This window comes from Mya arenaria, chromosome 11 (genome assembly GCF_026914265.1).
Source record: "Mya arenaria isolate MELC-2E11 chromosome 11, ASM2691426v1".
Classification (NCBI taxonomy): domain Eukaryota; kingdom Metazoa; phylum Mollusca; class Bivalvia; order Myida; family Myidae; genus Mya; species Mya arenaria.
This window is the reverse complement of record NC_069132.1, coordinates 68,683,853-68,806,896: the sequence shown is the minus strand read 5'-3', so window position 1 is coordinate 68,806,896 and position 123,044 is coordinate 68,683,853. Positions and strand designations below refer to the sequence as shown.

Below are 123,044 nucleotides of genomic sequence, written 5' to 3'. Positions count from 1 at the left end.
TGACACAAACTTGTTATTGTTCTGTGTTACAGAGCTAGAACCCCTGAATAACAAAGTGTGGTATAAATATAAGTAAGTAATATGTATTAGGGTATAAGCCATGTTTTAAAAAGGACAGGGTGCTGCTAAAAAGCAAAAGGGTGCTTAGAGGCTCAAAAAGGCACATATTTCATCAGTCTGATAAGAATTTAAATATCATGAATCTGACAGAAAATGTTCGAGATTTTGTTTAATTGAAGTTATATTAGGTTTCAACTGCCAAAAGTGTCAAGTGTGTATGTATTTATCATATTATAAGGTTTAATAGTTAGTAGCACAGCTCCAGCATGTTTATACTAGCCATTCAATAAACCTTAGGAGATACATACATGTATAATTATATTGTGACCAATTTCTGTTGAGATTGAACAATTGGGCCTAAAAAAAAAATATGTCTGTTTCCTGTAACCCGACCGACCGTAATTTTTTACCGCCGACCGCAATTTTTTTATGCCCCAAAATTCGAAAAGTCAAATTTTTAGCGATCTCTGGCCTATGATGACAACGATAATTTAAATATTTTGGTAGTGTCCGAATCGTTGCATAGTTACAAACGTTTTCGGTTTGGCAAGTTGAAACAATGGCAAAAACCTCAATGGCTGTGACATTAAACTGCAGGGCTTTCAATTGACCCGAGCTCCCGGGTTTTGACGCACAGGAATCGTAAATGACCCGAAATCAACGCATCATCCATTTGTAATATGCATCAGTTTTGACACGGGATATTTCGGTGTGAGAGTCGGTATCATCTGAAAGGAGCCTCAATGCATGATCTGAATGTTTGTTTAACCTGCAAGAGCAATTTACACCTGAAGTGACAAGTGATTATCGATCTGGAATCTGATCGGTAACCTTGTCAATTAGCAGCACTCAAACTCAATTCTCGACTTTCCAATAGACCATAATCCTTTGCGGCATGGTGACTTCCGGTTTATTTCCGGGTTATGACGAAGTACAATAACAGCGATAAATACGGACAAATTATCATTCCAGGTTTGTTATAATTTATTTATTTTTATTAGATTTGTCATTTTAATGAGTTTATATTACATTATTGTGATATTATTTGAATGTCATGAGCTATAAATCGCTTGACTGTTTACTTGGACAGTTAGTTCTGGTGGGTGGGGTAGATGGTTCAGAAAAGACTGCAGTTACTATTCTTATTGGAGTATTATAAACAACAAATTCTCATCTATTCTAAAACATTTGTTTTGAAAATTAACACAAATAATACATTAGTCTGTTTTACTATCTGACAGTCATAATCTAATGAGGAATCTGTATGTACATTACCAGGTATAACTAATAGTCTTATGAATGAACATAAATAAATCATCATCAATATAAATTATGATATTTATACTGCTGTGTGTATTTTATTACTATGTAATAAACATTTTACATAGAGTAATTATGTCATGCTGTCACCTGTGTAGTCTCCTGAATGATTTGTTATTTTCAAATATTATGATGGCCACCGGACTAGTCGCATACCCCCAGGCCTGGAATTAAATCGGTTTCCAGATTGTCTTAAAACCCATTCATAAATAAGTCGGAGAGTAACTTACTTTTTTATAAAAATATGCTTTTTATGTTCCATTCCTTTCTTTACAGATATGATTCAAATATGCTGATGTTACCTTCTGAGATCATTACTTTCAATGAAGAACATCACTACAATTGGTTGGGCTGCTAGATTGGTAGCAACGTGATGGACAGCTAGTACCTGACATGCTATTGTTGGTTTGGCATCTATTGCTTACTGGGCCGCTATATTGGATGGACCATACGTGTTGGTTGAACAATTATAAATGGTTGGACTGGAAGTGTTGGTTGGACCACCAGTGTTGTTTGGACTGCTTGTTGGACAGAATGTGTGATAGACAACTAGTGTTATTTGAATCACTGTTGGGTCATATTGGTTTGATTCCCATTGCTAGTACTTGTTGGATCTCTTTTGTTGGTTGAACTGTTGTTGTTTTACTGCTGTTATTGATATTCATACATGTATAATATGTTAAGTGCTTAGTATTCAACACTTATTATTATTATTGTTATCATAAGAAATAGTATTATTCAAAAATCATATAAATATATAAAATTAAATATTTTTTTATGTCCTTGTACTTTAGTTATGTTTTACATTTACAATGTGCATCATAATGTTTTATTATATGAACAACTCTTTTTAAAGATATTTAAATAAACATTAATTCTGTACAACCATTTTTTGTTTCTTTTGCTACAATTTGTATGATAGTGTCAGACATTTTCTACAGAAATGATAAATTTGTCATAAAAAAAAAACACAGCAAAAAAATCAGAGCTCATGGTAACTTCTTTAAATGCTGATTTTCATCAAAATGAATAAGTTGAATTGCATCATTGAATGTATGATTCTTCATTAAATTTGATGAGATCTCCTGCCAATTGACCTTTAGGGACATGCACCTTTAAAACTGCAATCTTACAGATTAACCGATTTTGATATCATTGCCTTCAATTCAGTCAGTCATATAAGATGATTCACAAAATAACAGATCTCAGTTGTTTGAAACACTGTCAAAAGACTCCATTTTCTTAAAGCGTTAGAAACGCTTTTTAACCATAAATATATCCATTTTCAAACAAAGATACGTACAAATGTTATCTGATCTTCTATCAGCAATCTTTTATCACTGGTTTTCAGACTTTTTTTGTCAAAACGGTCAAGATAATTCTGTAAAAATGTTTTATGATCTTCCATCAGCAATCTTATATCACTGGTTTTCAGACATTTTTTGTCAAAATGGTCAGTCTGAGAATGCAGCTTTAAACTTGAGCACTGTATTTACAATGATGAACAATTTTAGTTATGAAAATTAAAATACATAGGAGCAGATGTATTGAATCATTCAAGTCTTGAAATATTATGTATGATCTTGCTGGACATGAGCCTATTGTTTCTGGAAATTTGCATGTGTACCAAGTTTCATTTAAATCTCAAGGCTGTTTGAATTTGGGCCAAGAAAATATTCGGCCTACAGTACTGCGCTAACGACACCTAGGCTTATTGACTATAACAATACTAAAGTAACATGATAGGAAAAAGCTCGAAGCAAGGGCTGCCAGAAAAAGCACGGTGTTCCTACAAACTAAGCTAACCGGGTGGCTAGTTATTGCCCACAAACGTTGACTCGATTTTATGTCTTTTTAATATTAACCATGGGAGTTTACACAGTCATTGGAATAAAAAGATCATAGACAATCATATTAATAACAACGGTATTTTTTACAATTTAATAATAACATTAAACATGATATAATTCAAAAACAATAAATTGTCCTTGGTATGCAATAATCCCTTTAAAGGTTCATTTGCCAAGGGTTCAAAAACCAAATCTTGCTTCTTTTTGAAAAATCTCTTGTTGGACTGTTATCGGCTATAGTGTTGTTTCACATCCTGTGTCATAATTTTAAGTTCTACATGTCTACTTTTTGTACCAAACATTTAAATTTATGTCACTTGTGTGCATTTCTTTAGTCCTTGCAGTCAGGGAAAGTTTTCATTCATATTGACACACTTAATTTATTTTATCTCTGTTCTTGAACCGATTCCGTCTCTTGTGTTTTGCACAAATTTTTCTTGTAAAACCACTGATATAGCAGGTGCTATCAGATCAATGGTATCAACTGCCTACTCCTGTTGAGCATCAACTTGGCGGAATCAAACATCCAGAATGGACATCTCTGAAATAAAATAAATAGTTTTATCATCATCCAACTTAGCCAGAAAAAATAAAAATACTAAAAGACTCTTAACTGTTAAAGATGCACTCTCACAGATATACCGTTTTGACAACTTTTTTTATTTGTTGTCTTGGAAAGAGGCAATTTCTGCATAAATATCTGCAAACCAGTGATATAAGCCTGCTGACAAAAAAATCAGATCACCGATTTTCATATCTCCATTTAAAAATTATTATTTTATGGCTAATTTTAAAAGCGTTTCTAACGGTTTAAGAAAAATGCATTAAAAATTATTTTATTTACTTAAAAATGAAAATCTGCGATCCAATGTTTTGTCAGCAGTCTTATATCACTGGTTTTCTTGCACGTTTGCATAAATTGGCAGTCGAAGACAAAAAAACAACAGTTGTCAAAATGTTTAATATGTGAGAGTGCAGCTTTAATATCAGTCAGATATTTAAATAGTTACAATTTACTAGTACAATATTAATAAGCTGTTATTTTAAGACCTGCATATTTGTTTACATACAGCACAGCAGTCAGTATTTAAATGCCCTTCTTAATCACATTTAAGCTTCATTTACTTGACTGTTTTGAAGTTGCAGATTTTAACAATTTCACACTAATTGCAACATATCATTCATTTAATTTAATAACAAACTCAACAAACCACAATTGAATGCATACTTTATAACAACCAATATGTATTTGAAGTCTTTGAGAACTACTATGAAAGTCTTTACCATAATATTTGTTATTTTACCCCACCCACTTAAATGTGTATTGAAGTTGGGTATAAACGTCAAAATCTTCATTGACATTTACAAAAAGCGGTAGATATTTATAGAAGAATGTATAACCTGATGTTCCTAACATGTTTTACTCACCTATCGATCTATTTTGCCAAGTATGCTCTTCCTTTCACTCGTATCGATAACTAGGAAATTGAATGCGGAAATAAACCGGAAGTCACCTTTTTCGCAAAGCATTATGGGCTTCTGGAATAAGGCGAATGACGTAATATTAACTCCGCCCATTATGCAAATTTACGGATACCTTCCGCTTTTTCGCTAAGTGCAATGGTTTTGAAAAACAACAATGCTAGGATATATTTTGTTCATTTATTTTAAGTTTTTTTTTATTATATCTCCAGTTAATTAAAAAATATTCTTATAAGTTTTTAATGAGTTAACAGAAAAATAAACATTTTTCATACCACATGGTCTAAAAAGCACGGAAAACAGGTGCACGCTAACTTCCTGTCAATTTTAATGAAAGTGAAAGGAGAACTACGTAGATCGTTGTCATAGTGTAATAGTTTAGTTCTATCCGGACCTGGTTTATAGGTCCGTGGTTCTATAACAAAACTGTTATGGTTTTGCCATTTATGAAAAATACGATGTTGCAATACTGGCAATAGGAACGTTAAATGTTTTTGTTTACTTCCGGAAAAAAAGATAAACCTGAAAGTGAAAGTTAAAGTAAGAAAGATGTCGTTGCAACTAAACAATCGCTGGTGCATATTGGAATTTGACAAGGATGCACTCGATTACATAACGAAGATGCATTAACTAAATAATATGTTCGTCAGAGTCAGAACATATTTTACCAAGTTTTGACTCTGGGAATGTTTTAACCCCCGTAGTCCAGTCAAGTCCAGAAAAGGAAAAAACAACAAGGTATTCTATTGAAAGTTACATTGATTATCGTGCTTGAGATTTTTACAGAATGAACAGTGGACCTAATACAGCAGATCTTTTTAAAACAATGAAAATTGTTAAAAAAAATAAGTTGTGGAAACTATTAAAGGAACTGAACGTGTACTAGTTTTGCTGTTTTACTGTTTAAAAAAGAAAATGGTATTACTTTTTATTAGTCAGTCTAAGCTTTTTTGATACTGATTCTAGTCTATTTAAACATATTCCAGTCCAATCTGTTATTTTACACTGTTCGCTGTCGAGTCAGCAGGTAAGGTTTAAGTGTCCAAGCAGTGAACAGCGTAGACCATGGGTCTACACTGGTCCTAAAGATCTGTACAATTCTGACAGCCTCTAAGAGTTAAATGGTTTAGTCATTGATTCTAGTCATTTATCAATCGAAGTATTGATTTATATAAAATTATGTTTTGTGGAGATTCTTGCCTGTTCTTGTTATAACAGCATTTTATTTTATAATAGTTGTCATGTACATTTAATTGTAATACAACTTGATATTATTACACAGTCTATCTTAAAATAGTCTGTGCAATAATATCATGTTTTATTATTAGAAAATGTATGCATTTTGAAAGTTTTGTTTAAAACATTTGCCAAAAATACATTGTCTAAATGTTCTTTGATTCACTCTCTCACTGGGTTATATTTGCAAAGTCTAAAGATGAACTGCTTCCCTGGTGAACATACTGACAATGCTCAAAATTGCACATAATGTTGCCACCGCTGGGAGTCGAACCCATGGCTTGCCCTTCAACAGGATGCATTCTACAACTGAAATACATGTACCATGGCTAAAAATAACTGATAAACAATGCTGTTTCTTTGTCAAGCTTCACCTATATATAGATGTGAAAAAATCACTTAGTCTTGATTTATTACAATGATGATGTATTTTATGTTTTGATGGCTGTCAAGCTAGCAGTTTTAGCTTATAAGTGGCAGAAAGATTGAATCTATATATCACACTGAATTCTTATTAAAATAATTCACCTGAAATAAACTTGAATATTGGATCATTCTGACATTTAAAAAAAAAAAAAAAACCTACCTACCGACCCATCTTTTTTTCAGCATGTTACAGGAAACAGACATATTTTTTTTTTAGGCCTTGCTAAAAAAATAGGTAAGGGACATACTGATTTTGCTTAAATTTGACAGACAAGGGCCATTACTTGTGTTAATTAAGGCAGATTGGACTGGTTATCCAATGTGTTTGCCATATACAATGCCAATACTTATAGTTGCCAAGATAGTGCCATTTTATCAATCAGCATACCAATCTCCTATGCAGTGATCTCCCCTGACAAGGAGAAAAGATCATCTCCCCTGACAAGGAGAAAAGATCATCTCCCCTGACTAGGGGAATAGATCATCTCCCCTGACAAGGTGAATAGATCATCTCCCCTGACAAGGTGAATAGATCATCTTTCCTTACAAGGGGAATAGATCTCTGCTACCAGGAGCGAGTCTAGCTGGATTTAAACTATACAAACCTTCAAATAATTTTCTTCATACTTTTTAAATAGCTTATATCAAATTTCAAGGTGCATTGAGATAAAAATACAAAAATAAAATATTTAAAATGTTTAGATAATTTACAATCTTTATCGATATGATATATGGTCGTGTGATTTGCATTTGCATGGTGGCAGAGATTGCTCGACTGTAAGGGAGGTAGTACTGCGTGGAGTTTGTGAGCATACGACAAAACATTATTAAAACAGGATTTTTAGTTTGTCACTAATACTGAATTGAAAGTGTTATTTTCCAATTCTTACTATTGGTATCTGTTTCTCAAGCAACCTACCAAACTATTTTTTTGAAGTTATTAATAAAAAAAACTACCAGGAATTACCAACTCGAAAAAGTGTGTTATACTGAATTTTGATATGAGTGTACCAGAGAGAGGAAAAAGCAGGCGTTAACAGAACATGTTCCATAAATTATCACCATAAACATCGTTATCAAGTTTGGTGATCCTAAAAGTTGCTCAAAATGAAGTGGGGACTCGGTCAACTTGGTCAAATTTTGACAATTAAAGGGCCATAACCCACGGCTGACTGAAGTGATCAGCCTTTCCATTTTGTCAGCAATATTATGCCTCAACATCCTATTTATTTTAAAGCTGCACTCTCACAGATTGACCATTTTCAAACTTTTTTTGTCCTAGACTCAGTCAATTTTTGCATTAATGTCTGGAAACCAGTGATATAAGACTGCTGACAAAAGATCAAATTGCAGGTTTCCATATTTACTGGGGGGATTTTATGCCCAAAAACTCATTTCTCTTAAACTTCATTAATGCTTTTAGCCATAATTAGCCACATTTTTGAACATAAATATGAAAACTGCGATCTGATCTTTTGTCAGCAGTCTTATATCAATGGTTTACAGAGATTTATGAAAAAAAATGTTTCATTCCAAGATATAAAATTTAAAAGATGTCAAAACGGTCTATCTGTAAGCTTTAAGAACACAATTGATAAGAACTGCATAACCTTATGGACAGTCAACTTTGTAAACTTGTGACAATTAAAGGGCCATAATCAAGGTGTGATTGAAGGGATCAGACTAGATATGGACTGAGTTAGAAATATTATGCTCATAGACATTGTCATCAAGTTTGGTAAGGAATAGATTATAAGTATCTATCATGTGTTTCCGGTACAGATAGAACAAGAGCTGTCACAGTATGTGTCGAATGCCCCCGAATGTGACATTGACCTATGAACAAGGTCAGTACATGAAAAGTTGATCTTGCCTTTACGTGTCAAATACATATGGCAAGTTATTTTAAATTGCCTCTGAACATAAAAAAACAACACCCATACTTGACAACCTACACTGTTATGTCCTTATATTCAGCATTCCATTGTGATTAAACACTAAGTGTATCTTTCACCTTAGAGGTAGGGACACAGGTCTTGCACACGACACGTCGTCTTGGTATGTCAAACACATGTTGCACGTTATTTTAAAATCTGTCCATACAAGAGAAAGTTACAGCCCGGACACGACAAACTATACTCTGTGTCCTTATATGCAGCATTCCATTGTGAATAAACACTAAGTGTGACCTTGAACTTAGAGGTAGGGTCATGGGTCTTGCACGCGACATGTTGTCTTGGTATGTGGAACACATGTGGCAAGTCATTTTAAAATCTGTCCATACAAGGGAAAGTTACAGCCCGGACATGACAACCTATACTCTATGTCCTTATATGCAGCACTCCATTGTGAATAAACACCTAAGTGTGACCTTAACCTTAGTGGTAGGAACACGGGTCTTGCCTGCGACACGTCGTCTTGGTATGTGGAACAATGTGGCAAGTTATTTTAAAATCTGGCCATACAAGGGTAAGTTACAGCCTGGACACGAGTTATTGAGCCGAGTGCGATTTTAAGTTGCCCACCTTCGGGGGCATAAAAATCCGACCGGAGGGCACGTTTATTTTCAATTTTAATTAAAAGTCTTGCATACTTATATATCTGATTGCACTTGAAATGGCATAATATACTTTTCATAAACCATACAAAAAAAGAAGTGGCGCGTTGTTGCACGTGTCTCATCTTACATGGGGGTGTAAGACCGTTTTTTCCACATGACCAGAAACACACGTCTGGTATGCAAGAAAAGATATTGTCAAAGAAGAGAATGTTCACCTTCATAGATGCCACAGCTAAACATGTACCGGTATAGGACCTGCTTTTCATATGTGTGTGTGTGTGGAGGGGGGGGGGGTGTATATTAAGGGTTGAATATTAACACAGAGTTTAATGCTTAGTTTAGAATTTATTTCAACAAAACATATAAACATATACATGTCCTATCCATTTGAATAGAGCACCAAATTAACATCCATACAACTGTGGCAGAATTTACATCCTTACCAAAACTGATGTTGAGCACAAAATAAAATTCTTCAATGACTGTAATGAATATGTGATCTGCTTTGAGAAATTGCAGAACAATTAGATTATATGCAATATGTTAACTTAAACTATCATATATGTGGGGTTATCTTACGAAGGTACTTAAAGCTGCACTCTTACAGATTGAACATTTTGATAACTGTTTTATTTCTTGTCTTGGAACAAGCAATTTTTTGGTGAAAATGCATGGAAACCAGTGATATAAGACTACTGAAAAAAAGATCGCATGTTTTCATATTTATGACCCAAAACTGATATTTTATGCTTTTCTCTTTAGTAACACTTTTAGCCATTAAACTTTAATTTTCGAATGGAAATATAAAATGCTGTGATCTGATCTTTTGTCAGCAATCTTATATCACTGGTTTTCTGATATTAAAACAAATTTTGGCTTTTTTCAAGACAAAAATTAAAAAAAAAAATGTCAAAACGGTAAATCTGTGGGAGTGCAGCTTTAAACCTAAATTTTAATGTCACTTTCAGCCTTCTGGCTTAACTCCACAAATTAAATCTCCACAGTTTGATACCACTTGAGATGACTAGTATTCCCCAAATCAGGTGTGATGCCTGTTGGGATCATTTAAGGTCATGACCTTGACATTTGATTTATTGACCTCTAAATCAAGAGGGATGATCTACTGACCATGACTGATGTGCATATCAAGTTTAAAGACTCCACAACAAGTCATTCAGTAGTTACTGCTCAGAGTAGTTACTGCTCAGAAAGGAAAGTGTGACCCTGGGGACAACACCAAAAGTAATCCCTACATGTGTATGTGTCTGCCATGCTTTGCAGGCAACCACAGAAATAAATGCAAATATTCACTAACATTCCAATGGGCATATATGACACAAAATGTGCACATAACATCCATGACACACAATGGGCACACAGCAGCCATAAATCCCAATTGACACATAGCAGCTATAACACACAATTGACACATAGCAGGCATAACACACAAAGGGGACATAGCAGCCATAACACACAATGGCACATAGCTGCAATGACAGCCATGACACAAATGGGCAGATAACAGCCATGACACAAAGGGGACATAGCAGCCATAACGCACAATGGGCACCTAACTGCAATGACTGTCATGACACAAATGGGCAGATAACAGCCATGACACAAAGGGGACATAGCAGCCATAACGCACAATGGGCACATAACTGCAATGACAGTCATGACACAAATGGGCAGATAACAGCCATGATACACAGGGGACATAGCAGCCATAACGCACAATGGGCACATAACTGCAATGACAGTCATGACACAAATGGGCAGATAACAGCCATGACACAAAGGGGACATAGCAGCCATAACGCACAATGGGCACATAACTGCAATGACTGTCATGACACAAATGGGCAGATAACAGCCATGACACAAAGGGGACATAGCAGCCATAACGCACAATGGGCACCTAACTGCAATGACTGTCATGACACAAATGGGCAGATAACAGCCATGACACAAAGGGGACATAGCAGCCATAACGCACAATGGGCACATAACTGCAATGACAGTCATGACACAAATGGGCAGATAACAGCCATGACACAAAGGGGACATAGCAGCCATAACGCACAATGGGCACATAACTGCAATGACAGTCATGACACAAATGGGCAGATAACAGCCATGACACAAATGGACACATAGCAGCCATGACACAAAATGGGCACATAACAGCCATTGCACAAATTGACACATAGCAGCCATGACACAAAATGGGCACATAACAGCCATTACACAAAATGGGCACATACAGCCATGACAACCATGACACAAAATGGGCACATAACAGCCAGGACAACCATGACACAAAATGGGCACATAACAGCCATGACAACCATGACACAAAATGGGCACATAACAGCCATGACATAAAATGGGCACATTTATCAGTCATATTAACCATGACAAAAAAAGGGCACATACAGCCATGACAACCATGACACAAAATGGGCACATACAGCTATGACAACCAAGACACAAAATGGGCACATACAGCCATGACAACCATGGCACAAAATGGGCACATAACAGCCAGGACAACCATGACACAAAATGGGCACATACAGCCATGACAACCATGACACAAAATGGGCACATACAGCCATGACAACCATGACACAAAATGGGCACATACAGCCATGACAACCATGACACAAAATGGGCACATAACAGCCATGACATCCATGACACAAAATGGGCACATACAGCCATGACAACCATGACACAAAATGGGCACATACAGCCAGGACAACCATGACACAAAATGGGCACATAACAGCCATGACAACCATGACACAAAATGGGCACATACAGCCATGACAACCATGACACAAAATAAAAAGATCTTTGTTTGAAAATATAACAAAACATGAGGCGAAATGTTTTGTAAGTAAATACTAAGAGTAGCTTTTGAAGTCAACATTTCAAACTTATAAAAAAGGTCATCTAGTAAATATGATGTAATCAGATTATATGACATCATAGTTTCCTGTGACTAACATTTAAATGACAGGGCCATTGTGTGACACATTTTTAAAGTTCATGGTGCAATAAAAAACATTGCTTCCTTTCATGAATAACATATTAAACTTTAGTTATTTGGTAAAAATTGGTAATTTAAATTATTGGTACCATAATTTAAAATTTCATAATGAAAGCCCATCCTGGTTTTTGCTGTTCTTTTTTTGCCCCCCATGAGAACAATGAAGGATAACATAACGTGTGATTGATAATCCTGCGTCAAATAAACGAGGCAATCAGCACAAAGCAGGCACACCTCAGGTCCCCAATGCCTCCAAGTGTTGAATGCCAATCCACATAAAGCCATATGAACTGATTGGCATAAAAGCTATTTCAATCAGTTCTAAAATGAAGACAAAACTTTGATCAAAAAAATTATAATCATAACATAATGATTCCATCAATCTAACAATTACATGCAATAGAAAATTGTCTCTAATTTTAAATACAACAATAAATGAAAAAGATTTAGTGAGGTATTGTTGCTTTGTCACAACCACTGAGCTCTGTATTATACCGAAACATCTTAATTGTACTAAACTTTTATAAAGTTAACAACGTGATTAACAATATTGTTGTTAACTTTTAAAGTGAAATATCCGATATTAAACTAATATGTTCACGAAATATTAAGCAGATTGTACAAAACGTTTTTAAAGTTAACAACATGATTAACGATATTGTTGTCAACTTTTAAACATGAACTATCTGATGGTGCATGTGTTCCTTTTTTTAAAATAAAAACAAGCGCAGCTCAACCAGTTGTCTCAAATCTTGTAAGGCATACTGCATATTACGAGTCTATCAATTAAACTTCCAGAGTAGTAAGTTTTAAATGTTTACAACGATAATATAAACAACTTATTATTATTATAAAAATTATTATTAACAAATTTCTGAACAGTTGGCCCATTGTCTCATATTTGTCAATGCACTAAAGAATTATTACCTTTAAAATACTATTTAACGAACTGAATATTTTAAGGAAGGAATAGCATTTTTCTTTACTCTTTCAACCTTGCTGTGCTTTAGATAATTTCTCAAGCTGTTTGCTTGTTTTGCTTACTATATAAAGAGGATTTAATATTTGCTTAAACAACAAATTTCAATATTCTGATCTGAGACAAAATTGGAAGAATGTTAAGTCTCGGTAATTTGCCTCTGCTTTTTTGCTAATTCAGCTATTAAGTCATTTTTGATAAATGCAAAGTCCATTGAAAATGACAAGTTCATTAAACATTTTCTCTTAAATTGATTTTCACAAGGAGGAAAATTTTGAGACAAATTTTTGTGCACTAGAATTGTGAAATGATTGTACCTCTACCATTAATAGACCAGAAATCTCTGGAAAAAGCCAGTGTCAGTTTCTGCTAACATCCTAATATACCTCATAAAATGTGCACTTTTCTTAGAAACTAGAATTCAGTGAATCAGTGTCGCCTATCAGGAGTGGCCATCATTTTTCTAGTAAAGGTCACCATGAAATTAACCTTTGACCTTGACCTACTGACCCCAATATATATAAGGGTAATCTACTAAGCATGACAACAGTGCATACTCCACTACAACAAGTCGTTCAAAAGTTACTGATGAGAAATGAAAAAGTGACAGTGATGATGCTGCTGCTGCCCTAAGTTAATCCTTGACCGTCTGCCATGCTTCACAGGCCCAATGACATAAATAGGACAGAAACAAAACAGATAATGAAGACAAATAAGTTGGTCCTTTTAAAGCATGAGCAAGTCTAAATGCAAAAATAACATAATCATTATAGTATAACAATGAAAAATGATTTTCAGGCTACATGTATTTCATTTTAAATGAATTAAAAAAACAAGAGCTGTCACACCCACATAACAAATGTCCCCAATTGGGCCAAGTTTGAGGACCATAGGACCAAGCATACTCTAGTAATCAATTGGACAAACATTTTGTGGTCAAGATCAAAGTGACCATGACCTTTGACTAATACTAACTTCGAGATAAATAGGGGTCTTCTGCTGGTCATGACCAACCTCCCTGGCAAGTTTAATGACAGTATGAAAAAGCATACTCTCGATATTAGTCACACAAGCTTTTTGTGTTCATAGTCTCCATGACCGTGACCTTTGACCTTCAAACGAATAGGGGTCATATGCCAACATGCCTGCCAAGTTTGAGGACCTTAAGCCCATGCATACTCTATAGTTATCAATCATACAAGATTTGGTCTACCGACCAACATGAGCAAATCAAACACCCGCTTCTTCGAAGGGGGGCATAATAACAAGTAAAGTTTGGAGATGCAAGTAAAAACAGTAAACAGCAACAGAAATGGAAATGACATATCTGTGAAAACAGTTAAACAAAATCTACAAAAACATGAGATCTAATAAACCAGAACACTGGGGAACAGACGCCAATGGTCTTATGATGTTTTTCAATGAAAAAGGGCATTCATTTTCAATAATCAAAGCTGGGGTTGTACATGTGTGCATTGTCTCTGGTAACGTATGTTCCAGGTTTCATTTAAAGCTGCGCTCTTACAGATTGACTGTTTTGACAACTTTTGCCTTGGAAATAGCCAATTTTTGAATTAATGTCTGGAAACCAGTGATATAAGACTGCAGACAAAAGATCATATCTCAGTTTTCATATTTATGTACAAAAATTAATGTTTTATGGCAAGAAGTGTTACTAATGAGTTTTTTTGGCATAAAACATATTTTTATGGACGTAAATATGGAGAATGTGATCTGATCTTTGGCAGCAGTCTTATATCACTGATTTTCAGACATTTACGCAAGAATTGGCTACTTCCAAGACAAAAAAATAAAAGTTGTCAAAACAGTCAAACTGTGAGATTGCAGCTTCAAATATCATGAAACAGTGTTGAATTATGCCCACGTTTTAAGCTTTAGTCATCAACACCAAGATTAGTTATCCCAATACCTAGACTTTCCCCTTAAAAAAACAGACCAGCTCAAAGTTGTCCTAGCCGCCTATTTCCAACATGATTTGCTTGAATCAATCCAAGTTCATGATTACCTTGCGTCTTTATACCGTTACTAAGATACTTGTCTTATCTGTTTTGAGAACAAACCAATCAGAAAATTGCCGGTAATATCTCACTAAAGCAATAAATCATTTCACTAACTAACCATGCCTGAAAAATATTGTCATACAAATAAAACGAGGGATGGCAAAAATGCTTCCATGTTTACATATGGCTAAAGAGATGTCACTAAAATTATGAAAATTATCCTGGTATTTTGCAGCTGCTCCAATACTGTAATTCATTACATTTGATTACAATTGATTATGATTACGCCATTTCTGCGCAAATATCTCTTTATCTGTTTCCTGTTGTGATTATCATGATTATTATAGTGATTTATATGCTATCTGGTTGACAAATATAGTCACGATGTAATCTCTCATTATGAGTCAGTCAAAAATGGCTGCCAGAACACAACGTAGTGTGATGAAACTGTCAGGTGAAACATGTGTCTAATTTGCGTTTCTCAAAAATCTTTTGCACTACATGCCTAAATTAAATAAAATATCATTTACCTTTCCAGTGAAGGTGTATATTTATACTTTCATAACCAGCGTGTCCAGAATTGGATCATGAATGAGTTGAGGTTCAAAGAGCATCACTCGACGGGAACCCTATGAGCAAGGATGTTCCATGAAACTTTGTCAATTGGTCACATATATTCTTAAAGAAATTTGAGCTATCACAGCATGTGGATAATACCCCCATATGCCAACATGTCTGAAATACAACCTGGATAGAAAAAAGAAGAATCTTACATTCGTCGACATTAACTTACAATAGAACCGATAGAACAGATATGTTCTATTGTGAGTTATCTTTTATGTCTGAATTGAAGGCATTGATGCAAAAATCAGCTGATTCAAAAGAGACAAATAATAAAAAAGAGAGTGCAGCTATAAATGAACGTATCGTATCGCCTCTGGCAACATGTGTGCCAAGTTTCAGTTGAGTTTCTTGGAACGGTGTTGGAGGTATGGCCAAGGTTAAATTTTTTTGCCAACACTGAGTCTGTCACCAATGATAACAAAAAGACTATCACAATAACCCATTTTTTGACTTCGAAATGCAGATGAACAAATGAAAAATAAGTCTTAAAAAAATATAAAGAGGTATTACTTTAACCATTATATATTTTACAACGATTGTGAAGGAAGCTATGATAGCTTATACTAAGTCACTCTCGTTGGCACGATGTTGCACGAGAGCGTGGTCTTGTGTTGTGGGGGAAACCGGAGAACCCGGAGAAAACCCACTTGTCTGGCTTGGTGACCACTAACCAAACTCACATGCGCCCAGGCCGGGAATCAAACCCGGGTCGCCTTGGTGAGAAGGGAGTGCGCTAACCACTGCGCTAACCGGACAAAGAGGTATTGAGAGATCAGACTAGACAATGACTATGTTCATTTTGCATTATGAAAAATTATAATATAAGATTCTAAACTGTAGAATTCAGAACTTATTCTCATGTTTTCATGACCATTATTGATATAATGCTCTCTGGTGGTTTATAAAAATTAACAGTGGGATATAATTGACATCCAACTATTTTGAATGGTTGAAATTACATTTTGATATTAGTCATTGGGAGGATTGTTCAGAGTTTTGTTAAGTTAACAACATGATTAGCACCATCGTTGTTAACTTTTAATCGTAAACAATATTTGATTATGTGCTTACATATTTAAATACAAATAAGTACAGCAGAAAAAGACTGTCCCAAATCTTGTAAGAAATACAGCAGATAAATACTTCTAGAATAGTAATAATTTTAAATTTAACAAATTTGATGATAACAACGTGTTAACTTTAAGAAAGTTCTGAACAATCGGCCCACTGTTTTGTAATTTTTACCCGTCCTACTGCCTGAACCAAAAAATGAGTGCACATAACTTGGACCAAAAAATTAACAACGTCATTCCCGAAATGATGTGACGTCCACAATTGCATTAACATGCTTATCAGATTAAATAATATTTAATGTAGTTTTAACATACAATAAAAGGAAGAAATAAATTGTTCCTGTGAGATTCAATTTCATCTTGTGAACGCAAAAAGATTAAATTTTCACTAGTAGCTGTATCACTCATGAAAATATGACTTTTGATGCTACCTTGATGATATTTAATGGATATGACACTGAAACGAACAATTATCGACAGATTTTTGTCTATATAAAAGTATTTTGAACAGATAAATCTTGTGAACACAAAAAGTTAATATTTTCACTAGAAGCTGCTTCACTCTTGAGATTATGACTTTTGATGCTACCTAGATGATATTTAATGGATATTGCACTGAAATGAACAATCATCGTCCATATTTTTAACAGATTTATCTTCTACCTTCTGCACACAGGTTATTAATGATTCGCACAAAATATAACATTAATATTTTCGCTACTGATATCATAATTTAAAAATAAATGCAAAATGTGAAAAAAATATTTACACCGTATAGAAGTATTGCACATATTTAAAACAAAAACATTTTATTGCACCACTAATCACGATAAAAAATACAATATTAAACTCTGTTATACATAAATGTAATACTAAACATGACACAGACATTTTCTAAAAAATCACTACCAAAACAAATAACTGCTTTCTGCTATACAAGGGGTTTGAACAACTGAAAATTGTCAATCCTGAAAAGTAGTCGAGGCCGGAAGTTCTGTTTGAAAATGAGGGGTATATGCCTAAAAAAGGATAAAGAGGTTTAGACCCTGTTTGATTTGATTCCGAAGTCGTATACATTCAGTTAACATGCAGTACTCCCTACTGTTTTTGATAGAAATGAGCGAGCAAAAAACAATTTTTACAATTGTACAAGAGTTAAAATTTAAAAGCTGTAAATCCTGAAATCAGGAATAATCCTGAACATTAGAACCCCTGGCCCCAATTTCTCGAAACTTCTTAAAGCTGCACTCTCACAGATTTACCATTTTTACAACTTTTATATTTTTTGTCTTGGAATGAGCAAATTTTTGCGTAAATATCTGCAAACCAGTGATAAAAGACTGCTGACAAAAGATCAGATCGTAGACTTTCATATTTCTGTTCGAAAATGACTGTTTTATGGCTTAAACTGTTACTAACGGTTTAAGAAAAATGCATAAAACATCAATTGTTTAACTTAAATATAAAAATAATCAATCTAATTTTTTGTCAGCAGTCTTATATAACTAGTTTCCATGGATTTTTGCAAAAATTGTTCAATCTGTGGGAGAGCAGCTTTAAGCTTAACAGGCTTAAGTCGCTTATTTCAATTAGCCTAAAATACTTAATACATACTGAAAATGGATTTTGATATATGAAAAATGGCTTATTGTCATTATCATATAGAATATTTCTGCATAATTTCTAAAAACTCTTTATGAAGTAAATAATACCCATTTTATAGAACAACAAAAATACTGGTAGTGAGATTAGCTTCATCCTGTTATAAGAGACTTAAGAAGTTTCGAGGAATTAGGGCCTTGGTATTTACACATAAACACATAGTATCTATAAACAAGTAAAAAAGCACTATTCAGATCTTTTTCATATTATAAAAATCTTTTTCATATTATCAAAGAAGTAAAAAAGTACTGTTCAGATATTTTTCATATTATAAAACAAGTAAAAAAAAGTACTGTTCAGATCTTTTTCATATTATAAAAGAAGTAAAAAAAGTACTGTTCAGATCTTTTTCATATTATAAAACAAGTAAAAAAGTACTGTTCAGATCTTTTTCATATTACAAAACAAGTTAAAAAGTACTGTTCAGATCTTTTTCATATTATAAAACAAGTTAAAAAGTACTGTTCAGATCTTTTTCATATTATAAAACAAGTTAAAAAGTACTATTCACATCTTTTTCATATTACATATTATTAAATCATAATAAAAATCAAACAGACTGTTCCAAACAATTTTCAAAATGTTAATCAAAGCTCTGACTCCCATTGTAAATACAATAGTATTATTATAACTGAACATAACATAATGCACCAGTCAATTGTAACCACGGCTCCCCCAGGTCTGGGGATATACCGGGATAGCTGGGGAAATGTGCCGTGTTTTTACCTTCCAGGTGACCCCACAGTGCCAGTTGAATGCGGTGGTTTTGTCTTTGCACAAAATATAGCCGGGAATGGGCCTTACCTAGGGTCCCTGGGGTGTGGGGGCATTTGGCGGGGATTTTACCATCAGTTTGTCCCCGCAGTGCAGGGATTTTACCCGGGGTTGGCTAGACCCAAAGAAAAAGTCCCCACTATTCCCCGGACCTGCGGGGATGTGGTTATAATTGACTGGTGCATAACATGAATATATTTTTTCATGCTAAAGCACTGACTCCCATTGTAAATACATAGTATTCTCATAACTAAAAGTAACAGAACAAACATGTTTTAAACGTCAAAGCTCTTGGTATGATAGTCCTGAACATTTAGAGCAAATTAAATGAAGAGAGCAACAGAGCGTGTCTCGTAGTTTCTTTTGTTTAACATTACAGTCATTGAAATTAGTCTTTCAGATGAACAACCCTGAATCATTACACTAGTGCTGGGCATTACATTATTATCAAGTCCTGCTATATAAAACCCAGAATTTGAGCAAGCCAAGAAAGCATTTTACCAGTGCAGGGCTTGCAGGCTTGTGCTTATTTCGACCACTGGGACAAGGGGCGTTACTCAATGAAAGCTTAAAGCCAGAGTATCAGGCCTTGCTGGACATGAGCATAATGAGTTTTGGTAACATATGTAGCAAGTTTAATTCAAATGACTTAAAAAGATTGACTCATGATCAAGTTAAAGCTGCACTCTCACAGATTGACCGTTTGGACAATTTAAAAAAATTTTTTTATTAGAAATGAGACAATTTTTGTGTAAATGTCTGAGAACCAATAATATAAGACTGCTGACAATGGATCAGATCACAGTTTTATCATATTAACGTTCCAAATTTGTCAGCAGTTTTATATCACTGGTTCAATAATTGGTTCATTCAAAGACAACAAACATAAAAGTTGTCAAAACAATCTGTGAGAGTGCAGCTTTAAAGTCGATCGCACTAAAATGCTGACAAAATCACCAAGTCAATCACAATACTGGGACTTTTTTTCAACAGCTAAAAATAGCAGTATAAAGAAATAATAGACATTCAAATTCTTTTGATCAGTCCCATCTCATATTTGATAAAAATGGAACCCCTAGGGTTAGTAATTTTTAAGAAACAAAGTACATGTTATCACAGTTTTTTGACTTAGGTATTTCTTTAAGTATCTTGTGCATTTCCAGGCAAAATTTTAATTCTGAATTAAAATTAAAATTATGCATTTTCCCAAAGTCCAAAAGGTCCTTGCCTACCTCCCAAAGCTGTGTGTAAAACACTGTAAATAAAATACTATATTCATAATTCAACAAAAAAGACTTTCAACCATTAAACAGTTATGAACAGCAATCACATGTAAAGTACAGATTATGATTGGATATTTCACGTTTAACAAGTTTCTTCCATGACTAGATTGTAATTGGCGACATATCCTGATAATGTGCCAGTGTTTCTTTGGGCTCAGCCCTGCTGTCCTGCTGCCATGAGGTACCTGTGGCCCCCTCTTGTCCCCTCTCTTGATTTCCATCCCCTTCCTGGGCCCCAATTTGCCTACTCACCCCTCCTACGGTCCCACCCCCTCCACTCGGTAAACTAGTCCTCTCTGGACACTCTGCATGCAAGCTTGTACCACAGTTTCGCATCTCACTATTATTACTACGACTTTTAACCAAGTTATAATCATCACTGGCATCAAGATTATTCTGTGAACTACTGCGACAATGTGAATGACTCTCGTCACCTTGATTGTCACATGTACAGTTGCCATTATCACTGTTATCATCGTCATGACAATCATCATCGACCTCAGAGTGACCTTGACCTTTTGTGATGCTTGTAAGGTCACCTGTACTTTCTTCAATCACTCTGTGTCCCATAGCCTGAATAAGAATAAGAATAAGAAAATGGTTATAGGAACTCTGGAGTGGTTAAGTAGAAGTTAGACTACATAAATTAAAGTCTGAATGACTAAGAATGGGCGGAGTGAGAGTAGGGACAAGCACTGCTTAATCATTAAGAATTTAATTCAGGTCATTTTACAGACTTAGAAAACAACCTCATTGGCTGACTCACTGGCTGACACATTGCCAACGCAAAATCTGATTTAAGGATTGTGTATCTGATAAGAGGCAGTGGGTGGACCTTTAACCAACCGCGAACTTAAAATTCTTTAGGATTAAGCCTAGTGCTTCATGATTGCCTATCTGCAATTTCATTGGCTGTAAATATAGGTTGTATTTTTAGAAAAAAAAAGTTGATCAACAAGTGTTTCAGCACTTGCATAACTGTTAACATGATGTCTTGATTTCAAAGTGATACTCAGTTTTATAAATAATATGACATACAATTTTTTTAATGAAAAACTCTTGACTAAATATTTATGGAAATATTAATTACAGATAAACAGATAGTTACTGTGAAATTAATAGGTGAAAAGTACAAATATTAAATGACTGGTGGGTCTTATCAAGGATCATCTTATAAGGTAGAAATACCGTGTTTTTTGCACCTTTCTTTCAAATGGAACACAGTATCCTTCATAAGAACCATTTTTTTGTGATATTAATTCACCCTTTTCAGAAAATTAAAACATTTGGATTAATTTTTGTACTGCTTTACATTGCCATGCTATTTATCAGCAGATGGTTCAGAAATTAACAGTGATCACAAGTTATCTCCCATTAAAGATCAGGCTGAATTTTCCTGTATTTGCTGACTGCGCCCTGAAAGCACTCCAGGTCGACTAGTACAACTGTAAGGCTTGCTGTTCTGTGTCTGGGTGTTTGACAATTTTATATAATGCTTATATGCCCCAGATCTAGACTTCGTTTCACTGATGTTGATGTTGATGTGCATCTAGACTCGAGGTGTACAAGCTGTGATTAAGCTCCGAGTTTTACACCATTTACCCTTCAGTATGGTAACAAACATCTTGACTGGATTTACATTTAGCCTTTGTAAACATAAATAAAACTGACCCAAGAGAATCTGTAATGTTTATTTACCGTACTTGTTTATATCTATTTCAATATTTACAAAGACGATGCATAAATGACATGCATGCATGCGCATCAGCTGCGACCAGTTGCTTACTTTATAAGTTTATATAAAATAATGTTTATTATTATTTATTATTTAATATTAAGAAGACTATGAATTAACTTGATATACATGTACCATATAAATTACTATTGCTTACTAGATACTTTTAACGACCTTTCGGAATACAGACGCCAGCAGGAAGATTGGTTCAAGAAATGAAGCTCAGTATGGTAAAGTTCTGTACATTCAAAATGTTGCAGTTATTGAAATTAGCAACTGGTACAGAAACTGCTGCGCTGAATGGATGCTGGCAAGTATGCCTGCTTGCTGGCAACCAATCAAAAGCCAGGTACTTTCAGTATCCAGCAATACTGGGAAAACTGAATGTGTGCTTTGGTCAGCACAAGCATTCCTTAAATATGACAACAGACTCGCGAAAGTTATAGTACAAAATGTTGCAAGTAGCGAGCTTATTTCATAAAAAAATATAATACAAGGTGCATTTACAAAAATAATTCATAGACTATAATAAGGTTAAACATATGGCAATATATATATAAGTGTGCCAGACTTCCGTCAGCCTCAATCTGCACAATGGGTTTACAATTAGTACCCAACAGGATCAACAATATCAGAAATATACACTTCAAATGAAGTATAATGTCTATTTTTAACAGAGACATAAACGAACAATTCATGACAGTTAAAGCAATTCATTAAACTTTGTTAAGTAAAACAAAATTAATATTCATCAACTGAAGTTAGTGCGCTGTAACCAGCAGTAAAAATGGCCGATGCTGTCAAAATATTAGAGTTTCTCTCTTCATTTTTTTTTAGTCAAAACTAGAAATGTGTCCATAGGACACGGATGCCCCCACTTCGATTTTTTGTCACAGAAAATAAGCCATAATGATTATTCAGGATAATCTGAGGGCCCTAACTCCTAAATGATTAAAGCGATTTCCATGGCTATCGAACTTTATCAAGATATTATGGTCACAAACATGTGTTAAAAGTTTGGTGAGGATTGGACAAACAGTTTTCAAGAATTAGATCGGAAACAATCTTCGGGACGTATTTTTCAAGTCTTTTTTTGCAAATAAAGGGCCGTAACTCCTAAATGACAAAAGCGATTTCCATGGCTATCGAACTTGATCAAGATATTATGGTCACAATCATGTATGTAAAGTTTGGTGAGGATTGGACACATACTTTTCAAGAATTAGATTGGAAACATATATTTTTGAAGTATTTTTGGCAAAAAAGGGCCGTAACTCCTAAATGACTAAAGCGATTTCCATGACTATCGAACTTGATCAAGATATTATGGTCACACACATGTGTTTAAAGTTTGGTGAGGATTGGACAAACGGTTTTCAAGAATTAGATCGGAAACAATCTTCGGGAATTTTTGGCAAAAAAGGGCCGTTACTCCTAAATGACTAAAGCGATTTCCATGACTATCGAACTTGATCAAGATATTATGGTCACAAACATGTGTTTAAAGTTTGGTGTGGATTGGACAAACGGTTTTCAAGAATTAGATCGGAAACAATCTTCGGGACGTACGTACGTACGTACGTACGTACGTACGTACGGACAAGGGCAACCCTATATGCCGCCACTTTGTGGGGGCATAAAAAGGGAAAATCACTCAATTACTATTAATGCCAAAGTTGTGTGCCTCTTTGTACTTCAGTGTATTGTCTCTTTCAACATGTGACCAAGTTTCATTTGTATACCGTAAACAGTATTGAGTAATGACCACCATTACTATGTTTATATGATGACCGCAACAAAACCAAGGCTATGCCAATGGTTCAACTTTAATTCTTTGAAATGATTTAGTAAATAACTATATTATCGTAGTTCAATTTATATATTTTTTTTACCTGATTTTTTTTCCCGATGAAGGCTTTTGCACCAAATGTCACATGATACCGAACAATAATATTTCATAAACATTCAAAAGAAATCTTTATCCACATATTTCACCTGATAATATGGGGGCGGGAGTTCCCCATCCCCGGTGTTAATGATGACGTCGCTAGAGGACTCAGGCCCACCGTCGCCTGATACTTCTGTGTTGTAATCCACATCCTCCATACACATATCTGCTGTAGCCTCATGGTAGCACGGCAACTGGTCACAGTCACTCAACCTACAGAATAAAGGCCATGAGTACAAACAGTCCATTTCACAGTGATTATGTCAACTAGCAGAACCGTGCACGTGTAGATTACACGTACAGCCGGGAAAACTTGTTTATGTTATCAGTGTTTTCAATGCCCTAATCCATCTTACTTTTCATAATTGTATGCATGAATATAGTAACAAACAGCTTTTGTAAATACTTGTTTCAATATTTGAACCTATTTTAAACTATATGCTTTATTTCCAGGACACAAGCTCATCGCTATGTTTTGATATGTAATGAATGTTTGTTATTCATGTCGGAGAATAGCTCATTGAGCTATTGTTTCTTGTTATCATATACCCTACTTTAAATAAAGATTTTTGTATCTTGTATCTTGTATCTTGTATCTCTCTTGTCTCAAAACACAATCTAGACTCAGACTCAGAAAAGGCTTCAAAAGCATTTATATGAAGGAACAGAAAATCATCTTTGCTCTCTAAATTCAATGACAACCATTATCTGCGGTTAAGAGAGATTGTCATGGCTGATGAAACATGGCTCAATTTTTTTTTTATCCCGCATCCAAGATAATAACAAAATGTGGATGGATTAAAATAATGAGTGTCCTGTGAAAGCTAGGCGTAAGAGTCCAAGTAACCTGTTTACTGCAGTGTGACAGGCATATTTCATAGGAATCATGTTATCTCTTGGTGTTATTGACCACTATCATACCATGCGCAAATTTACGGTACCACAAAACGCTGTGTCAAGATGTTGCAGAATAATGCACCAACGCATCGCTTTGCCATTGTTACAGAATATTTGCAACAGCACAGTAGCTAGATTTTGCACCAGCCTTGACATCATCACCTTGTGATCTCTGGTTGTATCCCCACATCAAGTCACAGCATCATTTGAAGTGTATCAAAAGTTATCAAAGTTTGCAAAGGCATTTTAAGACTGGATTTCATGGCTAAATCAAAGCGCGAGGCGCTGAAAGACTATCTGCAGGCAAACATGTGAGAACTTCAGCAATAATTACATTCAAGATGCACAGCTTATCACTTAAGGCGACGTATCCCTATGTATTTAAAGTCACAATCAGAGGTGTAGCCAGACTTTATCGAATGTTACGCACTAAAGGGGGAGGGTGTGGGATGGGAAATATCCCTGTAGCCGGCTGGGAGTTCGTGGGGTCTACCCAGTGGAAAACAATGGAAAATGGAATGAACATATTGAGCTCTGAGGTGTATTTGGAAGGATTAATAGGTTCGAGGCCGCCGACTTTGTAGTTACCAAGTGATTGATTTCTGCTCAGAAAGCTATCTATCACAGGGAAGCAACTTTTACTTTGGCTGCTCTTCCTTTTATTCTGATATCAATTTTTAGCTTAGCCCTCGACCTTTCATTTTTCAAATAAATGTTACATGCGTAAGTGCGTAACGCTGGCTACGCCCCTGGCAATGCATGCCCCTTTCAATCGCTTCTAAAGATTTTCAGTGCTTTGATTAGATATCATACGTTATGCAAGTTTTATGAACATACACGTTTTAACTGTTTAAGGAAAATGATTTTATTTTTACGAATAACTTTAGCAATAATTCCTATCATAATGCCCGGTGAGGGCAAACATGTGGTCAGTTAATGTATGTAGAAACTATTTTTAGAAGATCAGTCAGTTAATGTAGTTGAAACTATTTCTAGATTATCGGAAATTTTCTGTTCTAAGAATAGGAATATGATTGTGCCTTTTCAAGTATTTTTGATAAATAAATGTTTTTTTTTTATGTTTTATGTAAGTACCTGTTTAGAAATAATACTAGTGCTGTTATGAATGCTTCGCACTCTTTAATTGTGTGTTTTACAGGTTAAATCCAAACTACTTTGCTTCATCAAAAGTATGCATAACTCACTGTCGTATCAGGGCAAGTGTTAGAATAAATTGAAAGGCTAATTTCCAAAACTATGCCAAGAATACACCGGAACGAAGCTTTTACGCAAAAAAATGTAAACATCTTATTAGAAAAGAAAAAGCCTAAAACTCATAGAATGAATAGTATTTTGTTATTGTATAGCAGGAAAAGCATAGTATTTGAAGCATTAGCAACGCGAAACCTGGGATACAACTATTTTGATTTTCAGACGATCATTTTTGTTTTTTAATTCATAAAAGTAATATAAGAAATACACCCTTACAAATAAGCGTGCTTCATGGTCACACAAGGTTATAATAACAAACAAACCCTGCAGGCGATGGTACACTTGCGGTCGGTAATAATTTCTAAAACATCTTGGGCTGAACTCAGAGTGAATATCAGTATGTTACCTTCCTACCAGAGCATCTATTATTTTGACCCACACTAATCTGATAAATATAACGATCTATAAATAGTGATATTCTGCTAAAAATAAAACGCCGAAATACAGATATACAGAGCGGAAATAGCCGAACAAGCAATAACTCATACTCGGATAATCTATTTTTATGGTTTCTACGTCATTCTGCTACTAAACATAGAGCGCATTGAGACAAAAAAATGGGTTAAAACGACATGAATAGAAGTAGTTCTTTGGAGTTTGCGGTCTTAAAGACTACCAGCGCGCATGCGCAGATAGTCTAAAAAATGTGTGGATGGCATAAGGGAATACTTTGCGGGACATTCTTGCCCAAACTATAACTGTAACTTTGCTTGTGTTGCTGAAACTGATAAAACGCTCCTCAGACGCTCTATATGCTCCATCTATCAATGATAGTAAATGTAACTGAAGACTAATGTTAACCTGATTAAGGGTATGAAGATGATACATTCTGCATAACAAGAAGACTTATGTAGGTACTGAGGGATACATCTAAAACATCAAATTAAAAAGAAAACATTTCTCATGCATGTTTACAGAAAATTTCGAGAAGTAAAAGGAACAAGCAAGGAAATAAATGAAAAACAGTTATTTGACATGCCTCTTAAAGCCTTTGACTTTATTTCTTTACTTTAATTTAAGGACATCAATATTACCAGACCTAATGAGTTTCTTATTTTCAACATATAATGTACCAAATTAAATAAAAATATCAATTAGTTCCAAATAAATATTTCAAATATTTTCTAATAAATATCTCAAATCGTTTCTAATAAACGACCAACATTAAAGTTTTATACAAAGATATTGACGGTGAAAATGATACCAAGGATTTGGAAGTTGATTTTTTTTCTTTTTGTAAAAACAGACCTATTTTGAAATTCCTCATCAAGTTGTTATTAGCAACAAGAAGTGTAGGAAGATGTATGAATTACCAGGTGTAATACCTGGCCTGACAAGTGGTTTCCATGTTAGTCGTATCCATGACAACGGTCAGGGTGCCGCACTCATCTTCTCGTTCTATCACCATGGAAGCCACTGTCCCAGGCTGTGCCTGAAAAATAAATAGCCATATATGGAAATGTAATGTCATATGTTAGTGAGGCCAAAGAAAAAATATTGTGTGGTTAGGGCTACAACTTGTACCAAAAAAACAGAAAGGGTAGGTCAGCTGTTTTAATGCTACTTTGCCAAGAAACATATAAGAAATGTTATCATTTATTTCACTATCTCTGGTGGAAACTGCTATCTATGTGACGTCTAGTTATCATTAAACAAGTTCAGTGTAAACAACAGCTATGCCAGAGTGTGATTTATACTTCTGCACTCCCAAGTGTCAGGAATAATGCCTGGAAAGAACAATTAAAGACATAGTGGAGCATGTTTCATTAAAGGTCACAGAGCATAGAGACATGGGGAAATATTGGTACTGTTATGTAAAACAAACTGTCACCAGTAAAGCTTTTATACAAAAATGTACTAAGTTCAGAAGGTTGCTGTGACCTTGACAACGAAGTTAGGAACACAGGTCTTGTCACATCACATCCTCATACTATGGCAGTCTGCTGACTTCTGCCAATTAATTTTACAATCCATCACCATGAACTATTTTCAGTATAAGGCTTATAAACCAAGACATACTGAATCCAATAGGTTGCTGTGACCCCGCCATTTAAAGTATGGACATGAGTCTTGTGTGCCACAGATCCTTCTGCTAAATTATTTTAAAATCCCACCATGAATGAGAGAGATTGATTTGACAAAGATATGATGGACTGACTGCCCATACTTAGTTCAGAAGCTTGCTGTGACCTTGACCTTGAGGGTTTGGAGACAGGTCCTGTGCCTGGTACATTCTCATGCTGTGGTGGTCACTTCTGCAAATCAATTTTAAAATCGAACCATCAAAGATGATATGGACAGGACCAAAAATTGGACAGACCCGCTGACCATACCAAGTTCAGAAGGTTACTGTGACCTTGATTTTGGATAGGGACTCAGATTTTGTGCGCGACACATCCTTATGCTGTGGTGTTCCCTTATGCCAATAAGTTTCAAATCCAACCATGAAAGAAGAAATGGATCAGATAAAAACACGACAAACCAATCCCCAGGCGGAAGGATGAGACGACAAGTGTGATTCCTATATAGCTCCCACTTCTCTTTGTGAAACTAGTACAATAAAGATTCTGAGCTTGTATGAATAAAGATAACAAAATGTAAATTTATAACACATAATAAGACTAGCTAAAGAAAAAAGTCAATGTGTATCAGAAATTTACTGTTAAATCCCATTTGTCATAGCCTAATGTCTGGAATGGGTACATTCAACAGATGAATGGACTTAATGAAGACCACACTCATCAGCCATCGTACATACAGTCGAAACTCGATGGCTCGATATTCTAGGGACCGGCCAAAGTACTTCGAGCCTCGAGAATATCGAGCCAAGCGGGATTGCTTACAGAATTTTTCATTTGTTACATAAAGTCTTATTACCTCGTTTGTTATTGGCTACGCTATCTCCGCAAGAGAAGGAAGAGTATTTATTGGGCATAGTTACGCACCCTAAATTACGTAATATGACTTATTCGATTATTAGAAAATATCATTTTATTTTTTATTTATAATAAAAAATACATTTATGCGAAAACAAGCAATTGTAAACAGTGGGTAACACAACCATAGCTTAAAAGTTATATCAAAATGCATAGTAATTTAGGGATGGATAACAATTAGAGACATAACTTAAAGTGATGGCATGTTTATTCAAACTGTTAAACCATTTAAATTCGATAATAATTATAATATTAGTCAAGCAATTCTAAGCGATTAGCGCATTGTGCTAAATGAAGCCAATCAAACAAATCAAGGCGTGAGATTCTTAACTGAACCCGCGAAAATGACATCAACCCAAGCAACCAAATCAAAGTGTGAAATTCTTGTTTGGGACCGCGAAAACGACTTCGAGCGTGGAGAAATATCGACCCTCAAGATATCGAATCATCCGAACGAAATTTATATGAACAAAGAGTAAATAAAAATCGGTCCTTTTAATTTGGTTCGAGCCAACGAGGATATCGAGCCATGAGATATCGAGCCAACGAGTTTCGACTGTATCTATAATTTTTTTAATGAAAATTTGAATTCCTTTAGAGATGTATAATAGTCCAAACAAAAGTTATCTAATAAGATTATGTGACTACTCCTCAATATCCACCTTAGGCCTTCTCCTCCTATAATTATGTCAAGCCTTCCGAAGACATTTTTCAAATCTCTAATTTCCCATTAAATGATTTTCAGCTGAAACATACTGTACAAGCTCTCAGAAACCAATTCTCAACAAGACAAATATATCAATACATCAAAACATGACAAGAAGGTAATGAAGCCATACATGGTAATAATGGCTTAGGGCATAAAAATTAATATGTTTGTTTTCACCAACCCGACTCATTTTTCCTCACGACCTAAACTTTGTTTGCCTTATAGTGTTGGTTCTTTTTCGTAATTTAAAAAAAAAAGTCCATCTTTTGGGTGAAGTATTAAGTGGCCACCTTTGGGAAAATGTCAAAGTGGCTGCTTAAGACAGGTGGCCACTAAATCCAGGTTGGAAATTTTAGCCACTTTAGCTTTGTTTAAACAGAGGTCAATTTAGTGGAATCTGTTTCTTTTTTCAGTTAACCAAGGGTATTAACTCAACAAAATTATTTTGCCATTGTAAACTTGTGCAAAAATTTCATGTTGATATCTTTAAATGACAAAATTTAGGTTTACCCATAGATGTAATTCCTTATCTTTTATTTAAACACATTATTATGTTTAACTGGTTTAACTTTAATGGTATTTGCTCATGTTTTCAGACCAAAAAATATTTTTTCCGTTAATGCATCTGAAAACACTTATATTATAATTGTTTTACTCCATGTGGCTTACTCTAAGAGGGTTGCGAACCCCGTTAAAGTAAAGGAAAATTAGAAAAGCGAAGACTTATCCACAAGGCCACAGGAACTTGTAACAAAGTGGAAGATATTTTGACAATTTATCAATACATTGATTACATCACATGATAATGTGAATCAACCTATTATGCAACAACAAAGCTGTAATTCAGTGATTATTAGTGTTGTTAACGCTAATGGAAAATGTGGTCTTCAAAGACAAGAAAATATCATCATTTAATGAAGGTTTCAAGCTTTTTGTATCTTAGTTTTAACACTCCTCATGATTGCCACACTTTATTTCATCACACAAAAAAGTGCATGGGTGAGTACCTTTAATGATAAAAACAACAACAAACATGTTCAGATCAAACAAGAGGCCCACGAGGGCCTTTGTACTACTAGCATAAATGTTTGGCAATATCATGAACTCACATTCGAAGGGAAGCAATCAGGGAACTGTGTTTCACCAAGGGCAAGTTCCACTACAATAACACACAAATCTCTGTATAAAGTTGTTTCTCTTAGAAAATTATTTGCTTTAGGGCAAAAACTACAACAATAATACACACATCTCTGTACAAAGTTGTCTCTGTTTGAAAATAATTTGCTTTAGGCAAAAACAATTCTACAATGATACACAACTCTCTGATCAAAGTTGTCAACCTTAGAATATACTGCAGCATTTCAAGGGACATAATCCAGTCATACATTGTCTAAACTGGCTGTTTTAAGAAATGAACCAAGCTCTCATGGATATCTAACTACATTTAAACACAGTTAATCTGAAATAGGAACCCAGATAAAAAAAAACGATATGACAGCATTCACGAATTATACATGACATAAAATATTAAATCGTGAAGATGTCATTCTTGAGCAAGCCCTAACTGAGCTTCAATATCACCTCAAGCTGATGCCTGAATGCTATCACAGTATGGTGTGCAACTGCAATCTGATCTTTTGTCAGCAGTCTTATATCAATGGTTTCCGATATTTACGTAAATATAAGGCTCATTCAAAATCATAAAATAAAAAAGTTATCATACAGCCCATATACCTCACCTGAACAGAGGGGTCATGACCTTTCCTGCCACCGGCTATCAGGTAGAGGCGTAGAGCGTACAGACCAATCAGAACAGCCACTGCAATCATTAGCATTCCCAGCAGTGTGACCCCGGAACCAAAAATGTCGACAAAGCCTGGAACATCAAGGAGAAGTATATTTTAGACAAAGTGACGCCATACAAAATTGATTATCAATTTAGCGTCAGGTTTCATTTTCAAACCTACTGTTCTAGCACGAAAAAACTGAAGAATAGTGAAATAAACAAGCATATTATCTTTTTAAATTCATGTAACCCGAGTTATATATATATATATCAAAACTATTTTAATGGTTTGTTACAATCTTCTTAACATATTTCCCTTCTTTATCAGCTTCATAAATGCATTTCCTTTCCAAAAGTTTGAAAACTAATATTTCTCTTTTCTTTTCTTTTTTGAAGGCCTAACACAGACATTTTACATATAAATTTGTTTGTACAAATACCAGCTGAAGAAACATAAAAAATCCCAAGGGAACTATTCTATCCTTGTTTTAAAAATACTGTTGTTTGCTTCTCATCAAGCCTAGTTTCCATTTACAGGACGGAAACAAAATACATCTTTCACTTATCAGCTTAAAATTACAAAGACAATAAATTTTCATTATTTTGTTCAAAGTAATTTCATTCTGAGAAGAAAAACAAAAAGAAAATAAATCTTGTAATTCTTGTGGATAATTGAGGATAATTTCAGATATTTCAACACAACCAAAAGGAGATGGTTGTTTTTGGTATAACAAAACCAGATGTCTTCCTTGGAGCCAGACAAAACCTGCCATGTCATTTTTGTCTTGCTGGACAAAACCTCCCACATCAATTTGACATGGTGTATGGAACATCCCATCCTGGATATTATATCCTATAAATGTTTGTCAGTATAGACACACTTTTATCACCACAACACACTTAAGGTAGTTTTCCGCAAATGATAAAATTATTTATAGATGTAAATGAGTGTCTCATTATTGATTGGCTTTGAATGTCAACATGACCTGGGATGTTTTGACCACAATGTCAAAATGACCTGGAATGTTTTGTCCACCATGTCAAAATGACCTTGGATGTTTTGACCACAATGTCAAAATGACCTGGGATGTTTTGTTCACCATGTCAAAATGACCTGGGATGTTTTGTCCACCATGTCAAAATGACCTGGGATGTTTTGTCCACCATGTCAAAATGACCCGGGATGTTTTGTCCACCATGTGAAAATGACATGGAATGTTTTGTCCTATATTTGTCTCCGTAAAAAAACAATCTACAACATTTGATATTTTGAGATATGAAGTGGTCTTTGGTTTTTGAGGAAGTCATCATTTTACCCAAGTAAATGAAAATGGGTTTAAAAGATATGAAGCCAATATGAAAACAATGACTCGAACCTATGACCTTGAACTGTGTCATTGACCTTGAGCAAGCGCACAGGGTGTATCAGTTCTGCATGTGGTGTAAATGTTGTTAACATGTTACCCAAGCTTTATGAAAATCTTTCAAGTGGTTTAGGAGATATGGATTGGACAAGAAATTGAAGACTCAATCCTATGACCTTGAACTACATCATTCACCTTAAGCCAGTGCACCAGGTGTTTTGTTTATGCATGTAGTGTAAATGTTGTTTACATTTTACCCAAGCTTTATAAAAATACTTTAAGTGGTTTAGGAGGTATGGATCAGACATCAGAAATCCATGATTTGAGCCAATGAGCTTTTACTGTGACCTTTACCTTGAGCCTGTGCTGTGTGCCAGTAACGTGGGTTCTGCATATTGCCTCGATATTGTGTGCATGAAAATTCTTCAAGGTATTTAAGAGATATGGAGCTTACACTAAATATATGGCTCAAAATTCTGACGTTAAACTGTGACCTTGACCTGGCGCTACTGTAATGTGGGTTCGGCATGAATAAGAGATTCCCTTGAATTATTATTTTTTCCTTCCACAAAGGAACTAAGCAGCTGTAACAAGCTGTTGCATGTGTTTCACAAAATTAAGGCTGAAGTTTCAGCTAAAGTTGATCTAATTTGTCACAATTCTTATCATAATTATTTTTCATTGTGCTTTGCAGGGCTGGGGTTCTAAGGCAAAATTTCATTTAAAGATCATAAAAAAAGTCCTAACTTTGATAATCTTAAATCTGCATATACGTCATCAACAGCAACAAGTTGATTTATAAATATTGGCGAGAATTCAATTAAACAACCTTTAGAAAATGTGGGCGTGTGAGCAATAAGCCTTTGACCAAACACGCGTATCATTCACGTGTGTCAGTACATTAGGCCTTAAAAAATATGTTTGATTCCAGTTCCATGCCCCCCCCAAAAAAGGGTAGGTAGGTCGGGAAAAAAGTATCAGCCATTTTTTTCTTGATATTTTTCTGTTACCTAAAACTATACAATGTAGGATAATTGCTATAGAGCATTCATTCACTCAGAATAAGCATTGCTGGTATTGTTTAAAGCCGAAAATATCTTTTTTTAACTTTAAATATATTGAAATCACACAAATGAGAAAATATATTTCATAGGACAATAAGAACATTTAGGATCGTGGCAGAATAGCGTGGGTTAGGAAACCAGAAACAAACATATTTTTTTTCTACGCCTCACTGATTCAAAGATTAAGTGACACTGCTGTAACTCCATCAAGTCATTTCATCAGAAACGATTCCTATTAATTGACATTTACCTGAGGTTTCATCGCATGCTCATATAACATTGTTTCCATGTTTAATTATAATCGGTTAAGTCAATGGGAGAAAACTGTTTCCTGAGAAAGGAAAACCAATCAGAGGGAGTGAAAGAGTTTCACAGTTGATCAATAATAAATGAATCACTTCAAAGATGTTTGTCATTTACCACTGGGCTAAACACGATCGCCATTTATTGCCTTCTGACTGGCCTCATTAGACACAGATTTTACCCCATAGATTTTCATCTTCATTGATGTCACAAAAATGATATGCAAAAAAAAAAGAGAGAGATATACAGCTATAGGCAAAGCAATATATCGCAACAATATATTGATTGCGCCATATATTGTTAATTTTCACTGTACAAATGATTAACGTATAGTAAGGTTCATTTTGTTCATTCTTGAAAGACACTTTTTATTAATTCTCTATGAATATTTCTGCACTGAAATTTTCGCAGTTAAAACTGCTATTGTGATAAACTGGCATATTATGAAAAATGATTCTGCGGTTCATCTTTTGTTATTTTGAGTCTATCATTAGGTCTGCCCGTATCTATTGGCTGCATTATGGCTAGACCCTGATGTGACACCATCTCAGCTTTGATTGTGTTTGAATGCCATAAGTGACATGAGATAGAATTTACTGCAATTCCCAGTCAAATCCAGACACTGGAGGGCCAGAAAGAACAGAAGACTTAAAGAAATAGAGCAAGATACAAGAGCTCTGCTCTCTCGCAATACCCTAGCTCTTTGCAAAGAGACCTCTGGGTTCTTTAACATGCTTGATGTACCTTTTCTGGGTTTAATAAGTACTGAGTACACTATTTTACCCAGTACTACCCTTTTAAAGCATAGCGGTAGGCGAAGGAGCTACTGGTACCATATTTTTACGTCTTTCATTTTGGCGTGGCCAGACATTGAACCCCTGTCTTTTCGAACCCGAAGAAAAACGCTCTACCACAAGTATGGGCAGTCATAACTATTGTTCATTTTCTTTCCCAAGTTAATATTCTGGTATGTATTGTATATAAGACAACAAAGTCGAGGAAACCAGGTGGTATTTAGTTATGGCCATGACATAACTCAATCATGAACACATGATAACTTAGTCATGGAAACGAGTTAGTAAGCCACAACGAGCTTTTTTGAAATTGAAATTTTCACACTATTTCCTTTGACCCATTTCATTATTACCAGCTAATTCAATCGGGAATATGCCCTCCCTGTACACAATAAATATACAGGCGTGTACAATTCCCGTATATTATGGATGTATGAAAATAAACAAATTACTGTAAACAGTAAGTAAGGAACAGTTACAGTTCCAGTCCACCATGGATATATAGAAATGTACTCTTTCCTGTATACACTTATGATATGATTTTGAATTCTGTCATAAGTTAAATACTTTGATGTTTCATTAGACTGAGCATATATATTATGATCAGCATTAATATATATACCACTGATTTATTCATTTCAATGTCAAGTCACATTTCGTAGAAAGGTCTGATACATTCAAACCATTTGGTATGGAATAACATGTCACAGATTACATACAGTAGATTCTGCTTTACTAGCAAGAAACCAAACCATTTGCAGCTCTTTTTATCCAATTTCATCACGTCTCATTTTCCAGTTGTGATGATACAGCGACCAATCATCACCACTGTAATTACTTCTGCAAATGAACTCTCAGTACAAACACCATGGTAGCTCTACCCTCATATGGTGCAAGCTTACTTTACAGATGTGGACGAATGGCTTGTATAAACGAAGGAACACATTCTCGTTGACATCTGTGATAAATGGCCATCCGATGACGCTTGCCTCAAGATTAGTTATGATATAGCATCCATAAAACCTTCTTGCACCTTCAGGGAAACCTCTTGACATATTTCTATTTATAGTACATTGTATAATGTCATGAGAAAAGGTGTGTAAGAGTCTCCAGTAAGTTGTCTATCAGTCTTTAGAAGTCAACAGGATTTTTTTACTGCAGAGAAAATTTCAGGAAATGTCATTAAAGGTTTAGGCTTGATAACAGGATACGAGAGGTTGACATTCAGGAATCTGATACTCAGTTATATGTTTTTTGTATGCCTGGTGATATTCCATACCAATTAAAAGGTTTGATACGCTCCCCCCACCCCAGGAAAAAATGATACAAAAATCATATGAGGTCACTTGTCATCATAATTTCTCATTACCACCAATTTCTAGATAAAATGACAAGCTTATTTGTTAGATTACCTTAACTACATTATCATAACTTTTAATTCTGTTTTTTTATTTATTTATATCACATCATTATTGTCAGACATTAATGTAACATACTGTATTTGCTCGGGCCTCTTGGAAATACATCATGTGGTACAGATAGTGGACATTGTATTATGGTTATAGCTTCATGCAGCATGTTAAAAAGGTACCATTGCTAATCAATGTTTTAATAAACATTCTGTACATATATGAATCTATTCGGAGTCCTACCCCAACCCAACATCTCAAATCTTATCCTTATGTATATTCGCCACCGATTCTATGAAGTTTCAACCTCAAACGAAATGTTTTTCAAAGTCAAATTTCTCCCAAGCTAATGGTACAACTAAAAATGAGACAATTTAACTGAAACCTGATGGATTCGGCTTTAGGCCAAATGTCACTGAGGCACATGAAAAAAAAGACAAGACTCCACAAGCTTTTGTCAGGCTTTATACTGTCAATGTTTGCCATATTCTGGTCTCATTATGATGTCTCATTCCATTCTCTTGGAAATTCCATGGTTGTCATAAAGTGTGAGAGGTCCTTCATTAAGCCTGTCGATATTAAAGATTCAGCAAAAAGACATATTCTAGAGAGGTTGTAGAACACCATTATGTATAAGCAGAAGTGGAAATTGCCACAAGCCTGCAAGGTTAGGTGTAGCATTTTCTTGTCCGTGCCTCCATTTGTACACTCATAAGTTAAAAAAAGTGACACCAGGTAGTTGATAACCCTTCACCTCCATTGTAAACGATCAGTTTTTGACAATTTTTGTATCATTGTTTTATTTCTTCTTTTCTTTAAATGAAGCAAAACTAATCAAGGCATAACAATGAAATGCCATTATTGGAAAAAGGTGAAGGACACAATTTTGAGATCTAGCAATTCTGACCTATTTTTAACATGCTGGGAAAGGAAATGCTTACCAACATATTTTGTCAGATACATAATAGTGTTTTTGTATGAAAAACAGCTTAAGATCCTTAAAACATCCCTGGAAAATTTTACTTAGCCCTTGCTCAAAATCGATATGTTGCTGTAAAAATACTGTTGTTTGTTTCTCACCAAGTTTCCCATGGCAGGGCGGAAACAACAGACAAAATACATCTTTCAATGGCTATGACGGAAAATCTATTGGAAACTCTCTATCTTAAAATTACAAAGAAGATAACATTTCTAGTTTCTGTTTTCAAATAAAACAATGCTCCATCAGTCTGGGAACAGAATAACAAACCTAAAATAAATCTTGTACTTCTTGTTAACTATTCAGACTGATAACACTAAGAAAATAATTCAATCTCAAACCTTACTTTTGTATGTTACAAACCAAACAAATAAGAGCTGACCATATGAGTTGCCTTACTTGATTATCTTACTAGGTGTGATGACCAATGACTGAGGAGCCTGTATAAATTATCAATCAAATACATGGGAGTTGTCTTACTTGATTATCTTACTAGGTGTGATGAACCATGGCTGAGGAGCCTGTATAAATTATCAATCAAATACATAGGAGTTGCCTTACTTGATAATCTTACTAGGTGTGATGACCCATGACTGAGGAGCCTGTATAAATTATCAATCAAATACATATGAGTTGCCTTACTTGATAATTTTACTAGGTGTGATGACTGATGACTGAGGAGCCTGTATAAATTATCAATCAAATACATATGAGTTGCCTTACTTGATTATCTTACTAGGTGTGATGACCAATGACTGGGGGGCCTGTATAAATTATCAATCAAATACATATGAGTTGTCTTACTTGATAATCTTACAAGGTGTGATGACCAATGACTGAGGAGCCTGTATAAAGTATCAATCAAATACATATGAGTTGTCTTACTTGATTATCTTACAAGGTGTGATGACCAATGACTGGGGGGCCTGTATAAAGTATCAATCAAATACATATGAGTTGTCTTACTTGATTATCTTACTAGGTGTGATGACCAATGACTGGGGGGCCTGTATAAATTATCAATCAAATACATATGAGTTGTCTTACTTGATTATCTTACTAGGTGTGATGACCAATGACTGGGGGGCCTGTATAAAGTATCAATCAAATACATATGAGTTGTCTTACTTGATTATCTTACAAGGTGTGATGACCAATGACTGGGGGGCCTGTATAAAGTATCAATCAAATACATATGAGTTGTCTTACTTGATTATCTTACAAGGTGTGATGACCAATGACTGGGGGGGCCTGTATAAATTATCAATCAAATACATATGAGTTGTCTTACTTGATTATCTTACAAGGTGTGATGACCAATGACTGGGGGGCCTGTATAAATTATCAATCAAATACATGGGAGTTGTCTTACTTGATTATCTTACTAGGTGTGATGACCAATGACTGGGGGGCCTGTATAAATTATCAATCAAATACATGGGAGTTGTCTTACTTGATTATCTTACTAGGTGTGATGACCAATGACTGGGGGGCCTGTATAAATTATCAATCAAATACATGGGAGTTGTCTTTCTTGATTATCTTACTAGGTGTGATGACTGATGACTGAGGAGCCTGTATAAAGTATCAATCAAATACATGGGAGTTGTCTTACTTGATTATCTTACTAGGTGTGATGACTGATGACTGGGGGGCCTGTATAAATTATCAATCAAATACATGGGAGTTGTCTTTCTTGATTATCTTACTAGGTGTGATGACTGATGACTGGGGGGCCTGTATAAATTATCAATCAAATACATGGGAGTTGTCTTACTTGATTATCTTACTAGGTGTGATGACTGATGACTGGGGGGCCTGTATAAATTATCAATCAAATACATGGGAGTTGTCTTACTTGATTATCTTACTAGGTGTGATGACCAATGACTGGGGGGCCTGTATAAAGTATCAATCAAATACATATGAGTTGTCTTACTTGATTATCTTACAAGGTTTGATGACCCATGACTGAGGAGCCTGTATAAAGTATCAATCAAATACATGGGAGTTGTCTTACTTGATTATCTTACTAGGTGTGATGACTGATGACTGAGGAGCCTGTATAAAGTATCAATCAAATACATGGGAGTTGTCTTACTTGATTATCTTACTAGGTGTGATGACTGATGACTGGGGGGCCTGTATAAATTATCAATCAAATACATGGGAGTTGTCTTACTTGATAATCTTACTAGGTGTGATGACCAATGACTGGGGGGCCTGTATAAAGTATCAATCAAATACATAGGAGTTGTCTTTCTTGATTATCTTACTAGGTGTGATGACTGATGACTGAGGAGCCTGTATAAAGTATCAATCAAATACATGGGAGTTGTCTTACTTGATTATCTTACTAGGTGTGATGACTGATGACTGGGGGGCCTGTATAAATTATCAATCAAATACATGGGAGTTGTCTTTCTTGATTATCTTACTAGGTCTGATGACTGATGACTGAGGAGCCTGTATAAAGTATCAATCAAATACATGGGAGTTGTCTTACTTGATTATCTTACTAGGTGTGATGACTGATGACTGGGGGGCCTGTATAAAGTATCAATGAAATACATAGGAGTTGTCTTACTTGATAATCTTACAAGGTGTGATGACCCATGACTGAGAAGCCTGTATAAAGTATCAATCAAATACATAGGAGTTGTCTTACTTGATTATCTTACTAGGTGTGATGACTCATGACTGTGGAGCCTGTATAAAGTATCAATCAAATACATATGAGTTGTCTTACTTGATTATCTTACAAGGTGTGATGACCGATGACTGAGGAGCTTGTATAAAGTATCAATCAAATACATAGGAGTTGTCTTACTTGATAATCTTACAAGGTGTGATGACCCATGACTGAGGAGCCTGTATAAAGTATCAATAAAATACATAGGAGTTGTCTTACTTGATAATCTTACAAGGTGTGATGACCCATGACAGAGGAGCCTGTATAAAGTATCAATCAAATACATGGGAGTTGTCTTACTTGATAATCTTACAAGGTGTGATGACCCATGACTGAGGAGCCTGTATAAAGTATCAATCAAATACATGGGAGTTGTCTTACTTGATAATCTTACTAGGTGTAATGACCCATGACTGAGGAGCCTGTATAAAGTATCAATCAAATACATAGGAGTTGTCTTACTTGATAATCTTACAAGGTGTGATGACCCATGACTGAGGAGCCTGTATAAAGTATCAATCAAATACATGGGAGTTGTCTTACTTGATAATCTTACAAGGTGTGATGACCCATGACTGAGGAGCCTGTATATAGTATCAATCAAATACATAGGAGTTGTCTTACTTGATTATCTTACTAGGTGTGATGACCCATGACTGAGGAGCCTGTATAAAGTATCAATCAAATACATAGGAGTTGTCTTACTTGATAATCTTACAAGGTGTGATGACCCATGACTGAGGAGCCTGTATAAAGTATCAATCAAATACATGGGAGTTGTCTTACTTGATAATCTTACAAGGTGTGATGACCCATGACTGAGGAGCCTGTATAAAGTATCAATCAAATACATAGGAGTTCAGGGTTCGAATTTAGACTCGCATACTCGCAAAATGCGAGCGACATTTGCAAATTGCGAGTGACTTTTATTCAAGCTCGCAAAATTCTGCGAGTGGCTTTTTCTAGACTACAAAATGTTAAAAGGAAAGTAGAATTAATATGAACTTAACTCCGCTGCGTAGTCGAGTGTAAACACCCTATAAGTGGCATGTTTACACTACCAGTATAAAAAAGACAGTACGGAGTCACGCTCTAGTAAGTTTTCAAAAATAGAACAAATACGGAAAAGGCCGAGTTTTATCTCGAATCTTTCCGAGGCATGCATAATACAAAATGAATACAAATGACGTAATCACCTAGCTTAATCATTGGCTAAATTAAGCGCATTCGCGCACTATATGTAACCCCATCAACCTTTGATATATTTCCACCCGACTGCCAAAGTGAATAGACTTCGTCGATCGATATATTTCATGGTCCAGAGCATCCTCGCTACATTAATTTGACTGTTTCTTTCATTTATTTTAAATTTATAATGTTATTCCTTTTAATACTTATAGACTTAATGAAATCTGTACCAGGCTTGCCGAATGGATATTACCCGATGGCAAGGGTAAATATACAAAGTGAACAATGTCAAATTATTGGACAGCTTTGTAATCAAAAAGCGGCTAGCATCTGACGAGACTTTCTGTACTCACCAAAAAGAATAAGCCATCAACAAGTTCTAGTAGTTGAGTTACTCAAGATTGATACGTTTTAATATTCATAATATGTCTTAGGTGTAAATTTCTACTTAAATTAGACAATATTATAAGGGAATAAAGCAAATAATAAAATTGCAAGTTGATTTTTCATTTTGCGAGTTGCCTCAAAAAGCACTCGCAAAATTTTGCGAGTGCTCCTCAAAGTTAAATTCGACCCCTGGAGTTGTCTTACTTGATTATCTTACTAGGTGTGATGACTGATGACTTGGAAGCCTGTAAAAAGTAACAATCAAATACATAGGAGTTGTCTTACTTGATTATCTTACTAGGTGTGATGACTGATGACTGAGGAGCCTGTATAAAGTATCAATCAAATACATAGGAGTTGTCTTACTTGATTATCTTACTAGGTGTGATGACCCATGACTGAGGAGCCTGTATAAAGTATCAATCAAATACGTAGGAGTTGTCTTACTTGATAATCTTACTAGGTGTGATGACCCATGACTGAGGAGCCTGTATAAAGTATCAATCAAATACATAGGAGTTGTCTTACTTGATAATCTTACAAGGTGTGATGACCCATGACTGAGGAGCCTGTATAAAGTATCAATCAAATACATAGGAGTTGTCTTACTTGATAATCTTACAAGGTGCGATGACCCATGACTAAGGAGCCTGTATAAAGTATCAATCAAATACATGGGAGTTGTCTTACTTGATAGTCTTACTAGGTGTGATGACCCATGACTGAGGAGCCTGTATATAGTATCAATCAAATACATAGGAGTTGTCTTACTTGATAATCTTACAAGGTGTGATGACCGATGACTGAGGAGCCTGTATAAAGTATCAATGAAATACATAGGAGTTGTCTTACTTGATAATCTTACAAGGTGTGATGACCCATGACTGAGGAGCCTGTATAAAGTATCAATCAAATACATAGGAGTTGTCTTACTTGATTATCTTACTAGGTGTGATGACTGATGACTTGGAAGCCTGTAAAAAGTATCAATCAAATACATAGGAGTTGTCTTACTTGATTATCTTACTAGGTGTGATGACCAATGACTGAGGAGCCTGTATAAAGTATCAATCAAATACATGGGAGTTGTCTTACTTGATAATCTTACAAGGTGTGATGACCCATGACTGAGGAGCCTGTATAAAGTATCAATCAAATACATAGGAGTTGTCTTACTTGATTATCTTACTAGGTGTGATGACTGATGACTGATGAGCCTGTATAAAGTATCAATCAAATACATAGGAGTTGTCTTACTTGATTATCTTACTAGGTGTGATGACCCATGACTGAGGAGCCTGTATAAAGTATCAATCAAATACATAGGAGTTGTCTTACTTGATAATCTTACTAGGTGTGATGACCCATGACTGAGGAGCCTGTATAAAGTATCAATCAAATACATAGGAGTTGTCTTACTTGATAATCTTACAAGGTGTGATGACCGATGACTGAGGAGCCTGTATAAAGTATCAATCAAATACATAGGAGTTGTCTTACTTGATAATCTTACAAGGTGCGATGACCCATGACTAAGGAGCCTGTAATAAGTATCAATCAAATACATGGGAGTTGTCTTACTTGATAGTCTTACTAGGTGTGATGACCCATGACTGAAGAGCCTGTATATAGTATCAATCAAATACATAGGAGTTGTCTAACTTGATAATCTTACAAGGTTTGATGACCCATGACTGAGGAGCCTGTATAAAAGATTAATCAAATACATAGGAGTTGTCTTACTTGATTATCTTACTAGGTGTGATGACTGATGACTTGGAAGCCTGTAAAAAGTATCAATTAAATACATAGGAGTTGTCTTACTTGATTATCTTACTAGGTGTGATGACTGATGACTGAGGAGCCTGTATAAAGTATCAATGAAATACATAGGAGTTGTCTTACTTGATTATCTTACAAGGTGTGATGACCCATGACTGAGGAGCCTGTATAAAGTATCAATAAAATACATAGGAGTTGTCTTACTTGATTATCTTACTAGGTGTGATGACTGATGACTGATGAGCCTGTATAAAGTATCAATCAAATACATAGGAGTTGTCTTACTTGATAATCTTACAAGGTGTGATGACCCATGACTGAGGAGCCTGTATAAAGTATCAATCAAATACATAGGAGTTGTCTTACTTGATAATCTTACTAGGTGTGATGACCAATGACTGAAGAGCCTGTATAAAGTATCAATCAAATACATAGGAGTTGTCTTACTTGATAATCTTACTAGGCGTGATGAACCATGGCTGAGGAGCCTGTATAAAGTATCAATCAAATACATAGGAGTTGTCTTACTTGATAATCTTACAAGGTGTGATGACCCATGACTGAGGAGCCTGTATAAAGTATCAATCAAATACATAGGAGTTGTCTTACTTGATAATCTTACAAGGTGTGATGACCCATGACTGAGGAGCCTGTATAAAGTATCAATCAAATACATAGGAGTTGTCTTACTTGATAATCTTACAAGGTGTGATGACCCATGACTGAGGAGCCTGTATAAAGTATCAATCAAATACATGGGAGTTGTCTTACTTGATTATCTTACTAGGTGTGATGACTGATGACTTGGAAGCCTGTAAAAAGTATCAATCAAATACATAGGAGTTGTCTTACTTGATTATCTTACTAGGTGTGATGACTGATGACTGGGAAGCCTGTATAAAGTATCAATCAAATACATGGGAGTTGTCTTACTTGATAATCTTACAAGGTGTGATGACCCATGACTGAGGAGCCTGTATAAAGTATCAATCAAATACATGGGAGTTGTCTTAATTGATAATCTTACAAGGTGTGATGACTCATGACTGAGGAGCCTGTATAAAGTATCAATCAAATACATAGGAGTTGTCTTACTTGATAATCTTACAAGGTGTGATGACCCATGACTGAGGAGCCTGTATAAAGTATCAATCAAATACATAGGAGTTGTCTTACTTGATAATCTTACAAGGTGTGATGACCCATGACTGAGGAGCCTGTATAAAGTATCAATCAAATACATAGAGTTGTCTTACTTGATTATCTTACTAGGTGTGATGACTGATGACTTGGAAGCCTGTAAAAAGTATCAATCAAATACATAGGAGTTGTCTTACTTGATAATCTTACAAGGTGTGATGACCCATGACTGAGGAGCCAGTATAAAGTATCAATCAAATACATAGGAGTTGTCTTACTTGATAATCTTACAAGGTGTGATGACTGATGACTTGGAAGCCTGTATGAAGTATCAATCAAATACATAGGAGTTGTCTTACTTGATAATCTTACAAGGTGTGATGACCGATGACTGAGGAGCCTGTATAAAGTATCAATCAAATACATAGGAGTTGTCTTACTTGATAATCTTACAAGGTGTGATGACCCATGACTGAGGAGCCTGTATAAAGTATCAATCAAATACATAGGAGTTCAGGGTTCGAATTTAGACTCGCATACTCGCAAAATGCGAGCGACATTTGCAAATTGCGAGTGACTTTTATTCAAGCTCGCAAAATTCTGCGAGTGGCTTTTTCTAGACTACAAAATGTTAAAAGGAAAGTAGAATTAATATGAACTTAACTCCGCTGCGTAGTCGAGTGTAAACACCCTATAAGTGGCATGTTTACACTACCAGTATAAAAAAGACAGTACGGAGTCACGCTCTAGTAAGTTTTCAAAAATAGAACAAATACGGAAAAGGCCGAGTTTTATCTCGAATCTTTCCGAGGCATGCATAATACAAAGTGAATACAAATGACGTAATCACCTAGCTTAATCATTGGCTAAATTAAGCGCGTTCGCGCACTATATGTAACCCCATCAACCTTTGATATATTTCCACCCGACTGCCAAAGTGAATAGACTTCGTCGATCGATATATTTCATGGCCCAGAGCATCCTCTCTACATTAATTTGACTGTTTCTTTCATTTATTTTAAATTTATAATGTTATTCCTTTTAAGACTTATAGACTTAATGAAATCTGTACCAGGCTTGCCGAATGGATATTACCCGATGGCGAGGGTAAATATACAAAGTGAACAATGTCAAATTATTGGACAGCTTTGTAATCAAAAAGCGGCTAGCATCTGACGAGACTTTCTGTACTCACCAAAAAGAATAAGCCATCAACAAGTTCTAGTAGTTGAGTTACTCAAGATTGATACGTTTTAATATTCATAATATGTCTTAGGTGTAAATTTCTACTTAAATTAGACAATATTATAAGGGAATGAAGCAAATAATAAAATTGCAAGTTGATTTTTCATTTTGCGAGTTGCCTCAAAAAGCACTCGCAAAATTTTGCGAGTGCTCCTCAAAGTTAAATTCGACCCCTGGAGTTGTCTTACTTGATTATCTTACTAGGTGTGATGACTGATGACTTGGAAGCCTGTAAAAAGTAACAATCAAATACATAGGAGTTGTCTTACTTGATTATCTTACTAGGTGTGATGACTGATGACTGAGGAGCCTGTATAAAGTATCAATCAAATACATAGGAGTTGTCTTACTTGATTATCTTACTAGGTGTGATGACCCATGACTGAGGAGCCTGTATAAAGTATCAATCAAATACATAGGAGTTGTCTTACTTGATAATCTTACTAGGTGTGATGACCCATGACTGAGGAGCCTGTATAAAGTATCAATCAAATACATAGGAGTTGTCTTACTTGATAATCTTACTAGGTGTGATGACCCATGACTGAGGAGCCTGTATAAAGTATCAATCAAATACATAGGAGTTGTCTTACTTGATAATCTTACAAGGTGCGATGACCCATGACTAAGGAGCCTGTAATAAGTATCAATCAAATACATGGGAGTTGTCTTACTTGATAATCTTACTAGGTGTGATGACCCATGACTGAGGAGCCTGTATATAGTATCAATCAAATACATAGGAGTTGTCTTACTTGATAATCTTACAAGGTTTGATGACCCATGACTGAGGAGCCTGTATAAAAGATTAATCAAATACATAGGAGTTGTCTTACTTGATTATCTTACTAGGTGTGATGACTGATGACTTGGAAGCCTGTAAAAAGTATCAATTAAATACATAGGAGTTGTCTTACTTGATTATCTTACTAGGTGTGATGACTGATGACTGAGGAGCCTATATAAAGTATCAATGAAATACATAGGAGTTGTCTTACTTGATTATCTTACAAGGTGTGATGACCCATGACTGAGGAGCCTGTATAAAGTATCAATCAAATACATAGGAGTTGTCTTACTTGATTATCTTACTAGGTGTGATGACTGATGACTGATGAGCCTGTATAAAGTATCAATCAAATACATAGGAGTTGTCTTACTTGATAATCTTACTAGGTGTGATGACCCATGACTGAGGAGCCTGTATAAAGTATCAATCAAATACATAGGAGTTGTCTTACTTGATAATCTTACTAGGTGTGATGACCCATGACTGAGGAGCCTGTATAAAGTATCAATCAAATACATAGGAGTTGTCTTACTTGATAATCTTACTAGGTGTGATGAACCATGGCTGAGGAGCCTGTATAAAGTATCAATCAAATACATAGGAGTTGTCTTACTTGATTATCTTACAAGGTGTGATGACCCATGACTGAGGAGCCTGTATAAAGTATCAATCAAATACATAGGAGTTGTCTTACTTGATAATCTTACAAGGTGTGATGACCGATGACTGAGGAGCCTGTATAAAGTATCAATCAAATACATAGGAGTTGTCTTACTTGATAATCTTACAAGGTGTGATGACCCATGACTGAGGAGCCTGTATAAAGTATCAATCAAATACATAGGAGTTGTCTTACTTGATTATCTTACTAGGTGTGATGACTGATGACTTGGAAGCCTGTAAAAAGTATCAATCAAATACATAGGAGTTGTCTTACTTGATTATCTTACTAGGTGTGATGACCAATGACTGAGGAGCCTGTATAAAGTATCAATCAAATACATGGGAGTTGTCTTACTTGATAATCTTACAAGGTGTGATGACCCATGACTGAGGAGCCTGTATAAAGTATCAATCAAATACATGGGAGTTGTCTTACTTGATAATCTTACAAGGTGTGATGACCGATGACTGTGGAGCCTGTATAAAGTATCAATCAAATACATAGGAGTTGTCTTACTTGATAATCTTACAAGGTGTGATGACCCATGACTGAGGAGCCTGTATAAAGTATCAATCAAATACATAGGAGTTGTCTTACTTGATTATCTTACTAGGTGTGATGACTGATGACTTGGAGCCTGTATAAAGTATCAATCAAATACATAGGAGTTGTCTTACTTGATTATCTTACTAGGTGTGATGACCAATGACTGAGGAGCCTGTATAAAGTATCAATCAAATACATAGGAGTTGTCTTACTTGATAATCTTACAAGGTGTGATGACTGATGACTTGGAAGCCTGTATAAAGTATCAATCAAATACATATGAGTTGTCTTACTTGATTATCTTACTAGGTGTGATGACCAATGACTGAGGAGCCTGTATAAAGTATCAATCAAATACATAGGAGTTGTCTTACTTGATAATCTTACAAGGTGTGATGACTGATGACTTGGAAGCCTGTAAAAAGTATCAATCAAATACATAGGAGTTGTCTTACTTGATTATCTTACTTGGTGTGATGACCAATGACTGAGGAGCCTGTATAAAGTATCAATCAAATACATAGGAGTTGTCTTACTTGATTATCTTACTAGGTGTGATGACTGATGACTTGGAAGCCTGTAAAAAGTATCAATCAAATACATAGGAGTTGTCTTACTTGATTATCTTACTAGGTGTGATGACCCATGACTGAGGAGCCTGTATAAAGTATCAATCAAATACATAGGAGTTGTCTTACTTGATAATCTTACAAGGTGTGATGACCCATTACTGAGGAGCCTGTATAAAGTATCAATCAAATACATAGGAGTTGTCTTACTTGATTATCTTACTAGGTGTGATGACTGATGACTTGGAAGCCTGTAAAAAGTATCAATCAAATACATAGGAGTTGTCTTACTTTATTATCTTACTAGGTGTGATGACGAATGACTGAGGAGCCTGTATAAAGTATCAATCAAATACATAGGAGTTGTCTTACTTGATAATCTTACAAGGTGTGATGACTGATGACTTGGAAGCCTGTATGAAGTATCAATCAAATACATAGGAGTTGTCTTACTTGATAATCTTACAAGGTGTGATGACCGATGACTGAGGAGCCTGTATAAAGTATCAATCAAATACATAGGAGTTGTCTTACTTGATAATCTTACAAGGTGTGATGACCCATGACTGAGGAGCCTGTATAAAGTATCAATCAAATACATAGGAGTTGTCTTACTTGATTATCTTACAAGGTGTGATGACCCATGACTGAGGAGCCTGTATAAAGTATCAATCAAATACATAGGAGTTGTCTTTCTTGATAATCTTACAAGGTGTGATGACCCATGACTGAGGAGCCTGTATAAAGTATCAATCAAATACATAGGAGTTGTCTTACTTGATTATCTTACTAGGTGTGATGACCCATGACTGAGGAGCCTGTATAAAGTATCAATCAAATACATAGGAGTTGTCTTACTTGATTATCTTACTAGGTGTGATGACTGATGACTGAGGAGCCTGTATAAAGTATCAATCAAATACATAGGAGTTGTCTTACTTGATAATCTTACTAGGTGTGATGACCCATGACTGAGGAGCCTGTATAAAGTATCAATCAAATACATAGGAGTTGTCTTACTTGATAATCTTACAAGGTGTGATGACCCATGACTGAGGAGCCTGTATAAAGTATCAATCAAATACATATGAGTTGTCTTACTTGATTATCTTACTAGGTGTGATGACTGATGACTGAGAAGCCTGTAAAAAGTATCAATCAAATACATAGGAGTTGTCTTACTTGATTATTTTACTAGGTGTGATGACCGATGACTGGGAAGCCTGTAAAAAGTATCAATCAAATACATAGGAGTTGTCTTACTTGATTATCTTACTAGGTGTGATGACTGATGACTTGGAAGCTGGGAAGGCTGAACCCATGTATAAAGTATCAATAGAATCATCAAGTGCTTACTATAATACGCCCATCATAGAACCTTACACACAAAACTACAACCAATGTATGATCCTTACAATAGTGTTAGTATTATGTAAAAATAGCTTAAACTTCAAATATTAAAACTGTTAAAATTCAAGAGATCACCTTTAATTTAATTACAATATAGACAACCTGTTCTGATTAAGTTACAATACGATTAGTCGCGATGGTAGAGAGGCTTTTGTATCAGACTCTGAGGGTCGTGCGTTTGATCCCCACATAAAGCTTCACTGATGATGCATACTGGCTAAAGTACTCAAAGTAGAGGTTCTTAATCAATGTAAATAGCAGATAAATTCTACATATGTTTGTTGCCAAAAAGCACATCCTCAGCACCCCAGCATCAATTGTGCTCTGGATGAGTCATTTGTGGACGAGGATCAAGCGCCCTTAAAATGATAAGAAATGTCGTTTTTATTATGTCCAATTATTTTCAAAAATAAACAAATAAGCGAATATGTTCACGTATATTGGTTGTTGCAAACACAGATGCCAAATATATATAGCCATTGCAACAAAATCAGGTACCCAAAATTAATTAAAAACTCTCTAGTTCGCGTCATATGGAGTCAAATTAAAACTGATATTCATAACATATATGATACCCTAGCCAAGTAAGCTGTAAAAATTTCATACTCATGAATAATTAATGACTTAAAATCCAGCCGCTTGATTGGTCGCCTGAGACACACCTCATGCAATATTGCAATGGCCGACAAGTTACGATTGAAATCTCGGTTCTGAATGATCCAATGATATTGTTGCTTTCAAATAGTTTTTGACAGGGCATTAAATATTTTGTCAAATTTAATGATAGCTCTTCACAAAGGAGATGATTTACTTTTTGTGTTTGGCTTTTTGGTTGGTTGGAAAATGCTTACAAGTATATCGCTAGCCAATTTGCCAAGGGTAACTTATTTGGAATGATTAGGCCGAGGATGTGAAAGCTCTTACGAACATGTTTCAATAGTTTGTTGTTGCAATGGAAGACAAATATATCCATATAACCATATCTTTACAACTTTTAAACATGCTACTTTAGCTCTAAGAACAGTGTATGGATTTTGATGCTAACATATTTTACTTGTCGAATCTCTGACTGAAAGTGCCGCGGGCAACCAATAATAGACACATCCATTTAGGGGACTCTCTAAATTTGATGAAAGGCATATTATGAATATCAGTCTAATGTATATAATTTCCTAATATTCAATATCACTTATAAAGTTATGAATATACAGGATCATGGCAGCTTGAAGGCAAGTCAAGATATAAGATAATTAAACTAATGTGTCTGTCCTCGACACCTGAGAGATTTCAGATTCTTTGACATTTGGACCGAGGCATTTACACAAATTCCCAAACAGATATTTCATTTTTATCATATCAAAAGTACCTTTGACGAAACATGTGAATCATATACATGTTTATCAGCAAGCTCTTGAGGATAAATCACACAGGCGCCAATCATAATAAAACTAAATTTTCTAAAACTGTGATCATTAAATAAATAATGAATGAGCTCTTACCATAAAAATATTGTAGCATTTTAATTTGCATGGGAACATTAAAAACTAGAAGCGCCGCAATGCGACGAAACCAGGTTTTTGTTATGGGCAATCAGAAATTATACCCAATTAATTTGTTGTATGACTTTATCTTTACTTTTATCAAAAAGAGACGTAACTGAAAATACCTGTTGGCGGAAACCATTTTTCTATTTTTAGTAATAGTGACCTTGACCTTAGCCCCTCCCCACTCAAAAGCAATTCCAAGCTAGCTCTTCACATAAGCTACCTACACACTAAGTTTCATCAATATCTATCAATGCTAACTTATGTTATTGGACAGAAACCATTTTTCTATTTTTAATAACAGGTGACCTTGACCTTAGCCCCACCCCCCTCAAAAGCAATCCCAAGCTAGCTCTGTACATAAGCTACCTACACACCAAGTTTCATCAATATCGGTCAATGCTAACTAAAAGTATTGGGCAGAAACCATTTTTCTATTTTAAGTAACAGTGACCTTGACCATTTTTCTATTTTAAGTAATAGTGACCTTGACCTTAGCCCCTCCCCACTCAGAAGCAATCCCAAGCTAGCTCTTCACATAAGCAACTTACACACCAAGTTTCATCAATATCGGTCAATGCTAACTAAAGTTATTGGGCAGAAACCAATTTTCTATTTTAAGTAACAGTTACCTTGACCTTAGCCCCTCCCCCCTCAATAGCAATCCCAAGCTAGCTCTTCACATAAGCTACCTACACACCAACTTTCGTCAATATCTATCAATCCTAACTAAAGTTATTGGGCAGAAACCATTTTTCTATTTAAAGTAACAGTGACCTTGACCATTTTTCTATTTTAAGTAATAGTGACCTTGACCTCAGCCCCTCCCCACTCAAAAGCAATCCCAAGCTAGCTCTTCACATAAGCAACTTACACACCAAGTTTCGTCAATATCTATCAATGCTAACTAAAGTTATTGGGCAAAAAACATTTTTCTATTTTTAGTAACAGTGACCTTAACCTTATCCCCACCCCCCTCAAAAGCAAACCCAAGCTAGCTCTTTCCATAAGCTACCTACACACCAAGTTTCATCAATATCTATCAATGGTAACTAAAGTTATTGAACAGAAACCAATGTTTGACGCCCACCTGCCCGCCCAACGACAACCTCATTCTAATAACCCGCTTTTTGTTGAAAACCTGGTTAACAAAACATTTATAGAGGGTAAGGTACATTGTGATTCAACCTGACAGGCAACTTCTATTCCCTAAACTGGTATGTTGAAAATGATACTGCGGTTCACAATATCTTCAGCCACTTTATATACTGGTACATATTGTTGCAATGGTTGCTTGGCACCAATTATTTTTCCCAAAGCTAAAAGGAGCTTATGACCAAAAGGACTGGTAAGTGGAAAGGATTGAGATATGTTATTGCATAAATTTCAACCAATGTCTATTGCAATAATGGATAAGGCCAGACGAAATTCATTCTTATATAAGTAAGTCGTTGGAAAGGGATTGTTAGTCATGGCCACCACATAACTAAGCCATGACTAAAAGATAAATACTAAGTTGTTGGAACGTGGGAGTCATGGTTTGTCTTTTACAAATGTCACATGCAAAAGCAAAACAACATTACAAGCAGAGAAACAACATTCCAGGGTTCTGCTTTATTATCAAAAAACCAAACAATTTGCTGCTCTTTTTATCCAATTTCACCAGGTCTCTTCTTCTGATCATGTCGTTAATGCGTCCAATTATCACCTCTTTAACTAACTCTGCAATTGAACTATCTGTACAAACACCATGATATCTCTACCCTCATATGGTGTACGTATACTTCACAGATGTTGAACTTATAGGTTAAGATTATATTGACATTTGTGAGTAAATTACGCCAGCCCATTGACATCTGTGATAAATGGCTGTCTGATTAGGCTTGCCTGGAGATTAGACATGATCTAGCACCCGCAAACCTTCTTACACACTTGGAAACCCTGCTGATATATTTCTATTTATAATGCCTTATGCAATGCGTAAATGGGAATTTTTCACAGTAAAATTATTATCAGGAAATGTCATTTAAGGTTGAGGCTGGATAACAGGCCATGACATGATGACATTAAGGAATCTGACAAACAAATAAGCAATTTTTTTGATAGCTCCACCATTACCCATATTGTTACATTTGGATGCTTGGTGACCCAATTTAATTTTGATATCAATTGAAAGTAGGGATGACAAAAATGCACTCAAAATAACTGAGTGCTAGATCGATCATCTGACTGTATCAAATACTTAACTCACTACTCCAGAACTTCGGTAAAACAAGCATTTTCAGTGAAAAGATATCCCCCGCCAACGATGGCTTGTTTGTGCTTGATGGCTTGTTTGTGCTTGAAGGTTAAAAAAAATCTCAGAAAGAATAAGATAAGCACATTGGTTTATCTCTTTCCGAGCCAAATTATAAAATATCGACCGGGACTACTTTATGATAAAAATTTTTAACGAAATAAATCAGAGGGATGATTAAATAAAACTGTCTTTTCCGAAACTGCTTACTCGGAAACATCAATCATTGCAAAATAGTACAGTATAAGATAAGACGCCACCTTTAAAAGCGGCGTCTTATCTGGAACTGCACTATTTTCAACAGCATAGGTATGCGGTGAATGGGTTAAAAATCGATATTACAAAACTAAGGGGATGTCATTTATTATTACTTAAATAACACAGGAAAAATGTGAATACTAGGTTTTGCTACTTAAACCAACAGTGACACAAATACAATAGATATCTTTACTCTTCTTAAAGTGGCACTAAAATGCATGGATAATTATATATCAGACAGTGTTATAATAAATGTAAATGATTTGATACCATATTCATTCAGTTGACTTCACAACGGCACATGTTTTGCCCAGTTTCACTGCAATCAGGTAGTGGTCTGTGTATGGCAGTGGCTTTGTAGTTGTCTGCAGGTTTGTCATAGGACTGATAATTAGGTCTAGGGTACCTCCTAGGCTGTGGGTCGGAGTTCTGATATATTGCTGAAAACCATTGGTCTCCAAGAAAAAGTTAAATGCTGCAGTGCTCAATGTTTGATTGAAATCTCCAAAGATAAGCAGATTCTGTAACTTCCTTATATGTGTCTGTAAGCTTTGGAGAAACCTTTCAACTGGATAAGTTGGTGGCTTGTAACCAACTATGACGTATACAAGGTTATCCAAATGTAGAGCTATTCCAAGAATTTCAATATCAGATTCTTCAAGTAAGAAGTCTAACGTGCTGAACACAAGTTCTTCTTTGACAAAAATTGCAAGTCCATGCTTTCTATTGTCCAGGATCATTTTGTTACCAGGAATTAAAGTTTGTTTGCGGCATCTTTTAACTTTTGTTTCAGTACAGCACAGAACAGCCATCTGTTGAACAGTTAGGTCATTGATTAAATCACATGCATGCTTATTTAAAGATCTGATGTTGACATGACCTAAATACAAATCACCGTCATGCAATGATGGTATGTCAAGCATAGACTCAGCTTGCATTCGCTTAGTTTACTCCAGTGCTTTTCTGTTGACTGTGATGTCAGATTTACTGAAATTTAACACCTGAATGCCTGCTCTAGATGTTGCTCTACTTAGCATGGTGTATGCTAGGCCTTGCGGTGTTGCCATTTTCTGGGCCTTTTGGGGTTTCTGCAAGTCTGCTATCATATGATTATATGTACTACCTTGTGACTTGTGAGCTGTAAGTCCATACGTTGGTTCTTATTTATTCCAAGTGTCGTGAAATTCTACCAGCTAGTTGCATAGAAAAGGCTGCAAACATGGATCTTTTAATAAATCAAGGGCAAATAACTCATATAGAAATTACACAATCCAAAATATAAATAAACAGGCATCATCGCAGTATGTTGGTTCATATTTATTTCAAATTTCAAGAATTTCTACCAACTAGTTGCTGAGAAATGGCTGTAAATGAGTTTTTCAAAAAATCAAGGGCAATAACTCCAAGTACAATTGACCAATTCAAAAAAAAAAATGAACAGGCATCATCCCAGTATAGTAATTCATATTTATTTTAAGTTTCATGAAATTCTGCCAGCTAGTGACTGAGAAATGGCTGTGAATGTGCATTTTTAAAAAAATCAAGGGCAATAACTCCAAGGACAATTGATCAATCAAATTTTTTTTTGGACGGGCATCATTCCAATATAGTGGTTCATATTTATTTTAAGTTTCATGAAATTATACTGGCTAGTTACTGAGAAAACGCAGGTGACGGTGAGACGGACGGAAAGAAGGACGGACGGACGGAAAGACGGACGGAAGGACGGACGGACAACGCCATTTCAATATCCCCCTCCCTATTTCATAGGCGGGGGATAAAAATAAAGATGCAATCAATTGGTGCTGTAAAGTACTGGTCCGTTGCCAACAAGACACAACGTGTTGTTCCTCTCATCCTCACTTGCCTGTCCAATTTAAGGACCAGAGTTGCCAAATTGCTTCCCTGTCAATTTAAGTGTCCCGATTTGCACGTGTCTTGGATGTAATGGATGTTTTGATAGACGTTCATCTTAAGCACAATTGTTTACCAATTACAATGTTATTCATAAAACAATAAACTGACGTAATTTTTTTATAAATTAAGATCCCCATAACAACCATTTAATGGTTCATGTTAAAAATGCGATAATCATTACTTTTGTTACGCATATACACCAGGTAAACAATTTAATGACAGTAAAAGAAAAAAAAACTGTGTTTAAGGGGTTGTGCCCCATTCAATAATCATTAACCTCAAAAACATGTATTTTGTCAATATGCCGCAGTCAATGATAGTAATGAGTGTGCATAATATTTATGGCCACCTTTGAGATAAGGTCAAAGTGGCTGCTTAAGGCAGGTGACCACTTAATCCAGGTGGAAAATTTCCGCCACTTCAATTTTGTTTGAATAATGAAAGTAATAAAGAACTGATTATTACATAAACAATGAATGTTATTGAATATCGTGCTTTGAAATTCTGTTTTTTTTTACATAGTTTGGTCTCATTAACTTGTTAATTTCACGACATAAATGTTTTTAAATACAACATGACATACACATTTATACTCACGCCGGTTGTACTTCAAAAACTTGCATTGCTTTTTATAGATAAAATGATGATAAACAAATAATGTAACAATACTTTCTTTTTGTATCGATTTCTTTAAGCGAAACAACTTCCAAGCTAATAGAGCAAGTTTAAATGGGAAAATTTCACTGAAATGTGACAGATTCAACTTAAGGCAGCATAATTATCAAAGACACATTCTGCAAGCTTTTATCAGGCTTTATGGCCTCATTATTATGTCTCATCCGATTCTCTTGGAAATTCCATGGATGTCATGAAGTGAAATTACTTTATCAAGTATGTCGATATTACAGAAGTACAAACATATTCTAGAAAGGTACTCAACCACTTCTTAAATGTGTACATGTTCGCAGTGGAGCTTGCAAACATGCACTGGTAAATGCTTTCGAAGAGCTTGCTCAAAATCTGGATTTTATAAAACGGGACTTGTTTAAAATATTCGGCAGTGGTGTTTGGGGGTATTCACCCAAAGTAATTTTTTACAATTCAAGTCTCTAACGGTGCATTTTGAGCATATCTTAATACTTTTTTTCTCTGATGTTGACATAAAAACTTGTACAATTTCAGGGGAACGCACCAGAAGCACAAGAGCAAGCACTTTTGGTTTCTTTTGGAAATTAAATGTTAAACAAAAGAAACATGTTACATGTTGTGTTTTGTACAAATGACATTTATAGAACATTCAAAGTCCTAAGGAAAAGCATATTGTCCTTGTTCAATATCAAGATTAAAAGATGCTGTAGCCCATCAAACCAAGTTTTCAATTCAAGGCGGAAACAACCTACAAAATGCATCTTGCACTTCCTCTGGCAGAAAATCCATACCAAAACTTTCAGCTTAAAATAAACCAAGAAGATAAAATTTGTGGTTGTTTTTGTTTTTCAAAACACATGAAACCTGCAGCCTTCCTTATATATACATAACAAACAGAACAAATAGAGCTATGCTTAAGTAATGGGAGGATATTATCAGGCGATGGCAAAGTGAATCTTATATCAAACTCTGAAGCAAACAGTTCTGCGTTCGATCCTCGATGATTGTACTGGCTATAATCAAACTGTAAATGGTTCCTAATGGTTCTTAATAATAATGTACATAGCAGATTTTAAAACTTAGATTTGTTTGTTGCTAGTCAAACTCTTCAAATTGTTAATAACTGTAACATGAATTAAATGTTTACCGTACCAATAGGCCAAATAAACTAATTGCCAGATTTTCATCCCTTTTTTTTTAATTGGGCGGGGGTAAGATTTTTTTTCTATTTTTCTTAGATGACTGTTCGGCCATTTAATATGTTCTCATGCTCGTTCTTATTGTATAAGGCACCAAATATACCGGTACATGTTTCTCTCGACGAACCAAGAATACCATCGTAACAATTTTCCTTTTTACAAGGAATGTTAACATCAACAACGCTGGTATGAAGAAACACTGTTCCCGGACAGAAGCCGAGCGATAGGCAAACACAGACCCAAATTCCTCACTTTTATTTGAGTCAATAAAATTTAAGGGACAGTGGAAAAAAGGGGGAAGGCAGGAATGAATATCTACCAATTAATTTATAATCGCCTTATATGACTTTTAAATGTGCAATGTCTCTTTTATCACAGTTCATGGATTTTGATGCTGTTGAAACGCACACTGGAAATTGTATGGCCAATCAATAGGAGATAAATCAGTTTTAGGAACTCTCTACATTGGATGGAAAGCATATTTGGGATATCAGTGTGTCTAATGAATATGATTTCATACAACAGTACCATTGACGAAACATGTGTATCATATATACCAGCGAGCTCTTGAGGATAAATAATACAGGCCCTAATCATAATGAAAACGATATTTATAAAACTGTGATCATTAAACGAATAAAAAATGAGCTGTAACCAACAAAACATACTGTAACATTTAATTTTGCATTGAAATAGTGAAAGAAATGATTAACTTGCGGAAGAGTTAACATAAAATGTTCAAAATTTATATTCAATTTACATTCGCTTTTGATGATTTTTCTAAGTATTGTTGAATTGACAAGAAATGTTCTCTGTAAAATGCATACTGTGATAAACAGGTATGATGAAAATGAAACCCCGGTTCACTATCTTCAGCCATAATGTATCATATCCTGTTACATATTGTTGCGACCCTACTCCTTGGCACCAATAACGCCATTTGTTTGCACAAACCATTTGGGGAGACTGGAAATTGGAAAAGGTACGGCTATTCACCCTTGACCATCACAGACAATCTTCGCAATGGTTTTTAACACAATTCCAGATATGTGGGAAAACTCTTAACATTTCCATTTCAAGTTAATTATTTCCCCCAAATGAATAGGGGTTGATGACATAAGGATTGGTTCGAACAATGGGTTGCGATATGGTATTGCATATATTTAAACCAATGTCCCTTTTGACCAAGCCTTCCACGCTCCCATCTCATTTTGCTTTTACACCTTCTTCTTCTATGGCGACTAAGGCACCGAAGATCCCACCGTTCTCTGGTGATGATCCTACGCCTAAGTCAGAGATCAATTTTTATGAGTGGCGCCATGAGGTGCGGTGTCTGAGGAAAGACGCTTCTTTGTCTTCTTCCTTAGTGCTGCAAGCTATCAGGTCTTCATTACGGGGTACAGCTCGTCGTTTACTAGTTTCACTTGGTGAAAATATTACAGTAGACACGGTACTCCAGAAACTTGAAGTGAATTATGGCGAACCTTCTCAAAAGTCTTTATCTATGAAGGAGTTTTTCAATTTGGCTCAAAGACCAGATGAGTCTGTCACATCTTTTGGTTGTCGGCTCGAGTCGGCTTTGATGCAAGCTTTTGACAGCGGCCGCATCCCATTGACAAATCGTAACGAACTGCTTTGCGAAAGACTATGGTCTGGTTTGCGCACAGAGATGTTGCGCACAAACACACGCCACAAGTTAGACGCAGCAGTAGATTATGACGCGTTTCTCCGGGATGTCAGGCAGGTTGATAAAGAGCTGTCCCTTTCTTTACCTAAGTCCAAATCCCCCCATGCTTCTAGCCAACAGCAAACTATGCCCCCCAGTTCTCAGCACCCCAACTTTGATAAGAAGCTTTCTGACTTAGAGCAACGGCTCAATTCCCGGATATCCTCTGTCCAGTCTGGTGTTGATAAAAAGTTTTCCACTATTTTACAGCGCCTAGACACTCTCACACTTTCGCCTGATGTTAGTGTACCCCCACCCCAATACATTCCTCCTTTGTTTTCCCCTTCCCAGGCGGCACCTCCCAGACCGCATGGTTACGGCCCTCCGACACCCAATGTATACTCTGGTGGTAACCGTGGTTCTCGCCGTGGTAGAGGTGGTGGCCGCCATTCTTCTTTTGGTCAGTCCCCTAGTCACCCAAACTTTTAGCCGCCCCTGCCTGTGGCCACCCAGGGGTTGGCGCCGTTTTCGGCCAGTCTGTTAGTGTTTCTGATATTGTTGGTGCGTCCAATACATCCAATGTTGTCGTTGATTCAGTTCCTACTATAGGTCTGATAGACAGTGGTTCCATGGTCACCACTATTAGTGATACTTTCTTTAGGTCTTTGCCTAGTAAGCCTCCTTTGAAGGAATTGTCTGATTTGAATATCGACATAAATGTTACTGTTGCCAATGGTAACAAACTTGCCATTTTTGGGTATATTGAAATCACTCTGGCTGTTCCTGATTTGAATTTTGAACTTGATGTTCCAGTACTTGTAGTTCCCGACACTGGCAGTCATCCGGTGATTGTGGGCACCAATATCATTAGACGTTGTAAGTCAGCGTCTGTGGCACCCGCCCGTCCATTGCCTGATTCTTGGCAATCAGCCTTTGATGCCCTAGTCTGTGAACCTATTACAGTAAAGTCTACTAATGAGCATACTGTAGAACTTGGTCCTTATGAGTCTGTTACCCTTAACGGAATTGCCAGAGGTCTTAAACATGATGTTCAGAAGATTGTTACTGAGAACATTTCTCCTGATAGCCCATACCTTGTTAGACCCCATGTTTTGAAGGCCCCTCACCATGGTAATTATGTCAAGGTCCCTGTTAGATTGTGCAACATGACTGCCAAACCCGTCTTTATCCGGCCAAAGTCAGACATATGTGTTATAGACGAGGTCAAGGTCATTGATAATCTTGCTTCTTCACTTCCTCCTTCCTCTTCTTCTAGTCTTGACCCAGTTGACGATCTTGGTGTCAAAATCGACATCGATAACTTGTCACCAGATCAGATTCTGCGGGTTCGCCAAGTACTTGGTAATTGGCGTCATATCTTTTCTACCGGCCCTACTGATCTTGGCTGTTCCAATATCGTCAAACATAAGATAGTTCTTACCAATGACACGCCCTTTAAACAACCATACCGCAAGATTCCACCAGGAATGTATGAGGAGGTACGTCAACATCTTAAAGAAATGCTTGACTGCGGTGCGATTCGCGAAAGTGATAGCCCGTACTCCTCTAATGTAGTTCTTGTGCGAAAGAAAGACGGCTCATTGCGTTTTTGTCTGGATTTCCGTATGTTGAATTCCAGGACACGTAAGGACGCCTATATGCTGCCAAGGTTCGATGATACCGTCGACACTTTGGTAGGTTCCAAGTTCTTCTCCAAACTAGACTTACGCTCAGGTTACTGGCAAGTCGAAATGGAAGAAGAAGACAAGCACAAGACCGCATTTTCTGTAGGCAATCTTGGCTTCTTTGAGTGCAACCGAATGCCTTTCGGTCTGACGAACAGTGGGGCTACATTTCAGCGTCTTATGGAGAAATGTATGGGCGATTTAAACCTCAGAGAATGTCTTGTTTTCATTGACGATATCCTTATCTTCTCTGACTCTTTCGAAGAACATTTGTCCCGTCTCCAATCTGTTTTTCAACGCCTCCATTCTCATGGTCTTAAACTAAAAGGCTCAAAATGCGAGTTCTTTAAGTCGTCAGTTACCTACCTTGGCCATGTTATCTCGGCCAATGGTATTTCCACTGACCCGGACAAGACATCTGCAATTTCTGATTGGCCCGTCCCTAAGAATGTCCAGGAGTTGCGTAGTTTTTTAGGGACTGCTGGTTTCTACCGTAGGTTTATACAGGGTTACTCTAAGATAGCCCATCCCCTTAACCAACTCCTCGAAGGGCACGGTTCCTCCAAGTCTTCTAAGAAGTCTAGGAAATCTAAAAGAAATTCCCCAGCCCCGTGGTCCTGGTCTGACGCCCAGCAACATTCTTTTGATCTTTTAAAGACTAAACTTACTTCTTCTCCCGTCCTAGCTTTCGCTGACTTCAGTAAACCCTTCATCGTCCATACAGACGCGTGTGGGACCGGTTTAGGCGCAGTTCTTTTACAGGAGCAGGAAGGCGAGGAGAAGGTGATTGCTTATGCGAGCCGAGGTCTTCGGGCAGGTGAGCGGAATTACCCTGCTCATAAGCTAGAATTCCTCGCACTCAAATGGGCTGTCACCGACAAGTTCCACGACTATTTGTTTGGTAACACCTTCACTGTTTTCACGGACAACAATCCATTGACCTATGTTTTGGCGTCTGCGAAGCTTGACGCGACAGGTCACCGCTGGGTGGCGGCCTTGTCTGCGTACAACTTCGATATTGTTTACAAGTCCGGCAAATCTAATAACGACTGTGATGGTTTGAGTCGTAAGCCACAGATGTTTTCTGAAGCTGTCAAAGCTATTTGTCTGGCAGCTACTACTTCTTTTGCTGCTGTTGAGAGTCTTTCTTGTGATAGTGACGCAGTCCTTGGAGATGATATTTTTTCAGATACTGTCCCAGTTAATCCTGTCGATTGGGTGCAGGAGCAGGCCAAGGATGCTGATGTTTTCAGAGTTGTTTCCATCCTGCGGTCCGGTTCTCGGCCGAGGGGGGAGGAGTTGTCTCGAGAAGTCCGTTGTCTACTCCGTGATCTTTCATCTCTTTCTCTTGATAATGGTATTCTTTACAGAACCGCTACCGTGGATGGTGAGCAGGTCCGTCAGTTAGTTGTTCCTGCTGCTTACAGATCTGTTGCTTTTCGTGGTATCCACCATGATGTCGGTCATCCTGGCGGCGACAAGACTCAATGGCTCGCCCGCCAACGCTTCTTTTGGCCTGGTATGGAATCCTTTATTAAGGATCATGTTTCTTCCTGTCTATCTTGTGTCTGTAGGAAGACGCCTGTGGTACCGCGCGCAGAACTCGTACCCATCAACACCACACGACCGATGCAGCTTGTATGCATGGATTTCTTGAAGCTCGAGAGGTCCAAGGGTGGGTACGAGGATGTCCTTGTCATAACAGACCACTTCACTCGTTATGCTAAGGCGATTCCATGTCGCAACCAAAAAGCGACTACCACCGCCAAGGCCCTATATGATCACTTTATTGTGCATTACAGTTGTCCCGAGCAATTGCATTCTGATCAAGGGCGTAATTTTGAGTCCAAGGTTATTAAGGAGTTATGTACTCTTGCGAATGTCCGCAAAACGCGCACTACACCTTTTCACCCTATGGGTAATCCTTCTGCGGAACGTTTCAACCGCACTCTTTTACGTATGCTTGGCACGCTTAACGATGATCTTAAGGCCAACTGGAAAGATTATCTTCCAGCCCTTGTTCAAGCTTACAACGCAACTAAAAGTTCTTCTACAGGTTTCTCCCCGCATTTCCTGATGTTTGGCTGGCATCCCCGTTTATCCGTTGACGCTTTTATGGGCACCAGTCCGGGTAACCTTGCTGACTCTAATTATTCCAGCTACGCCGCAAGGTTACAGAAACATATGCACTATGCATACAAGGTTGCCAGAGAAGCCGCACAAAAGCGAGCCAGCCAGAACAAGGCCCACTATGACCGTCGTGTTCACGAGAATAAGCTTGTCGTTGGTGATATCGTTTTGGTCAGGAATGTCAACCTCCAGGGAAGGCAGAAGCTCGCCATCCGATGGGAACGTAGCCCCTACGTTATCGTAGACGTTCCGTACGATGGTCAGCCGGTGTACAAGGTTCGCCTGGAGTCCGGCAACGGACCTGTAAGAACATTACACCGGAACATGCTTCTCCCTTTTCAGTCAATTCCCACTGACGAGGAGTCACCTGCACCTCAACCTGTCCCAAAAGCCAGACCGAGGACCAGAGCAGCCCCTACTGACGAGGAGTATGATGGCGACACTAGCTCGGAAGAGTCAAGTTCCTCCGCTGTCTATATCATCCCTCAGCGTCGAGGTCTTCGTCGTTTCAGTCCTTCTCAACCGGCCACACGTGTCAATTCTTTAGCCCCGTCCTCTCCTGTCCAAACCCCTCATAGTGACGCTCCACCTACGCCCAGTCCTGTCCCGTCCTTACGTACTCCTGATCCAGTTATTTCTAGACTTAGTCCGAGTCCTGTTACTCCCATACCCGTGCCCAGGCCGCGACGTACTAAACGTCCACCTGATAGGTATGGCGAGTGGGCTTATCAGCAAACAGCTGAATTCTTTGTTTGAGACTAAGTAGATTGAGTAGGCTTATGTATGAGTTGTACTGCTCTCATAATAGCATTTCAGGTAGTTTTCACAACAATATTAGTAGTTTTATTATTATAGCGCAGTGTACTATGGTTTTACTCATTATAATATTCATATTGCGTTACAGGCATTTTCATTGCGAAGCGACTGCTGCCCTTTGTGACATATATGTATTAACAGTTGTATCTGTTTGAGATATACTCTATTGTATTCGCCACATCCTTTGTCTCATGTTTTATAAACAATACTTAAGCCTTTGCTATACATTATGAGATTTTATTTTTCTCGTAATATTATTTGAATACAATATCGTTGACACTTAATATTGATATCTATCATATTTCATTTCCTTGAGATAAAGTTATTTACTCTCTTTACCCGGAAAGTATGTTTCCTGAATGTAGGGTACATTCCAACTAGGAGGGGGAGTATGTAGCAAGGTGCATATTTCAGTATTTTATTAGTTTGTGTGTTTGGTATGGTTCTATATCGTATATCGTTTTGTATTGTTTGTGTATCGTCGTGTTTAGTGTTGTGCTACGTAGTTATTGTCCTCTGTGCGTTACTGTCCGTCTATGTCCGTCAATGTCCGTCTATGTCCGAGTGCGTCAGAGCGTGAATACTGGTTATGCGAGTTTGTCTAAATTTATAGAGTGATTGATTGGTTCATAATGCCTTTTCCCCTTTTTCCCGCTTCATTGCACACGCCCTTATTTATATATACACATATATCATTCCGTTCTGAATCATCATCGACGCAAGTCAAGATTTCAATTGTAACAGTTGTTACTATTTATTTAATATTCGCTCTTATCATTGAGCTGAAATATTCTTACTTATTTAATATTCGCTCTTATCTTTGAGCTCAAATATTCATTCATATTTAATTATTATTTAGACGTGCCTGGTAAGTTTATTGCTCATAGTTCTTAGAATGTTTTATGTATTTAACCGCGAAGTCTCCCTTGATATATTTACCGATCACTGTCCATTGTCTTTGTATTTGGTGTTATTAATAATATGATTATGTTAGCATATACTTTTATATGTTTTATTATATGTTTTAGGTTTCATTCGACAACGTATAAATAAATATTCGAACTCCGAAGTTGAGTGGTTTTGTCTTAGTACACCCACGCTACACTAATGGATACGGTGATTCCATAATTCGCTTTGCTAACAAGAAAGGTCCCTTAGGCAATAAGACAGAGCATGAACTCATATTCACATGTGAAAAAGTCACTTTAGAAAAATAAAAATAAAATAAAACCTTACCCTCCATTTCATTAGAATTAACAAGAGTGACACTCACAAAATACGCCCATCAATAATTTCTTGGATTCTAAGACAACTTACTGTCACATTGGCCCTTTGAGAAGCAAGCTTTTCAAGAAGCAAATGATTTGGCACAATATGGCATTAACAGTAGAAAAAATTTATTTTAATTCGAGGGTTTCGAGTCAAAAGGTGCTAAAATGTCTATAATTTTCATAGGCACTTAGAACCTTTGGGGACCAAGCCCTTGATATTTACTGAGGGTTTCATGCAAAATTGTATTTACCAAATACTTCTGTATTTCAGGGAACTATGGCACATTCTTCAGTTATCTATAGCAATTGTTCTGTCAAACTATATTTTACCAACAAATATTTTCAGCAAGTTTGGTGAAGATCAGATGATAACTGTTCAAATTAGACAGTGGACAAAGCAAAAATGGCAAATTTTGACCAATTCAAGGGCCATAATCCTGAAGAGCCTGGCTGGTTATAGAACTTTGCCAAGAATATATACCAACAAACATTTATAGTAGCAAGTTTGGTGAAATTCGGATAAAAACTGTTCAAGTTAGAGAGCGGACAAAGCTAAAATGGACAATTTTGACAAATTCAGGGGGCCATAACTCTGGAGTGCCTAAAGCGATTTGGCTGGTTATTGAACTTGACCGAGATATTTCACCAACAAACACTTTCATGACGTTTGGTGGAAATTGGATGAGAAATGATCAAGTTAGAGAGCGGACAAAGCTAAAATGGCCAATTTTGACAAATTCAGGGGGCCATAACTCTGGAGTGCCTAAAGCGATTTGGCTGGTTATCGAACTTGACGTAGATATTTCACCAACAAACACTTTCATGAAGTTTGGTGGAAATTGGATGAGAAATGTTCAAGTTAGAGAGCGGACAACATTGTGGAGCCGCCCGCCCGCCGCCCGCCCGCCATGGGTGTTCCCATAATACGGCCATCGTAAGATGGGCGTATAATAAAAAAAAGTGGATGAAAATCGATCAATTAATTTATATAGGCCTAATGGTAGTAGGTAAAGGTTTATTTTACGTTACAATGATTGTCATGGAACACAAGCTCTGAACAGCTTTACTAGCAACAAGCATATCCCAGTTTTAAAATCTGCAATGTACATTATGATTTAGAACCATTCACCATTCCAGTTTGATTATAACCAGTACAATCATTGATGAAGCACCAAGTGGGGATCGAACCCAGGACTGTCTGCTTCAAAGGTAAATAAAAAATCTTTCTGCAAGTGCTTGGTCATATCCTAACATAACAAAAGCAAAGCTCTTATTTGTTTTGTTTATTGATTTGCTGAAAAATCACTATGGTGAAGAAACAAATGTACTGCTTTATGTTTGACGTCCTCAGTCGAGTGCCAATAGGTCACTTTGTGTTTCGCCCCTTATCTCAGTATGACCTTTAGATGGCAGTGCAGGTAGTGGTGATCAGACACTACCTCGTCTATGTTGACTTTCAAGTCGGTCACTGCGTCGTAACCAGAGTCAACTGGACCATCTCTCTGCAGCTCTCCCAAGAGCGTGGACGGCAGTCTTTCTTACTTGTCCAATTGTGCCCGCGGCTCCCAGTATTTTCCATACTGACTGTGATGGAAAGCCTGTACACCAAACTTCCACTGGGAAGATCCACGTCTTCCATACTCTCTCTCTACATTTGTTTACCACGTCTTGGTTCTTCCCCTCCATCAATAACAGCTAGCATTAACCGGAACCAAATAACTATGTCTGGCCGACTGTTTTGTCCAATTTTGCGATCCCACAAGGAGGGCTGCAGATGAATTGTGTTGAAAAATGCACTTAGTTTTATTAAGTTTCGGTAATTGAATTTCTGTCATAGACAGTGCAAGATGAATTTTGTTGGTTGTTTCTGTCCTACATTGGAAACTTGGTTGTTTCTGTCCTACATTGGAAACTTGGTTGTTTCTGTCCTACATTGGAAACTTGGTTTGATGAGGAGCAAAATTACAGTATTTTTTTAATCTGTTCCAATGCATACAAGTACACATTTAAGAAGTGGTTTAGAACTTCTCTAGAATGTGTATGTACTGAATCTGTAAAATTGACAGGGTGGATAAAGTAATTTCACTTTATGACAACCATGGTATATTTCCTATGAGAATCAAATAACACATCATAACTCGGCAGTAAGCCAGCCACTCGGAGGAACTCGGGGGGATTTTAGCGAGGGCAACAGTTTTACCCTTGGAGGAAACCAGCGATCATCGACTTTATCCCTATATCTTTATGAGCGAGGAAAGTGGGTCTAACTCGTTGAGTGTACTGTACTCTTCAAAGTATTGCCTTTATATCCACGGTTTAAATAAAATCCAAGTAATTGAGTCTATCTGCCCAACATTTTAATTTGCTGGAAACATTTTAATTTTACGAAACATCACCATAAAAATGGTGAGCAATACTATTAGCAATCATATTTTATTTGTCGAATCTCACACTGAAGGCACGATTGCCAATCAATAACAGACACATCCATTTAAGGGACTCTCTAAATTTGATGAAAAGCATATTTGGAATATCTGTTAGTCTAATGAATATGATTTCGTTAAATTCAATATCAATTCTAATGTTATAAATACATATACAGGATCATGGTAGCTTGAAGCTAAGTCAAGAGTAAAAAATAATTAATCTAATGTGTCTGCCCTAGGCACATTAGGGATTTCAGATTCTTTGACTGACATAATATGTTTGGCACATCTGACGGTCACTTTAGCTCGAGGGATTTACACAAATTCATCTTAATTTCTCAAACAGATATTTCATTTTTATCCTTACAAAAGTACCTTTGACGAAACATGCGAATCACATACATGAATATCTGCGAGCTCTTGGGGATAAATCACACAGGCGCCAATCATAATAAAAATGATATTTCTAAAACTGTAAACATTAAATAAATAATGAATTAGCTCTTACCATAAAAATTACTGTAGCATTTATTTTTGCATGGGAACATTGAGAAAAAAAGATTCATAGATGGTACGTTTCGTTGTGATTTAACATGACAGGCAATTTCTATTCGCTTAACTGGTATGATGAAAATGATACTGCGGTTCATAATCTTCAGTCAGTTTATATACTGGTACATAATGTTGCAACTCTAACTTCTTGGCACCAATTATTTGCCCAAAGTGAAAAGGAGCTGATGACAAAAGGACTGGTTAGAAGGAAGGGTTGAGACATGAATCAAAATGAAGCCTTTTTTACATTTACTAGATATGTTACCTTCAATATTGTTTCAATTTAGTTTCTTCATTATGTAAACAGTGATTAACATGTCATATAACATGTCCCATGATTGGAAATAAAATTGATCTTATCTTATCATAAATAAGTAAGTTGTGGAAATGGGATTCTAAGTCATGGCCACCACATAACTAAGTCATTATAACCACAAGATAATACTTAGTCATTGGAACGCAGGAGTCATGCATTGTAATTTACAAATGAAAAGACGCCTTACATGTCACAAACAAAAGCAAAACAAGATTACAAGCAGAGAAACAGCCTTCTAGGGTTCGGTTTTATTATCAAGAAACCGAACAATTTGCTGCTCTTTTTATCCAATTTCACCGGGTCTCACTTTCCCATTGTGTCGATACAGTGTCCTATCATCACCTCTGTAACTAATTCTCCAAATCTGTACAAACACCATGATATCTCTACCCTCGTATGGTGTAAGTATTCTTCACAGAACTTAGGTTATATTGACGATTGCGAGGAAATTACGCCAGCCCATTGACATCTGTGATAAATGGCCGTCTGATTAAGCTTGCCTGATGATAAGACATGATCTACCACCCGCAAACCTTCTTACACACTCTGGAAACCTGTAAACCTCCTGACATATGTCTGTTTATAATGCCTTATGTAACGCGTAAATGGGAATTTTTCACAGTAAAGTCATTTTCAGGAAATGTCATTTCAGGTGGAGATTTGTGCTGTTCTTCTATGTTTCTTGTTTGTGATTTTGTGTTCTATGCCTTTGGCGTTTGCCAAGTGCCACTAAACTGGGTTTATGTTTAAAATTTTTGCTACTGAGCTTTTTTCTGTAGCTTTTTGCATAAATATTGAGGCTGGATAACAAGCTATGCAATTGTGATGTTAAGGAATCTGACACACAAATAACCAATGTTTCTGATAGCTCCACCATTACCCATAATGTGGAAATTTGATGCTTGGTGACCCAATTCAATTTTGATATCAATTGATAGTAGGGATGGCAAAATGCACTCAAAATAACTGAGTACTGGGTCGATCATGTGACTGTATCAAATTCTTAACTCACTACTCCAGTACTCAATAAAAAAGATGAACTCACTTGGTGCTGTTACAGACATAATAAAGACGATGTTAAGGTACTGGACTGTTGCCAAAAAGACACAACCTGTGGTACCTTTCAACCCTGTTTGTCTGTCAAATCTTATGACCGTGAGTTGACAAATATAACACACTGTCAAATTGTCCCGAGTTACACTTGTCTTGGATATAATAAATGTTTTGATAGACGTTCATCTTACGCACAATGGTTTACCAATTACAGAGTTATTCTCAAAACAATAAACTGACCTTATATTTTGAAAATTCAGATGTCCATTATAACCATTGATGGGTTTGTGTTAACAAGAATTAATCATGACTTTTATTTAGTGAATAATGTTATCCATATACACTAGGTAAACAATTTAAACAAAGACAAAGATATAAAACTTAAGTAAACATCAATCTCAAAAACATATAATTTGTCAAGATGCTGCAGGCAATGAAAATAATGGAAGTACATAATATTTAGTTAATAATTAAAGTAAGTACTGCATTACAGACAAACCTGTCTTAAGTGGCCTACTTTTGGAAAAGGTCAAAGTGGCTGCTTAAGACAGGTGGCAACTGTCTGCCACTTAAGCTTTGTTTGAAAAATGAAAAAAATTAAGTGCTACATAATTACATAAACAATGAATGATATTGCAGTTTAGCTTTGAAATTTGGTCCCAAGCTAATAGTGTACCTTTTAATGGGACAATTTCACCTGAAATGTGACAGATTCAGCTTAAGGCAGAATTTCAAAGACAAGAGTTCCCAAGCTTTTATCAAGCTTTACTGCCAATGTTTGCAATATTCTGGTTTCATTATGATGTCTCATTTGATTCTCATGGAAATACCATGGTTGTCATAAAGTGAAATTACTTCATCCACCCTGTCGCTATTACAGATTTAGTACATACACATTCTAGAAAAGTTCTAAACACCATTGTGCATTTTTCAACACAATTCAATCTGCTGCCCTTCTTGTGTGAACACAAAATTGAACAAAACAGTCGGCCAAACACAGCTATTTGGTTCCGGTTAATGCTGGTTGTTATTGGTGGAGCTAACAGTACCCTGGGAAGAGTGAAGTGAGGAGGCATATGAGTTGAAGGAGGAGAAGGTCCAAGACTTGGTAAACACATGTAGAGAGAAGATTTGGAAGACGTGGACCTTCCCAGTGGAAGTTGGATGTACAGGCTTTCCATCACAGTCAGTGTGGCAAATGCTGGGAGCCGCGGGCATCATTGGACAAGATAGAGAGACTGCCGTCCACACTCTTGAGAGAGCTGCAGAGAGAGGGTTCAGTTGGCTCTGAGCTTGCGACGACGCAGTGAACCAACTTGGAAGCCAACATGGACGAGGTAGTGTCTGATCATCACTAATTGCCCCGCCATCTAGATGGTGTGTCAAGATAAGGTGCCAAACACCCAGTCACAGATGGGCACTCGACTGAGGACGTTTACGTTAAGCAGTACATCTGTATCTACACAATAGAGATTTTTCCGCAAGTCAATGAACAGAACAAATACGAGCTTTGCTTTAGATATGTTAGGTAGTTCTTTAATCAACCTCTGAAGTAGACAGTCCTTGGTTTGATCCCCACTCGAAGCTTCATCAATGATTGTACTGGTTATAATCAAACTGGAAAGGTGAATGGTTCTTATCACAAACCTCATTATTAATAAGCAACTTTAAATAAATCTTTACTGCACCAATAGGCAAATATAAATTAATTGCTAGAATTTCATCCAAATTTCTCTTTTCTTTTAAATTGGGGCGGGGGATAAGGTTTTATTTTTTTTCTTAGATGACTGTTTTTCCATTGAATATGTGTTCATGCTCTTTCCTATTGCATAAGGGACCATATAAATATTTTCCTGGACAAACAAGAACACCATCGTAACACTTCTCCTTTCTTATTTTCGACACAGCTGGTATGAATAAACGTCTTTCTCGGACAGTACTAGAGCGATATATAGGCAAATACATATCCCAATTCAACACTTGTATTTGATTAAATGAAATTTAAGTTGTGGCGGAAAAAGGAGGGGGCAGGCGGGGATGAAAATTTAGCTATTAACTTATAGTCGTCTTTCATGACTTTTAAATGTGTCTCTTTTATTACAGTTCATGGATTTTGATGCTGTTAAAACTCACCCTGGAAATGGCCGATCAATAGAAGACAAATCAATTTTAGGAACTCTCTACATAGGATGGAAGGCATATTTGGAATATCAGTGTGTCTAATGTATATGATTTAATATGAAAGTACCTTTGACGACACATGCATATCATTAATATCAGCGGGCTCTTGAGGATAAATATAAAGGCGCTAATCATAATAAAATTGATACTTCTTAAATTGAGATTATCAAAATAAATAATGAATGAGCTGTAGCCATTCTAACATACCGTAACATTCATCTTTTCCAAAGAAACATTGAAACAAGAGGCACATCAGTGCCTGTGCTCCACTGGCCAAAAGGTTCAAGCAAAGACCACCTAACGAACATTTTCGTCAAGTTTCATAGAAATACAATCATCAATTTTTGAGGAGAAGTTATTTAAAAAAATTTTTTACTTTAATAGCTCTGGCTGCCATGTTGTGCAGTGGACCGAAATGATTTGGGCAATTTGAGTAAAGGAGCACCAAACAAACATTTCTGTCAAGTTTTATCGAAAAAAGGTCATCGGTTTCGACGACAAGTCGTATAAAGTTTGTTTGTTTTTTTTAGCTCTGGCAGCCATGGTGTGCAGTGGACTGGAACCATTAACAAATTTTGGTTAATGACCACCCAAGGAACATTTATGTAAAGTTTCATCAAAATCTGATCATCGGTTTCTGAGAAGATGTAGTTTAACGTTTTTTTCTATTCTTAGCTCTGGCTGCCATGTTGTGCAGTGGACCAGAACTGTTTGGGCTATTTTGGTTAAGGACTACCCAAGTAACATTTCTGTCAAGTTTCATTGCAATACGATCATCGGTTTCTGAGGAGAAGTCGTTTAAAGGTTTTTCTATTTTTACCTCTGGGGGCCATCTTGTGCAGTGGACCGAAACCATTGAAGCAAATTTGATAAAGGACCATCCAAGGAACATTTCTGTTAAGTTTCATCAAAATCTGATCATCGGTTTCTGAGAAGATGTTCTTTAAAGGTTTTTCTATTTTTTTTTGCCCTGGCAGCCATGTTGTGCAGCGGACCGGAACCATTTGAGCAATTTTGGTTAAGGACCACCCAAGGAACAATTCTGTCAAGTTTCATAAAAATCTGCCTATCCGTTTCAGAGGAGATGTCGTTTAAAGATTTTGCTATTTTTAGCTGTGGCGGCCATATTGTGCAATGGACCAGAACCATTTGAGCAATTTTAATAAAGGACCACCCAAGGAACATTACTGTCAAGTTTCATCAAAATCTGCCGAACCGTTTCAGAGGAGATGTCGTTTAAAGATTTTGCTATTTTTAGCTCTGGCGGCCATATTGTGCAATGGACCGGAACCATTTGAGCAATTTTGGTAAAGGACCACCAAAGGAACATTCCTGTGAAGTTTTGTCAAAATCCGCTTATCAGTTTCAGAGGAGATGTCGTTTAAAGTAAAAGTTTACGCACGCACGCATGCACGCACGCACGCACGAACTCACGATGGACAATCTGTGACGACATAAGCTCCATGGCCTTCGGCCAGTGGAGCTAAAAATGATTTACGAGTAAGGTTCACTAATAATGTTTCAACTTTACCGGCAATTTCTTTTCGCTTTAGATGATTTTTGTTAGTATTGTTGGAATGCCAGGAAATTATCTCTGTAAAAGAGCGTATTGTGATAAACTGGTATGATGAAAATGATTCCGTGGGTTCAATATCTACAGCCAATATATCATATACTGTAACATTTTGTTGCGACTCTATTAAGTTTCACCAATAACCCATTTGCTGGCATAAACCATAGGGGATAACTGAATGTACAGCTATTCACCCTTGACCATCACAGAAAAAAATTGCAATAGTTTTTACAACAGTTCAAGATATGTGGGAAAACATGTAACACTTCCATTCCAAGTATTTATTATTTCCCCCAAGTGAATAGGAGCTGATGACATAAGGATTGGTTCGAAGAATGGGTTGCAATATGGTACTGCATATATTTAAACCAAAGTCTATTGCACTAATGGACACGATGATTCCATGAATTCGCTTTACTAACAAGAAACCAAATTGTTTGCTGCTCTTATTATCCACTTTTATCAGGCCTCATTTTCTCATCTGACCATACAGCAACCAGTCATTACTCTGCTATATGTCTGCAAATAATCAGTACAAACACCATGGTAGCTTTACCCTCATATTGTGAAAGTCGTCTTTACAGATATTGACCACTGGCTTGGATGGACGATTGTGAGGAAATTACATATTCTCGTTGACATCTGTGATAAATGGTCATCTGATTTAAGCTTACCAGGAGATTAGACATGATCTAGCACCCAAAAACCTTCTTACACACTTGGAGGAAACCTGCCGACTTATTTTTATTTACAATGCCTGGTACAATGCTACGTGAAAAAATGAATAAGAGTCTCCATTTTTAGCGAAGCAAACCAAAGGATTTTTTTTATTGCACAGAAATTCTCAGGAAATGTCAAAGACATAAAAGGTTTAGGCTAGATTAAAGGATACGAGATGGTGACATTTAGGAATCCGATACTCAATTATATGATTTTGGGATGCCTGTTGATCCCATAGCATTTTGGAATCAATTGAAAGGGTTTGATGGTGTACAAATGATAGGTTATGATTATACTGACATAAAATTAAAACATACTTGACTTAGTTTTGAACGATTGCAAAATTGGACATTTCATGTTAGCTTTCTGTAGAAATCATGAACAAAATACAATCACTTAAAGGGGCTAGACACTCAAAATACAATCACTTAAAGGGGCTAGACACTCAAAATACAATCACTTAAAGGGGCTAGACACTCAAAATACAATCACTTAAAGGGGCTAGACACTCAAAATACAATCACTTAATGGGGCTAGACACTCAAAATACAATCACTTAAAAGGGCTAGACACTCAAAATACAATCACTTAAAGGGGCTAGACACTCAAAATACAATCACTTAAAGGGGCTAGACACTAGATGATACTATTGCAAGAAAACAACGAAATTTGTCAAAACTTACATTAAAATGTGTACAATGCAATATTTACCAATGATAAAATGGCTTACAGCACATGCATCATGCATTTGCAGTTTTTGCATTTTTCCAATTCGAAATTTACTAGGGTTGTCTACCACGTCAATCCCAGTTAGTTTAAAAATAGCATTGGTATAATTATCTGTACTCATAAACAGATGATTTAAACTTTTTCAAACAGGGAAACAGATGAGACAACAACTTTATTGTAACCTTTATTATTTTAACCATGTAAAAGATGTATAATCAACCTCCTACCAGCTTGCATTGATAATTCTAGGATTGTTTTAGCTACGATTAATTTGCCTATTTTGTGACTATCTGGTGTTTAGCCAATTTAATTTAAAATTTATGTTTAGTATTTATTTTTTATATATATTACAGCAAGTGATACCTATTTAAATGATACCAAAATTATATTGGGTCAATTGGCATCAAAATATAACATAATTACCATTGCATGGGGGTCCGACATGTTTTGTGTTTGCCGAATTTTAAGTGAGGGAAATGTGTGATGTGGAATAAAATGGCGGTGTTCGAAGAGATTTTGCTGTTTTTGGAGGATATTTTCACCTGGTAAGTAAGTTTTATCACTTTTCTCGCAATATAAATATGCCTACCCGGAGGCCACATGTGTAAGCTTCTCTCAGTTTTTTAAACTATGTTTCTAGAGGCATTAACAAAATATTTATTGAATGTATTAGCTGAGCGATTAGTTGTTTACAAAAAGAAAATAGAAAATTGTGTGACTTGAAACTGTGTTTTTTAGTCAAAAAGCACCTTTCTTGTACCTATTTTAGCTATTTTTATTTTTTATTTTCGACAGTAAGTGCACTTACATGGACACTATACGGCCGATTTTTCTATGTTTAAACACCTTTTATGTTGGGTGAGGAATTATGCAGTTTTTGTGTGATGCAGAATCAGAATAAGCGTGTGTTAATAGAAGTGTAATTTCACTGCATGGAAGCCAGTGAAAAAGGACTGCTGACAAAAAATCAGACTGCAGGTTTTCATATTTATTTTCAAAAATTGATGTGTTATGCATTTTTTTTAAAGCATGAGTAACACTTTTAGCCATAAAACATTAATTTTCAAAGGGAAATAAGAAAATCTGCAATCTGATTTTTTGTCGGCAGTCTTATATCAATGGTTCTTAAATATTTATGCAAAAATTGGCTCATTCCAAGACAAACAAGAGATGTTTGTCAAACATTATGGCACCCCTGAGCGCCATGTTGTCAGGATTATATGGACAATTAAATAAAATATGCATGGACCGAAATTACAGCTGATTTGTCACTGACATTGGATGCCGTTGAGGCAGTTTTAAGATTATGACCATTCAATGTGTGAGGATAGAGTGTGTTATGACCATGACCTTTGACTGTATGACCTCCAAATCCATAGGAGTCATTTAGCTGGTCACCAAAAATCTAAATGTCAAGCTTGAGGGCCATGGGTGCAGGCATTGACAAGTTATCACACAGACAAGCTTTTTCTGTTCAAGGTCAATGTGACCTTGACCTTTGACCCGATGACCCCTAAAATCATAAGGGGTCATCTACAGGTCAGACACAACTCCAAGTCAGGTTTGAGGGCCATGGGTGCAGGCATTGTCGAGTTATCACTCGAAACATTTTCGCATTCAAGGTCACTGTGAACTTGACCTTTGACCCAATAACTCCTAAAATCAATAAGGGTAATCTCCTGGTCAGGCCCAACTTCCATGTCAAGTTTGATGATCATAGGTTCAGGCATTGTTGAGATATCACTGGCAGAAGATTTGTTAACTTTTTTGCGTTAAAGATTACTGTGACCTTGACCTTGGCCCGATGACCCCAAAAGTCAACAGGGGTCATCTACTGGTCAGGCCCAACCTTCATGTCAAGTTTGATGACCACAGGTCCAGGAATTGTCGAGTTTGCTTTCAAGATCACTGTGACCTTGACCTTTGACCTCTTAAATCAATAGGGGCCATCTACTGGTCAGGTCCAACCTCCAAGTCAAGTCAGGCATTGCTGAGTTATCACTTCGACAACCTTTTATCATTCAAGGTCACTGTGACCTTGACTTTTGGCCAAATGACCCCTAAAATAAAAAGGGGCCATCTACTGGTCAGGCCCAACCTCCAAGTCAAGTTTGAGGGCCATGGGTGCAGGCATTGTCGAGTTATCACTTGGACAACCTTTTACCATTCAAGGTCACTGTTACCTTGACCTTTGGCCCAATGACACCCAAAAACAAAAGGGGTCACTACTGGTCAGGCACAATCTCCAAGTCAAGTTTGAGGGTCATGGGTGCAGTCATTGTAGAGTTAGCACACAGACAACCTTATACCATTCAAGATCACTGTGACCTTGACCTTTGGCCCAATGACCCCTTAAATCAATAGAGGCCATCTACTGGTCAGGCCCAGCCTCCAAGTCAAGTTTGAGGGCCATGGGTGCAGGCCTTGTCGAGTTATCACTCGGACAACCTTTTATCATTCAAGGTCACTGTGACCATGACCTTTGGCTGATGACCCCCAAAAACAATAGGGGTCATCTACTGGTCAGGCCAAACTTCAAAGTCAAGTTTGAGGGCCATGGGTGCAGGAATTGTCGAGTTATCATTCGGACAACCTTTTACCATTCAAGGTCACTGTGATCTTGACCTTTGGCCCGATGACCCTAAAAAACAATAAGGGTCATCTACCGGCTAGGCCTAACCTCCAAGTCAAGTTTGAGGGCCATGGGTGCAGGCATTGTTGAGTTATCACATGGACAACCTTTTACCATTCAAGGGCACTGTGACCTTGACCTTTGGCCCGATGACCCCCAAAAACAATAGGGGTCATCTACTGGTCAGGCCCAACCTCCAAGTCAAGTATGAGGGCCAAGGGTGCAGGCATTGTTGAGTTATCACTCAGACAACCTTCTACCATTCAAGGTCACTGTGACCTTGACCTTTGGCCCGATGATCCCCAAAAACAATAGGGGTCATCTACTGGTCAGGCCCAACTTCCACATCAAGTTTGGTGACCATAGGTCTAAGCATTGTTGAGTTATCACTGGGACAAGCTTTAAAATTATTTTACCATAAAAGGTCACTGTGACCTTGACCTTTGGCCCGATGACCCCCCAAAACAAAAGGGGTCATCTACTGGTAAGGCAAAACCTTCATTTCAAGTTTGATGACCATACATTTAAGAGTAATTTAGTTATCACTCGGACAAGCTTTGGTCTACCGACCGACCGACCGACCGACTGACCGACATGTGCAAAGCAATATACCCCTCTTCTTCGAAGGGGGGCATAAGAATAAAAAGTTGTGTCAATAATAAGCATGTATCAAAAATTCATGAGCCCTAGTAGCTGCCCTGCCCTATCCCTGCCCTATCCCTGAACACCAAGGTCTTTCACATACTTTAAACTTGATTAACATCTTTAAAGAGCCTTGTTGCTAACAAATATTTTAAATAACATTCATTATTAATATGAATACTTTCTTGCCCATACCTCCCCCACCATCTGAAAAATGCTCCCTGAGAAAATTTCACTGAAACCTGATGGATTCAGCTTTGGGGAAAATGACACCAAGGCACATAAAATCAAAAACAGAGTCCTCAAGCTTTTATCAAGCTGTACTGCCAATGTTTGCCATATTCTTGTCTAATTATGATGTCTCAATTGATTCTCATAGGAAATTCCATGGTTGTCGTCAAGTGTAAGAGTTCCTTTATCAAGCCGGTCGATATAACAGATTCAGTGAATGTTTTAGCACACTTAAATCACCTTTTTTGTTAGCGCTACTCTGGTTCTTGAACATGCGCCAGTATGAAGCACTGCCAGATGGGACCCAATTTAATGTCCCTCTCGGAAAAAGATTTTCTTTAAGTGGCCACTCACACACATAGTCGTGGCCACTTAAACACTTAGATGTGGCCACTAAAACACCTTGTTGTGGCCACTCTAGTTGTGGCCACTCAAACATCTAGTTGTGGCCACTCAAACACCAATTTGAGGCTACTCTTGTTGTGGCCACTCAAACACCTACTTGTGGCTACTCTAGTTGTGGCCACTCAAACAACTAGTTGTGGCCACTCAAACACCTAGTTGTGACCACTCAAACACCTAGTTGTGGCCACTCAAACACTTAGTTGTGACCACTCAAACACCTAGTTGTGGCCACTCAAACACCTAGTTGTGGCCACTCAAACACTTAGTTGTGGCCACTCAAACACCTAGTTGTGGCCACTTAAAACACCTAGTTGTGGCTACTCTAGTTGTGGCCACTCAAACACCTAGTTGTGGCCACTCAAACACCTAGATGTGGCCACTCCAACACCTAGTTGTGGCAACTCCAACACCTATTGTGGCCACTCACACACATAGTTGTGGCCACTAAAACACCTAGTTGTGGCCACTCTAGTTGTGGCCCCTCAAACACCTAGTTGTGGCCACTCAAACACCTAGTTGTGAACACTCAAACACCTAGTTGTGGCCACTCAAACACCTAGTTGTGGCCACTCAAACACCTAGTTGTGGCCATTCAAACACCTAGTTATGGCCACTCAAACACCTAGTTGTGGCCACTCAAACACTTTGTTGTGGCCATTCAAACACCTAGTTGTGACCACTCAAACACCTAGTTGTGACCACTCAAACACTTAGTTGTGACCACTCAAACACCTAGTTGTGGCCACTCAAACACCTGGTTGTGACCACTCAAACACCTAGTTGTGGCCACTCAAACACCTGGTTGTGACCACTCAGACACCTAGTTGTGGCCACTCAAACACCTAGTTGTGACAACTCAAACACCTAGTTGTGGCCACTTTAACACCTAGTTGTGACCACTCAAACACCTAGTTGTGACCACTCAAACACTTAGTTGTGACCACTCAAACATCTAGTTGTGGCCACTCAAACACCTAGTTGTGACCACTCAAACACCTAGTTGTGGCCACTCAAACACTTAGTTGTGACCACTCAAACACTTAGTTGTGGCCACTCAAACACCTAGTTGTGGCCACTCAAACACTTAGTTGTGGCCACTCAAACACCTAGTTGTGGCCACTCAAACACCTAGTTGTGGCCATTCAAACACCTAGTTGTGGTCACTCAAACACCTAGTTGTGGCCAATCAAACACTTTGTTGTGGCCACTCAAACACTTAGTTGTGGCCACTCAAACACCTAGTTGTGGCCACTCAAACACTTAGTTGTGGCCACTCAAACACCTAGTTGTGACCACTCAAACACCTAGATGTGACCACTCAAACACTTAGTTGTGACCACTCAAACACCTAGTTGTGACCACTCAAACACTTAGTTGTGACCACTCAAACACCTAGTTGTGACCACTCAAACACCTAGTTGTGGCCACTCAAACACCTAGTTGTGGCCATTCAAACACCTAGTAGTGACCACTCAAACACCTAGTTGTGGCCACTCAAACACCTAGTTGTGGCCATTCAAACACCTAGTTGTGACCACTCAAACACCTAGTTGTGGCCACTCAAACACTTAGTTGTGGCCAATCAAACACTTAGTTGTGGCCACTCAAACACCTAGTTGTTGCCAATCAAACACTTTGTTGTGGCCAATCATACACTTAGTTGTGGCCACTCAAACACCTAGTTGTTGCCAATCAAACACTTTGTTGTGGCCAATCAAACACCTAGTTGTGACCACTCAAACACCTAGTTGTTGCCAATCAAACACTTTGTTGTGGCCAATCATACACTTAGTTGTGACCACTCAAACACTTAGTTGTGACCACTCAAACACCTAGTTGTGACCACTCAAACACCTAGTTGTGGCCACTCAAACACTTAGTTGTGGCCACTCAAACACCTAGTTGTGGCCACTCAAACACCTAGTTGTGACCACTCAAACACCTAGTTATGGCCACTCAAACACCTAGTTGTGACCACTCAAACACTTAGTTGTGACCACTCAAACATCTAGTTATGGCCACTCAAACACCTAGTTGTGACCATTCAAACACTTAGTTGTGACCACTCCAACACCTAGTTGTGGCCACTCAAACAACTAGTTGTGGCCACTCAAACACCTAGTTGTGGCCACTTAAACACCTAGTTGTGACCACTCAAACACCTAGTTGTGGCCACTCAAACAACTAGTTGTGGCCACTCAAACAACTAGTTATGGCCACTCAAACACCTAGTTGTGACCACTCAAACACTTAGTTGTGACCACTCAAACATCTAGTTATGGCCACTCAAACACCTAGTTGTGACCACTCAAACACTTAGTTGTGACCACTCCAACACCTAGTTGTGGCCACTCAAACAACTAGTTGTGGCCACTCAAACACCTAGTTGTGGCCACTTAAACACCTAGTTGTGGCTACTCTAGTTGTGGCCACTCAAACAACTAGTTGTGGCCACTCAAACACCTAGATGTGGCCACTCCAACACCTAGTTGTGGCAACTCCAACACCTATTGTGGCCACTCACACACATAGTTGTGGCCACTAAAACACCTAGTTGTGGCCATTCTAGTTGTGGCCCCTCAAACACCTTGTTGTGGCCACTCAAACACCTAGTTATGGCCACTCAAACACCTAGTTGTGGCCACTCAAACACCTAGTTGTGGCCACTCAAACACCTAGTTGTGACCACTCAAACACCTAGATGTGACCACTCAAACACTTAGTTGTGACCACTCAAACACGTAATTGTGGCCACTCAAACAACTAGTTGTGACCACTCAAACACCTAGTTGTGGCCACTCAAACACCTAGTTGTGACAACTCAAACACCTAGTTGTGGCCACTCAAACACCTAGTTGTGACAACTCAAACACCTAGTTGTGGCCACTCAAACACCTAGTTGTGACAACTCAAACACCTAGTTGTGGCCACTCAAACACCTAGTTGTGACCACTCAAACACCTAGTTGTGACCACTCAAACACTTAGTTGTGACCACTCAAACACCTAGTTGTGGCCACTCAAACACCTAGTTGTGACCACTCAAACACCTAGTTGTGGCCACTCAAATACTTAGTTGTGACCACTCAAACACTTAGTTGTGGCCACTCAAACACCTAGTTGTGGCCACTCAAACACTTAGTTGTGGCCACTCAAACACCTAGTTGTGGCCACTCAAACACCTAGTTGTGGCCATTCAAACACCTAGTTGTGGCCACTCAAACATCTAGTTGTGACCACTCAGACACCTAGTTGTGGCCAATCAAAAACTTTGTTGTGGCCACTCAAACACTTAGTTGTGGCCACTCAAACACCTAGTTGTGGCCACTCAAACACTTAGTTGTGGCCACTCAAACACCTAGTTGTGACCACTCAAACACCTAGTTGTGACCACTCAAACACCTAGTTGTGACCACTCCAACACCTAGTTGTGATCACTCAAACACCTAGTTGTGACCACTCAAACACCTAGTTGTGGCCACTCAAACACCTAGTTGTGACAACTCAAACACCTAGTTGTGGCCACTCAAACACCTAGTTGTGACAACTCAAACACCTAGTTGTGGCCACTCAAACACCTAGTTGTGACAACTCAAACACCTAGTTGTGGCCACTCAAACACCTAGTTGTGACCACTCAAACACCTAGTTGTGACCACTCAAACACTTAGTTGTGACCACTCAAACACCTAGTTGTGGCCACTCAAACACCTAGTTGTGACCACTCAAACACCTAGTTGTGGCCACTCAAATACTTAGTTGTGACCACTCAAACACTTAGTTGTGGCCACTCAAACACCTAGTTGTGGCCACTCAAACACTTAGTTGTGGCCACTCAAACACCTAGTTGTGGCCACTCAAACACCTAGTTGTGGCCATTCAAACACCTAGTTGTGGCCACTCAAACATCTAGTTGTGACCACTCAGACACCTAGTTCTGGCCAATCAAAAACTTTGTTGTGGCCACTCAAACACTTAGTTGTGGCCACTCAAACACCTAGTTGTGGCCACTCAAACACTTAGTTGTGGCCACTCAAACACCTAGTTGTGACCACTCAAACACCTAGATGTGACCACTCAAACACTTAGTTGTGACCACTCAAACACCTAGTTGTGACCACTCAAACACTTAGTTGTGACCACTCCAACACCTAGTTGTGACCACTCAAACACCTAGTTGTGGCCCTTCAAACACTTAGTTGTGGCCATTCAAACACCTAGTTGTGATCACTCAAACACCTAGTTGTGACCACTCAAACACCTAGTTGTGGCCACTCAAACACTTAGTTGTGGCCATTCAAACACTTAGTTGTGGCCACTCAAACACTTAGTTGTGACCACTCAAACACCTAGTTGTGGCCACTCAAACACCTAGTTGTGGCCACTCAAACACTTAGTTGTGGCCATTCAAACACCTAGTTGTGATCACTCAAACACCTAGTTGTGACCACTCAAACACCTAGTTGTGGCCACTCAAACACCTAGTTGTGGCCATTCAAACACCTAGTTGTGGCCACTCAAACACCTAGTTGTGACCACTCAAACACCTAGTTGTGATCACTCAAACACCTAGTTGTGACCACTCAAACACCTAGTTGTGACCACTCAAACACCTAGTTGTGGCCATTCAAACACCTTGTTGTGGCCACTCCAACACCTAGTTGTAGCCCTTCAAACACTTAGTTGTGGCCACTCAAACACCTAGTTGTGACCACTCAAACACCTAGATGTGACCACTCAAACACTTTGTTGTGGCCATTCAAACACCTAGTTGTGGCCACTCAAACACCTAGTTGTGGCCACTCAAACACCTAGTTGTGGCCACTCAAACACTTTGTTGTGGCCATTCAAACACCTAGTTGTGGCCACTCAAACACCTAGTTGTGACCACTCAAACACCTAGTTGTGACCACTCAAACACCTAGTTGTGGCCACTCAAACACCTAGTTGTGGCCATTCAAACACCTAGTTGTGACCACTCCAACACCTAGTTGTGATCACTCAAACACCTAGTTGTGACCACTCAAACACCTAGTTGTGGCCACTCAAACACCTAGTTGTGACCACTCAAACACCTAGTTGTGACCACTCAAACACCTAGTTGTGGCCACTCAAACACCTAGTTGTGGCCACTCAAACATCTAGTTGTGGCCATTCAAACACTTAGTTGTGGCCATTCAAACACTTAGTTGTGATCACTCAAACACCTAGATGTGACCACTCAAACACTTTGTTGTGGCCATTCAAACACCTAGTTGTGGCCACTCAAACACCTAGTTGTGACCACTCAAACACCTAGTTGTGACCACTCAAACACCTAGTTGTGGCCACTCAAACACCTAGTTGTGGCCATTCAAACACCTAGTTGTGGCCATTCAAACACTTAGTTGTGATCACTCAAACACCTAGTTGTGACCACTCAAACACCTAGTTGTGGCCATTCAAACACCTAGTTGTGACCACTCAAACACCTAGTTGTGATCACTCCAACACCTAGTTGTGGCCCTTCAAACACTTAGTTGTGGCCACTCAAACACCTAGTTGTGACCACTCAAACACCTAGATGTGACCACTCAAACACTTTGTTGTGGCCATTCAAACACCTAGTTGTGACCACTCAAACACCTAGTTGTGGCCACTCAAACACCTAGTTGTGACCACTCAAACACCTAGATGTGACCACTCCAACACCTAGTTGTGGCCCTTCAAACACTTAGTTGTGGCCACTCAAACACCTAGTTGTGACCACTCAAACACCTAGATGTGACCACTCAAACACTTTGTTGTGGCCATTCAAACACCTAGTTGTGACCACTCAAACACCTAGTTGTGGCCACTCAAACACCTAGTTGTGGCCATTCAAACACCTAGTTGTGACCACTCAAACACCTAGTTGTGGCCACTCAAACACCTAGTTGTGGCCACTCAAACACCTAGTTGTGACCACTCAAACACTTAGTTGTGACCACTCAAACACCTAGTTGTGGCCACTCAAACACCTAGTTGTGACCACTCAAACACCTAGTTGTGGCCACTCAAATACTTAGTTGTGACCACTCAAACACTTAGTTGTGGCCACTCAAACACCTAGTTGTGGCCACTCAAACACTTAGTTGTGGCCACTCAAACACCTAGTTGTGGCCACTCAAACACCTAGTTGTGGCCACTCAAACACCTAGTTGTGGCCATTCAAACACCTAGATGTGACCACTCCAACACCTAGTTGTGGCCCTTCAAACACTTAGTTGTGGCCACTCAAACACCTAGTTGTGACCACTCAAACACCTAGATGTGACCACTCAAACACTTTGTTGTGGCCATTCAAACACCTAGTTGTGGCCACTCAAACACCTAGTTGTGACCACTCAAACACCTAGTTGTGACCACTCAAACACTTAGTTGTGACCACTCAAACACCTAGTTGTGGCCACTCAAACACCTAGTTGTGACCACTCAAACACCTAGTTGTGGCCACTCAAATACTTAGTTGTGACCACTCAAACACTTAGTTGTGGCCACTCAAACACCTAGTTGTGGCCACTCAAACACTTAGTTGTGGCCACTCAAACACCTAGTTGTGGCCACTCAAACACCTAGTTGTGGCCACTCAAACACCTAGTTGTGGCCATTCAAACACCTAGTTGTGGCCACTTAAAACCTAGTTGTGACCACTCAGACACCTAGTTGTGGCCAATCAAAAACTTTGTTGTGGCCACTCAAACACTTAGTTGTGGCCACTCAAACACCTAGTTGTGGCAACTCAAACACTTAGTTGTGGCCATTCAAACACCTAGTTGTGACCACTCAAACACCTAGTTGTGACCACTCAAACACCTAGATGTGACCACTCAAACACTTTGTTGTGGCCATTCAAACACCTAGTTGTGACCACTCAAACACCTAGTTGTGACCACTCAAACACCTAGATGTGACCACTCAAACACTTTGTTGTGACCACTCAAACACCTAATTGTGGCCAATCATACACTTAGTTGTGGCCACTCAAACACCTAGTTGTTGCCAATCAAACACTTTGTTGTGGCCATTCAAACACTTAGTTGTGACCACTCAAACACTTTGTTGTGGCCAATCAAACACCTAGTTGTGACCACTCAAACACCTAGTTGTTGCCAATCAAACACTTTGTTGTGGCCAATCATTCACTTAGTTGTGACCACTCAAACACTTAGTAGTGACCACTCAAACACCTAGTTGTGACCACTCAAACACATAGTTATGGCCACTCAAACACCTAGTTGTGACCACTCAAACACCTAGTTGTGACCACTCAAACACATAGTTATGGCCATTCAAACACGTAGTTGTGGCCAATCATACACTTAGTTGTGGCCACTCAAACACCTAGTTGTTGCCAATCAAACACTTTGTTGTGGCCAATCATTCACTTAGTTGTGACCACTCAAACACTTAGTTGTGACCACTCAAACACCTAGTTGTGACCACTCAAACACCTAGTTGTTGCCAATCAAACACTTTGTTGTGGCCAATCATTCACTTAGTTGTGACCACTCAAACAGTTAGTTGTGACCACTCAAACACCTAGTTGTGACCACTCAAACACATAGTTATGGCCACTCAAACACCTAGTTGTGGCCACTCAAACACTTAGTTGTGGCCAATCATACACTTAGTTGTGGCCATTCAAACACCTAGTTGTGACCACTCAAACACCTAGTTGTTGCCAATCAAACACTTAGTTGTGGCCACTCAAACACTTTGTTGTGGCCACTCAAACACCTAGTTGTGGCCATTCAAACACCTAGTTGTGACCACTCAAACACTTAGTTGTGATCACTCAAACACCTAGTTGTGACCACTCAAACACTTTGTTGTGACCACTCAAACACTTTGTTGTGGCCATTCAAACACTTAGTTGTGACCACTCAAACACTTTGTTGTGGCCAATCAAACACCTAGTTGTGACCACTCAAACACCTAGTTGTTGCCAATCAAACACTTTGTTGTGGCCAATCATTCACTTAGTTGTGACCACTCAAACACTTAGTTGTGACCACTCAAACACCTAGTTGTGACCACTCAAACACATAGTTATGGCCACTCAAACACCTAGTTGTGACCACTCAAACACCTAGTTGTGACCACTCAAACACATAGTTATGGCCATTCAAACACCTAGTTGTGACCACTCAGACACCTAGTTGTGGCCACTCAAACACTTAGTTGTGACCATTCAAACACCTAGTTGTGGCCATTCAAACACCTAGTTGTGGCCACTCAAACACCTAGTTGTGACCACTCAAACACCTAGTTGTGACCACTCAAACACCTAGTTGTGGCCACTCAAACACCTAGTTGTGGCCACTCAAACACTTAGTTGTGGCCACTCATACACTTAGTTGTGGCCATTCAAACACCTAGTTGTGACCACTCAAACACCTAGTTGTGGCCCCTCAAACACTTAGTTGTGGCCATTCAAACACCTAGTTGTGGCCATTCAAACACCTAGTTGTGGCCACTCAAACACTTAGTTGTGGCCACTCAAACACCTAGTTGTGACCACTCAAACACCTAGTTGTGGCCATTCAAACACCTAGTTGTGACCACTCAAACACTTAGTTGTGACCACTCAAACACTTAGTTGTGACCATTCAAACACCTAGTTGTGACCACTCAAACACTTAGTTGTGACCACTCAAACACCTAGTTGTGGCCACTCAAACACCTAGTTGTGGCCACTCAAACACTTAGTTGTGGCCACTCAAACACCTAGTTGTGACCATTCAAACACCTAGTTGTGACCACTCAAACACTTAGTTGTGACCACTCAAACACTTAGTTGTGGCCACTCAAACACCTAGTTGTGGCCACTCAAACACTTAGTTGTGGCCACTCAAACACCTAGTTGTGGCCACTCAAACACCTAGTTGTGGCCACTCAAACACTTAGTTGTGGCCACTCAAACACCTAGTTGTGACCATTCAAACACCTAGTTGTGACCACTCAAACACTTAGTTGTGACCACTCAAACACTTAGTTGTGGCCACTCAAACACCTAGTTGTGGCCACTCAAACACTTAGTTGTGGCCACTCAAACACCTAGTTGTGGCCACTCAAACACCTAGTTGTGGCCACTCAAACACTTAGTTGTGGCCACTCAAACACTTAGTTGTGGCCACTCAAACACCTAGTTGTGGCCACTCAAACACCTAGTTGTGGCCACTCAAACACCTAGTTGTGACCATTCAAACACCTAGTTGTGACCACTCAAACACCTAGTTGTGGCCACTCAAACACCTAGTTGTGGCCATTCAAACACTTAGTTGTGACCACTCAGACACCTAGTTGTGACCATTCAAACACCTAGTTGTGACCACTCAAACACTTAGTTGTGACCACTCAAACACCTAGTTGTGGCCACTCAAACACCTAGTTGTGGCCACTCAAACACTTAGTTGTGGCCACTCAAACACCTAGTTGTGACCATTCAAACACCTAGTTGTGACCACTCAAACACTTAGTTGTGACCACTCAAACACTTAGTTGTGGCCACTCAAACACCTAGTTGTGGCCACTCAAACACTTAGTTGTGGCCACTCAAACACCTAGTTGTGGCCACTCAAACACCTAGTTGTGGCCACTCAAACACTTAGTTGTGGCCACTCAAACACTAAGTTGTGGCCACTCAAACACCTAGTTGTGGCCACTCAAACACCTAGTTGTGGCCACTCAAACACCTAGTTGTGACCATTCAAACACCTAGTTGTGACCACTCAAACACTTAGTTGTGGCCACTCAAACACCTTGTTGTGGCCACTCAAACACTTAGTTGTGGCCACTCAAACACCTAGTTTTGGTCACTCAAACACAGTTGTGACCACTCAAACACCTAGTTGTGGCCATTCAAACACCTAGTTTTTGCCAATCAAACACTTAGTTGTGGCAACTTGAACAACAAGTTGTGGCCCCTCAAACACCTAGTTGTGGCCACTCAAAACACTAAGTTGTGGCCACTTAAACAAATAGTTCAAGTTGTTGCCAATCAAACACCTAGTTGTGGCTCCTCAAACAACTAATTTAAGTTGTTGCCAATCAAACACCTAGTTGTGGCCCCTCAAATAACTAGTTCAAGTTGTTGCCAATCAAACACCTAGTTGTGGCCCCTCAAACACCTAGTTGTGGCCCCTCAAACAACTAGTTCAAGTTGTTGCCAATCAAACACCTAGTTGTGGCTCCTAAAACAACTAGTTGTGGCTCCTCAAACAACTAGTTCAAGTTGTTGCCAATCAAACACCTAGTTGTGGCCCCTCAAACACCTAGTTGTGGCCCCTCAAACACCTAGATGTGGCCCCTCAAACAACTAGTTCAAGTTGTTGCCAATCAAACACCTAGTTGTGGCTCCTCAAACAACTAGTTGTTGCAACTCAAACACCCATTCAGCTTTATAAGCTTTTAGCATCACATTAAATATAGTATTCATAAAAACAGAGGTAAACGACCTTAAATTTACCATAGACCTTAAAAATATGTCATTGGCGCTGCAATTCAATTTTTAGTTACAGGAAACTATGGTGTCATATCTCCCAATTGATCAGTCGCCAAAGCTTTCGATCAATTGGCATTGGCATGATTTTTCAGTAAAACCTAATAATGGATAATCAGCCCTTTCAGAAATCAGAAAGTCGGACCAGTTCCCTATGCCAACCAAATATGCTTACTTTTTCCCAATTTCAAAAAAAGGACATTCCCAACTGAGATGAAGTCAGGACAGACAAAACCTAGGTTGTCGATATACAACATCCCCATTTATTTTAACAGGCGTCAAGTTTTAGCGTCACCGTGGGAACAATCCATTTGGAATAGTTCATCATTTACAATTATAAATGTATTTATTAGGACTTTTGGGTGACATTCATGGTTAAATACATTAGTTTCAAAGAGAAATGTTACCCAAAGTGATGATTTTGTTAACAATTTTTATTCACTACATTGCCAATTATTATATGACTCAAACCTCTCAATTTTTTGCAAGTACATGTACTTTGTCCGAATTTGACAAAAAAGGCCTGAAATATCTTCCAAAATTTGTAAATTTTACAATACAAATTTTCCCAATTTGTTCACCAGGGCCTTTTTCCCAAATTGGCCATTTTTTTATTTTTTTTAAATATAATCTTTATCATGGTTAACCAATTGTTTGATTGACAACTGGCTACTTGTCAATTATATCAAGTTGTACAACAACATCCATTTCAGCTTGTCTCAACCCTCTAAAAAATGTACACTATACAAGCATTACCCATAACTGTGAAAACTATGCCAGTTATCATGTCATCAAACATCCTCGGCACTCCTGCGTATTCATAACCTATATATAAAGGTTATGAATACGCCGTTATGAATACGCTGGGGTGCTGAGGATGGACAGCAACTAAGTTAAAAACAATACAGTATACTAGCATTACCCATAACTGTGAAAACGATGCCAGCTATCATGACAGCAACCGAGACCAGGGCGTTGCATAATGCACTCCTATAATCATGCTTCCCAGGGGGTCCGTGGCTAGTAGATATGGTCCCCAACTGGTTGTGGTTGCTTGATAGGGTACGGAACTGGTGGAAGTGGTTAGTCCCGGGCCGACCGTGGATACGCAGTCCTGCTGATGCGATCATATCGCCCCCGGATGTCCTCACAAGGAGGATTGTCAGCAGGTAATGCTATAATTTCCCTAGCATTCTTTCACATCCTGAAAATAATTAATACATTTATTAAAAAAAGGGGTGATAATAAAGATACAACTTTTCTCCCACCTCAGATAAGTAGATCCATTAATTTAACCATGCTGGAAATTCTTATCTTGCCCACGGGCAAAGATAAAATGCCCGTATGGAACTTCTTTTAATGGTCACCACATTGTGATTACCTCCCTTGTTGAAGACTGTCGTCTGTTGCGCTTCATGGAAACCTTGTCTTGTGGCAATATTTAGAACGCTAGTTAATTATTTCTCGCTTCAAATGTCACCAAAAAACAGTTTTCACGCACATTTCAAGAAAAAATGCTTCACTCTTCTTAGAACTATTTAAAGACCGATCAGACCATTTACATACTCTGAATCACTGCGCGAATATCCATGACAACCACGAATTATCTCATATCCGTACGCAATTATTTTCCCTAAGCACAAAAGAGTTCCAGCAAAAAAATACATTTTTACTTAATTTTGTTTAACTGAGGTGGGAGAAAAAGCATCTACCATAGCCACTCATGTAAGACAGGTTCATCCAAACCCTCGCGCAGGGTGTTTTGCGGAAACTCGGTAAACCTCGTTTCAGCAAAATACCCTACGCTCGGGTCGGAAAAAAACCTATCTTACACTCTCGGCCATGGAAGATACTTATAGTCTATGTAACTGCATTAGTAGAAACCTGCTTTGCTTCAAGGAGTATCATGGGATTTTTCACTAGGAAAATCTGTCTATTAAATAGAATAAATAATTAATGAGGCAATTTCATTAGTGTCAAATAGGGACCTCTTCTTAACCTTACTCAATAAAATTATGTTGTGTGTTTTAATTTAATCCATATTTTAGAAACAAAACCCTGTATAATGGTGTGGTTCATCTTTTTTCAAAGAGATTTTTTCAGTCAATTTTCCTAAGATACTAATGTAATGTTTACCGAATAAAGTTCCGGGGTTGCCAATGATGATTTCATTGGTAATCAGGGAAAACAAAAACTAAGAAACAGAATTGAAATATTTTTTTGACTAAATTATGGCTTCTTCTATTGTCTTAATGGAGAAAAACTTTTTTCTTCATTATATCCGTCATGTGACTTAAAGTGCTGGAAAAATGGATCTTCCAATCCCTATGGAAGATGAGTCAACAACAGGCCAGTTGAAAACAGTTTAATGTATAATTTTATGAAATTATGACATTTCAAAATATAAAAAAAATATTTCAATTTTCTTTTTCTTAATTTAACCAGAGTCTGTAAAAATGTTCTTGGGAACTTAATGTTGTCAACTGTGTTTTCTTAAAACAAATAAAAGAATGCACAGCATGATGTCAATTAACAACAATGCAGAGGTACTTTCCTTAAATGCACAAAAACTCAGTTTTGAAAGTGTTTTAAAGTCAAAACCTGTAGATCTTTGAAAGAAATGGTATGGGAAATAAAATATCAATCATGAATATTCAACTCTAGACTTGAATTTACATGTACATGTAAACTTGGCTAAAAATAGAATTCGCTCATGCAGACCTGGCTAAAAATAGAAAGCATTTCTTTAAAATTTTCATGGCCTTTAATCTAGGCATTTATGGACGGATCTGGCTGGTTTTCGAAAGGAACCGAGCTCTAATGGATATCTATATACTGTACAAGTTTCATTGAGATACAATCAAAACTGAAGACTGTATCGTGTTCACAAGTAATTGTTTACAGACGCATTTATGGACGGATCTGGCTGGTTTTCGAAAGGAACCGAGCTCTAATGGATATCTATATACTGTACAAGTTTCATCGAGATACAATCAAAACTGAAGACTGTATCGTGTTCACAAGCAATTGTTTACAGACGCACGGACGCACGACAGCACTGACGCACGGATGCACATACTACGTACACATTACCATTGCATAAGCTCTTCTGGCCTTTGGCCAGTAGAGCTAAAAATCATTTTTCATCGATCTAATTTAAATACTGTATTTGGGCTTTTTGAAATAAGCTTTTTAAGCCTGTTAAGTTTTGAGAAATTGTAGTCTCTGTACAAATACAAATTGTTATAAGAACATACCGCTGCTACAATTAATTTAAGACTCTTTCGGAAGCATCTGTTTTGATCAAATGGAAGAGGGGCAATAGCCAGTATTCAGAATCACTTATACTATGTGGTTTTCCTTGACATTTTGTTTCATAATGCAAAGAGAATTACGAAAGAGCTGTCCATTTTTTTTTTAAGTATTTCTGCGGTTAGGATCAAAATTTATGTGAAAAACTACAGAAACAAGCTCAGTGGCAAAAAGTTTAAACATAAACCCGGTTTAATGGTTAACACGGTTTAAGCCTATCGTGTATGTAAAATCCTTTCAGAATCACAGTTACACTCAATTGAATAAAACCAGGATGTACATTTTACTTTCAAAAATAGAACTATCACAGAAGGTGATAAATACCCTCGCAAACCCAAGTGTCAGAATTACCGCCCGGATAAAAAAATGTAGAAATCAAGTGGAACATGTTTCACTTAAGAGTAAACTGCCACAGAATTGTCAATAGTATAGCAAAATATACACATTCTCATACTATGGTGGTTACTTCCGTCATATGATTTAAAAAATCTGACCGTGTATGAGAAAGATATGGACGAGACACAAACCAATATCAGTAACACTTAGATAACCAAACTTAAGAATTTTAGAAGTTTTCTTTGACCTTGACCTTGAAAGAAGGGACAGGGGTCTCACGCACAACACATCCACATTCCATGCTGGTCACTTCTGCAAAATAGTTCAAGAATCCGACTATGAATGAGAAAGATATTGACCGGACAAGAACGAGACAGACAGATAGATGGACAGAAGGACAGACGTGACAACACACTTAATTCCTCTATATCAGTAGCCTCAATATAACTTTGTGAAGCGAAGGTATAATTACATAAGGGCGTACGCAATACACTTATATAGCTCTGAAGATGGGAAAATCCAACCCTTAGAAAACCTCCTTACCAGCTTTCGGACATGCACATGTCAGTTTATTTCCCCATTTGCACCATAAACACATGAAAGATGCTTGTAATCACTCAGCTTTGCAGCTGCACAGGGATATGATAGACAGTTTATCCAAAATCTCCCTCTAGCTTGATCACTGGTAAATTATATGGTAGTCAATACATATAATTGTAGTTTATTGCTTCATACAGGCCTATCAGAGCCAAATATATCTTGAATCCTTTATCGGTTAATGGAGTATGTGATCGAGTAAATTATTTATTGCGCTGTGTTGTCAAATTTATGACCCAAGTTCCAAAGATAGACTGTAATCCGGTAAAAATATTAATACCAAAGATTGATCACAGTGGAGTGTCAAAATCTGCAGCTATCATGTTTGTTTTCACTTAATGAAAACGGGCTATTCCATATGTATATAGTGGCACTTATACTGTCTTGCGAAATTCGAGGACAAATTTCAAAATGGATGGGGAATGTGTTACCTGGTATTCCATATGTATATAGCAGCACTTATACTGTCTAGCTATAGAGCCAACTTTTATAGCGACGCGGCAGAGTGTCTGCCTGCAGAGCAAAAGGTTGTGGGTTCGAACTCCGACAGTTGCACATAGCAATGTGTGCAGTCTGTTTCATTTTTTGTCCAACAAGGGACATGTGTTGCACAATAAGCCTCAAGGTCTTTGCAAGTTGAACTTCGTCTTTGAAATTCGAGGACTAATTTTAAAATGGAGGGGGAATGTGTAACCTGGTATTCCATATGTATATTGTGGCTCTTATACTGTCTCCCTATAGAGCTAGCTATTATAGCGACACGGTAGAGTGTCCGTCTGCAGAGCGAGAGGTGATAGGTTCGAAACCCAACAGGCGCACAGAGCAATGTGTGCAGTCTGTTACATTGATAATAATTATTGGATGTTTAAATCACAAAGTGATGGTCACAATTAAATAGTTGCAAACTATACCTTCATCTTCCACCTAGTATCATTGACATTTCAATCATTAACTAGAAGTGCTGCAATGCAATGAAACCTAGTTTTTAACATAAGCAATCAAAAATTATAGCCAATTAATTTCTTGTACAAGTTAGCAAAAAGGAGCAGCCTTTATCTTTACTCTTATCAGAAACAGTTGTAGCTGAAAATTAATCTTGTTAAGTTTATTATGTATTCAGTTTCTATAACTTCTATCTTATAAGTTGTTGGGAGGAAACCAGTTTTCAATTTATAGCAACAATGACCTTCACATTGACCCCAACCCCCTCAAAAGCAATCCCACTTGCTAGCTCTTCACATGAGCTTACTACACATCCACTTTCATCACTATCCAAAAATTACATAAAAAAGCGTTAGAAACCTATGTTTCTGTATGTAGAAATACGTTTGCACAGTTATGGAAAATCGGTCACATAAGACAATACCAATCAAGAAATGCAACCAGATCTCTTCTTCACTCTCTCGTCAAATCACGTTTGGATTATTGCATCGCTCTTATATATAGAATACCCAAACATTCAACGAACAAATTATAATAGGTGCAAAATAGGGCAGCTCAAATCATTTCCAGAACATCTTGATTTGACCACTTTACTCCCGATTTACATGGACTACATTGACTTCCAGTGCACGAACTTATTTAGAGAATATGATAAAAACATGCCCGCCATCCAGGAACTTGAGATCCAAAACAAAACTCTTTAACACTTGTGGTGCCAAAACATGGAAAGGTAAGATATAGTCACAGGACCTTTCAGACAGCAGCTGCAAGGTTGTAGAACATTTTATTGCATAAATATTTCCTCAGGTATATAGGACTGTAAAACATTGACAAGTTTCAACAAGAGCTGTCACATAGACAGCGCGCTCGACTATTCCACTGCTTTTCAGTGTAAGGATTGAAAAGTTTTGGCGAAACATGCATGGACCACTGTTAGATTAGATTTCAATGCAATACATGATGTGCTGAGATATTAACATAAATTTGGTAACATGCCAAATTTTAACCAGAATTTTTAAGTCTTATAATAAAGGGCCATTATTTGCAAAATACAGTTATCTTACTTGGTTATTCAATTAGGCTGGGTGGTTGAATACCATTGTATAAAGTCTCACAGGTTCGGATCATGATGGTGAACAAGTGGGCAAAGTTTGAAAGGCATAAGTCAATGGACTTTGAAAATATCTGGGGTAGTACGCAAACTTTAACGTAAGTTCTAAGTAAAAAAAGGGGCATAATATTGTAAACAAGAGCTGTCACAGTATGTGACGAATGCCCCCGAATGTGACATTGACCTATGAACAAGGTCAGTACATAAAAAGGTGATCTTGCCCATACATGTCAAATACATATGGCAAGTCATTTTAAATTGCCTCTGAACATAAAAAAATACCACCAATATTGACAACCTTCACTCTTATGACCTTATATTCAGCATTCCATTGTGAATAAACACAGTGTATCTTTTACCTTAGAGGTTGGGACATGGGTCTTGCACGCGACACGTCGTCTCGGTATGTTGAACACATGTGGCAAGTTATTTTAAAATCTGTCCATACAAGGGCAAGTTACAGCCCAGACATGACAACCTATACTCTATGTGCTTATATGCAGAAAAAACACCTAAGTGTGACCTTGACCTTAGTGGTAAGGACACGGGTCTTGCACGCGACACGTCGTCTTGGTATGTCGAACACATGTGGCAAGTAATTTTAAAGTCTGACCATACAAGGGAAAGTTACAGCACGGACACGACAACCTATACTCTATGTCCTTATATGCAGCACTCCATTGTGAATAAACACTAAGTGTGACCTTGACCTTAAGAGGTAGGGACACGGGTCTTGCACGCGACACGTTGTCTTGGTATGTGGAACACATGTGGCAAGTTATTTTAAAATCTGTCCATACAAGGGAAAGTTACAGCCCGGACATGACAACCTATACTCTATGTCCTTATATATGCAGCATTCCATTGTGAATAACACAAAGTGTGACCTTAGAGGTAAGGACATGGGTCTTGCACGCGACACGTCCTCTTGATATGTCGAACACATGTGGCAAGTTATTTTAAAATATGTCCATACAAGAGAAAGTTACAGCCCGGACACGACAACCTATACTCTATGTCCATATACCCAGCATTTCATTGTGAATAAACATCTAAGTGTGAGCTTGACCTTAAAGGGAGGGACATGGGTCTTGCACGCCACACGTCATCTTGGTATGTCAAACACATGTGGCAAGTTATTTTAGAATACGTCCATACAAGAGAAAGTTACAGCCTGGACACGACAACCTATACTCTATGTCCTTATATGCAGCACTTCATTGTGAATAAACACTAAGTGTGACCTTGACCTTAGAGGGAGGGACACAGGTCTTGCAAAGTTACAGCCCGGACACAAGTTATTGAGCCGGACACACGGACGAATGGACGGAGGTGCGATTTTAATATGCCCACCTTCGGGGGCATAAAAAGCTTGATACAGTGACCTCCTTTTGTACACAGGTTGAGACCATGATGGTGCACAAGTGTGCAAAGTTTCAAAGCCATATATCGATGGACTTTGAAACTATCTGAGGTGGTACGCAAACTTTCTTCAAAGTCGAAAAAGGGGCATAATTCTGTCAAAAGGCTTGATAGAGTTACCTCCTCCTGCGTACATGTTGGGGGCATAATGGTGAACAAGTGTGCAAAGTTTCAAACCAGATGACAGTTGAATTGGAAAATATTTGAGGTGGTACGCAAACTTTAACGTAAATTCTAAGTAAAAAAGGGGCATAATTCTGTTAAAATGCTTGATAGAGTTACCTCCAATTGTGTACAGGTTTCGGGCATGATGTTGAACATGGGTGCAAAGTTTCAAAGCCAGATAACAATTGAATTGGAAAATATTTGAGGTGGTACGCAAACTTTAATGTAAATTCTAAGTAGAAAAAGGGGCATAATTCTGTTAAAATGTTTGATACAGTGACCTCCTCCCATGTACAGGTTGGGGGCATGATGGTGAACAAGCGTGGGAAGTTTAAAAGCCAGATGTCAATGGACTTTGAAAATATTTGGGGTGGTACGCAAACTTTAACGTAAATTCTAAGTAGCACAGGGGCATAATTTTGTCAAAATGCTTGATAGAGTTACCATCTCTTGTGTACAGGTTGGGGGCATAATGGTAAACAAGTGTGAACAGTTTCAAAGCCAGATTTCAATGGACTTTGAAAATATTTGAGGTGGTACGCAAACTTTAACGTAAATTATAAGTAGAAAAAGGGGCATAATTTTGTCAAAATGCTTGACAGAGTTACTTTCTCCTGTGTACAGGTTGGGGGCATGATGGTGAACAAGTGTGAAAAGTTTCAAAGCCAGATGACAGTTGAATTGGAAAATATTTGAGGTGGTACGCAAACTTCAACGTAAATTCTAAGTAAAAAAGGGGCATAATTCTGTCAAAATGCTTGATACAGTGACCTCCTCCCGTGTACAGGTTGGGGGCATGATGGTGAACAAGCTTGGAAAGTTTAAAAGCCAGATGTCAATGGACTTTGAAAAAAATTGAGGTGGTACGCAAACTTTAATGTAAATTCTAAGTAGAAAAAGGGGCATTATTTTGTTAAAATGCTTGATAGAGTGACCTCCTCCTGTGTACAGGTTTGGGGCATGATGGTGAACAAGTGTGAAAAGTTTCAAAGCCATATGTCAATGGACTTTGAAAATATTTGAGGTGGTACCCAAACTTTAACATAAATTCTAAGTAGCAAAGGGGCATAATTTTGTCAAAATGCTTGATAGAGTGACCTCCTCCTGTGAACAGATTTGGGGCATGATGGTGAACAAGTGTGAAAAGTTTCAAAGCCATATGTCAATGGACTTTGAAAATATTTGAGGTGGTACACAAACTCTTACAAAAACTTTAACATAAGTGGTTAATTACGCCGACGCTCGGGTGACTAGGATAGCTCTCCTTATTCTTCGAATAGTCGAGCTAAAAAGGCACTCAAAACTCAATATTCCACCGAAATATATGGGAACAGATTATCTATAACATCAAATTGTAATAAAAAGACAATATAAATAATTTTAAAACTATATCATATAACTTTTTTAAATAACATTAGGCCACTACTTTTATATAAATTGGTTTACAAAACCAGCGGGTCTAATTTTCCGAAAAGTACAAAAAAAAATAAAAAATGAATTTCACTTTTTTCTCCAAAATTATTTCCCCGACCGTATTGATTTTGGTGCGAAACGAAAGAAAAACAAACAGATAAGAGTACGAATGCAGTATTATCTCGACTGGTTTGTTGAACTGTAGCCGTATTCGCCAATCTATAGTGATAGTATGTGAGCAAGTCATCTGTTATGGCAGCGCCATTTGGCGGAATTGACGATAGCAGTCATTCCTTGTATGAAATAATTAATTAAACAAAATATGCAGGAGTTGTTAAAATAATAATAGCAATAAACATTGGCAAATTTAACAGCCGACACAAACAATAACTGTCACATGATTGTTGTTTTTCCCCGCCAATTTAGGTCATGAATTTATTGTTGTTTATAGATAAAATATATAAGTGTCAGCGGCTGCCATCGAATTAGTGGACACAAATATCTGTAAATAATGTGTGGGAAAACATTTTATAAAATTTTATGGTTAAATATCAAATAACAGTGCACTAAGTGTGAGTGGTGAAATCGAAAGTAAAATTTCTATGTTGACACCGGTGACCTAGTTTCACAAGTTCGGTCGGTTTTATGGATTTTAAATCAAAAACTGGTTTGGAAATACTTGTCATTGAGTCAATGTAAAGCTTGTGTTTATTCTAGATTACATGTGTATACATGTTTGGGTTAATAGTAAAGTAAAAACAATGAAAGAGTTGAACACATGTGTCAGTGACATTTACTAATGCCGGGAGTTGTGTGCAAAACATTTAGAAAAAAAACACGGACAACTATTTTGAATAAGTCCATTTCAATTTGAAATGAACTTGATATTTCACTATATATGAGATTTGTTGTTGTAACTAAGGAATACTCTTTAAAATGAAAAATAAACAAGCATGAAGTATAGATGCCCTGTGAACGCATGTTCACACAAAATGGCGGAGTTGGGAGAAGAGGAAAATATCCCGATACATAATTATGGATTTCTCTGTCAGTTTACTATCATTGGTACATAAAGTTACATCACATGCTAGATTTATTATTTTGCTATGTGATTTTTATGTACTGATTTGGTAATTTGCTGCAAGATTTGAATTTGAAATGGATTTGGTGAACATCCCATGATAAATATCCCCGTCCGAAAATTTCCAGACTTAGCATGGATCGGTTTACACACAACTAGGACCCCGCATGGTATGGGTTATTAAAACTCAAATCTAAGTCTAGTTTGGTTTTTAGTTTTTCAGGAATTGTTTTCACAATATTAAAGCTCAAATCTCTTCATAAAATGTTACTTTCTTATTTACAAAATTGGTAATTATTTCACTTTATTGACGTTTTCCAATATTGAAATAACTGAAACAATGTTTAGAAAATGTAATGTATTGTTTTAATACAGTGCAATTTTTGTGTATTTAAATGTGTAAAATTCGCCTTCTCTTCTTTTTTTCAATTTAATATTGGTCAGTTTTTAAGTGTTCTGCATTCACTTTAACTTTAGCATAACATAAATGTCTTGCTGAGTGATATACAATGTATCTTTAAAAAAAAATTGTAGTTTATACATTTAAACATCTTTAATAGTCAATTTCATTGATGTTTTATATACACAGTATGTAAGATTTAAACTGTGTGTTTACTTTGAAACTTTGAGTGTACTAAAATATGCATTAATAGCAGTTTAAAATGTCAAGTAAATGATATAAATTTTCAATGTTTTTATGTTGTTCTTTGATTTTTACCCTTTAAGAGTATGTTTTGTGACTTTTTTCCATTTTTTTTTCCTTTTTTTTCGACCACCCGGTGGACATTTTCCAAAAATTCTTGTAAACCAAAATATAAAAAAGGAGTGGCCTTAGCTTTAACAATTGCTTGAATCATTTTGTAATGTTTTATGTTCTTTAAAATGTTGTTTGGTATTAATTTCATCTGTTTTAAATAAATATTAGGCATTGGATTTATTTTAAGCATTATATTGTTATTGAAGGTAATTATATTTTCATTTCATTTTGTATTGTTTGTCCATAATCTGTGATATGTAGTTTGAAAGGCACTTTTGAACATGTAATTCTTATTTGAAATGAGCGCTATAAATAATAATAATGATAATAATAATAATAATAATAATAATAATAATAATAATAATTGCCGGGCAGTAACCATTTTTCTATTTTAAGTAACAGTGACCTTGACCTTGAACCCACCTCCCTCAAAAGCAATTTCCAAGCTAGCTCTACACATAAGCTACCAACACACCAACTCTCATTACTATCAAGTAATGCTAGCTTAAGTTATTCGGCGGAAACAACGGACAGACAATCGTATTAGTTATAAATATGACAGAGAATGCTCTATTTTGCCAAATAGAGTTGCAGTAAAGCTATTGAAAATTGACTGATTTCAGGCTTGGAATTGCAAATAAGAACTTGACATTTGTTGTGTTGTGTTTGTGTATAAAATTACGTAAAATAAATAACTTTAAACAAAGTTTTAAAAAATGGGTCCCTTTAAAGCTGCACTCTCACAGATTTACCAATTTGACATTTTTTTCATCTTTTGCCTCAGAATCAGCTGAAACTGTTAACAATGCCTTCAAATAAGTCATATAGAATAACACACAATAGAACCGAGCACATTGTTTGGAAAAAAACCGGAATTTCCCTTAAAGCGTTAGTAATGTTTTGAGCCGTAAAATATCAATAATCATGCATTAATATTAAAAACTTAGATCTGATCTTTAGTCAGCAGTCTTATATCACTGGTTTTCGAACTTTTACGCTTATTTTATAGACAAAAAAGTACCGGTAATCAAAACGGTCAATCTCTGAGAGTGCAGCTTTAATAGTGATTTTTTTAAATGATATAATGAAATTCATTCTTTTGGAAGAACATGGGTGAAATCTTGTTTGCTTGGCATCAAAATTATCAAACAGCCCTGCTAAATCAAATCCCAAATTTGAGTTAATCCGGAAAGCATTCTACCAGTGCAGGCCTTCCGTGTTTCTGCTAGTTTCAACCAGAGTAATGAAGTTGACAATCAACAGAGGTGCCTTTTAAACCGCCTTCGTGGTAATGGCCAAATCAATTTATGACATGAAAGGACTTAGGTGATTAATTGTTTTTAATTCCAGTATTTAATTTAATTGAAGCTATCTTCCTTCAAAGCAACAAGGACATTATTACGTCTCCACTTTTCATTTTACTAACTCTCACCATTTAGTGAGTTATTCCAGCCAGTTAGCTCAGTTGATAGAGCACCTAAATTGCAGGCAGTGGATTGGAACTTCATTGTCAAACTCAGGTTGCACTCTGTGACAAAAGTATTACCATTTCATTGACAACTGAACGATTTGATAATACTGTTGAACCAATTCTGTTATATGGCTGTGAAGTGTGGGGTTTGAGTGACCTAAGCTAAATAGAAAAATACATACTAATTGTATGAAACATATTTCAAAAGTAAAGTGGAGCTGGCCCATTTGTTATGCTCTATGATGACTAATGTAGATTTCCACTTAGTTATGTAATTGAGAAACAGATAATAGAATTCCAGTATAAATTAACTCACAATTATTACAACTTATCTTCGATATTATACAAAGTACTTTGTAATAAGTCCATTCAAACAAATAAGCAATACTCATGGCCAGAAAATGTTTAACATATTTTTATTACCTTATAATGTGGCCTTAGCTTTATTTGCAGAAAGAGCACTATGGCTGTAAAAAAAATCATTTCAATAAACGATCAATGCAAACAGACTTGCAACTTAGTATTGTTAATTATTCTCCAAAACTTTGCGCTTATAGGAAATACCAATCTGGTTATCAGTTTGAAGGGTTTTATATATAAATTCCATTTAAAATGAAACAAGGCAGTACTTACCAGCTTTACATAGAATTGATATCAACATTTTATGTTTACAAAGCATAATGTATAAAAATGATTGTAAATTCCTAATATGCAAATTTATTTTAATTGTATTTAAAACTTTAAAAAAACTACCTAGCAACCTAGCCTCAAGTAATCAAGTTTTCTCTATATAGTTTCGTTTAATGATTATATTAAGTGTATTTTATGTCTTTTCATACAGTTAATCAAATAATATAAATATGCTCATCGGACCCAGAAAGCCTGGCTTGATAGTTTATTAATTTCTTTACATGTTTATATATGTGGGCATAAATAAACAATCATAATTTATAACCGAATCACACTTACCTTTGTGAGCACTGTTCAGATGTCAAAAAAGAATGTAATTATATAAAAATTAATGTTTTGTTGATTGCAACTAAAATAATCTCCAAAAAAGAGCTTTCAGTCACGAGAAAGTGATGTGAAGCAAACATTATCACCATACCCAGTCCAAAAACATAAATCCTATGACAACAAGAACATTTCTTCAAACAATAAAACCATTTTCCGACGATTTCTCTTTTTTCATGCACAAAAATATCACAAAAAACAAAATGAAGATCTGTCATTAGAGACTCGCAGATGACCGTTAGTGAATCTTCATTTATATTGTGAACAGAATCGCAGAGAAGTTGTTTCTCCCTGCAGCCTGAAAAACCAATCGAATCAGGCCGATAGCTATGTATTTTTCTGTGATTCGCAATTACTGTCTCACATCACATACATGGTTTGTTCAATGCTGCGTTATGAAGTTCCCAACAGGGACGGACTAACATTGTTATTTTTCATTAAATAAAACCATCTGCCAAACTTGGTTACCCTTGCAACTAAAGTCACAAGAAATCATTTTGTACAAAGAGATGGAAAAAAATTATGAAAAGTCCCTCTAAAACCAATTTAATTCCTTTGCTCACACCAATTTGATGTTATATGCAGATTAACCACACCTAATTTTAAGAAAATTCACTTATTTTTAGTTTGTGACCAAACTTACTTGTCACAAAACAATAATAAACAAATGGTAAAAACAGTTTATTAAAACTCATGGGAGTTATATTAACATGATGTGCCAGTTCACTTTAATGATGATTATGATGGAAACAATGTCCATCATAGGGCAGTGTGCTCGACTATACCTTGCTTTGTCTTAGTAATAAATGCATTAATGTGTTATGTGCATGTCGTAAACAATCAAGAAAACAAGAGCTGTAACAGAGACAGCGCGCTCGACTATTTTGCCTCTTTTAAGATAAGAATTACAAAGTTTTAGTGAATCATGCATGGATCACTGTAAAATAAGATTAAATGCAAAACATTATCTATAATTTCTAAGTTAGATAATAAAGGTGCAAATTTTGCATTAAATGCAAGATAAAGTTATCATACTTGAGTGTTTAAACTTTCAATGCAGTACATCAAGTAGTTTATAAGTTATTGACTTACATGTGCTTACACGCAAAACCTTAACTGTAATTGCTAAGTAATAAAGGGGCAAACTTTAAATCATATGCAAGATAGAGTTATCTTACTTGAATAATTAAGAAGGTTGATTAGTTGGGAGCACATGTTTCAATGCAATACATGATGTATTTGCTGAAATGTGATTACATGCAAAACCTTAACAAAACCTTAACAAGAATTTCGAAAAGTCGAATAATTAAGGACCATCATTTGCAAAACACAGTAATCTACCTGGGGTTTTCAAGTAGTTTGGATGGCTGAATACTGTTGTATAAAGTCTCAATGCAAAAGTATCAATGCAATACATCAAGTAGTTGCTGAGATATGAACCTATGTGTGCTTACATGCAAAACCTTAACCGGAATTTCTATGTTGAATAATACAGGGCAATTAATTGCATTATATGAATGATAAAATTATCTAACTTGATTAGTTTAGTATTTAATTTAGTATGTTGGATAGCTGGGAACACATGTCTTAAGTGTCTTACATGCAAAACCTTAACCAGAATTTCCAAATCAAATAATAAAGGCCCATTATTTGCATTATATTCAAAAAGTGTTATCTAACTTGATTAATTAAGTAGGCTGGATAGATGGGAATGCATATCTAAAGTTTAAATCCAATACATGATGCATTTGCTGAGATAATGACCTAAAGGTGCTTACATACAAACGCCGATGCCTGGGTGAGTAGTATAGCTCTCCTTATTTGGCAGAAACCAATGTTTCCATTCGACCCACTATTTTAGTAACAGTGACCTTGATCCTGACCACAACACCCTCAAACGCAATCCCAAGCTAGCTCTTCACATAAGCTACCTACACATCAACATTCAACACAAACCATCAATTCTTAAAAAAAGTGTTTGAAACCTCAGTTCTTCTCTGGACTCGAACATGAAGACGGAAAAAAATGTGAACATTGTATGTAAAATACATTGGAAAATTAGTTATGAAAACTCTTGCTAACTATCTCATCACATCAAGTTTGAATTATTGCAACGTTTATCTATATGGAATACCCAATATTCAATGAACAAACTACAAAATGTGCAAACTACGGCAGCTCAAAAAACATCTAGATATGACCACATTACTTCTGATTTACATGGACTCCGATGACTTCAAGATTCTTATACCTACTTGAAAAAAGCACTCTGACTCAATTACAAAGCACCAACATTTTTAGACAACATGATAAAGCAACTCTTTAACACTTGTGGTGCCAAAACGAAAGGTAAGTTATGGTCACAGGACTGATTATTTTGTAAGGTTTTATGTTCTTAAAATGTTCTTTGTGATACATTTTATCTGTTTAAAAAAACAATTAGGCACTGGAAATTTATTTTAAGAATTATAGTGTTATGAAAGGTAATTATATTTTCATTTCATGTTGTATTGTTTGTCCATAATCTGTGATATGTATTTTGAAAGGCACTTTTGAACATGTAATTCTTATTTGAAATGAGCGCTATAATTAATAATAATAATAATAATAATAATAATTGTCAGGCAGTAACCATTTTTCTATTTTTTTGTAACAGTGACTTTGACCTTGAACCCACCTCCCTCAAAAGCAATCCCGAGCTAGCTCTTCACATAAGCTACCTATACACCAACTCACATTACTATAAAGCAATGCTAGCTGAAGTTATTCGGTGGAAACAACGGACAGACAATCGCAATTAGTTTTAAATATGACAGAGAATGCTCTATTTTGCCAAAAGGCGTTGCAGTACAGCTATTGAAAATTGACTGATTTCTGGCTTGGAATTACAAAAATCCGTTCAAATGAGTACCTGGGAATTGTTGTGTTTAAATAGTAATGTTTAATGCTTATTAAGTGCATGTTATGTCTTTTGATACCAATAATTAGATGTTATATGCTCATCTGAACCCGAAAGCCTGGCTTTATAGTTTATTAATTAACATTATGTGAGTGTAAATAAACAATCATAGTTTATAACCGAAGCACACTTACCTTTGAGAGCACTGTGAAGATGTTGACAAAGAATGTAATCATATAATAATTAATGTTTTGTTGCTGGCAACTTAAATAAACTCCAATAAAGAGCTCTCAGTCATGAGAAAGTGCTGTGAGGCAAACATAATCATCATACACAGTGCAAAAAACAAATCCTATGAATACAAGAACATTTCTTTGATCAATAAAACCATTTTCCGATGAATTCTCATTTCTTATTCCATGCACTGACTCACAAAAGTCAAAATGAACATGACCTTCAGTAAGGTCAAAATCTGTCATGAATACCTGAACAAAACTGAGAGTTCATGTTCAGTAGCACAGCACCATTGTTTTTGCCCATATTTAGAGCAATTCATTCACTAACGGTCATCTACGAGTCTCTAATGACAGATCTGTGTGAACAGAATCGCAGAGAAGTCCTTTCTCCCTGCTGCCTGGGTAAAACCAATCCAATCAGGCCGATAGCTATGCATTTTTCTGTGATTCGCAATTACTGACTCACACCACATAAATGGTTTGTTCAATGCCATGTTATTAACTTCCCCACAGGGGCGGACTAACATTATTTCTTTCATTAAATAAATACATTTAACAAACATGGTTCTCCTGCAACTAATGTCACAAGAGATTTTTTTCTACAAAGAGATGGACAATTATGCAAAACATAAAGCTGTCAAATTACTTTACTAACCAATCTTTTTACTGAAGCTATTTACTCCAGATATTCACAGCAATTTGATGTTTTATGTGACAGTACCTAATCATTGACAACTCCTGAAAGTTATGAAAACATGACCTTGCTCAAAACTGTACACTTTGATGATAAATTATGAAGGAAGCAAAAGCTGTTGTTGTACAGAACGCTGGACTAAACACCATTCAGAAACAAATGCAAAATAATGTTATATGTGCCAGTCAAAAACAATCAAGAACAAGAGCACCGCGAAACGGAGCATTATACGCCCGAAGAAGATTCGGCTTGAGGTCCTTTTAATGTAGTGATGATTTTTATAAAGTTATTTGAAAATCGCTTTATTAGTTACCAAGTTATGGCCAGGACACGGAATCGCTAACGGACGAGTAACAAAGATTTGGCCCGGACACAGAATTGCTAACGCCCCCCATGGTGATTCTAGTCTTTGAGGTATGGACCTGGAAATTGCGCGCGACGCATCCTTTTAATGTAATGATGCTTTGTATAAAGTTATTTGAAAATGACTTTATTAGTGACCAAGTTGTGGCCCGGACACGAATTTGCTAACGCACCCCCATGGTGATTCTAGTCTTTGAGGTATGGACCTGGAAATTAAGCCCGACACATCCTTTTAATGTAGTGATGATTTGTATAAAGTTATTTGAAAATCGCTTTATTAGTTACCAAGTTATGGCCCGGACATGTAATTGCTAACGGACGAGTAACAAAGATGTGGCCCGGACACAGAATTGCTTACGCCCCCCATTGGTGATTCTAGTCTTTGAGTTATGGCCCGGACACAGAATTGCTAACGCCCCCCCATGATGATTCTAGTGTTTGAGGTATGGACCTGGAAATTGCGCGCGACACATCCTTTTAATGTAATGATGCTTTGTATAAAGTTATTTGAAAATGACTTTATTAGTGACCAAGTTGTGACCCGGACACGGATTTGCTAATGCATCCCCATGGTGATTCTAGTCTTTGAGGTATGGACCTGGAAATTGCGTGCGACACATCCTTTTAATGTAGTGATGATTTTTATAAAGTTATTTGAAAATCGCTTTATTAGTTACCAAGTTATGGCCCGGAAACAGAATTGCTAACGCCCCCCCCCCATGGTGATTCTAGTCTTTGATGTATGGACCTGGAAATTGCGCGCGACACATCCTTTTAATGTAATGATGCTTTGTATAAAGTTATTTGAAAATGACTTTATTAGTGACAAAGTTGTGGCCCGGACACGGAATTGCTAACGCACCCCCATGGTGATTCTAGTCTTTGAGGTATGGACCTGGAAATTGCGCGCGACACATCCTTTTAATGTAGTGATGATTTGTATAAAGTTATTTGATAATCGCTTTATTAGTTACCAAGTAATGGCCCGGACATGGAATTCCTAACGGACGGACAGACGGACGGACAGACGATGGAGGCCATAACATAATACGACCCTTCGGGCGTATAAAAAAAGTAATGAAAAAGTTAATCAAGGGCCATAATTTGTATTTAGGTTAATATGGAGTTACATAACCAGATCGTGCGATGGCTGTGACAACAGTTACTGTGTCAAGTGTAAAGTTCGTTGAATGAACATTATTTGATTTCTTAGTTAAAACCCAAAGTTGCCCTAAAACTTTAACCAAACTTTCTAAGTCGATCAAGGTCCATAATTTGTATTTATGATAATCATTATTTATGTAATCTAACTGTGTATTGGTCTTGAATGAATGTGTAAAGTTTGAAGTCCATTGAAGGAATGGAATTGGAGTTATAAGTGAAAACTCCAAGATGCCCTTACACTTTAACCAAACTTTTAAATTTGATCAAGGGCCATAACTCATTTTTAGGATAACATTGAATTATGTTATCTAATTGTATGATGGCCATCAACAATTGTGTGAAGTATGAAGTGAATTAAATGAAGGATATAGGAGTTATTAGTGAAAATAACAAGTTGCCCTAAAACTTTAACCTTACACAATTGGCCCTAAAACTTTAAACAAAGTTCCCAAGTCAGTCAGGAGCAATAATTTGTATTTAGTATGATATGGAGTTGTTGAACCTGATTGTGTGATGGTCCTAAACAACTGTCGCTATTAAGTGAATTAAATGAACAGTATTGGAGTTTTAAGTGCAAATGCCAACTTGCCCTAAAACTCTTAACTTCACACAATGTGCCCTAAAACTTGGATTATATGAATAGTATATATATTGGAAGTGAAAATGCCAATTTTCCCTAAAACTTATAACAGTCTTAAAACGAGCGCTAACGCTGAAGCCAATTGTATAGCCCTCCTTATTGTTTAATATTCCAGCTAAAAATTAGTTCACTTTTACCTGCTTCTGTTTTTTAACGAAATGGAAAAAGAATTTTTATTTCACGCACTCAGTCAAATTTGGTTCGGTTATACATATTTTGAACAAAAAAGAATTTGGTGTGGTCTGACATTTTCTAAGTCTTCCAAAACATAGCATAAAGTTCAAAAACTGGTAACAAGGTAAAGCAAGATTTTTTCTCTCAAATAGATAGCAATCCACACCAGTACTTGTAAACACTGGACAAATACAAACTGTGATAGGGCGATCAATATTGATGGAGCCCTCGGCACACTGGCGCGTGCAAAGATGATTTGCTTGCCGCTATTGATAGGATATTTTCATAATGGGTTTGCAAATTACTTTTCAAATTAGTAGTCTCAGCAAGAGAATCATATTAGCAGGAAAATGACAGTAAATAATTTGTGACATTTTTAAAGGGTCGTTCTTCCAGACGGTTGAAGGGCCTCACTCACAGACTTTATGTCTGCAACAAATTATTATTGAATTCCCAGCCTAAACTGATTCAAAACTCATTAATTTTACTTATGCTTCTTGGCATAATAGTTCATTTTTCGGACATTTATTTAATATCTTCTAAGACAAACTAAAATGTTGTTATGAGAAAGTAGGAGTTCCTAATGGATTAGCTGCAATTTTCCATTCTCTGACTTTTTTCCGAGGCACTACCAGTTGTTTTGTTAGTATTTGCGTGGATTTATTTTATTTTTTAATGCATATAGTTATGTGATCAATAGTTTTATTTTAAAATAAAGTTATCAATAAAGAAAAATTTCATTCAGGTAACATTTAAAATTTATTCACAAACAAAATTATTGCCAACACAATCATGCCCTTGACAGATTTCAAAATAGGTAATTTCATGTACTATTTCAGTTGAAATAAAACATTAAAACTTAAACTGTGATATCTTAAAGATGCACTCTTACTCCAAAATAAGATTTACCACAATAATACAATTGTTATAATATACCAAAAAGGATGAATAAATGTTGAAAAAAAATGGTTCTTATTAAAGATACCGTGTTTAATTTGAAAGAAAGGTGCAGAAAACATGGTATTTCTATCTTATGAGACAATTGTTGATCACTGAAAATCTTTTAGGACTCACCAGTCTTTAATATTTGAATGTTTCCAGCTATAAAATACATGATTACAATCTTGTTATCAGTAATTGATATTCTCCATAAATGTATAATTTAGTAAGAAGTCAAAAGTTAATCACTCAAAATTTATGTTTGTTACACAATGTACATTTTTATATATATTGATTTTAAAAAAGAGTATTATTTTAATTAACAGAAAAAAACAAACTATGTATACCCTTTTTACCAGGGGTTTTAAATCCTGGTAATTATACATCCTGAAAAAAGATGCCGGGTTCTGTTTTAAGGGATTCATGGCCAAAGCAGGGCAAAGGGGCTTAGACCCCTTTTTTGAAATTGTTTCCAAAGTCATTTGTATTCATCTGATAATTGTACATACTGTAAAACAGCTGAGGTTCTGTTCAGGTATGAGGGATTTATGCCCGAAGCAGGGTAAAGGGGCTAAGACCCCTTTCTTTAAATTGATTCCTACATGTAAGTCATTTTTGTATTCATCCGATAATTGTACATCCTGAAAAACAGCAGGGGCTTGGTTCAAGTAGGAGGGATTTATGCCCGCAGCAGGGTAAATTGGCTTTTAACCCTTTGCGACATTGTTTCTGAAGTCATTTTTATATTCATTTGATAATTTTAAATCCTGAAAAATAGCTGGGGTTTCTTTTGAATATGAGGGGTTTATGTCCAAAGCAGGGTAAAGAGGCTTAGACCCATTTTCTTGAAATTGATCCCAAATTCATTGTTCCATCTGATAATTGTACATCCTGAAAAATAGCTGGGAATCTGTTCAAGTATGAGGGAATACTTCCATAAGCATGGTTAATTGGCTTTTAACCCTTTTTGACATTATATTGTTTCGCAAGTCTTTTTGTATTTATTTGATAATTTTAAAAATAGCTGGGGATCAGTTTGAGTATGAAAGCTAAGACTCTTTTTTGAAATTGATTCCACAGTAATTTGTATGACATTTCATGGTACTCCCAACTGTTTTTGATGCAACTGTCCAAGCAAAATAAAAACAATCTTTACAACTGCAGGCCGTCAACCAAGTTTTAGTGAAAATATAGGAAATAATATAGGAAATTTTGTCCAAAAATATAGGAGGTTTTGGCATTCTCTGGGCAAAATATAGAAATTTTAAGGTTGAAAAATTGACATTAAGTACATTTAGTATGTAAGTGAACATTAACTTACTTGATTATTGGCTATAATCATAAAATCTGTGTTTCACTTAATCCACATTCCTTAAAGGGACTGTACACCAGATTGGCACCAAAAAAGTTTTTTTCTGTAACAAATCTCAGGACAATTATTTAATATTTTTTTTTACTCTTCAATATCATAATTGTAAAAACAAGAGGGCCTATGCTCTACTTGCATGGCTCTTGCGGTCATTTTCAATCCAGAGCATGTACGTATGAGTAATAGGTAACAAATAGATAGTTCACTTTTTGTGTTTCGGTTAGGCTAAATAATGCTGCATGTTCAACACCTGAGGACAGAAAGTGTTGTAAGCAGATTAGTTGCATGATCTATTTTAATATGTGCCATGTTAAGGTAATCTGAGGGTAAAACATATTTGCTTTTAAAACTGTACTCATGATCAAAATTTAATTTCTGTAGCTTAAAAAATAAAAATATTTCTTAAATAAGTCTCTAAGAAACTTGTGACCCCTGGGCAGTGCCAGTTTTGACCCAAGGAGCATAATTTGAGCAACCATGGTAGTGGACCACTAAATAAAGCCTTGTTCAAAACAGCAAGGATCTGCATAGCTGTTTTAGACAAAAAGGTTTTTAACATTTCACAATTTCAGTATACCAAACCTGTGAACCCTGGGTATGGCCAGTTATGACCCCAGGGGCATAATTTGAACAAACGTTTACAAGCAATTGTGACTTTACATGTAAACTTGGCTAAAAATAGAAATTCAAAAGGTACCAAGCTTTAATGGATATCTAAATACTGTACAAGTTTCATCAAAATACAATCAAAACTGAAGACTGTATCATGTTCACAGGCAATTCTTTACAGACGCAAAAACTTTTTTATACTTTTAAGGCCCATAATCTAGGCATGCATGGGCGGATCTGGCTTTCGAAAGGAACCATGCTCTAATGGATATCTAGATACTGTACAAGTTTCATCGAGATACAATCGAAACTGAAGACTGTATCGTTTTTCACAAGCAATTGCTTTACAGAAGCACTGATTTTTTTTATACTTTCAAGGCCCATAATCTAGGCATGCATGGGCGGATCTGGCTGGTTTACAGATGGAACCAAGCTCTAATGGTTATCTAACTACTGTACAAGTTTCACCGAAATACAATCAAAACTGAAGACTGTATCGTGTTAACAAGAAATTGTTTACAGACGCACAGACCCCCATACTACGTACACATTACCATCGCATAAGGTTTTTCTGGCCTTTGGCCTCTGGTTTCAAACCAGGGTCCTCAAAATTGCAGTCCAGTGTTGTATTCACTGTGCTTAGAAGGAATATTTCAGCTATATACCTAACATGATAATATCACGTGATAACATCGACTAGACAATCACGCATAAGGAATGAATTCTACTAGGTAGACATACCTAGTAATCTTTTTTAATGGAAAAATTCCCAAAAAACCTGCGAAAAAAATAAATTAATTGTAAACTATTTGGTACTTCAGTTAGTAAGTTTCAATGCATTGTACACATCGATACCAAGTTTATGTCAGTTTTCGACAATTTTCTTCTTTTTTTCGCTATTTCATCATACGGAGTACAGCCCCGTTAAACCTCTCCATCAAGGCAGACTATGCTGCAGCAACACAACTGTGGTCACCAATGTGGACACCTTTATGATTTGATGTTCGTCATACTCTTCATCAAAGGTGTCCAGATGGATAACCATGTGTGTACAACAGCAATTCTGATTGATGGTGATGGTTTAGAGGATAAAGACAGTATTAAACTGTAAATAAACAATATCTAAAGGCAGTATCAATCCTTTGAATGATTTCAAATATATCCCAGCACAACTTTTTTAAGAAAAATATAGGAACAAAATCCAAAATATAGGAAAATATAGGAAATATAGGAGGTTTTGAAATATATAGGAAATTTCTCAAAAATATAGGAAAATATAGGAATATAGGAATTGGTTGACGGCCTGCAACTGTACAAAAGTCTGATACTAAAAGCTCTTAATCCTCATTTCAAGATTAATTCTGAACTTACAGGTAGAATCCCTGGTTATCATAAGATACAGAAGAAGAAAGACCCGAAGAGATGAAACTTGAACCATTTTACCCTTCAGTATTACAAAAACAATGTACGGTAATAGAATGCTATATTCATTATACTTTGACTGTGAAGAGAGAGCCCTTAGCTGAAGTGAATCACATTAATAACCAGTCGGGCAAAAAAAATAGTTTGATTAAGGTTGCAGCCTTTTCAAAAACAGGTAGGGTAGGTAGTTTTTTTCTTTACTTAGGCTCTATGTAAAAACGTAATTATCATCATTTGGCAATAATGTGATTTTCTGTATAAAGTTTTAAATGTTTAAAACTTTATATTAGAACACAGACTTGATATTATTTAATTTTTTTACCAACAGACTATAACACAGGTAGGGTCGGCACCTATTTCATAGGCAGGAACAGATAACCCGAACCAAAAGTGTGGGAATCTTTTTAGGCCAAGTGGGTGTGTTGCCGTAACTGGAGAATGCTCTTAAAATCAGGTAATTGCTTGGGCTGGCTATGGGAGGCCATGAGGAAAAGATCCTTCTGGGGCTTAACCTTACAACATCTTGGATGAGGTGCACAGCAGCTGCTGTTTTTACTCTTAAGTATAGGTCACAGAGAACAAAACACTCAATCATCCATAATGATACACCAACTCAACCTTTCTGAGGTGCAAGCATCTATAATCACTACAACATCTCAACCTTCCAAGGACTTAAACATCTTTAACCACAAAACTATTGCAACGCCACTAAGGTGTAAACATCTATAACAACTTCACCACATTGACCCATCTAGGGTGCAAACATCTATAACGACTATACACTACCTTGGCCTGTCTAAGGTGCAAACAACTTTAACAAGTGCACTACTTTGACCCGTCTAAGATGTGAACATCTACAACGACTGGACCACATTGACCTCTCCAATGTGTAAGTATTTATAATGACTGGACCTCATTGACCTGACTAAGATGCAAACATGCATAAAGACTGGACCACCTTGACTCAAAAACTGCAAACATCTTTAACAACTGAACCAAATTGACCACTTCATCACATTGACCTCTCTGAGGTGCCTACATGTATTGTCAAAGGAAAGTGCTGATCTGACAAAAGCTACTTAAGTTAAAGCTCAAACAACATAACATACAAACATAAAAACTTAAAGTTTGTGTAATTTTTACTTCCCCCCGCCCCTTCCTCTTCAGCAGGAGGCAAATATTCCCTGAAACTTAGTAAAAATGAAATAATTGGAATAGATAGCTTTGTACAATACATGTTCTTACAATATCTATACTATATCAATATATATACTCAATACAATGCACCAAAGAGGCCTTCTAGATTATGGCATGCACTGAATATGAATGCAAGAAGTGACCTTGACCTTCTTCCTCTTTTCCCCAATTCCAATGTACATAAGCTTACTGTATAACAAGCTTAATTACTGCACAACATTCTGAGCCAAAATTGTTTTCCTTTTTTTTTAATGATCTTGGCCTTGCCACAACTAACCCCAAATGCAAACCCATGGTACATGTACCTCTGAGGCTTCACAATACATCATTCAAATATTAAACTTATCAGTAACATTGACTTTACCATTCCCAAGTTGTTGTTTTAAAAAAAATTGTAATTTGCCCAGGGCATTTCTGATTGGTGAAAATGCGTATTATTTACTGCTGAGAAAACATCACCACACTTAAGCATGCTACTCTGCAAGTGTTGACAATAAAATTTACATCAAGTTGTCAACAATAAAGTTGGAATATTGTTTGTTTGTGTACACATACAACTTTACGAGATGCCTTTAAATTAATTTTCACAAGTATCGTGATAAATTATGAAGTTTGTTATGGCACATAAGTCGATTTGATCGGGCATAAAACATTTCTCGTCTGGAAAACTTGGGTGCAATTAGCCGAAAGCTAAGGTTCTTAGAATAGCATCTTTTATTTTAGCTTTACAATGGCATTCAACTTCTGTTACTATTCCTTTTTTCTAAGAGTGTTTTTTTTTCTCAAACGAAACCTATTATGTAATAGTTAGAACTTTAGTTGAGATATGACAAAGTTTTAGCCTCATGATACCCAGGCCTAAAAAAAAGTTCTTGTTTCTGGTCACCAGACCAACCACACTTTTTACCCCCCGACCTTACTTTTTTTCTGCCCAAAAACCAATTTTAGTAACCCCGAGTCCCAGTGGTCGAAATTAACACAGGCCTACAACCCCTGCACTGGTTATATGTCTCCCAGACTTATCCAAATTCTGAATAATATATAGCAGGTCTTGTTAAAAAATTTGATGCCAAGCAATAATATATATATATAAGAATTCCGGCTTGTTCATCCTAAAGTATAATTTTGATGACTGTCGTGTCCCTAGAAAATGGTAATGGAAACAAAAAATTAACCGTGCTATCTGACAAAGATATTTAAACAGGGCTTTCTATTGACCTCAGCTCCCGTGAGAAATCGTTTATGATCGGAACTTCTCAAGTAAGCATGAAATTTGAGTTGACCTGTGAGAATTTCAGTGCAAGATTCGGTAGTCTGGAATCTGAAGATCAAAGGGGCTGCAAACCATGTGCTGAATGTTTAAGTGATTAACCATCAACCTGCAGTGTCCAGTAGCAAAAGTCAAACTCAATGTCGTGAATAACATTGCCAATCATATGAATTAATGGATACATTTGGCAGTTTTACCTAACTACGAACAACAACGAGCAACAATATCAGAAATTGAAATACTATTTAATTCAGTTCTATTTTATTCATTAGCTTAAACTAAAAGATAAATTTTGAAACTTTTTAATGCGAAACAGAAAAATAAACACTTTTTGTAGCATGCACATTGTCTGAAAAGAGCAAGAAACAGGTGAAAACCTTTACTTCCTGTCAGTCGTAATGATAGTGAAATGCAAACTGTTTGACGCCAATTGTGGCCCATCTACAGTTAAGTTCTATTAAATAACATTTTGATTGCTTTTCCATTTTTATAAAAAAACAATATAGAGATATTGGCAATAGGAACATTGAATATTTTTGTTTACTTCCGAATGTTATTGCATATTGGAATTTGAAAAGGATGCTTTTGATGACAGAACAAATAATACACGCAGAATTCCTGTTTAACTCAACACTTACCATTACAACTCGGATAACATTGACATATATCGCCACTCTCCGCAAAAATTTGTTACGAACATCTAACGTCTTTTCGGCAGCCAGTACCAAATGTTGACATTTTTTAGTAATAGAAGGTATTTCCCCGCCATTCACAAGTTCTACATCTTAGTTTTTGTAAACTAGATGATTTATTTACTTTAACCATTAACCATTATATATTTTACAACGATTGTGAAGGAAGCTATGATAGCTTATACTAAGTCACTCTCGTTGGCACGATGTTGCGCGAGAGTGTGGTCTTGTGATGTGGGTGAAACCGGAGTACCCGGAGAAAACCCACTTGTCCGGCTCGGTGACCACTAACCAAACTCACATGCGCCAGGCCGGGAATCAAACCCTTGTCGCCTTGGTGAGAAGTGAGTGCGCTAACCACTGCGCTAACCGGACAACCAGAGATGATTTATTTTGTTGTTTATAATTATAATAGGTTATTTTAACTACAAACAAGTCTTATTTTGTGTCAAATGTCATTGACTTAGCATTCGATACTATTAAAGGGGGTCTTATAGTACTGTGCTTATGCTGGCAGACAATACTTTCAACATTCCGATCCAAAGGTTTATTAAAAAAACACTAAAAAAAAACCCTACCTACCTAGCCTTAGGAATGTTTTTTGCCTTATATAATAAAACAGAGGTAAATAAAGTGTTTGGTCAGCACATTAAGAACAATTTTGACTAACAATATCAATAAATAGAACTATTTGGATTCAGTAAACACATTTATTAATATAATTCTATTCCAAGTTACTATTACACTTGTATTTATATATATACCCCATGTATCATAAACCTGCGGTCGGTGGAATTACCGAAAATCCGAAAATCCCCGTAAATACCGAAAATCCCTTCCATTCTCTGAGGTATATAGCGTTTTCTTAAATACGCCCGGATTTACTACTTTATTGTGTTCGAATGTTGTATGCCGTAATTGTTGGAGGTTGGAGAGGGGTGGGGAAGCCTAGGGAGGGTGGGGATGGGGGTCGTGGTGACTAAAACCCGGGACCCCCTTTCATTTTCAAAAGTTCGTACAAAAGAAGAGTATGCGAGGAGGTTCTTACGCCGTTCCTTCAAAATTGCATTGTGTTTTAGTGGGTTGTATGCTGTATATCTTGGTGGTTGGAGAGGGGTGGGGGAGTCGGAGTAGTTGGGGTGGGGCAGGGAGTGATTAAACCCCGGGAACCCCATTCATATTTCTAAGTACATACACAAGAGTATGCAGTATGGTTTAAAACTGTATGGTGTTTAAGTGGGTTGTATGTCGTGGTTGAGGTTGGTTGGAGAGTGGTGGGGGAGTCGGAGGAGGGGGTGGTGGCTACGAAGAAGTCTCAAATACTACTTTCACATATCTCATTTCAAATTGTAGAGAGGTAAGGGAGGGTAGGGTCGTACCTTACCGTATACAAAAAAGTATGCGAGGGTGTGTACGCCGATATTTAATACTTCATTTTGGTCGTCCTGTAAGCCAAAGTTGTTGGTGGGTGGAGGGGGGTGTGGAAGTCGGACGAGGGGGATGGCTAAATCCCGGGAAGTCCTTTTAATTTCATATATGTTAATGTTTTAACGACTAGTTCAATATCACATTTCATTGTGTTTGGTTGCTATTTGTATTTTAAGTATATCGTATATTGAATGCTTTAAAGGTGTATTATTTGTTATTGGTATTTCCTGTAATAAGTTATCCGTTTATTTCGTTGTAAAGCGCCTTTGAACGTGTGGTTAAAAATGGTGCTGTATAAGTTAATCGATAAATAATAATTGTGTATTGTGAACAAGTTGTGTGTCGAGAAAGGTGAATAATTGGTATCAAGCGGGAGTTGATTATATTCAAAGTCAAAGTCAAACACGGTTTATTCTCTCATACCATAAACATGACAAATGAGGTCCTATACAAAACATATATACATGGCGGCAGATATAATGTAAATTTCTAACTACAATTCATATGATAACCAATACGAGTATCGGACGGTCATTTACATGAAGCCAGAAAACATTATAGTCAAATCACAATGAATAAGGTTGTATCAATAGTAGAAATATTACCTTTGAATCACTTGTACATAAGAAAAAGAATATCTAACAATTGTGTGCCTAGTTTATACAATTGTTCTTATGTGTATCATAACGATTTGTATGTGTCTCAACTGTTATGTGGAATCGCTTGGTATGTTTCATTGCACAATCTCGCGAAGAAAGAAATGCAAATTGCACAATTTCACATAAATACCATCACTGTACCTAAATAAGAATCATCAACATATTTTAACATTTGTCATGACAATGATAGGAAAGTGTATTTAATGAATAAAGGCTTAATATAAGATTTAATATCATAAAGCATACTATTTAAATTCATACATGAAATATTCGTCTCAATATCGATATGGACATGTCATTGTGAGATATTGGTCCATGTCCGATACCTATCAGTAATGACACCCCGCTGTGACAGATTCTTATCGTGCGGTCAGTACTTGGAACCATGCTGTCACTGATGACTATAATACGATGTGTATTGAACCCCAATGGCGGTCAGGTTCAAAACGGGATGCTCCTGTGAACCAGAAATTAAATCTTGTATTTACACAAAGGAGTATTTGAAGATAAACTTTAAATATTCACTTATAATTATAATAGTTTTGTTCATCCTCACCTGATGTGAATAATTTTTTGAATGTATTTATGATTCTATTTCATATTATGTATAACCTATGTCTGTATAACCTATGTCATACCATGTGTTTGTTTATTTATTATTCATTTGTGGTTAAGAAGATGATGTACGTTGTACAAGTCTTAATAAAATATCTGTTCTGTTTTATTTACACGAAGGTAACAAGTAAGAGTACGCGGTGTATGAGAGAAACATCTGAAGTCGGAATATTTATTTCTTAATGCAGTGCAGTTCAAGAGTACATTGCACGTCAGTGTTTCTATATATATGTATGTTTTATCAATTATATTGGTATTGTTCTTGGTATAATATTGATATGTTTATAGTTAAAACTTAAAAAATCTCCTCCTCTTAACTTACTTGGACTAGAGCTTATATATTTGGCATGATTCATCGCCTAGTGGACCTATACAAAGTTTGTTCAAATAATGGCCCTGGGGTCAAAATTGGCCCCGCCCGGGGGAGGGGGGGGGGTCATGGGTTTTCTCTATATGTTTATAGTGAAAACTTAAAAAACTAAGGAAATCCAAGAGTGTGCGTTTAATTACGGAATGAGACTACTAAAAAATTACCTGGTATTTATGTAATGATTCCGTTCTGTTGACAGCAGGTGACAAGTATAACTAAGTTTGGCATGTTATTTTTACACAGGAAACGCTACCGTGTTGGCCCTACCATTGAGTGGCGACTTGACCCTTTTCACACCTGTCAAGTGTTAATGACATTACTACATGTTCCTATCAGGATGACGTACTGTATCATTTGCATATTATAGTTTCCCAAATAGACGATTACTCATATCGACATATAGACGTTGCATATATCGACACGTTCAATTAACGTTAAATAAATGTACTTCGTAATATATGACTATGTACCTTGGTATACGTTAAATTCAAATAATGTTCGGCCCTGGTTATTCATCTTGTGAGTTACGGTTGGAAGGCGCTGGTGCTAAAACAGCTTATTTTTAGAACAGCAACAACATGTAAAATACAAAGAATGTGAATGTTTCGGCAACCTAACTGTTTTCGCAGAATAGGATGATTATTTCAAAATAAGTATCGATTTCTTTCGGGATTAATTGATGAATATTTTTAACATTGCATAAGCAGTCCGTCTTAAAATAATACGAAATGAAAGTCCATAAGGGAAGGAGGTTATTTTCAATTAGACCAATTTTTTTATGATTTTTTGAAGATGCTGTTGCATTTCACTGTTCTCTGAAGCTGTAGTACGTAACAAATTAGGAATGTGTTGAAACTTCTTCAACTAAATGAGGGTAGGTTTTGGGTGGGGGTGGGGGATGGGCCATGACGAGAGCGCCTCCTCGTGGTGTGGTCTGGATATGGCACGGTGAATGAACAATCTGTTTTCATCTAAATTAGAAAAAATATATATATAATACAAATCTTTGGTCCAATTCAAGTCCACATTCATCCTGCCATAACTGAACGCTCTCATATGGTCGAAAATTAGCAAAATCACTTCGCTTAAGATCATCCTCTTTCATATCATATACCACTTCGGGACATATGGCATTTTAATAACCGCCTACTCAGCCCCCGAAGGTGAACAGACCTCGGCTTACGCCTCGGTCCATATACCCCTCCGATGGGTAAATGGCCTGTCCTTATTATGTCATATGGCCCTCAGTGGTGTATTATATTAAATTTCTTTAATATCGTAAACACTGACGTGCAACGTACTCTTGAACTGCATTACACTAAGAAATAAATATTCTGGCTTCCGATGTTTCTCTCATACACCGCGTACTCTTACTTGTTAAGATTTAATTTCTGGTTCACAGGAGCATTCCGTTTTGAACCAGAACGCCATTGATTGGGGTTCAATACACATGGTATTATAGTCATCAGTGACAGCATGGTTCCAGGTACTGACCGCACGATAAGAATCTGTCACAGCGGGGTGTCATTACTGATAGATAACAGACATGGACCAATATCTCACAATGACATGTCCATATCGATATTGAGACGAGTATTGCATGTAAGTATTTAAACGGTATGCTTTACGATATAAAATATTAAGATTATGCCTTTATTCATTAATAACACTTTCCTATCATGACCAATGTTAATATGATGTTGATGATTCGTATTTAGGTGCAGTGATGGTATTTAAGTGAAATTGTACAATTTGCATTTATTTCTTCGCGAGATTGTGCAATGAAAATTACAAAGCGATTCCACATAACAGTTGAGACACATACAATTCCTTATGATACACATAAGGACAATTGTATAATCAACTCCCGCTTGATACCAGTTATTCACCTTTCTCGACACACAACTTGTTCACAATACACAATTAATTATTATTTATCGATTAACTTATACAGCACCATTTCTATATACAAAACCGCTTTCAACAACATAAACTGATAACTAATTACAAGCAATATCAATACAAAAGCTATTAAACAATCAATGTGCGACATATTAAAAATCAGAAAATCAATAAAAAAATATAATGTGATATCAATTGAATTACTAGTTTGAAGTTAAAACATTAAATATCAATATCTACGATAACAAAATAACTCCAGCCCATGTAAAGTACACAACTTCTGTGTATCTTTATTACCGTCTGCTGTCTTATCAGATCGCACATTTAAGTGTCTTTTGGTTGGTTTTGATTACGTTTAAGTCACCCCAACACCCCTCCACCGACTCCCCTTCCCCTCTCTACAACCAACTATGCCATACAAGCGATGACACTAATAATAAGTAATTACTCCCGGCGTACAAACCACCTCGCACACTCGATGTAAAATGAAAGGGGGTCCCGGGTTTTAGTCACCACGACCCCCACCCCCACCCTCCCCAGGCTTCCCCACCCCTCTCCAACCTCCAACAATTACGGCATACAACATTCGAACACAATAATGCAGTAAATCCGGGCGTATTAAAGAAAACGCTATATACCTCAGAGAATGGAAGGGATTTTCGGTATTTACGGGGATTTTCGGTATTTACGGGGATTTTCGGATTTTCGGTAATTCCACCGACCCATAAACCTGTGGTAAATACAATTTCGTACAATTTCTCCAATGAAATATCCACAATAAACAAAATAACTAAGCCTATCTGCTCACCTTGATAAATATTTAATGCCAGACATCAAGGATTAAACTTGTTTTTTAGAGAAACATTTTTAGACCTTAGATTGTGTTTATGTTTATGTTGCTGAAGCTGGGATGTCTTCTAGAAACTGTGCCCTATTGCTTCTTGAGGTTACACAACACCATTATATTAATTTATACAAAGTTCATCTAAAATCCCAGGTATAGAACGTATATAATAGAGGTGTACCCAATACGTAAAGCATTGCAAAAAAAGGTAGTAAGATAACGGTGTTTTTATAATTCGCAGGCAACAGTTTGACATAAATAATGTTGACAGGCGGATTTTCTGGAGTTAAAGCTTTAAGTTTATAGAATACATTGAGTTTAAAAAAAAAAAAATAGTCGCTTCATTATGTTACGCACCGGGTGATGAAATAAAACGAACGCTATGATGATTTTTATGAAATTAAGTATATAGTTAAGAATTGTACCTGTGCATATATGGCAATTATAAAATATAAGTAACAATTAAATGCAATATATTATATCCATCCATTTTGTGTATTTGAAAATTGTATT

The 123,044-nt window shown here is 36.9% G+C and overlaps 1 protein-coding gene and 1 long non-coding RNA gene across 2 annotated transcripts; both read right to left on the bottom strand.

Annotated features, from left to right (window-relative positions):
• Positions 1 to 3,307: 3,307 nt before the first annotated feature.
• Positions 3,308 to 4,781, bottom strand: LOC128207661 (uncharacterized). Its single transcript, XR_008256743.1, has 2 exons — positions 4,659 to 4,781; positions 3,308 to 3,771 (listed from the first exon to the last, which is right to left on the bottom strand). It is a non-coding gene; the product is annotated as an uncharacterized LOC128207661 (long non-coding RNA).
• A 15,726-nt stretch (positions 4,782 to 20,507) lies between these two features.
• Positions 20,508 to 122,606, bottom strand: LOC128208725 (uncharacterized). Its single transcript, XM_052912275.1, has 6 exons — positions 122,496 to 122,606; positions 90,347 to 90,628; positions 31,642 to 31,778; positions 27,583 to 27,689; positions 24,136 to 24,301; positions 20,508 to 20,978 (listed from the first exon to the last, which is right to left on the bottom strand). Exons 2-6 carry the CDS (start codon positions 90,552 to 90,554, stop codon positions 20,508 to 20,510), a joined length of 1,089 nt encoding a protein of 362 aa, XP_052768235.1. The 5' UTR covers positions 90,555 to 90,628; positions 122,496 to 122,606.
• Positions 122,607 to 123,044: the final 438 nt, after the last annotated feature.

Excerpts from the sequence above, each read along its gene's own strand:
- LOC128208725 (XM_052912275.1), bottom strand. The coding sequence starts at position 90,554 with ATGATCGCATCAGCAGGACTGCGTATCCACGGTCGGCCCGGGACTAAC. Across the intron at positions 27,690-31,641 it reads GTCATGACCCCTCTGTTCAG|GCACAGCCTGGGACAGTGGC; the intron begins GTGAGGTATATG and ends TTTATTTTTCAG. Across the intron at positions 24,302-27,582 it reads GAAACCACTTGTCAGGCCAG|GTTGAGTGACTGTGACCAGT; the intron begins GTATTACACCTG and ends TTTATTCTGTAG.